This window comes from Patiria miniata, unplaced genomic scaffold (genome assembly GCF_015706575.1).
Source record: "Patiria miniata isolate m_02_andy unplaced genomic scaffold, ASM1570657v1 HiC_scaffold_17, whole genome shotgun sequence".
Classification (NCBI taxonomy): Eukaryota; Metazoa; Echinodermata; class Asteroidea; order Valvatida; family Asterinidae; genus Patiria; species Patiria miniata.
In genome coordinates this window covers 5,073,503-5,206,032 of record NW_024037055.1, presented here as the reverse complement: position 1 = coordinate 5,206,032, position 132,530 = coordinate 5,073,503, and the positions used below count along the sequence as shown (strand labels likewise).

Here is a 132,530-nt window from a genome sequence, read left to right as displayed (position 1 = left end):
GCACACCATGAGGCTTTAAATTTTTGACAGAATTTGCTAACACTATTTGTTACAGCTTTGAAAAATGGACGCACCCAAGCCTATTTTTCTAATTTTAATGAAACACACTGAACATATCGAAACGATTTTTATCACATAGTTCGATCATTATAAGGGAAACAAACCCTGAAAGTTGCATGAAGATACGGTCTTCAAAACGGGAGAAATTGATTTTCGAAGATTTTGCCCTCGTACATCAAAATGTCTAACGGTAAATTGAGCATGTTTCATTTAAAAAAAAAAGTTTTTAGTCAAACTTATATATTTTTGGCCACCAGCAAAATGTGTACAATAAATGTATTTTCAGTTCACGAAATTATCATATACAAGGCTGCGCATCACAAAAATAGCAGGAACTCATAAACAAAAATCGTTATGCGGAACAGCCCTATGTTCTGTTCATCGACCAAATATAGTTTTAGTTAAATTTTCATTGCGAATCTGTCAGCGCGATTGTAATCGAATCGTTGTGGATCGTTTGTTTTTGCTTAACATGCGATGTGCACATAATTTAATATGCTTAACAAGTGAAATGGTTGTTCAAGCACGCCCTTTGCTGTTGCAAATATGACGTTGCATGTAAAATCTAGTAAAGTACGAATTAACAGCCTCGTTCGGTTGTTGTCGCACGGGCCTTGTTAAAAGTGTCAACTATTCGTGAAACAGCAAGGTGTGGAGTCAAACAGAGATTGTTTGATTAGGTTAAGGAATACGTGCAACATTCTTGCATCAAAATCAAGGACAGTAAAGAAAACATTATCATTGTGTGATTTGTCATTTTCCCAAGCGCTTCAGTTTGTTGAAGCCTCTAATACAGACTAGTCTAACGATCACACATTCACGTGGGCAAAGCCATGGTACGAACGTCTGGTATATCGTAGCATGTAAATTTTATGCGACCCCGCGCGCCAGCCAATCGGAATGGTCTTTAGAAACTGTGACGTCATTTCGATCAGAAATGTGGACTAAACTGTGGATTGACCAATTTGGATGCCATGTTTTTGTAACACAACAACGGGTTCCAGAAGACCCGATATCCCCTTGCACAGCAAGAGTCTATGATATACAAGCAGATTCGGCGATTAATGCAAAACAAGACTGCGTCTTGACCTCGAGATTCGGACCATTTAGCGGGTGCCTTCTATATCGGGTCTCCCGTACCCCGTTGATGTACATGTATTACAAAACTATGGCATCCAAACTGACCAATCCACAGTCCGTATTTCTGATCGAAATGACGTCACATTATCTAAAGTCGACTCCGTGAATGCCCAAGTGAATGTCCGATCATCAGACTAGGTAGGTAATAACTTTTTATTTATAAAACATATCGAGTTACAAAGTTTTCACACAGCACACGGTTTCGTATGTTTGTCTGTACACATTTTGTCATAATTTGGCGCGCATCCAAATGAATGAAATACTACATTTTCTGTCTGTTTTATCGAGACAACGGTCTCTAGGTCTAGACAACTGAGATATGAAGCTTTTTTTGATTGAGTAGTATTATTTTGGACGGTTCGTTTACATTGATTTGAGAGTGACTTTGTGATCTCGCAAAATCTGCCTGTCTTTTACCCAACTGCCTTCAACCTCGCTTCTCTCGATAATAAAGACCTCCAACCCCCCCCCCCCTACATATGGCTTGTTTGTTAAACCGTGCTAGGAGATTGTCATACGTGTCAGCTGAGTTGGGTTATCGTACACGCGCGCGTGTTAATTAATTGGATAGCTATATGACCTGTGATATCGACACAAACACCAGTCTCTATTTATCATGATCGAGCTAGGTTGTCAGACGTAAGCGTTCTAGGGACCGTCCATAAAGTATGTACTTACGAAGGGGGGGGGGTGTTAACAATGCGACACCATGCATACGGGGGTTGGGGTTGGTGTTGTGTTGACGCCAATGCGTACATTACAGAGCGATAATTTGCTTTTAATAATTGTCATGAAATCAGTGTAATTTAGTGCCGACCAGGACCAGCGTTTGTGCATCAAATATTGTTTTAACAGGAATTTTAATCATACTACTACAGCAGGTTTACTATGACATAAAATGATGCTAGAATAGGGTAGTCTGTAAACTAAGTCAAAAAGGAATATGGAACGCGCATGCGTACAGGGGGAGGAGGGGATGTTGTTTCCACTGCGTATTCCATGCGTGCAGGTGGGGGAGTCTAAATAGTCGGCATTTCGTTCGTACGTACTTTATGGACGGCTCCTTGCAGGTAGTCTGGGTATCAGACATTCACGTGAGCAATTAAACTACGGTACGATCGTCTGGTATATCGTAGCAAGTAACTTTTATGCGACCCCGTGCCAGCCAATCGGAGTGGTCTATGGCGACTGTGACGTCATTTCGATCAGAAATGTGGACTATTTTCTGTGGATTGGCCAATTTGGATGCCAGTTTGTAATACAGCAACGGGTTACGGAAGGCCCGATAGAAGGCGCCCGGCGCCCGCTGACTCTGGTCAGAGACTCGAGGTCAAGACGCAGTCTTGTTTTGCATAATTAATAGCCGAATCTGCTCGCATAAGACCCTTGCTGTGCAAGGGGATATTCCATAGACCACCTTACAGACGGCAATCGTAAAGCAATTTAAAATGTTCAGACATTGTGGCAGATAAACAAATTCCCAATGTCGTCTTTGATGGGACATGTTTGTTAGAGATGGAAATTTAATAACGTCAGCTTTGTTCGAATTTTTTTGTCCATAGCCGGCCAGCGCAGTTGCCGACACACGCAAAATGTCTCGTCAAGGAAATGCAGTTGCTCTAATAGAAAGGAAATTAAGGGCCAGCCATTGCGGTTTTTTTCGGCACAGCATTGCTGTGAGCGATAGGTAGTCGATTAAAGACGTCATCCTCGAGGTAAGACACGCATTCGCTGTCATGTCAGGACAGTAGACCGAACTTCGCAACGCTAAGTATCTGGCAATATAAATTAGGTCGTGTAATCGAAAGATTATGGGGGAATTTTATCCATCCACCTGTTTTTGTTACGCTGCTAAAACCTCTGCATTCAGAAATAAACATCGTATTGGGTTTATTGAACAATAATTATTTCATAAGTTGTACCGAAGCAGTACATTTGAAAAATAACCTCGTGTAAGCGAAGCCTACGGACCATAATTTGGTGATTTTCGTACTGATAAAAATAACCGGAAAATATACCATCAGGGAGATTTTCCCTCACTCTTTTTATCTCTGACTTTCCCGACCCCTAACCCCAATTTTACCTTTTCCAACCCTTACAAATTTGGGCATAATTGTACTAATTGGACCACGAGCAACCGATCTAGCTTAGGTGCTGAGGCATTAGGGAGACATTGAAATATCTCCCTAATTCCACCTGTCCCCCATATGTACAACTTCTGACGCTAAAGTGTCTCCCAAATAGTATCATCTACGATAGTATAGCAAATTACAGGGTGGGTAGACAAGAAAGTGAACCGGATTAAAGATTTCTTTCTTAAAAAGCAATCAAATTTGATACACCAATAAAGTATGTCTTACAAGAGCATGTTCTTCCACTCCTATGAAAAAAAGAAGAAGAAATACTGAAATTGATCCATGCTATCTGAAGTTATGCATGCTTTACTAAAAGAACCCATCATTGTTATAGCTGTCCATGGAATGACATTGGAAGCTATTGAGTTTAATGAGAATTACAGATTAGGCCTACACGTAAGCATTCAAATACAAATGAGATTTTAATAATTGAAGTCAAGACTGAAACATTATTTTTTACTGTGTCAGATATTGTGTTTTGAATATGAGGAAACAAGTCAAATATTTTTCCTGAAATATTGATGGCAATTTGTGTGTTTTCCTTTGCAAGTTCTCGTTCATTCATCGAGGTGGGAAAACGTCCATGTTTCATTGTACTCAATGGGTATTCACCAGTTCGTAAAACAGCCGAGTTTTGTGCTCTTTATATTGAAATAGACATAACCTGGGAATAGAGTATGCAAATTACGTGCAATTTTCACAGTTAAAAGTCAATAAGATGTGTTTTTCTTATGACATGGAGTAAGCCAAATATTATTAAAAAAAAAGAAATTCAGTCACTTTCTTTTTGATACACCCTGTATAAAATCGAAGACCATTTATTTATTCATCGTTCCTCGCAATTCTCAAGTCTGCAGGCAACGACCAAAGAAAAACCGTAGTTTAATTTATATAACCGAGCTCGCGAGGATCAGTTACCATTATTGAAGACGGTATAGTAACTAGAGGGGGCAGATGCATATGGTTAATTAAGATTGACATTTGCTCATCAGTGTTTATTGTGCAGGCATCGTATACGATGAAAGGAACCGTTACAAACGTTTAATCGATAAATGGTCCTTGAACCAGATGGGATATTCTGTACACGGTAAATAGAAATTCTACAAGTTAAATAATACCAGTTTGATCAACAGACGTTTGGTACGCCGGCAGATGGGTGATGGGATTGTGCCTTTGATGATTACAAGCATGGAATTTGGCACACAGTCAGAGTACGTCATGAGAAAGATATTTGGCTATAGGGCCATCGCAGATTTGTCCGGGAAAAAAATCGGTAGAATAACAACCAATGGCAGCCATTTTGAAAATTTTGAAAATTGCTTGTTATTCTACCTATATTTTTGTTCAAAGGACAAATCTGCGATGGCCCTATATACAGCCAAATATCATTCTCATGACACGGTGTGCCGAATTCCATGTTTGTATCATTCAAAGGCACAATTCCCCCAAATATTCCCCCTATCTACCCCACTATGGGATAGAAACACGGATGATTTTATGTCTGAGATTCAAGTTAAAGCTAAACAATTCTAAATACTACGTTTTTTCACTTGCTGAAAGTCGAAGCTAGTCAGAAGATCACACCACGAGTGCTGAGCCACGGTCGAACTACCTCCATGGTCTCATCCTAAAGTGCGAATTGTATGCGACCCCGCGCACCCGCCAATCGGAGTCGACTTTAGAAACTGTGACGTCATTTCGATCAGAAATGTGGATTAAGCTGTTTATTGGTCAATTTGGAAGCCATTGTTTTGAAATACAAGAACGGGTTACGGAAAACCCGATATAGTTTTGCATCCAAGTCTGCTAGGCAAGGGGATCTTCCATAGACTGGGTCGAAGCTGATTAATCGAATTTTTTTTTAAACAAGTCTTAAGCTATGAAATGGCCTATACGGTTTATCATGAGTTTATTGCGACAAATAGACAGTTGGGAAAGTAAATGGGGTATTTTAGCCTACAAAATATTACCACAGTTGCAAGATTGCAAGCGACGTGTTTCTTTGATGTTGTCAATTTGCAAAAAGAAAAAAAATTCTAAAAAAACTTGCAAAACAAAAATTATTTTTGGTAGCCTAATTTGATGGTATTTTCCGAATATCAGTATAGAGTGGATTTCCTTAGATTTGAAAAGAGAAGTTCGATAGGTAAGGGGGCGTTTAGACTTAATTATCTCTCCCGAGTTATTTGATCTATAGATAATCTGGTTGATTGTCTTGTTAATGATACAGGAAATGTTTTCTTCATTGGCAGGCAAATCGTGATCCAGTCATTACTTTCGAAATTAAAAGAACCTCTAAGCACTGATGCACGCCGATAGTTGTAAGTAACCTCAATAGTTGTCTTATATGTAAAAAAAATAAAAAAAAAAAAATATCAAATTATTGTAAATGACGAACCGAAAGTAATATCTCCGTGTCCAGAAAGCTACAGTTGGCAGATAATTTTCAGAAAGTGGACAAAATTAATGACGTCAAGCATCATTTAGAAACATCAACTAAGTTAATATGAAACAAAAACTGTCGTATTATTAAAAGGAACTCTCACGAAGCATGGAATAATCTAGTGAAGATATGTGGACCTATGTACCTTTATAGCTGTCGGCACTTTTTGTGAACTTTGAGATAATCCTGATTGCCTCTTCAATTTGACCGTTTCATTAGCTGCGCGTCTCCACTTTCGATTATAATCACAATTTTATGGCGAGGACAGAATATTGCTTTTTTCAGACCGAGTTAATCTGTACATCTGAACAGGGTATACCCGAGTACCCGACCGCTGGTGTCAGAAACCGGGTCCAGATTTACGGATCTGGTACCCGTAACCAACTTGACAAATTACTTTGTAACTTCTCCGACAATGAAAATGAAAGGTTTTGAATGTCATTTGCGGGGAATTTTCAAAACGAGACCAGGCTACATGGAAAAACCAAAGCATATTCCACGCTTGTAACGCTCGCGAAAGTCGCGGTTTACAACGTTATAGGCTATAAAAGCTCACTTTACACTCTTATATTGGTCTTGCTGTGTTGACGCACCGATGTGGTAATAGATATCGTGCGCACTTTCATGAACAATCTGAACAGCAACTTCCGAGATTTAAATTTTGGGGTTGGGTTTCTTGAACGGGTACCCGGGTACCCGTGATTGTTTTCCAGGCGGGTACCCGGCTCCCGTACTACCTGTAAATGCACACCACTAGACTAAATATTGCTTTCGGGAAATGTTTATGTGACTTTGTACCATCGTACAAAATGTAGTTGTAGTGAAACCCAGATTGTTGAAAACTTCATTGATGATAAGCGTTTTCAATTGGGTCAGGTTTATTTAAGAGTGTAAAAGCTAGAGAGGAAACAATTTTGCAAGGAAAGTGTGCCATGTTCACAATCATTGCCCGCAACTTGGGGTATTTCCCAGTTTTTAATAAACACCTGTCATTATATGAGTTAAAAACAAACTTAATTGCGGCCTGATGTTGTAAACTTAATAAGTTCTTCTTTAGAGGCAAAATGACGGAGGTACACGAAACAAACATGTAGGGACTCACAAGCATGCAGGGTTGGAAGGAGAAACACAAAAGGGATTAATTGGGTGTGGGCACATCAGTGTAGGTGAAGGTCACAGAGGATGGAGCGGAAGGTCTAACAGAGGACGGATTAAATATACAGGGAAGGACAGAAAACAGGGATAGATGAGTTTGTTTTAATGTCGATCCTTGACAAGGGTTTGCTTACTGACGTATTTCCAGATACATGTACAACTACACTGTTTGACATTATTCCCTTCAACAACCATGCATGCTGCCATAAGTGCAGGAATCCAATGGAGAATAAACTAGGCCTAAAGCTCATCATCAGCTTTTATAAAGAATACAAAATAGAAGTTAAGTGACTCGGTGTTGAATTAATAATTTCGTCCGAATGTAACTGGTAACTTATTAAAAATTGACACCAGGTATATAAGGAAACTGGTTGGAGTATGAACACTTAAGAATTGTTTCAAATTAATCACAATGAAGAACAGTGTGAAGTCAATTCACGAAGAGGGGGACTTTGAACGTCATCAGGGAGAGCTATTTCGCACGCGATCTTTTCAATTTTTGCATTTCTGAAATTCATTTCTTACAAGGTATTGGCTATAACGACTCGATCTGTATTCACGACGCGTTCCTGTACTTTGGGAGAAGGTTATAAGATTGTTAAAATTGGCCACTTGATCTTCGTGCAAGCGGGGAAAGGAGCTGTAGTTTGTTAGTCGGGATATTGGACCAAAGACTCGGCCTGCGCTGAAATGAAATTTTCAATTACGTGTTTCAGTCTTCCGTTGACTTTGGAATGAATTGTGCTTGTGAGGTTCGTGTTCTGGCATGTAGTTGGCGTTTGCCGTCTTCCATATAAGTGCAGCTCTGTCAATCAGTGACCATGTATGCGCTATTTCTGTCAAATGAAACAATATATATGTGTCTCTGATAAGTCTTTTGATCAAGTTGTCAGGAAAATGAATAAAAAATGACTTTGTTGATGGAGTACATCAAAAGCACTTTTGCGAGTTTGAAATATAAAAAGGAAGCTGTTTCTATGTAGATGTATGAATGCGTCAGTGTACATGACTTGGTGACATTTTGAAGAATTAGCAACGCCGTGATACGAGAAACTTTTGCAGTAAAAAAAGGTATGAAATGTCAGGATACGTGCTTGTGGGGTGCTGTGGTCCAACGGTGTTCGACTCGTGCGCCGTCATGGTTTCGAATCCTGAGGGAACATGGTGCTTGTGCCCTTAGGCAAGGCACTTTACTGTGATTGCCTCTCTCCGTCCAGGAGTACGAATGGGTACCTGTGAAGTAGAGACCATATTGCGAGGATCTCGAGCTGCTTCAGGGTCTCATTCCGGATGAACAGGGATAATAATTGTGATGCGCGTTTGATCATATTCAAATGGAATTTGCGCCATTTAATTATTGACTATTGTTGTTGTTGTTGTTGTGGTTGTTGTTGTGGTTTTTGTGGTTGTTGTTGTAAGTGCTTCACATAAAACATCTGTATCGGAAAACGTGCACTTCTTGCCAATATACGATAGTCACAAAAATGTAAAGTTTTCATTTGAGAAATCAAGTTTTCACGTCGGCAATTCCTGGACACGTTTGGGGGGGGGGGGGGGGTGGAAGAAGCACATACATTATGGAAGATCGAAAAAAATGATGGGAGATAACAGTGATGTTGTGAGGTACATTAGTAACAAAAATGCTAAGGATCGTTACACAGTGGACAAAAGCACCATTTTTTTACCAAAGCATCTCCATGGTATACCTTTTCGAAAAAAAGACGGACGCAAAAAATTGGATGATGGAAAGGGCATGTATGACGTCATTATGACTTCATCAGCTAATTATTACGTGAAAAAATATAAATTAATAATAATCTTCAGAACTGCAAGCATCTCAACAACAAATTTGGTATCAAATTAAAGGGGGCAACAAGATCTTTCATTTGAGTGGTATGTCATTGGGATGGAATATAGTTGAGGGTGATTTTGTGGGTCAAAAAAACTTTTTTGGTCAAAAGACCTGTTTTTTCGGCTAAAATCATGGATATTGGGTAGTCACTTTGACACCTTGTTTTAACATGCAAACAGTATGTGGTATTGTAAGATGTTGTTTTTAAGTCAGAGAGAAAGGCTCAAATTCCATGCCAAAAGAGTTTTTGTAATTGATTATTAGTGTCTTAAATGTTTAAACTTGTTCCAAAGATAAGCGGAAAAGTGAGGTACCTTAGTGATAAAATCGTGACACGGGTGGACAAAAGCACCATTTTCACACCAAAGTATCTCCATTGTTTACCTTTTCAAAAACAAGGTAGGATACACAAATTGGATGATGGGAAGGGCCATTTATTACATCATTATGACGTCATCGGCTAATCATTACACACTTATACATTAAAATTGAGATATTAGTTAGGAATAAGCCATGGATCGTTTTTTTTACATTCAATATACGTTTCTGAGATCAAGGAAATCAGTGCAGTTGCCAATTTTGTTCTTAGATCTTTAAAAGATTTAAATACAAATAGTTTGATAAAATGAGGGATGTTTCCTAATTTAATGTATTAAATTAAACATGTATGTACATGTACATTTGACCCTCGCTCCTATCCCCTGTTGTGATCAATGATTCGTTAAAATGCAATGTCTTACGTCATGATTATCTCATAAATGTTACCTCAGGAATGATGCCACGAGGCATTATTTTCCACAAAAGTTTCTACTGTCCCTTCGGCTCCGTATTCTACATCAACTGGCAATGCATGGTTGCCCTAAACCCTTCAACATTAGCCAGGAATTGAGTATATACTTCTCCGCCGTTACAATTTAAACCTTTTTGTGGACAACGTAGTTTTTCTGGTGTAGTTTGCATACATATAATGCAAGCAGAACAATCCATGATGACTGTCCTGAAATACGATAGTAACAGTTCACATAAGCAATAAAAAGGTAGAATGTTCAAACCAATTATACGTTCCAATGTTGCAAAATATGGAAGTTTGTAAACTTGCAAAGGTATATTTTACGCAAGATGAATTATATCTACAATTTCTACAAAGACCTCTGTTCATTTTTACCAAAATCACTAATAATTAATAAACAAGACTACAGATGAAGCTTTTTTAAAGATTATTTATTTGCACGATCTCAGTCGCAATCCAGCTTTGTGGAAACAAGAAAGGATAAACTACTCACACAGTGGACCTTCAGAGATGCCTGCTCGTGTCACACAGAAGATGATGTCTGATGGATACTTCAATAGGATAGACGGTCCATCAACGACAAGGATGGTGCATTTAATCGAGAAACACACTTGTGCTTGTGCATCATGGATTGTTTGTCTTTTTCACGTCCCAAACTAAAAACCTTTACAAATTGCAGGACATGACTTGCTGCACTGGTATTTTGTTTGTAATGGTTACAGCCCGATAGTACGAAGGTTCTCTAGTCCGAAGGGTCATTAGTCTAAAGGTTCGTTAGTCCGAAGGTCCCATTAGTCCGAAGGTTCGATAATCCGAAGATTCGATAGTCCGAAGGTCCCATTAGTCCGAAAATAGAATACGGTTAATTAATCCGAAGGTTCGATAGTCCAAATAGACGATAGGGTTCGATAGTCCGAATTGAGAAAAAGGTTCGATAGTCCGAATTGAGAATAAGGTTCGATTGTCCGAATGGGCATTATGGTTCGTCAGTATGACTCTTCGGACTATCGGACCTTACTGTTGATTCGGACTATCGGACCTTATTGTCGATTCGGACTATCGAACCTAATTGTCAATTCGACTATTGTACCTTACTGTTGATTCGGACTATCGGACCTTATTGTCGATTCGGACTATCGGACCTTACTGTCGATTCGGACCATCGGATCATCATAGAGTCTTTTCGGACTATCGAACCTTTGGACTATTGAACCTTATTTTCAAGCCCGCTGGAACAAACTTTTGCCAGGGGGTGCTGGAATTTCTAAAGGACGGACAAAATTAATGCGAACGCTGAGCGCAAAGCCCTTACCGCGTGGCTTAAAGGGCCACTAAAAGTTTTGGAATATGGATGCTCTGTGGTGCAATATGAGGCGATTCCTAGCCACTTTCATATGACTTTTTTAGCAAACGTTTTTTGAGATTATAAAGACAATTTATTTCACTTTTTTGTTTAGAATATACTGTTGCTCTTATAACGTTTCTACTATACTGAAAAGTCGAAAACACTGTATTTTTATCTCCATTCTTTGTTCCATTTAATTCTGGAAAAAGAATTGTATCATTATGCATGACATCGCATGTAAATATTATTGTTGCTAGGCTGCTTTGTGGCAAGTTTAGGGCTAGGCAAGGATTTATCAGTCTACTGAGTTTGTATGAGGAAAAACTTGCAAAGGGTAACACATGAATAGCTTTTTTATTAAAACGAAACTACACTGGAACTAGTTTCAATGGAAGCCCGTCCCACTCCTATTAGGTTGGGATGTGTGTGAACCTTGATATTTGTTAATGTTGAGTACAGAATGCTAGCAACGTCAATGAAACTATTAAATGAAAAGAAAAACCTTCAGGGGAAAGGTATGAACTTTGCCCCTATTGAAAGTTCGAATAAAAAAAAATCGTTGGAAGCATAATCAACTTTGCCACCATTGTCATGGCCGAGGTTATTTTTTCGGGTCAAAGCTTCCATCGTGGTGGAAATATCATAGACATGTCATGATTTTAGATACATTGAGAGAAATATCGATTCTGCATTGCCTGAAAATTTAGAAAATACCTCCTCCTGATATTTTACAGTGTTACTTTGTGCTAGACGTTCGAAGCGCCGCGACTTTTTTAGCAAACGTTTTTTGAGATTATAAAGACATTTTATTTCACGTTTTTGTTTAGAATATACTGTTGCTCTTATAACGTTTCTACTGTACTGAAAAGTCGAAAACCCTGTATTTTCATCTCCATTCTTTGTTCCATTAAATTCTGAAAAAAGAATTTTATCATTATGCATGACATCGCGTGTAAATATTATTGTTGCTAGGCTGCTTTCTTGCATTTAGTAAATTCCGTCGTGTATGTTTTGTTTTATTTTCCGAGCCCTTACGGCGTGGGGCCACAGGGCCAGGGGCCTGCTTTAAGGCCCCTGAAAATGTTGGATTCTGGATGCACTGTGATGAAATATACTGAAGTATTTACTTAAACTTATAAAACTCGAAAGGGTGTTTTTTGGGGTCAAGTTAAAACAAAATGGTTCCACTGGAAGCGGGTGAATTTCTGTTCATAAAAATATTCACATAGGCCTAAACGATAGCTCTTGATATATTTGCAGTGTTATTTGTTTGTTACAGGGAATGGCAAATATAAAAGACTAACAGACCAAATGCATCTTGATGTTTATTATCGGTAGGGGCAAGTTAAGGGGCTAGGCAAGGATTTATCGGTCTACTGAGTTTTTATGAGAAAAAAACTTGCAAAGGGTAACACATGAATAGCTTTTTTATTAAAACGAAACTACACTGGAACTAGTTTCAGTGGAAGCCCGTCCCACTCCTATTAGGTTGGGATGTGTGTGAACCTTGATATTTGTTAATGTTGAGTACAGAATGCTAGCGACGTCAATGAAACTTTTAAATGAAAAGAAAAACCTTCAGGGGAAAGGTATGAACTTTGCCCCTATTGAAAGATTGAATGAAAAAAATCGTGGCGAGCATAATCAACTTTGCCACCATTGTCATGGCCGAGGTTATTTTTTTCGGGTCATAGCTTCCATCGTGGCGGAAATATCATAGACGTGTCATGATTTTAGATACATTGAGAGAAATATCGATTCTGCACTGCCTAAAAATTTAGAAAATACCTCCTCCTGATATTTTACAGTGTTACTTTGTGCTTGACGTTCGAAGCGCCGCGCTTAGCCGGGCAAAACTAGAAACGAACAAAACGAAGGAGATATTTTTTTAGAGCAAGTTGTATAGCGCAGCGGAGCAATTTCAACGTCGTAGAACACTGCCGGCTGGAACACATTTTTGCCCGGGAGTAGGGGGTGCTGAAGCATATTTCAGCACCCCAATCCGAAAAGTTGGGGGTGCTGCAGCACCCACAGCACCCCCCGTTCCCGCGGGCTTGTTATTTTCGTTTCGGACTATTGAACCTTATTAACCCTATTCTAAATTCGGACTATCGAACCTTCGGATAAATAAACCTTCAGACTGATGAACCTTCGGATTAATGAACCTTCGGACTATTGCATCAAATGTTCGGATTAACGAACCTTATTTCATTTTCGGACTAACGAACCCCCTTATGGAAATTTTGTGCATTTGAACTATCGAACCTTCGGACTAAAGAACCTTCGGACTATTGGACCTTCGGACTATCGGGCGGCCCCCGTTTGTACCATCACCATTTCCGGCCACTCTGTTAATCTATTTCAGGTTACCACGTTCCTTTCTGTCTGGCTCCTTACCCATACCTCATTACCCGTAATATACAACACATATAAGAATGTTACCTCTTCCAGCTATAGTAAATGGTCAAAACAAACGGATGTGGTAAAGACCAAATTCAAGGAGCCGCACAATTTCACAAAATTTATTTTCTGCGTGACAAATACCGTCATTGTAACACTTTTGTCCATAATCAAAAATGCTTAGATTTTTCAAGAAAATTTAAAAATAGTGACGTCACTGCAACAGCAAATCAGCTTATTGTTACTTAAATGTCACTGATTATATCACTCTTCAATTCCCTAACCCTCACCATGTCAAATTAATTACTTGGAATCTCATCGCAACGCTTCACGACCTTATTTTCTACAATTAATTACTGTACGAGCTCGGTAGTATATTGTGACGTCATTATTACGTTATAAAGTACCCTTCCTGTCATCTGATTTTTTGCATCCTACCCTATTTTTGATCGTAACACATTGGCAAAGCTTTGGTGAAAAAATGGTGCTTTTAAATACCATGTAACGATCCTTAGCATTTTTGTTACTAATGTAGCTGGCTATAAGATGCCTCACTTTTCCGCTTATCTCTGGAACAAGTTTAAACATATTTATGATACTAATAATCAACTACAAAAACTCTTTTGGCATAGAATTTGAACTTTTCTCTCGAACTTAAAAACAACATCTCATAATACCACATACTGTTCGCATGTTTAAACTAGGTGTCAATGTGACTACCCAAAATCCATGATTTTAGCCTAAAAACATGTCTTTTGACCTAAAAAGGTTTTTTTTGGCACACAAAATCACCCTTAACTATATTCCATCCCCATGACATACCACCCAAATGAAAGAGCTTGCTGTCCCCTTTAATTTCATACCACATTTATTGCTGTAATGCTTGTAGTTCTGAAGATTATTATCAATTTATATTTTTTTCATGTAATAATTAACTGATGACGTCATAATGACGTCATACATGCCCTTCCTATCATCCATTTTTTTGCGTCCGTCTTTTTTTTCGAAAAGGTATACCATGGAGATGCTTTGGTGAAAAAATGGTGCTTTTGTCCACTGTGTCACGATTTTTTTTTTAACTAAGGTAATGTACATGTATAGCCAATTCGTTGTATGAATAATCTTGTAAAACGCAACCCTACATCTAATTTCAATGACAGGACACTTTTATCACCATGATAAAATATCAGGTTTTATGTTTACTGTATAAGTTGACCTTCAAGGAACAGGACCACTTTCCTGGTAATGAGACATGCCAGTTTATCCACAAGGTCCGCGTGGGTGGATGCTGGGCTGCACCGGAAGGCCACAGTGATTCAGCCCACGGACTTATAAGGAAATCCGATTGTTCTATTAATTTGCCAAGCCCTGCCCCAGATACAAGTTGACCAAACACCTTCAATCTTGTATTATTAATATTCAATAGTTAGTGAACAATTCCTAATAAGGCAAGAAAACCTGTAAGATAGCTGTAAGATTGGAATGTCCATTTACTGTATAAAAACCAGAAGAATCTAGAAATCAGACGGAGAGCGTCACAGCCAACCGAATAAACCACATCAGCTCAAGTACCACTTCGTCTCTTACTGTCTTACTTCATCTATATAATAGCACGTGTTTTACTACACTGCTTATTTCATTCAAGCTAAAAGTTTACAATAATTGTATCTTCAGCTCACTATAAGTCTATTTCCTTGTACAGGGTAAGTCAAAAAGAAAGTGACCTGGATTAATGATATGTTTTCTTAAAAAGCAATCAAATTTAATAGACGAATAAAGCATGTCTTAAAAGAGCATGTTCGTACACAAAATTACTGAAATTGATCCATTCCATCACAAGTTATGCATGTTTTTAACTGAAAGACATAATTTTTTATAGGTGCCTATGGAATGCCATTGACAGCTATTTTGAGCTGAGTGAGAAATACAGGTTACACACAGGCATTCAAATACAAAATGAGATTTTAATCATTTAAGTCAAAACTGAATAATTATTTCTTCGATGATTTATATCACCCCGACGCAAAATTCCATCTTATAATAATTATTTCTTCGTTGTCAGCTTTTATATTTTGATTATGAGGAACAAGTCAACTCTTTTTCCCCCTGAAATGTTGATGGAAATGTTGTCTGTTTTCCTTTGCAAGTTTTCGTTCATTCGTGGAGGTTGGAATATGTCCATGTCTCATTATATAAATTGTATTTAATGGTATCCATCAGTTCGCGAACGGTAAATGATCAATGTTGGACAGCGGAATTATGTGATCTTTTAATTATTAAAATAGACAAAACTTGGAAATAGAGTATGCAAATTACGGGCACTTTTCACAGTTACCAGTCAATAACATGTATTTTATAATAAGTTTTTTTTGTGTGAAACGGAGCGAGGCACATATTAAATATGTTTTTATTAAATATCAAATTTTTGACTCACCATGTATTGACATGAATATCACCATCTGCAAAAATACGTCTTTCCGTCTGTGCGCGTAACGAGTAGCCTTAAGTACCGGTCTGTTAAAATCCTTGTTATTTAATGAAAATGATTAGGTTGGACATCCTGAATTGCCGGATGGTTTCTCGCTTGTTATTGGAATAATTAATTGACGCGTGACGTCATTCGGAATCGATCAATGCTTACTTGGTTTACTGGATGGCATGTGTACTTGAGAGTAGCCTCAAATAATGGAGCAAGGTGACCCATCAAAGCAAGATAAAAAAGAGAAGGAAAATAATAATTTTGGACTAAATGCCATCGCTGTACTCTTCGAGAAAATTTTCTCAGTGTGGACCCATAATGAATATGTAGTCATAAATACAAGAACAACAATTTGAGCCATTTTGGGATCCCTAACCGCCCTGAATCCTTCAAAAAACCCTCTTTGCCACCGTGGAGGAATTTGGAGGATTGAGGTTACATGGCAAAAGTGCGTTACTGATTTCGTAGGATGCACTTTGTCAAGGTCTTGGGCCGGACCTTGTGTTTTGTTTTTGCTCAGCCATGCATAAATATAGGCCTGGATTATGATTGAAATCGTCCGTACTGCTCCAGAATGTTACTGGCCAAGCCTCAACATAATTATTGACAGTCACTGCCGCAGGATTTTGCAGGATTCCGGCATTGGTCACCCCTCACGGACCATATTCAAGAAGTAATGGAGGAATGAGCAGAATTGAGGCTACATCCTAGTAAAAAGGCCTAGGGAGTTAAAGATATAAGAGCAACTATCATGGTGAAGGGCGTGGCGCGATTTTTTTAGAGAAGGCGTGGCTTAACAATTATTTATAGGTGAACCACGTATGTTTTTGTCAATGGTATTGCTTGGAGGGTGTGGGTACATCGTTACATGAGAGTTATCGATAATGGGGCGTGGCGTGGAAAACACGTCGGCCTAGCGTATATAAGGCGGAGCTGGGCGTTGAGTATGGGCGTGGCTATAGGGAGAGTAAAGACATTTGCAACCAGTTTGTGTACACAAAGTACATTCAACAAAGTTCAACTGCAAACGTGTGGCCTGGACGATATTTTCGAGTTAGACGTCCATTACTCACGTCGAGGTTATTGTTGCGACTGCCGAGTCTAATATCATCCCGTTATCGATCGAGGTCAAACACGATAAAATGCCGAGAGAAAGTTGCCATGGTATTCCACCGATATGCGGAAACGAGACAAAGCCTATCAAATTGACGAACTTCTCGAATGCTGCGTGCAATTTCATCTATTAGGAAGCGCGGCAAAGTTTATGAAGTCATTTTATGTGGAGAATAACTCAATGCTAAATTGTATTCGCACGCACGTCACATTATGTTGGGCGCGTATACAAAACAGATTTTTTTTACATGGAAGTCGCCAGGGGTGGCGATTTCTTGTCAACATGGGGGGGGGGGGGGGGTGGAGGACCAGGCCTGAAAGTTCGAAAGGGGACGGGGGAGGGGGGCTGGACAATAGGCGATGTGCAATGATGTATGTACATACATAATGCGCATTTACTCCCATGGGCTATTTGAATGAAAAGGGCGGTAAACAAGCATAATGTTACAGCTAAAACACTGTTTGGTGAAAATAAATTGCACATTTATGTACATTGTGTTAAAATCTACGCACGGCTGGTACAAATTTGGACAAATTTGGACAAATTGGGCCTAAAAAAATGGGTGGGGACAGTCTCCCCATCCTTCTTTCACCAATGCAAGCCGTATTTTCACTGCCAATATGCATGCGTGCTTGACAGGGTACTAATTTACAAACGTGACTTGGAAGTTTATGAATAAAGGCCGGCATTCGGAAGAAGTGCACGCAAGGTGGCTTGCAAAATGCGATGATACGTGTCCCTCGGACTACCGTATGGTTAGCAGAGTGAGGTTGATACATATTTATAAGCATCACTGATCCTTGTATGGCATTAGTAATGACAACGCCCGATCAATTAAAGTAAGTGGTTTCGAAGCTTCCCTGAGAGACGAAATTAAAAGTACATGTAGCTGCATTGGCGCCATAGTGCCGTTAACCAATAAATACTCTTGACAATTCAATATAAACGAAATCCGTTCCGATTCGGGACTTTCTAAGTGCTTGTTACATCATGTCAATTTGGTTGATTGACGATGTTCAAAGTTAACGTATCCTATTGAAATTGCCCTACTTTTGTGATGCTGAAATCGCGCTAGCCAAACGCCAACCTGTGTAGGCTATAGGGTTGTAGTAGATCGGTCCAAAATTGCCTACGCCGGCCAAATCACGATTTGCATGCCTTCGTATTCTTTTGAACAGGTGGGCCATAAACTTGAGGGTTTGTAAAAAGAATACGGGTGGAAGCCGTGCACAGGACTGTGAGCTTGTAGTTCTGTGCAATTTGGATGAAATGCGGGCCCTAAAAGCGCTCTATTTTGCAATGGAGTGTAGGCATCGTTTTTCAAAATGGCGATGGGTTTCAGGACTATTTTAAGGGGGGGGGGGGTTATCTTCGGATGGAAATTTCTCCTAAAAGTCATCCCAAAAAATTGAAAAGAAAATGAAAGATGATGAAATAAGCTTTAATTTGATGTTTGTCTCGAACACCTTGGAGAGTTGTGAATATTTTTCCTGAATTTCTGAAGTGGGGTCATTCATCATTGGGGTCTATGGCAGTTTATTTACTGGTCTGCAACCATAGACATTGAATACAAGATGGCAGCGTTTTTTAGGTCATATTGCAAAATCTTTCGATGATACTGAGAATTGGTGGGCATGGAGGAGGTTGTGGAAGCGTCTCGTTTATTTTGCACTTCCCAATTACAACCTTCTTGACGCGAGGAAAGTTCAGCCGCACTTGTTGTGTTGGGGGGGGGTCTGAGTCAGTGGTGTTATTTTGAAAGTGAATACAATCCGATATTGATGACGGTGTCTGATTCAATTCACTCTCTGCGTGCTGCGAATAAATCATATACATTTCATGTGAACAGTTTGCCCAAGGGCGTCAATCGCTTCTCAAAAGTGTGTGGGGAGATATATACCTTGATCAGAATTAATGCGGGCGCGAAGCGCGAAGCCCTTATGGTGTGGGACTCGGGGGCCCGCGCTTAATTGGATGCTCTGTGGTGCGATCCGGGACAATTATTTCTGACCACTTTAACCATTTTTTTTAAAGCTAAAGATCACCATTTGAACATCATTTCCGAATTTGGAGTCATTGAATCAGTTAATCTGAGCTACAGAATCAAATTATGGGCTGCCATTTTTATTTGGAGATAAGACGAATGAAAAATAAGCGGGGGAGGCCAAACGATAGAAGGCCAAACGATATGATACTCCCGCTTTAAAACGTGGAGAGGGGAATGTCCCCCCCCCCCGTCCCCCACCGATTGACGCCCATGCCATACCAACCATTCAGGCGTATGAGTGGTAAATGCTACAGTTACACAACACCGGCATAGTTGAAGTGTCCATGCATGCGTACCTCGAAAATACCCACCATTTCTTGGGGCAGAACCTGCCTACGCATATTTTGTCAGTTTACATTCCGTATACACCACTTCAAGATGTTATTAGATCGCATTGTAATTAGAACGCCTAAGAAGAAAACCCCCTTACCTTTCGGCACTGGCGTCAGTCTCGCTTCCGAGTAGGTATCGTCTGTCAGAATTTTCACAAAGCGCGTTCAGAGTCCAACCGCGTTTCGCACACTGCACTCTCTTCGGGCGCGAACATACGTGGTCTCTAATTTTGTTCATTGTACATATGTCATGTGACATGACTGACACTCTGCGCAAAATCCCGATGACTGTTGCAGAGACGCTTCAGTGAATGTGAACAACCGTGACCGAAGTCTTCGAACACAGCTTTGCCTGCCAATAGCGGGAACCCGCGATGACTGTTTCATGTCCAATTCCAGTAAAAGTTAATTGGGTACTTGTTCAGGTATTGATATGCGTCAAACTGCAGACTGAGCCATTGTATAATGAAGTGAATATATTGGTTTACTTTCGTGATCCCAGGGATTTTTCATTTTTCCCCCGATACGAATTTGCAAAGAAAAACGGTGACCTCGAACGAATAAATTGGGGTTTCTTTTGATTATTATTATTATATTATTATGATTAATTATTATTATTATTATAATAATTTTGTTAACATTTTAGGCAATGATTCCTTTTAAAAAGTGTTTTGTTTGTTCTATTTCCAAGGGCGGATCGGGGGGGGGGGGCCCAACAGGGACCATGCCCCCCCCCCAAAAAAAAAACTGAAACCATTTTTTTTAAAGTGACGTCGCAAAAAAAGGCAGGCACTGCATACACCATCATCTTTTTCCTCCAAAAGATTTGGTCAAAGTGGTCAGAAATAGCCTCAGATCGCACCACCAGCATCTAGAATCCAAATTTTGTTTCGGGGCCCCACGCCGTAATGGGACCCACTTTTTCGGGGACCAAAAATTTGTTTTGGCCTCCCCCCCCAAAAAAAAATTGTGTTCTGGATCCGCCCTTGTCTATTTCACGCTAGAGCTGAATTTATACTTGGCCCATGCAGGTACCGTGCACACGCGTACACTCACGGGTTAATTAATTAATGGTGTAAATCGAGGATTTTCTATTGTTCCTCATCATCGATTTTGGTTTCATACTCGAATTTGTTTGCAACAGCTACCGTTATTTTGGACATTTTTTTTTTTTTTTTTTTAGAGGACCTTCTAGATTTGATTCCTGTCCACAATTACACAGGGATGTTTCACATAGAACGTGTCCTCTATTTACGCCATAAGCATGAACCCCCCTCCCCCACCACACAGAGGCCTACTTTATATACCTACTGTGGACATTCCTTGTCTTCGTGTAGTTAGGCAAAACCGGAGGAAAAATACCCTTTTACTCGCTCTGTGAACACTCTTTCAACTCATTTTTTGTTAGCATTATTGCCGTGAGTGTTCCTCTATACATTTTGCGACGAATAACCCTAACCCTAACCCCCAAATGCCTCTAATCCTGTTTTCCAGAGAGGGGGACACCTTGTGTGGACCTGGCTGAGTCCACAGAAGGTTCGCCCAACCTGCATTGCGTGGACCTGTTTCGTTTTTAGGTCCACACAAAGATGGCAAGGTTGGGACATCCTTACATTATACTTGTGGGGAAGATCTTCGATTCCGTTCTTTGATCTGATTTGATCTGATTTATGGCTGTGATTTCAGCCGTAAAGTGTTCGCCTTTTGCGGACGTGTTAGAAACCACATTTGTGCATCGGTGCTGTGTGTAGTATTCATGTGGCGCACATAACGTGTATTGAATGAGAACGACAGGAAAAACGATATACTCCGTCGTGTCCGCTGTAAACAACCAGGTTTTTTTTCGTCGTTTCTCGGTAGGCCTAACGGTAAGACATTAGGTAAGTTTTCTTTCAACCAGATGTTTGAAATAGGATAAATAAACAATCCAAAGCATAAATTTCAGTCGGGGATTTCAGGACGCAGTGCCCCTTTAACCACTGACAAGTACATTTTTTAGTAGGTGAGCTTGATACACACCTGCGGCACGTTCACTGGCTTTACTTACTGTGTTTCAATATGCGGCATGATGATCATTCCACGTTAAGTCTCAGGTATTCCCAAACTTTGACCTGGGCGACTCTATAGATGATGTTACCGTCAACTACTTTGTTTTGCAAACAGATGGAATAAGATGGGTCCCTACAAAAACAAATATGGAGCTCTTTAGTCGGTATATGGCCACTTCTTAGGCGCCGTGCTACTTCTGCGCCGAACTTGAGTGGCGGTAATAGCTCGTAGCACTGCAGTAACTCTTAACGCCGAGCGTACCACATGTACATAGTCGAACCTTAATGCGTCTGGAGTATAATGGGCCAGGTTAAAGCAGTTCAAGCAGCTCAGTGAACTTTCAGCGCTATCAAACTACTTGGACTCGCGCCAATGGAAGAATTTTGAAACGTTGGTGGCAGGGCATGGAGTTTTCAGGTCGTTATTAACCTGGGCCAGGGTTCCAGGAATCCCCCAACAAGGTAACAAAAGTGCTGTTCCGCAGGGGACATTATCTGGGGTTGCGTCTCGATAGTCCGAAGTACCATTGGTCCGAGGTTCCATTGGTCCGACGTCCCGTTGGTCCGACGAAACATAATGCTGTGTAGTTCCACTGGCTCAGGTTGACTGACCCTCATCCTAATACTAACCCCTAATCCAATGGGACTTCGGACCAATGGGACTTCGGACCAATGGGACTTCGGACCAATGGGACTTCGGACCAATGGGACGTTTATACCAATGGAACGTTTATACCAATGGAACGTATTGAGCAATGGGCCGTCGGACCAATGGGACGTCGGACCAATGGGACGTCGGACCAATGGTACTTCGGACTATAGAGACGTCCCCTCCTCTATAATACTTCCTCCTTGGAATGTTAACTGGAGGTGCGTTGGGGAGCGGTTTCGTAAGGGGAGACTTTACTGGCGGGCCTAATGGCATTGGTGATGATGCGCTTGAATGAAGCTTTGCTTGGCTGGTAGATAGTTTCAGATGGTTAGCCGTTCCAAGGCTGTTCTCATAAAGAATGAATATATTGTGCTGATTTGTCTTTATGGATGGAATCTGAAATTGCATGTTGTGTCCCTTTCTTAAGAAAGGTAGAAACTGAACTTTGCCAGCACTGGCACAAGCTTGACCCGTTGAACTCTATCCACAAGGAGCGCAGATTGCAATCTAGTTGAATGAAGACGGAACAGGCAGGTAACATAAGTAGGTAGTGTGTTGTACATGCACTTTCTGTCCCCAAGTACATAGCCTACTCCGTCGGTTTCTTTTAACTTTCAATCGTGGTGAACGATCGGACGCACTTCATCATTCAAGAAATGACGACCGAACTCTTAAGCTCAGGAAGCCGCCGAGCGTGCCTTGAGGAGCAGTTTACGATATAACGATATATTGTCGTGGGCGGAAGAACAGAGATCGTTATTATTTGTATCTGGGTCACACACACAGAGACCAAGTTTCTTGAGTCTCACGGTCCCAATAAGGAGAATGGGTTTAAGTCAACAGACTGATGAACGGCCGTCCGTGTATCGGCAAGTTCCAATTGTGGTTATAGGCCTAATGGCTTTGGAGTATTTAGGTCGTAGTCCCAATTAAGCTTGAACGGTAAAGGAATGCTTATCTGCGCTTGATTCTTTTGAGAATGGGATCACATTATTCACTATAATATAATTCACTTGTCATGTCATGGATGTATTTTCAGCGAATGAGGGCGATATAACGCGTGAGAACAGGCGTAAATCCGTAATTCAAACATTGTCATTCCATTTGACAATCTTTCCAGTTTTAGATCGACCGAAGTCACTAAATTGCTGTAATAAAAGCGATCCTACAACTGCTATACCCAGGAAGGATGTGCATGGATACAGCGCCTCTTTGATTTTCAAGATGGCGTACCCTGAGAAAGGTCCGTAATATAACCTAGATGGAAATTTACTGTAATTTTTGAGTCGATGTAGATGGATGAAAGTATGGATGTTGTTAGTAGTTACAAGGAGTTTGAAATTCAGGTTAACTTATTTCGTGGCACAGTGCAGGACATACATTGCATTATGCACAGTGATACATTTATAGTGAAGGCTGGGCGGGGAGGGGGGGGGGGCAGGTGGGCGTGGACCCCCTCCGAGATAGACTCGGAGGCCTTAACCCCTTCCCCCTCCAAGCTGCTGAAAAAAAAGCTCCGGTTTTTTTTTTTTTTTAATTGAAACTATTTTACCAGTGTGCGCATTTGTGTTTGCCATTTTTTTTTATTGTTGATGTAATGCTGCACCTTTACGCAGAACAGGGATTACTTACACAATAGTCGCGTGTGGGGTTCAACGATCGTCTGGGGTACTTAATTGGCTTATAATTATTGTCGTGCTCATGGAATAGTCGTCCAATAGTTATACTGGTATAGTTATGAAAAGAGGTACTTGAAAATGTCTACAGGAGTGTTTACTTTCATCACAATATAATCTATATTGGTAAACAAGTTGCTTATAGGTGACCTTAACATGCCTATACAGCTTATTGGTAACTATGGTAGCACATGAAAAAATGAACCCGGCGCGCCCGTAGGCCTGTCAGTGATGGGTTTTGAAAATGGAGGTGGGGAGGTGCAAACATTGCCTATAGACTTCGTGCTGGAAGGAAGCCAATTGCAAATCAAAGGGCGGGGGGGGGGGGAACTGCATGGACTCCATCTGATTTATTTTTCAATCTCGGTAAAGTCATTGACCGTAATACGCATGCGTGAAACATATCAAGTGAACAACTAAATATGTCACTTGATTCGGAATAAGTTCTTATACACATGCACACAGGGTGTGTTCGATTATTTCACACGTGTCAGTAAAACTTAAACGAGAGCGTTCCGATAAGCAGTCACGTGATAATCCTCGTGTCGACCCCGATGTCACGGGTCTCTGGTGGCTGCCCAGGCGTGACATCAGTGGACGATGTTGGGGATTGGTAGACTGAAGATGACGGAAACTTGAATACGAAGCGAGTACAGCGAAGAGATTTATGACACAAATATTGCCAATTATCAGCGGTGTTCAATAATTGGCAATATTTTTGATAATTCAGAGCATATCCTCCGACTTCCATTCAGCAATTTTTTATACTGGGGTGTACCCCGAATACTTAAAGCAGAACTGTAGACCGCCCTCCATTTTTATCACAAAGATTTACCGTATGGTGGCGCTATTACCGAACTAATGCTCATTCCGTTTATTTACTTGATCGGGCATATTCATCCCCAGTGGTTACGTTATTTCCAACCTCGTTTCCAACAGTAAGCCCCGGATAGGAAACTTTCTCCCTGTATCCTGATTCGATAGTAATGCATTTATATCGTGAACTTGGTGTTGTTATTTCAAACGTGCATTACGTGTTTTCGCGTTCATTGTAATGATTACGTCCACACCTTCTCATAAATAATCATTTTCTTTCCAATGTGTTCATATTAATATGAAATGTGATACTGCAAATTGTCTCAATAAGATTGTAAACGTTTTAATTTTGAAGAAAAAATATTGTGTTTTCGAAACTCAGGCAATGCTCACGCCGCGACGAATTGATTCTGTTTTTACCCCAGACATCACATTCAAAACAAACGCTGATGTAAAGTACAAGGCGGCACCAGACTAATCCTCATTTGCATACGTGTTCAAAAATGTTGCACATGCAAATGATCCAATACCAGGGTGAGAGAGCAGGTAGTGGTGGGCGCGTACTGCTCGACACTCTGGGAACGAAGTTGTTTGATCGGGCGGTTCCAAACTTCCACTTTTTTTTCTGCGCAGTTTCGCTTCAACGTTCATCTCGTGTTACTGTGCCTAGGCAGAACTTTTCAGATTATCATATCGGTAAGTTTCTTAATTTTCCCACTTTGTTGTATGACAGTATTTGTGTCGTGGGATTTGTGAATGTGGTCAAGGGCGGATCCGGGGGGGGGGGGGGCAAAGGGGGCCATGCCCCCCCCCCAAACGAAACCAATTTTTTTTTTTTTTATGTGACATCGCAATAAAGGCAGGCTATGAGTACACCACCATCTTTTCCTCCAAAAAACATTGGTTAAAGTGGTCAGAAATTGCCTCAGATCGCACCACAGAGCATTTAGAATCCAAAATTTTTCGGGGCCCTTAAGTTGGCCCCGAACCCCACGCCGTAATTTTTTTGACCCACTGTTTTGGGGGACCAAATTTTTTTTTGGCCCCCCAAAAAATTGTGTTCTCGATCCGCCCTTGAATGTGATGACAGAATGATCGGACACTATTATTTCAATGCTTTGTCTTTAGATGCGAAAAATCAAAGTGCACCACGTTAGGGGCCACGCCATGAAAGGGGATACCTAACATCCTGTGTGTGTTTGCATTTATATCAGGAAATTTAACTCTGAAATGAAACTGGAGCTCTTTGTTGGAAAGTTCTATTAATAGTTATGTGACCATGACTTTAGCTTTCCGTTTCAGAAAATGCGTTTCCTTTTATTGTCCCTCCCCCCCGAAAAAAAGTTTCAGGATGTAAAATGAGGTTTGTGTGCATCAGGTTGTGGATGCTAAACGTAAATTATTTGAAAAAAAAGTTATTGTTTATCTCTTATATTAAATTAATGAAGACATTTTTAATTGTTTTGGTTTTGAATGAAACGAAGAGAGTGCAAGGAAGCGTTTGGTTGAACCATAGATCAAGAACCCCATGGTTGAAGTGCTCAACTGCAATTGTGAACAGTCATTTTATCTTTAATGGAAACATTTATTCACCGTTGCATTGTCATGTCCAATTTACATCTTATGCTAAACTCACATCATCGACGGACAAGCGATTATATAAGGCTTCTCCAATTTCGAATTCTCATTTCCAGCTCAATCTACTGATACCATGGCAACCCAGGTGTCAGATGTCGGCCTAGCTCAAGATGCTGCCAAGGCTATTAACACCTTTGCATTTAGTCTCTTCCGAGTGTTGACTGAGGGAGGAAGCTCCAACAACAACATCTTCTTTTCTCCTATGAGCATCTCCACTGCACTCGCTATGACCTTCATGGGGGCACGTGGTGAGACAGCAAGCCAGATGAGTCAAGTACTTCACTTCAACATCTTAGAAGAATCTGTTCTTCATCAGTCATTTGCTGACCTGAGAGCTCTGATTTTCAGTCCTGAAGCTTCCGCTGGTGAGACAGCAAGCCAGATGAGTCAAGTTCCTTCCTCCAAAAGCTCAGAAAAATCTGCTCCTCATCAGTTATTTGCTCGCCTTCGGGCTCGGTTTTTGCGTCCTGCAACTCCTTGCACTCTGGTAGCTGCCAACAGATGCCAACGTCCTGCAACTCCTTGCACTCTGGTAGCTGCCAACAGATTGTTTGGTCCGAAGGGTTTGGATGTCTTTGCGACATTTGTTGACGACAGCAAGAAGTACTACGGAGCCAGTATGGAAATTCTTGATTTCATTGGTGATGGGGAAGGTTCTCGTCAACACATCAACTCCTGGGTGGAGAAGCAAACTGCAAACCGCATCAAAGACTTACTTGCTGCAGGATCAATCGATGATATGACTCGCTTGGTGCTGGTCAATACTATCTACTTCAAAGGAGATTGGGCGGCCAAGTTTGATTATCAGGACACAAATTTTAATGGGAAGTTCCGTACTTTGGGTGGGTCCGAGAATGTTACCATGATGCACCAGACAGAAAAGTTCAACTACGCTCGTGACGATTCCGTGAGCAGTTCCATCCTGGAGCTACCTTACCTCAAGAATGAAGTGAGCATGTTCATTGTGTTACCTGATCAAGTGGATGGGCTGGCTGATCTGCAGAAGAAGTTGAGTCAAGAGAAGATTGACTCTTGGGTGACGGAAGCTCGTATGCGTGACAGCCCTACTGTCATGGTGTATCTTCCAAGGTTTAATCTGGAGCAGGACTTTGTCTTGAATGATGTCTTGAGGAAGATGGGTATGAATGATCCATTTGATGTTGCCAAGGCTGACTTCTCAGGGATGACAGGAGACAAAGATGTCTTCATATCCAAAGCGATCCATAAGGCTTTCTTAAAGGTGAATGAAGAAGGGAGTGAGGCAGCAGCAGCTACATCTTGGTTAATAAGTAAGGGTCTCTCTTATGGACCTCTAGAATTCATGGCAGATCATCCATTCTTGTTGTTTATATATGACAATAAATCCGGAGCAGTTCTGTTTATGGGACAGCTGTGCCAACCAGAACAGTAGACTTTAATTGTGTGGCGAAGTACGGAGAACTGTCAATGACTGTAGAGCTGGTGTCTTGAACTACCTAAACTAAAGAATACTTGATTGATAATGCACCTATACATGTACATGTATATATAATCTTCTGAACAAAAAAATGTTCCCGTACAATTGGTATACTAAACAAAGTATAACAAAACATAAAGATGGAATAAGCTCCTGTTCTTGAACTGTTGCTTTTTGCTTTTAGTTTGTGGAGAAGTTACATGTAAGGACTTCAGGTAAGAGATTTTGTCATGTTGAATTGATAAATATAATCTTCTGAACAAAAAAATGTTCCCGTACAATTGGTATCCTAAACAAAGTATAACAAAATATAAAGATGGAATAAGCTCCTGTTCTTGAACTGTTGTTTTTTGCTTTTAGTTTGTGGAGAAGTTACATGTAAGAACTTCAGGTAAGAGATTTTGTCATCTTGAATTGATAAAGCAATTAATTTTGTTTTGTTGCTAGGGGATGGACAGTGAAACAAAAAGTGTACCACAGAAGCTCGTAATGAATACAACATTAATAACATTATTCACAGATTCTACATGTATATAAAAATATGGATGTTTATGATCATGAAATATTTGAATTGCGACTGACAGACTAATGTATTTGCAACAGGCGTTTATTTCAGCGTGGCACATATTTGAGATGTGAAATGAGGTTATAATAATGAATACAGAAAGTTGGATAAATTTATGAATACTTGAGTTGCAAGGGTGGGGTGGTGGGAGGGGGGCCTGGTACCATATTTCAATGGGGACGCTGTTCAAATTCGACGATTATTTAACACTAGATTACAGAATGGTGTACCGTATTTTGAACCGGCGGACATTATACCAGTATAATTGGGGGGGGGGGGGGGTGTCACGGGGGGGGGGGCGGGGGATTTCGACTTATTTTTTTAGGAATTTGTACGATAATTTTTTTTTGACCAAAAGAAAGTCCCCCCTTAATACTTTTTTGTCTAACTCAAAAACTACTGGGCACATTTTGCTCAAATTACGACTGATCAGCATAGAAATTCCTTAGCAATCCAGCCATACTCCTACTTTGCTACTGCTTATTGGTAACCATTGGTAGTACATGAAACATGTTAACAGTGAACCGCGCCCGTCGGTGATTGAGCGGTATTAACAAAATGTGTGGGTGTGTATGTGTGGACAAGCATTACATTCACTGTGTGGACTTCCGAACAAAAGATGTCCACATAAACCAGGTAGCAGCGACGTTGTGTGGACTTGCCCACGTCCACACATGGTTTTTCCCCTCTGAAAAACAGGTTTAGAGACATTTTTGGGTTAGGTTTATCGGTGGCAAATTGAAGACAAACACTAGAGGGAAATAGAGAAAAAAACTGGGTTGAAAGAGTTTTCACAGTTGGAGTAAAATGAGTTTTTTCACTGTTTTTTCTTAACTACACGAAAACAAAGGAATGCTCACACTAGGTATGTTAAACAAACGTGTGTGTGTGTGTGTGGGTGTGTGGGGGGGGGGGGGGGGCGTCAGGAATTCTTTCCATCTGGCGTAGTAAATTGCACGAATAACTCAGTCCCTTCAAGGCAAAATGCGATTGTTCTGAGGCATTTCTTAAAATAAACCATGAACGTTACGATTTACGTTTACATACCTGAGAAAGCATCGAATCGGATTCGGAGTTCGCAGCCGCTGCACCCTGACTCGGCCCGGCATCCACGGCTGATCATGACACTCGGACGCGCCTGGTCCTAATTCCGTTGTCAAAGGATGCGTCCAGTTGCACGAGGCGACGTTTCTTTAGGGGCGGGGACGTTGGAGAGGACCGGCTTCCACTTCCAGCTTCTCCATGGTGCCTTTCTGCCCTCCGTTAGGGGCCCAGGCGGGAACGTGGTTCCGCAACTCGGGGGGCGGCTCTCGGAATTATTCTGGATCGCCCCAACTGTCCGTGATCGGAGGGCTCGATCCGAAGCATTTCACGGAGATCTTGAAATTGGTGCACAGCATACTAAAAAGGGGGCTAGCTCCCTCATTGACGCTTCCACACTGAGCATCTGCGTTCTCCTCCATTGGGTCAAACATTATTCTCCATTATCGTAGAAATTAAAGGCGATATAAACCGTTCAAAACTGAAGTGTGAGAAAGCATGGGAAAGTGCATCGAATTTGATCCGTAGGGCACGCCCTAATACGCAAAGCGACCGAGGCGCTGTGCACTGATGCATTACTACTCCTCGGCTTAACGCAAAGCCCCATTCTGAATATTGAGGCCGCAATGAATTTCGTTACATATAAAATACCCTGATTTGAATAGCACTAACCTAAGCAAACGTCAGCGACGTGGAATCGTATCCTGCACGGACAATCTTTGTGATAAACACAAGGGCATTCCTTGAAACAGAAACGGGGGACACTGAAGCGGAAATAAATCTGTGTTATGCAGCCCTTGACTAATGCTAGGTTCACACATTCCCGATTTTTAAGATTAACAATTCTTGAGTAAATCGGGGAATATGGTTCTTGGCTGCCTCGGGATGATTGTTCCTTTGTTCGGTGAAGGTTCGTTGAAGATCGGGAAGCTTTTCTTTCAATTTTGATACTTATTTTTGAAGTTGCAATCACTTAAAGCTACGCCGCTGCGCCGCTGGACCGAATGGCTAAATTGTGCGAACGAATTGTTAAATCGTGCGAAATACTGGAAAGATTTCCATATAAGAAGTTAGCAATTTCATGTCATCAAAGTCAATTTGAGCAGTGAGAAAATACAAGCATTTTCTTAGAAAACACTTAGAATTTTTCAGTCCACTCTCATAGGGTTTGTACACAGGGTGTCGAGTGAACTTCTTATATGGAAATCTTTCCGAAATACTCAATACTGGGAACGAATCACGACGTAGTAAACCGTGCAAATCGATTAAGCAACGGGCCCAAAACGTTTCCCCTCTACATTCCCTCTGCTTCCCAGGTTTCGTACCTATGGGACCCTAGAACACATTCCGGTTCATTTTTTTTGTACGGATGTGCTTTTCAAATGAAAAATTTCCCCGAAAATGTGGGGTAAAATCATTCAAAAATGGATTTTTTCTTTTCGAACTTATGGATTTAGCGAGCCCCAGACCTTTACCGAAGAAGAAACTTTCGCCGAAAATTTGGGAGCTGAGATGGTATTTGGAATGTCTCATTGGCCCAATGAGCAGGGTAATAATGATGTAGCGCCTCGAGCACCAACATGCGCTATACAAATACCCATTATTATTTAATACTTATTGTAGTACACTCGACTGAGCTAGCGGGAACAGTTGTCTTTAAAAAGTTAAATGCGCTTTGGGTCAATACTTTAAAGACATCATATGCAAATAAGGTACAAAGATAGCCTCATCCGGGGAAATAGCAAAATTCATGCAACTTTAATATATTTTTTTTACAAGTTATAATAAGACTAACTACAAGTTGAAATTGTTATCTCACAATTCACTGAGGTTAACTTTTTGTAAATATGACAAAGTTAACAAAAACAAAACTCACAATTACTGTGTCGAATATTAAAGCCATCTCAATGTAGTTTGACGTATAAACGTTGACTTTCAAGTGACTTAGAGCAATGATTAATCACCAAAGAAAACTGCATCAACATGGCTTGCAATAAATACAGCGTGTGTCAATAAAAATGTAGCAGTCAATCCAAAAGTATTAAAAATACTAGCACTCACTTTTTGCTAAACTGTCTTTATCCCATCTCATTTGGACACCCCAGTCCAGAGATACAGCTAATTAAAGGGAATATACATGTACATCATTTGCTTTTGCTGTAATTTTCAGAAATGGATGGAATTGGGGGGTTGGAAATATATAGCAAATATAATTACACTGACTTTTTTGAGGTTTTGGGTTCGAAAATGCTATAAAAACCAAGAAAACCAATCATTTTCCTGTAGTCTGGCTCCCTGACTCCATATAAGAAGAAACAGAGCAGTTTACATACATTGGGGAATTGTAAGGTCAGGGAACCAGTCTAGCTGGCTTGTACCCGTTCATAGGTGTGTAATCGATTGCAAACAAGTGCGATGGTCAATTGGGGCCAGTATTTGAAAAAAAGCCAGTTTTTTTCCAACGCTGGTCGGTTTGCAAATGTTGTATTTTCCCTTTAAATGGAAGGGACTTTTCGGATTATCTGCAGACTCTAATTTTTTTTGGGGGGGGGGGGTTTCAATGGTCCGGAAATAAGCCACAAGAGCAACTAAGAAGTGTAGTCGTTTTTATGAATGAGAAATATATCAAACTACAGAATGGTGTATAACAAATGTATAACAAATGTATAACAAATGTACAAGGACGTTGGCTGCACACTATCTACGGCTGTATAAATGCGTGTGTGGCGTGTTTTGTCTGCCAAAGTACCAATGTTTATAATGCTTTCACTGGCCAAAAATGTGTCCACAGAACCAATGATTCACTTTCTATCTTCAACTTGTTATGATTCTTACAAATAATCTATTTGTAAAGAGGTTTTAAATGTTGGGCTTAAACTGAGGGGGAGGGGAGGGGGCAAGAAAACAATTTTATTATCCTCATCCAAGATGTTCAGATTATTTAAGATGTTGCACAGGCAAGTTAAAAACCACACAGCCAGATTTGATATGAGGAAGATATCTATTTGAGAATAATTGCTCTTGCGGCGCTGGACTTGCTCTTGTCAGTGTGTTGATCATCTACTGGTACTTTCAGCTTTTTAGGAGACGGCTACGTAAACAAAGGAAAAACGAAACCAAGTAAACCCTCAACGGCACTGGATGTTACTACGACAACATTTGCTTGAATAAATGAGAGCTGGGGGGGGGGAATTAGTGGTTGAGCTAGGTGGGGCAGAAGGGGGTAGTGAGAGCTAGATTGACTTGGGAGGGGCAGGAGGGGGTAGTGACAGCTAGACTGACTAGGGTGGGGCAGGAGGGGGTAGTGACAGCTAGACTGACTTGGGTGGGGCAGGAGGGGGTAGTGCTAGCTAGATTGACTTGGGTGGGGCAGGAGGGGGTAAGTGACAGCTAGACTGACTTGGGTGGGGCAGGAGGGGGTAGTGGCAGCTAGACTGACTTGGGTGGGGCAGGAGGGGGTAAGTGACAGCAAGACTGACTTGGGTGGGGCAGGAGGGGATAAGTGGTAGCAAGACTGACTTGGGTGGGGCAGGAGGGGGTAGTGCTAGCTAGATTGACTTGGGTGGGGCAGGAGGGGGTAGTGACAGCTAGATTGAATTGGGTGGGGCAGGAGGGGGTAGGGACAGCTAGACTGACTTGGGTGGGGCAGGAGGGGGTAGTGACAGCTAGACTGACTTGGGTGGGGCAGGAGGGAGTAGTGACAGCTAGACTGACTTGGGTGGGGCAGGAGGGGGTAGTGACAGCTAGACTGACTTGGGTGGGGCAGGAGGGGGTAGTGACAGCTAGACTGACTTGGGTGGGGCAGGAGGGGGTAAGTGACAGCTAGACTGACTTGGGTGGGGCAGGAGGGGGTAAGTGACAGCTAGACTGACTAGGGTGGGGCAGGAGGGGGTAGTGACAGCTAGATTGACTTGGGTTGGGCAGGAGAGTTAGGGTATGGACAGATCCTCTTACCTTCTCCCAGCGTTCCACCAACTTGCTGTACTCTGCCGTGTAGAACTGAAACACCTCTTCGCAATCTCGCCTGATCTCGTGGCCAGGAGGGTTGTACTGTACACAGTTGTTGTGTACCAACGTCATGTCGCTATGGAAACCCACAAAATCATCATACTGTCCACTCTGAATAGAAAGAAATTATACAAAAAAAACCATTACCGCTGACTTTTTTTAAAGATCAAATTGCACTGGGCGACCCCGCTTTCATCTCTTAATAAAATGTATTGATATAATTTGTGGTCACATTGTGTACAATTGTTTAATATTGTTCGAGGGTAAGTTGTCATAAAAACAACATTTGTCTTTCCGTGACACAGATAATTACATGAAGGAACTGAAATGTACCTTATTGCGCAACAATTGTTTTTTTTTTTTTTACAAAATATTGTTATTTAGAAAGAGCACTTCAAAGTAGGATAAAAATGTCCACACAACCATCCTTTAAACATTGGGCATTTTTGTATTATTCTTGCGAGAACAGATTTCGGGGGTCACAACTTTGACTCTCAAAAATCGGGCCGTTGGGTGCTAGTATTGTATCCTGCCGCACATGTTTCACTAGTGCATCGCATTTTGCGGACGTGCGAGAAACAACATTTGTGTTTTGGTGCTGTGTGTATTAAGTGTCACACACACAACGTGTACCGTACACGAATGGACACGGCTAGAAAAGGTATGCGTTTGCCGTTAAATGTCCGCCGCATCAGAAGTAAACAATCAGGTTTTTTTTTCTTTTCTCGGTAAGGTAAGACATTAGGTTAGTTGCCTTTTAACCAGACCTTTGAAATAGGATAACAATCCAGAACAAATTTTTTTCAGGAGATTTGAAAGGTGGACCTCAAATTACCAAAAGGACTATCTGAGACAATAAGATCAAATACCTCTAGTTTCCTTTTAACTGTTCCGAAGTCCATTGGATTCTTGATGACTCGACTGTAACCAGGTGCTTCAGCTACTGCCACTAACAAAAATTAATAAAATGTTTAGTGAATAAAAACGAAAACAATCAATACAAACAAAATGAGCATCCATGTCACTGAATATTTGTTGGATTCCCCCCCCCAATATTTTAAACCTCATAATTCATAATTTTATCTCAACAAGGTGAGTAAAAAAATAAGAAAACCTGATTGGCGTCCCCTATTTTGTACAGAAGTTCTGCATGTAGCGCTTTACAGATCCAGGATATGAAAGCCCAATTAATAAGCTTTCTTTTAGTACAAAATCATTGAAATCACTCATGTACTTTTTGAGTTTTGATATTTTGAAAACAAACACAGTTTTAAATTTTAAGGTGATATTTCAGTAAAATGAATCCACGTCGTATCATGAAAACGATATCAGAAGAATATCATGTCTCCGGGTAGCCAAGTAGAAGGCAGGGCAAGACTATAAACTCTTGACATTATATAGCATGTTGTTTTAACATTATAGGTAGAAGGTGTTTAATAAAGGTTACAATAAGTGGCCGTTCTCATGGTTATGAGAGTGTTCTGATGCGTTTTTTTATATGAATGAAGTGGAAATAAAATGAGGAAAATGAAAAATGAAAAAATAAATATATATATATTGATGACCTTCTAAGAGTGTTTTAGGCCAAAGAAAAAAGTCTCCGGTTTCTGGTATGCGCACGCGTCGCCGTAGCCATGCGCATCGGCAAAATGAAAAAAAAAATTTTTCAATGAAAGATGATATCTCAAAACCGCCAAACTCACTGGTTTGACTGGAATCCTGCTGCTGCACAATTTTAACGTGTTTTTAGATGGGGTTATGATCGAGAATAAGCTTTATGTGGCCTCTCTGGACTCCCATATATTTGCACTAAGTTTAGTCGGGCACCATTTGCAGTCATCAGCTGACATTTGAGGCAAAAAAAAAATCAGGTAAAAAAAAAAAAAAGGCGCGTCGCCGCACCACTTTTTTGGCAAGCTCCATACCTGAAACCGGAGACTTCTGTTTTTTGGCCTTAGTTTAATGTAACAATGGACATGAAACATAATGGCGTCAGTCTTTGTTTAGTTGTGCGCTTTCCTAGTGGGAGCCAGGTAGGGGCGATTGGCTGGTGTCCCAACCTGGCTCCCGTAGGAAAGCGCACATGTAAACAAAGCGTGACGTCATTATGTCTGAGGTCTATTACCTGGTCTGGTAAACCAAGAAGCTGCATTCAAATCTCCTTTTGATCGATTGGCTCCTCTGAATCGCATCACCCTCTGCAACAAACTGAAACGCATTCAACATATAATTTACATTTACCTGCGACTTGCACGAACGACAACCATAATGTTACATTATGGACCACTCGACAGTTGACTTGACACAGCTAGACATGGTCTAGGCTCATTGTTAGAAAGTGTTGGCCCTTATCCTAACACAAAACCCGAGACAAACTTAATGGGCCCATGAAATGTAATTTTAAATGCAATCCTTGCAAATTCACCTTTGTGTCCCATTTAACATTATTTTTAGTTTTCGTTTTGCCATTTTCAAGGGTTTTGGATGCCTTTTTATAGGATTTTATGCTGATACAAATTTCCATATTCTTGAACAAAAGTGTTTTTTTTTTAGGCCGAAACCTCAATGTTACAGCTATTTCAGCACCAAAAGTTGTCAGAATTTTGGATATTTTGCTGTTGTAAATTTTCTTTTATTTGGTGATTCTTTGTTGTGTCACAATATGGCAGTAAGCCTATGAGCAAACATTTTCTCACAAATGTTTTCAATGAACAACGTTTGGGTTCACTTTTGGAAAAAAAACACCTAAACTGTACTGAACAGTGTCTTCCTGAAATAACATCACGGCAACATCGCCCTCAGTTGTCCGGAAAAGCATGGAAAATTTTACATCTTTTAAAAAGTGAACATTTCAATGAAATTAACAAGAAGAAAAGCCAAATAGTTTTCATACATATCAGAGGAGTGGAAAGTTGCACAAAATGTGTTCCTAAGAAAAAAAATCATCTCATGAACCCTTTAAAACCGGTTGTCTTACTTGAATGCTGCCCTCGCCCAGCTAGACATACTAGTTGGGCCAGGCTCTTCATCGATGGGTGCTGGTGCCTTACGCTTGCGATTACTAATTCGAACGCCCTGTGTCTCCTCAGATCCGGACCCAGCGCTCGTGGTAACGTTAGGACTGTTTCCTGCAAAAGATAACAAGGAATCAATTTCACAGGTAGTTCAGATGACTATTATGGTGAAAAAACCTTTCTTTGATTGGGTAATTCTGCAAACTATGGTTTAAAAATTACAATATCAACAAGCGAATGTGGCATCACAGGTGATGTTTTGATGTTGTAGAGAATGTTGAAAATACAAGATACTTTACACACTGTCATGCCGTGAATCCTCTTTTTACCAGAACACCTGAGTATGGGCTCCGTGCGCCGACGAAAGAGGGCGCCCTTTTACCTAGCAACGACGTCCCATGGGCGGGTCATTTCGTTGGTTGATGCGCACCGTTCCTTGTGTGTGACAAATGGACACCAGGGGATTTGTACTACGTACACGCAGTGGCCGCGCTTCGCAGCAAATGATGAATTGCAGTCAGGCAAGATGGCGTCGGTTGGTCACCCCCAACTGTACTCTCTTTGCCGGTGAGGGGGTACTTGTGAACGGAGCGGATAGAGCTTTTATTCGGGTTTTCTAACCAGGATTTCTGTCTTCTATTATCTCAAGCTGTATTCCCCTTGGGGGAGTTTACTGCAGGACGAATGCCCACACCAGCAGGGAAGAATTAGTTTTGCTTGACTGAATGACATGTGGTTCATCATGCCCAAACTTTTTAAACACATGCAGATTTTCAAAAAATCAACAGCCAACATTTGTGAATGTGATGCGATATAATGAGTCGTTTGTCGACCCTGGTTATTTTTTTTTTACAGATTTGAAAAGAGCACAATGTTAGCATTACTGCTGTGAAAACCGCATGCTGGTACTATCTTTAGTTCAAAAATTATGGAAGTTGGAACACCAAGAGATGTGATGAAGTGATGTGATGAAGTGGCCCTATTTTGGCCTGCATCTCAAAATGAAAGTTCCCAACAAACGACTCATTTAGCTGGATCGCATCACAATTGTTTTTATCAAGTAATGACTTCTTCGTTTCTGTGGTAATTTATTGTTGTCAGTACAAAGCCGTAAGCCAATTAGCAAACTTTTCTCACAAATGTTTTCAATGAATACATTTTGGGTTCACAATTTGAACAGAAAACCCCTAACCTGAACAGTGTCTTCCTGAAATTTTATCACAGCAACAGCGCCCTCAGTTGTCTGGAAAAGCATGGAATTTGTTTACTGTTTTAACGAAGTGCACTTTCAATCAAATTAACCAAAAAAGGATTGTCAAATAGCTTTTATACATTTAACAGGAGTAGGAAGTTGCACAAAATGTGTTCCTCAAAAAAATGTATTTTAAGGACCCTTTAAACTGACAGTACCCTAACAATCTTGGCCCTATGAGTAAACAGACCATTCTTACCTTTCATCTTGACCGGACTGGTCTCGGGGCTTGTTGTATCATTCTGTTTATCGTCTTCAACATCTTCATCGTCTTGAAGTCTCTGACTGGTGAAATCTTCTAACTTCATCTGTGAAATGTCAACAGAGCTGGATTCCATGACGACGCTAGCGCCTCCTTTCTGACCAGACATCTCAAAATCCTAAAAAAGAAAAAAAAAGAAGGACATTCAAAATACGTCTCACTAAATCAACTTCGGTACCTAATCAGTCAGACAGTGTACACTTACTAACACAAGCTCAAAGTAACTACGAGGCGAGTCAAAAAGAAAGTGACAAAATGAGCAAAAACAAATAAACAAAATATGTGGTTCGCTCCTTTCAATAAAAATAACATCTAGGGATAAAGTACATACAATTGACTAGTAAACGTGAAGATTTCACGTAATTTGCGTACTACAGTCACAAGTTATGTCAATTAAAAAAAAAAACATCACAAAATTCGACTGTTCACCAATGATCATTTACCGTCCAAATACCATGAAACAAGGGCGTTTTTCTGCCTCCATGAATGAACAAAAATTTGCACAGGGAAAAGACAAAAAATCACCATCATTATTTCAGAAAAAAAAAAAATAAAAAAAAAAATTGTTCTACTTACCGGTTTGTTTCTCCAGGGTGATAATGCTGTGTCGGCTGCAACACTCGAGCCGGATGCTCCATCAGACCATTTACTAACAGGTGTCGATTGGGCAGGTGTCAACAGCGATTTACCTGCGGACACTCCAGTAAGCGATTGAAAGGAATCGGCAGACTGTCCAGTCACTTGGGATTGAGACGACGGGTCACCTTGACTCTGCCCCTGACCCTGTAAGCCCTCGCTTTCTAAGAATTGTTCAAACTGATCCACAAATGATGACACATCCTCCGACGAAACGTTAACTCGTTCCGAGACGACGCCTTGATCCTCAACGGTGACTTGTTGCGATTCGTTGCCCTTCTGTAATTGTCCCTTGTTGGGAGGGCTAGCAGCTGGCACTGCACTGGGAGAACGTGTTCCTCCATCTTGTGAACTGCTCGTAGGCACTGCTTGCACCAGAGACAAGTCTTGTTTGGCTTGACAAAGGGTTTGGTTCTGTCCTTGGAGAGCTTTCTCAACTTCGGCGGTCGACGACGGAAGGCAGGATGCAGGGGAAGCTGGCTTGGCTGATGATGAGATAAAACAGAAGATTCAGTAAATCCATCCACAGAATACTTCCCTACAAAGTACCAGGAAAAAATTTGAAACTTCTCTTTGATTTGGGCTACTTCCAGACTAATTTCTAGCTCAACACCTTTTATTTGGGGGGGGGGAATCGTTAGGGGTGTTCTCTTTAGCTTTGCTGCAGCAGTGCAATTCTTAAATTTGGTCTTTGCAGTATGTAATAAATGTCTGGAAAAAAATATTTTAACCTTTTTCTTACCACATTGTTTTACCATGGCTCTCCCCAGAACCAATTTGTTTGCTCAGTCATATGCAAATCACTAAAGCGTGAAAAATGGACAACTTGAAAATTCACCTTTTTTCAAGCTAGATTTTCAATGCCAAGGAGTAATTAAAATCGAAGGTGTTGTGTGAAGTTTGTTTCTGGAACTTTACTCTTTTATGTGATGTAAAAATCAACGCCATATGCACACAACTATGAAAGTTATGCCCGTTTGTTGATCGGGTCCCAGGTATCATACTGCAAGCCAGTTCACCACATGACCAAATGGCACTCCATACCTCAAATTGTAAGTGGATACTTCTGAAGCACTTTCCTTACATTGTTGTAATGGTAACACTATGAATAAACTACACCATAAGGATCCAACAACACTGTATCAGCTGGTATATGGTTGATATATGGGCGGCCAAACATACCGACACGCCAGCTTGCTGAAAAGCAGTGAATAAATCCATGTTGAGGGTGTTCTGTTTGTGGTTTCCTGGTCAACTAAGGTCGCCTACGGTAAGGGGGGGGGGGGGTTTAAAGCTATAGTCCATCATTTGCAGCCATCCGAAAAGTAACTGGCGTAATTATTGTTGAAAAACAAACTTGGTTGAAAGATAGTAAGGGGACTAAACTCCCTGTGAAATTATTCTTTCTGGGAAGCTGTCATTTTGAAGTAATCAACGAAAGAAGGCATTTCCAACGGTGATTCTTAAGAAGCACCGTAGGAAAATTTAAATTAGTAGTTCGTTTTGTTATTCGGCGCAGCGCGCACCAGTATTGGAACGACGCACACGCGCGCGCGGTTGTTATAATTCGTCGGATCAGTGCGCGACGTCGCGTATAGCTGCAATTCAAAACAATTCAAAACATGATTCAGTAACTTTTGATTTGAAATTGAGATCTTAGAATGCTGTTTTTCTCGGAATGTACAGCTGAAGCTGAGCTGAAACTTCATCAAGTAAGTTGTTCAGTATCCTTCATTAGATTTTGAACACGTTTGTTGCTTCAAACGAACAAAATGCACTAATTACAAATGATGGACTATAGCTTTAATGGGAACTACATGTACTTCTAGACTGATTGCTGCATGAATACCTGGTCTATCAGACATCAATGCCTTCTTCAGTCGGCTCTGCATATTAGACAAAAGAGCCGGGGACGACCGACTAACGCCTTCGACCGGAGATCCGACCGTCGTCATATCTGTTGCATGATGGGATACTCTCGTCGTCAGTAACGGATGATGGGGTAATCTTGACGGAGCCGTTGTAAACTGAGTCGATGGCATGGCAGGAAACGAGGTGGACTTGGTCGTTGACTTGGATCCGATATGACTGAGATCTATCGTCTGGGAATGTTTCCGTGCATCTGTACAGGAATTCAGCCACAATTAACATGACTACTTTTAGAAGAAGTTTCTATTTTGGTTTCAAGTAAGCACCGTCTATATATCAATATTACTCGATAATTCGATATTATTTTGATATCTATATCGTCGATAGCAATTTGTTTGCTCATATTGAAATATCGAAAATATTGATATTGAGATATATATGAAATCGAAAATATCAAAATGTGTCAGATTATTGTCAAAATTAATCTCCCGTTTGTGCTTCTGATTTTTGTTTTAACATTTGCTGTATAAAGAAATAAAACTAGGCGGCAACATCATAGAATAAAACATCACGAAATGCCACGCTATGTGCTCTGCGTTTAATAGCTGGAATTCCCGGTCTCCCTAATGAAAAACCTCAAAAGAATTGCCCGTTTTGAACAAACTCTCCATGCTGAGATTTGTTTTAAAAGATTCAGCAATATGCTGCAGAAAAAACATGTTGGAAAATTGGAACTTAAGATTTTTTTTCTGCTTGACGAAGTTCCGTTGTCTGTAATTTTTCCACATTTTCTTTAACTTTTACATGGGATAATCGATATATTGAATATTCTCGATATTGGATTTCCGATATATCGATTGTTGAAAATTCTGTTATTGACGGTGCTTTGTTTCAAGTCCTGTTCAGAGATGCTTTAGCAGCATGCACGAATGCTTATGTGCAAACATACAAGGTGTCCTAAAAACTACACGAACCCTGAAAGGCCCATTCCTTTTCAGTTTTTGTCTTGCCATGATGACTGATAGCATTTTCACAACATGAAGGATTTTGCAAAGCTTACTTAACGCAGTACTGAAATTGAATAAGACAAGGAACTTGGTCACAGTGTCCAAAACTGTTGTTGCGATCAATTGACAATTGTGCAGTGATGCGTGACTGAAATCAAATGGGACTCATAGGGGTTGAGGCCAAGGCTTAGGAGTATCTGCACAACCAAACAGTTTCAAAATTGACCTCATGGTTTTGTAGTTATTTCAGAAATAGTCAGACAGACACTTTTTTGGGGGGACAAACTGTAGTAGACCGGTTTACCTGGATGTGATCTGAACTCCAGTAGCGCCTTGATTGCAGACGAAGCAGAGGAATTGGGCGGAGTTCCATCATAATCAATCCATTCACTATTGGGATGTGAGTAACCACTAAGAAGTCCTCGGGTCAAACTTCCTGGATAATCTATGAAGGGGGATCAAGAAGTAATACATTAACCCTATGGCCAAAAAAAAGTCTCCGGTTTCTGGTATGGAGCTTGCCCAAAAAGTGGTGCAGCGACGCGGCATTTTTTTTTTTTTTACCTGATTTTTTTTGCTTCAAATGTCGGCTGATGACTGCAAATGGTGCCCGACTAAACTTACTGCAAATATATGGGAGTCCAGAGAGGCCACATGGAGCTTATTCTCGACCATAACCCAATCTAAAAACACGTTAAAATTGTGCAGCAGCAGGATTCCAGTCAAACCAGTGAGTTTGGCAGTTTTGAGACATCATCTTTGATTGAAAAAAAAAACTTTTTCATTTTGCCGACGCACATGGCTACGGCGACGCGCGCGCATACCAGAAACCGGAGACTTTTTTGGGGGGGCCTAACCCCTTGGGTATCTTTACTAGAAAGTATCCTGAATCCACCAAAATCTACCAAATATGTCACGCCTCAAATGTTGGAGTTGGTGACTGCTCAATACTGAGGTTAGGGAACCAGACTACAAAAACCGGAATAATATTTATTTGTTTTTCCAACACCAAACTTTGAACAGGTAGGGGTGTAACAATATTTGCTATAAAATACTAACCCCCAAATCCCTCCATGCCTGAAAATTACAGCAAAAGCTGTAATAAAATATTTTGCTGTACCGGTGATAAAATATATTGCAATTGTGCAACTTGACAAGGAATTAACACATATAAGTTACCTCTGTTTTGTTTGCCAATTTGTACATCTTCCTTTGTCCCTGTATTCCCACTGCTCTGTGGTGTGCTTGGAGACCCAGATCCACCAGGACGTTTCTGCAATTAAGAGTGAACTTGTTATAATGTGTACTTGCAAGAAAGCAAATGAGCTGCTTTGGATCCATCCACGTTCAAATTCTTGGCTAAAAATCGCATCACTCCTTTAAGATTTAGCAACATGTCTAGATGCAGCTGATTCTAGCTGGCATTGGCCCAGAACGACTTAAATGTACAGGGTGAGTCAAAAAGAAAGCGACCTGGATTAATGGCTTTTTTTCTTAAAAGGCAATCAAATTTGATACACCAATGAAGTATGTCTTCAAAGAACATGTTCTGTCACTCATCTGAAAAAAAAAATTACTGAAATTGATACATGCTATCAGAAGTTATGCATTTTTTACTAAAAGAACCCATCATTGTTATAGCTGTCCATGGAATGCCATTGGAAGCTATTGAGCTGAGTGAGAATTACAGATTACACACAGGCATTCAAAATACAAATGAGATTTTAATCATTTAAGTCAAGACTGTGTCAGTATTTTTATTGTAAGATTGTGTGTTTTTGAATATAAGGAACAAGTCAACTCTTTGTTGCCCCTGAAAGTGATGGCGATTTTTGTCTGTTTTCTTTTGCAAGTTTTCGTTCATTAATGGAGGTGGGAAAACATTCATGTTTCATTGTATTTAATGGGTATTCATCAGTTCGTAGAACGGTAAATGATCAGTGGTGGACAGCTGAATTTTGTGATCTCTTTCTAAAAAATTGACATATCTTGGGAACGGAGAATGTAAATTATGTGAAATTTTCACAGTCACTAGTCAATAAAATGTACTTTATCCCTATACTATTTTAATGAAATAACAGCCGTAAACAATTTTTTTTTCCAATTCAGTTACTTACTTTTGGCTCACCCTGTATAACAATTTGAGTCATGTGATTTGACCCAACATCAACCTAAACCACCTGATGCAATCCAGAAAATCTAAGAACATCAGAGAATACCTGACTAGATGGAGCTCCGGGCGTTACCATGGTGATTGGACTTCTCATCCGTCTCGAGCCGGCAGATTTGACGGTGGTCATAGCGATACTGCTGGTACTTTGCGGCGAGGGAAAACGAATGCCGGTCGACATGAAGCTTGGAGCCGTGGTGGTAGTAGCAGCTGAAGGCACCATGGAGATTCTCGGCCGATGTAGGAGTGGACTCGTCATGTGTGCCTGCAAATTCATAATGTCATTAATAAGATTCTTGTGGAGTAGCTATTAACAGCCCATTAAACCCCTCCTTCTTAGAAATTCGTGGAAGTTGCGGGAGTGCACTGTTAGCGAATCATTTTTTTTGCGACATATGTGACCTGTTCTGTCAAAATCAGACTTTTCTGGGCATAAGGTCGAAAATGATAGTTTTACATATTGTTAACATATGTTCTTTTTCCTTTTAATAGGTGGTTTAATTTTTGAAACCGGTCATTCCTGGGCAGAGTTATGCTATTTTGAAGTTCAATGTGTTGAAAAGTAGAAAACGGAGAAAATGGCCACGAACGTCACAAAACAGTTATTTCTTTAACTGATATACCTTATCAAAATCATCAAAAATAGTATATGTAGAGTTCAAATTAGGGTTTCAAACTTTTATAAAATATTTTAGACATGTTCAGGATTACAAATATGCAAAAATTTGAAAATCGATAAAAATCACCCCCACAACGTTTTTTGGCCCTATCTCAATTTCAACCTCTGCCCAGAAGCGTCTGCTTTTGACAGAACAGGTCACATATGTTCTGATCGTACTTCTGTGCTTATCTGAAGTTAAGTTCAGTTCAAAAGTCAAGAGAGGGCGCACTTCCAGTAGGGCACAAGACGGCACTATTTAAACAGACAGATGCTATTTTGAGTACCAGCAACTCAAAATCGCTATATCGAACAACCGCTATTACAAACATTTTCTGTGGAACCAACGATGTTCGTTATAGCGGCGTTCCACTGTATTTACCTTTAAAGCTATGGTCCATCATTTGCAGCCATCCGAAAAGGTAACTGGCGTATTATTGTTGAAAAACATACTTGGTTGAAAGATAGTGGACTAAACTCCCTGTGAAATTATTCTTTCTGGCAAGCTGTCATTTTGAAGTAATCAACGAAAGAAGGCCTTTCCAACGGTGCGTCTTAAGACGCACCGTAGGAAAATTTAAATTAGTAGTTCATTTTGTTATTCGGCGCAGCGCGCGCAAGCATTGGCACGACGCACAGGCGCGCGCGGCTGCTATAATTCATCGGATCAGTACGCGACATCGCGTATAGCTGCAATTCAAAACATGATTCAGAAACTTTTGATTTGAAATTGAGATCCTAGAATGCTGTTTTTCTCGGAATACACAGCTGAAGCTGAGCTGAAACTTCATCAGGTTAGTTGTTCAGTATCCTTCATTAGATTTTGAACACTTCTATTGCATCAAACGAACAAAATTCACAAATTACAAATGATGGACTATATCTTTAAGTCGGTTATTTTACAGACACTTTGGGCAACAACTTACCTGAGGGCTCTTGGAGGGGTCTGAGGCAACTGCTTGGGATCCGTGGGAGTAGGATTTATGCATAATTACGCTGGGCTTACTGCTGATTATCTGCGTCATACTCGTCAAAGATGGACTGACATCTAAACACGACAATGACATGAAGTCTGGTTAAAGATTGTGTGTGTTAAGGGGAATCTGTCAAAAACATCCACAATTGTATCGTCGGTCGCACCACGAAGTGACATATCGTGTGCACGATGTCCATAGACGATGCGTCACTTCGCGGTGCAGCCGACGGCATGTATGTATATAAACACTGCAAAAAAAAAGAAAGTCCACACTCATAGGAGGGGTCATAATTTTGAATCGGATCATCTTATGATGACATCATATATATAGACCATTTGGGAATTTTGCTAGCTACATGTTGATACCCCGTTTGCTACCAAAGACTGTAAATTGTCCAAGATTGACAAGGGTTTATAAAAAATGATGCGGTGTTAAAAGTTGCAAATTTAAACACGACGCGAGGAGAAACTGCTAAGCGTAACCACACATGCCAGTAATAGGCCCCTGTCGACTGCACAGTGCCCGAACAAAGTGCAGGAAATTTAACTTCGCGTGCTCCCATGCATGCAAGCACTGTGCGATCGGTATTCCCTGCCGTTCGTTTCGGGCAGTGTGACATTGTGTGACAGCAGTTTCCACTCGCTTGCTCATTGAATTTACCGTCAACCGTGCCTGTGTATTAAAACAGCCAGTGCGTGCTATCATGTCCTCCGACGCGAACTGGTTATTTAAGGTTTCAAATTATTGAACAGTTGAGATTAAAACAGGGTGAACACGCCCAGTTGCTGCTGCATGCAGGAATACCAATATCAGGCTGGTTTGATTGTTTGTGTAGAATGTTGTTGAAATAATAATGAAAAATTCACATTTTGATCGGCTTGTACAAGTATATGCACAGCCCCAACTGTTGGGTGTATGCACTGCGTGCCTACTCCAACTCACAAGAAGCCGTTTGCAAATTAAATTTGAGTAACATCTAGTACCCTGACTTGCTCGAATGCTTGGCACATAATAACTTTCAATTCTCCAGACCAAAGAGATTGTTGCTATATCACGTGATTCGGGGCAAGCCTTATGCTAGCAACCCCCAGCTCCGGCATGGTCTGGTGTCTTTGTGCCATTCTCACCCATTGTGAGCAATGTATTGGTGCTGAGCGTCTCTTACGCAATTATGCAAGAGCTTCCCAGAATCATGTGATAAAGCAACAGTGTCTTTGGTCTGGAGAATTCAAAGTTAAAGCGTGCCAAGCATTATGAGTAAGTCAGTGTACCAGATGTTGTTCAAATGTAACTCACAAAGGGTAACGGTTATTCGCAAATGGCTTACTGTAGATCAGGGATATTTTTTCTTGATTAAATCTTAAAGAATAGGATAAGGGGGGGGGGGAGGGGTAGTTGTGTGCATGTGTACCACTTACTTGCAGTTGTCGTTGCTTTGATAGTTTGTACCATCTTTGGATTCATGACGTTCATCGCACTGCCGGGTACCAGTTTGGAGCCGACTGTACTCATGCTGCTCACTGTACCACTTGGCTTCGTTCGTATCAGAGGTGTCGTCATAGCAACGTGATGAGGTGAAATGCCCGCAGACGTTGTGCTGATTATGACCTTATGACCTTCAAAGGTTGATCAAAACAAACACTGAACTATGTTGACAAAGTCAAATCATTTCCAAGGGGGGAATTCGAAGGACGGCACAATTCTGGTCTCAAACACACAAGTGCATTTTGATAGCCAATACACACCTATTTTGGCATTGACACACCTACTTGTGCACTGATGCACCTATTTGGGCATTGATGCACCTAATGGGCATTGATGCACCTATTTGGGCATTGATGCACCTAATGGGCATTGATGCACCTATTTGGGCATTGATGCACCTAATGGGCATTGATGCACCTATTTGGGCATTGATGCACCTAATGGGCATTGACACACCCATTTGGACATTGACAAAACTATTTGGCCACTGACACACTTTTTGGGGCACTGATATACCTATTTAGGCATTGACATACCTATTTGGACATTGACACACCTATTTGGGCATTGACACACATATTTGGGTATTGACACACCAATATGGGCATTGACACACCCATTTGGACATTTACACACCTATTTGGGCATTGACAAAACTATTTGGCCACTGACACACTTTTTTGGGCACTGATATACCTATTTAGGCATTGACATACCTATTTGGGCATTGACATACCTATTTGGGCATTGACACGCCTATTTGGGAATTGACACACGTATTTGGGCATTGACACACCAATTTTGGCATTGACACAGGTTTTTTTTCTGATGGCAAGTGTTTTGCACGCATTTTGTGTGAAGCACAGCTCCATCTTAGACGTATAAAGTCTATGCTATTAGGAGACCTCTGTGTGTTTACATACTAACCTGTCGAGGTGGTCACAGGCTTTCCAGTTGCCATAGTAGCTGTTGCCATGGACGCTTTGTATGGTGTTTCTAATGGAGGAGACTGATTGGATGATCGTTGTTTGCCGCCGACAGCCATCGACTGAGTTGCAATTTTCATCCCTGTATGTGACAAAATTGAACAGACAAGTTAAATAGCAATGATTAAATTTTCCCAAATCATGGAAGAGCAAGGACTTGGAGTTGCTGGCCAGCAGCATAAAACTGTTTGTCTGGTTTCAAACCTTTAGAGTCGGAAAAACAATAAAATACATATAATTATACGGTAAACTCCTGTTAAGTCAAATCTCAAGGGAATGGATAAAAAATTTGAGGTATCCTGAGTTTGAGTTAAGCAAGGTTCCTGATTTTTCTACAGTCATGCCATCTACACGTGCATGTATGTACATGAATGGCTTCCATCATAACTCTCCATGCAATGGACAGGTTATTTGAAACACTTTCCTTTGTTTTTGTTCATTCTAACGGTGTTTATTTTTTAGTCGCATAGCATCATTTTACTCAGATTTCATGTTGGTCTTACCTAAAACGCGACATTAAACTGCCTTAAAGGGAATGTACATCATTGGCTTTTGCTGTAATTTTCAGAAATGGAGTATTTGAGGGGTTAGTATAATATATCAAATATTGTTACACTGACATGTTTGAAGTTTTTTGTTCGAAAATGCTGGAAAAACCAAGAAAAACAAAATTGTTCAAGTAGTCTGGTTCCCTGACTCCACTAAAGATGAAATGGATCAATTTATAGTTGCCAGAAAATTGTAAGGTAAGGGAACCAGTCTAGCTGGCCTGCACCCGTTCATGAACATGTAACCAACACCAAACAAAATTTGGATTGAAAAAAGGTAAATTTGCAGCAGTAGTTGAAATATAAATAGGTTTTCCAACGGTGGTCGGCCGACCACCGTTGGAAATGTATACAAAAATACAATTTTCTTGAAAATGACTTCACACCAGGTGCCATAATTTTACAGGATGCTTTAGACTGTCATTTACCAACATCCTAGTAAGGTATTTCTTAAAAACTTGGTAGTTTTATTTTTCGATGTTTGCAAATGTTGTATATTCCGTTTAACTGCATTTCATGTATAAATCTTTATTTCATGTCATTTGTTTATCAACATCACACTCCACGCTGTTTTTTTTCCCCGATGTGCGAAGCGGTCACATGGCCGGTCCTATTTAATCGATAGAGGGCGCACCAGCTGCTACTGGGACAGTGGTAGCAATTGGTCTAACTCGCGCGCGTCCTCACTGGTTTCACGTGCGGTTACATGTCCACCAGCGTGCAGGCTACAATTGGGCCAGCGGTAGCGATCGGGGCTGCGGCTAGGGGATGGACTCCGATCACGCGAATGATTTTATGATGTTATTTACGCTTCTTTGTGACTGTTAGGTTGTGGTTTCTTATGGACTGGGCATTTCGAGTTACGGGGTTATTTACGAACATAATATCCTATTCTCTAGACAGGAATGCAGTATTACTTCGAGATACGTACAAACATAGTTTCGAGTTCTGAATTTGACTTAACGAGAGTTTACTGTATACGATATTGTTCCAGGAATCAGATTTATCGAACAATACCTGGGCCGGACTTCATCGGCATTGGGTAATTCTTGCTCGGTGTTGCTTCTCCAGTGGGGGTGGTGATGCCACTTGTTGAGGTCACATGTTTCAGGAGCTTCTGTTTGCTGACCGCCCTCCCTCTGGGCTTCCCGGCCATATTTGGGGCAATGTACGATGTCATCTGAGCACTTACGATAGATGCTAAGAAGGCGGCAAGAAATAGAAATGACAAAATGAACCGACGAGACTCCCCCACACTGTAGGTAATTTGTCACATTTGTAAGTACTACATGTAGTCTGTTTCCTTTCTTCTTTTTATTACATTGGACAAGTGTAAAAATAAACCAATTTCTCGTAGCCACCCGCTTCTTTTTTTCCAGGCAACCTCCTGTTCCCCCCCCCCCTTTTTTAAAAATCAATTATTTGTAATATGTAAGTATGTCCTTCCAGCAAAATTGTAGATACATGTATGCGTGCAAGTTCAGAATGCTTTTAATAAAGAGTTACGACTCTTTTCGACACAACAATATCAGCAAAAGAGTTAAAAAAGTGGAAGAATCCATCTTGGAAAATCTGCCATCAAAAATAGAGTCTCCTCCTCCTTTTTTCCCAGAAAGTGGGGGCGAGAAATTGTGTTTTTTTTTAACTTGGCTTAATTGGTGTCCTAGTTCTATGTCTTGATGTGCCTATAATTGGTCTTTGCCCAAGGCCTCACTGCCTTGGATTGCCTTGCACGTGATTAATTTGTGACACAATTTTAGACTAAAAATTGAAACAATTGTGCACTTATTAAGGAGCTAGAGTTAAAGAGGTTGTGGAGTGCTCGAAGACATTTCCGTTATTTTTCGGGTATGTGTAGCCTAAGGTGTGATGAAATAAAAACGACTATTGTTTCTGTCATGAAATGAGTACAAAGGGTACTTTTGAGAGCTATTTTTCAGGTCCTGTTTCAACCCGAACGTGCAATTTGTGTAAAAGTCGTCGTTGCGGGCAGCAAACAAAACACAGTAAATCGTGACGTAATAAACAGGACTCGTTTATGCTACTCTGCATCGGGAGTCCTGTTTATTACGTCACGATTTACTGTGTTTTGTTTGCTGCCCGCAACGACGACTTTTTACACAAATTGCACGTTCGGGTCGAAACAGGCATGACAGGACCTGAAAAACAGCTCTCAAAAGTACCTTTTGTACTCATTTTATGACAGAAACAATAGTCGTTTTTATTTCATCACACCTTAGGCTACATATACCCGAAAAATGACGGAAATGTCTTCGAGCATTCCACAACCTCTTTAACCTACCTGTAGTGCGTGCTGTAATGATTGTGCTGTTCATAGCCGACACTGATGCCGCATTCCCGGTTTGTTTTCTGACACCGCTCATGCCACCTATAGTCCCGGGCATCATATCCAATGGAGTCATCTGCCCTCCACTGGCCTCACTCTGTCGGCCCGACAGTGACGTTTTGTGTCTATTACTGCCTGATGCACTGGGCATGGTAGTCTGCTGTCTGGCACCTGCTGAAACACCTGTTTGTCTGCCCCTACAGGGTGAGTCAAAAAGAAAATGACCGAATTAGAAGAAAAAAAGGTTTCAAAGTATCAGGCTCATTCCATTTCATATAAATAATTTACGTAAATTGCATACTCTATTCCCAAATTTTGGCGAATTTTAATAACAAACTTCAGCTGTCCACAACTTATCATTTATCGTTCTATGAGCTGAAGAATACTCATTAAATACAATGAAACATGGACGTTTTTCCACTTCCGCGAATGAACAAAAACTAGCAAAGGAAAACAGACAAAAATTTGCATCAATATTTCAGGGAAAAAAAAGAATGGACTTGTTCCTCATATTCAAACACAAAATCTGACAGTAAATATAATGTTTCAGTCTTGACTAAAGTGATTAAAATCCAATTTGTATTTGAATGCCTGTGTGTAATCTGTAATTCTCGCTAAGCTCAATAGCTTCCAATGACATTCCATGGACACATGGACAGCTAAGAAAATAGGTTCTTTTTATAGTAAAACATGTATAACTTCTCATAGCAGGGTTCAATTTCAGTCATTCTTTTTTATTCAGATGAGTGGAAGAACATGCTCTTTTAAAGGGAATACACAACATTTGCAAACATCGAAAAATAAAACTACCTAGTTTTTACGAAAAACCTTACTAGGATGTTGGTAAATGACAGTCTCAAGCATCTTGTAAAATTACGGCACCTGGTGTGAAGTCATTTTCAAGAAAATGGTATTTTTGTAAACATTTCCAACGGTGGTCGGCCGACCACCGTTGGAAAAACCTAACTATTTTTCAACTACTGCTCCAAATTTACCATTTTTTTCAGTCCAAATTTTGTTTGCTATTGGTTACATGTTCATGAACGGGTGCAGGCCAGCTAGACTGGTTCCCTTGCCTTACAATTTTCCATCATCTATAAATTGATCCATTTTATCTTTTGTTGAGTCAGGGAACCAGACTACTTGAACATGTTTGTTTTTCTTGGTTTTTCCAACCTTTTCGAACACAAAACTTAAAAATGTCAGTGTAACAATATTTGATCTATTATACTAACCCCTCAAATAGTTCATTTCTGAAAATTACAGTAAAAGCCAATGATGTACATTCCCTTTAAGGCATACTTCATTCGTGTATTCAATTTGATTGCATCTTGCATGAAAGTCTTGCATGAAATTGATTAAAATGATCCCTGCCAGAGTTGAAAAATGCGACGCCGATGGCACATATTGAACACCATACTTTTGGTCAATTTTCAGGACAGACAGACCGACCGACCACCAAGTGACATGTAGACGCTCCTGCCAGAGCTAAATAACAACATTAATCCTGGTCACTTTCTCTTTGACTCACCCTGTATGCACAACCTCTGATTGCCTGGACAAGGCTGACTGACCGCTCACGCTGGTCAATATAACAGACTGCTTGGTGCCACCTTTGACTACGGCAGACTTGGCAGATGGCACGCTGTGAGAGCGTTGTAAGATGGACGGCGTGTATGACGTCGAGCTGCTGGAGACCAGAATTACCTGTGGATTCATAATTATTGTTATCGTGGTTACTGATGTTTTAGAAGCAGGCTGATAATGGAAGTGAACAAAATTTTGAAGTGAACAAAATTTTGATACAGCAACACTGTGCTTTACTAAGGGAATAAATGTGAGCTTGGGAGGTTTTAAACACTATATTTAAGACCGGTTGGAGTCTGGATGCTGATACTTACCTGAGCCGAAGGCAAGGGTAATATTTTTTCGGTCAAAAAGTCAAAACTTTTCGGTCCAAATGTTAGACAAGTACAAAATTATAAATTTTCAACGATTTTGTTCAACAATGTCACATCATTTTTTTCGAAACACCCCTCTTACTACATCAGGCGGTATCCAGCTCGCAACTTAGTCGAAAACAACTCCATTCTTCACGAGGTGACTGGAATACTCAATGGATCACCTCTGTAGGCTAGTTTTACTACACCACTCGAAGCAGTCAATATTTGTTTACTATTTCACAGACACGACAATTACCTTTTGGGCCGAAGAAGAAGGCGTTGAATTCCCAGCTATCGTCGATGTCTTGGTGTACGTAAATTTGAGAGGTGATTGCGCGGGGTTGAAGCCCGACTTGTTTGCAGAAGTTGAAGACGTTGGCCCGAGAGGACTTGTTCGGCCAACGATTGACCTGCTTCCTTGCTGCTTACTAGCTGCGATATTGTAACCCGTCGGGTGCTTACCGGCCGGTAAACTCAACGATCTATTAGTTGTGATGACGTTCCCGCTGGCGGATTTGGTGGTAGACATAGCCAGCATGCTTGAAGATGGGGATGAAGACGTTTGCAGGGTATGAGGAGAGATCGAAGAGGACATCACATCTTTGGTCTGAGAATGACTTGAATCACGGCGAGGCTTCTTAGCCGGTATGACCTCCACATCAACATCAGGTCCACCTGCAATTTATCAACAGTTTTAATGATGAATCTATCTTGTGGAGTGCTGTGGCCTCGTGCTTAAGGGCATTGGATTCGTGGTCTGCGGGTAAAGCTGCAGGTTCTGGGTTTGAGTCCAGCCTGGGGTCATGGTGCGTGTGCCCTTGGGCAAGGCACTTTGTCACTCATTGCTTCTCTCCACCCAGGAGTAAATGGGTACCTGTGAGGGCAGAGATGGTTATTGTGATTGAATTAGCTTCCTTGCGCCTAACGGGCAGCATTGAGCTGTATACTCCCCAGGGAGCTGAGATGGTGTTAGGAATGTTTCATGGGCCCAATGAGCAGGCTAATAATGATGTAGCGCCTTCAGCACCAGTCCTGGTGGTACGTGCACTTTATAAATACCCACTATTATTATTATTACCATTATTATCCAGTTTCCCTTTGTACTTTATTTGAAGACTTTAACAAAAAGCCCTATCCTCTTCGAGTGATCCCTGTTTGCTATTTCTTGGGTTTACCGCATTGTTAACGTTGCTAGCATCGTGATCCCTGGCTACATGACATATACTGGTTTATGGCTTCTGGCTAGCACACCTTAAACTAAGACATTGACAAATTGGGGAAGTGTCAACATACAGCTGAAAAACTCACTCGCTACAGCACCGGAAACAGTAATCCGGCAGTCACAGGTTCAAACTTGGTGCAGTCAATTTCTATGTTCAACTTTTAAAAAGTATAATAATGAACCTAGTCAGTATCCCTTGGTGTTTTTATTTGGAGCTGGATAATAATTGTGAGAAGATATGCTTCTGTAAAAGAATTTAACAAGAAGCCTGCCATGCACATGAAAAAGGGATCTAGCTCTTTTCATCTGCACTATGAGTGACACGTCTCAAATCTTTCCCAACTCAAGAAGTCCCTGACATGTTCTTACCTTTGATTGGGATGGAGAGACCGCTCGGTAAAACCACCGCATTCGATGAGGGACTTGGGAGCTTCACGCTGTTTTCACTAGTTGCTATAAAAAGAAAAACATGATTAAAAGACAGATTAAAACCCCGTTTACACAGGAGAGAGGTAGCAGAAAGCGGTATGCCGCGTGATATTGTACATTTACACATGAGGGGAAACCCATTCGGAATATAAATAATTATGTTAACCCTCCTGCTATTAAATCAGTCACAGACAGTCCAAATTTCCTTCCACTTCCCCTGTTATAGTTTTAACACAGGCTGGTCACCAGCAGTCAGATCATATGTCAAGCAAGCACTGTGACTAGTCAAACTCTGTCAACAGACCAGGGACAGACAAAGCAGGCAACTTGTGGACACAGCTGGCTTATCAATTACCCCTAGTCAAAGCAAATCTGTATCAAGTTACATAAACATTCACAGCCGGTCAATCCTACTTGGCTGCTAGGCTGGGAATTCTTAACTGTTGAAAACAGTCACTTGATTGATTTTGATTGAAAGGACTACTCGGCAAAGCATATATGTTTGCATAGGTGCACTTGACAATGTCATAATTAGGCCTACATACATGTACATACGTATACGTAATGAACCAGCAACAATAAAAACATTGTATGTCGCCAAAATAATGTCTTTATGAAATGCCTTCTTTTTTTTACTACCTCGCACATCAACTCTCACTCCAACAGACACCCGATTATTTTTAATTTTTTTTGACAGCATCTTTAAAAGCTTCTAACGATGTGTCATATAACTGAGGGAACTTCTCGAGTATCGAACTCTCGGTGCTGCTTCTCCTGTGACGTCATACGCAACGAGAACGGTGATTGGCCAGAACTTGCAGTCTCAGCACAGTATCTTTGAGAAAACGCTCAGGTTTTTAAACGCAGCAGTCTACCACCCCACCGTGCGGTATGTCCGCTCTAAAACTAAACAAACCCATGGAAAACCATGTGCACTATATTATTAACCATGTACTGGCTTGAACAAGACAAAGTCTTCAGACAAATTCTGACCTTCTTTTTTAGCTGTTTCTGAAGGCAGAGGCAGGGTAAGATTGTGACTGAAGGCTGCGTTGGCGGCCTGATTGGCTGTCAAGGAAAAGACCGTCTGAGGTACGAGTCTTGGCATGAGAGGAATCAAACGGCGTCCCTCAATGGCCCACTCTGCAGAGTGGTTGGGTCCACTCAACCTAAACAAAGTAAAACAAATGAACAGAAAGTTGATCATTCATTCTAACCTAACCAACTCCATCAAAATCCATCCCTCTATTGGATTGGGGGGGGGGGGGGAGATGGTCCCACTGGCCTGGTTTGACTAATTTTTGATGGAGTATGATGGATTTGGGCCGGGAAGCCTGATGGAACACTACTGGGGGAAATCTGATGGATTTTGTCCAGCAGAAAGCTGCTGTTGTCATGTAAGCCATGTGTACTTAAAGTCCATCAAAATCCACCAGCACTTCAGTGATAGAATAGGTCTCCTTCAAATGACGTCATTTCCTACAGACCATCCACGTGCATCAGCATTTTGAGCGTCAACTTGCATAACGCACATCGGCTGCGTCGTATTTCAAACACATTTTGAGCAACAAGCGCGCGTGTTTGGAACATTTTCAACACTGCACAATGCGTGCTTGATTGCGTAAAATACGCAGTTGCAGTTCTCCTACAGAGGTTGCAGTCTTTGAGGGAGCCCTTTATCATAGTACCGTGCTTGTTTCCAGACGTAGCTTACCTTTCAGCGACTGTGGACAGTTTCTCATCATTCACTGCTCGCCTCACCTCGGCACGATGACGCTCTGTGGAAATACTAGAATAAAGGAACGGAAGCTGAGCAACAATGAAAGCCCTTGGTGGATGACAAGATGAACAGAAGATGCAGCAGTATAAATTACACGGACTGTGATTTGTACAATGTATGTATGCAAAGAACCCCTGGCGAGCATCGCGTTATGGGGAAGTTTTCTTTTTCAAATGAACGACAAAGGGAAACTCACTAGGTGAATTACAATAATTTTAGAAGTTGAACAAAGAAATTGACTGGAGCGGTGTTTGAGCTAAACTTGTAATAATTCACCTCGTCAGTTTCCCTTTGTGGTTCAATTCAAAATTTGTAATACAAAGCTGTATCCTCTCGCACCTTTCAAACTTGCCAACTGGGCGCTGAAGCGCACACCCAACGACTGTTTGACGTACTGCTGCTGCATTAACTATGAGGCTTGTGTCACTTGCATCACAGCTGCGGTGGAACAGCAGCCGAAGTTGGCTGACAAACAGTCGTCGGGTGTGCGCTTCAGTGCCCAGCAAGTTTGACTGGTGCGCGGGCTGTGCATGGTCATCGACGGCGCATTGCCATGCTTTTGTACATGAATTTTGTTCGTACACATAACCCTAACGTGACCTCTGGCCAGCGATCACAAGTCGATCGGCTGTCAATAATGCCTCATTTTCCACTGCAATTGTGGGCTGAATCTTCATCATGGATCGTTACTTTCTTTAAGGACCTGTGTATTGGTTATAGACAAGGTTTGGGTGAGTCCCAAGAGGAATCACAGGGACACAATGGCACGTTTGGCATTCAATTTTAAGAGATGCTAGTCCTTGTTGAAAGTTTCTTCTAGCCCTAATATAACAAACCAATGATAAAATATAGGGCTGAGGTAACTCCAGCTAGGATAACTGGATTCTGAACCAATGCATACCTGAGAGTTGTTGCCAACTCGTTCAGAATGTGTTTCTTGTCCTTTGTCAGATCTCCCTGAGCACGGAACGCACTGATCATGCCTGCATACGCCTCCAGCTCTGTACGTCTCAGCAACCGCTTACATTCATCCTTGTTCATATCCAGTAGTTTGGGCCACATTTTGACGGGTAACAGCAACTGTATATAAATCGATCAAAAAGAATATACATTTGTATAGGCCTATGCCGCAGAACACTGAACATGTTGGAGTACGCGTAAGGTACATTTACTTCCAGTACTGTTATTTTTAATAACATAAAGTGTATATGTGAGATGTGTTTATCACTATTGATAAAGAAGGCCCTACACAATTATTGCGTTTTTATGCATATCGTCCGAGTACAGGTCTGTTTTCGAGGCATCAAGTTTTCCAGATTTGACATTGTAAGTTGCAGCGACGCACAGGCGCAGACTTTTTCACGCACACGCGCAGGTTTTTTCAGTCGTCTATTTTTCGTTTAATTTCGTGTTGGAATTTAGAATTAGATATGCTGTACATAGCAAACGTGTGCAAATGAAGCTGGAAATTACATAAAATGTAGACCTCTGAAAAAGGGGGGGGGACTAATTTTCTATCGCTTTAACATGATTAAAGAGGGTGAGCATGATGGTGAGTGTGCTTCTATAAAGTTCTAAACTAAAGCATGAATAAACTACAAATTCTAAATGTGAAAATAAAAACTTGACAAAGTTCTACATGTTTTGTGCATGTTCCAAGTGTGGCCTTTATTTATGGAGGTAGTCTAGTAAATTGGTCACATTATGGCATGTATGGGGCTAGGAGTAGGACTACTGTAGCATGCATGCCAGCATGGTTAGTCTGCCATGTCTGCGCGGTCTGCGCAATGCCAATATCATGTGTGGCCAAGTTTCTCGGTAAAAAAGCTAGCTACACACTTACTTAGTCATGTTAGTTCATAAATTACAACTTACCTCGTGGCCCCGTTCCGAAGCACAGATGTTTACTTAGCCTAATAGAACCCTTATATTATATCAGTTTACCGCTGTTCTGAACAACGAATAATGATAACAAAACAGGATTTTTAGGCGGGTGGCGCCGCGCTGGCCCAACCATTCACCCACCACACAAAAAGCGAGTGGACAGGAAAGAGCGCCACCACGGGGTGAACAGAAGCCAGTAATAAGTCTTGACTCTGACCTCGATCAACGCCACAGTCATGACGGTAGAGTATTTCCGGAAAAACAAAAAATGGTGATCGTGTTTCGTCAGTTTCCCGTTCGTATTCTCATCATGGCAACATTTGTTCGTCGTTTTCCCGTTCGTGTGCTCGCTCAAGCTGCGGTATCTGGGCGGTGTAATTATTGCACTGATCAGGGCGCACCTGCATTCAGTTGTCACCCTTCGTAAGTTTGGCCATAGGTTTGGCATTGCGCGGTGGACGTGGGTGCACACGCAGTGTGCATGTGGTGGGCGGGGCTATGTTGGGTTGGGGGCGGGGATTTAATCCTAGAACAGGTTCTAGGTTGGGAAGCATGGTATGAATACATGAAACTTCTGTCTTGAAAAGAAACGTTTATCAATCATTTGCCAATTAATATGCCTTGGCTTCAGTGCGTTCACAGCATTAAATATTTTGTCAAACATTGTTGGAAAGACGAAACTCGAAAGGAATGTTAATTCAAGTTGTTTTGTTTCAGATGCATCCAATCCAGACCGTTGCCTCAGATGAGGAACACCATTCACCAACTGCATACCACTCTCTATCAGCCTTTGAAATGTATGTACATTCTACAGTCATAAATCAGTTTTAATTAATTATATATTTTTTTGGGGCCAATTCACCACACATTGCCCTCTTTTTATGCGATTAACTTTCTCGCGTATTTACCAATTTTTCTTCATTCTACAGATGAGCTTCGGTCCTATCGGTACTACAGCAGTGATTCTTCAGGTCTTGCTGAAGATGACGTCAATGTTCATTACGACAGTCTTGTGAAGCGAATCCGCAACGGTAATATACAACTGATCGATGTCAGAGAACCATCAGAACTTGCGGAGTTTGGGCAAATCACCAACTCCATTCATATCCCATGTAAGTGTCATATGTGAGTCTGCTTAATTAACCCTAACCTTCCCAAATCCTCTTTGCAAATTGGAGGATTTTGCAGGATTGAGGCTACAAAGATTGATGGCAAAAATGTGTGGCTAATTTTGGAGGATGCACTGTGTCAAGGTCTTTGGCAGGACCTTGTTTTGTTTATGATCAGCTGGGCATAAATTTAGGCCTAGATCATACTTAAAATCCTCCGCACTGCTCCAGGATGTCACTGGTTCTGCCTCAGCATATTGACAGTGATTGCTGGAGGATTCAACATATTGATAGTGATTGCTGGAGGATTTTGCAGGATTGAGGCAGTGGTCACCCCTCCAAGGACTACATTCAAGAAATAACGCCACATTCAAGAAATAATTGAGGATTTAACAGGATTGAGGTTACATCCTAGCAATGATATGTGCCCTTTTTATTCATTTATGCCCCCCCCCCAATCAACTGCAGTTTCAACTGGGTCAGTAATCAGAATGTTCCCAAATGAAAATTAGTGTATTTTTATTTTTTCCAGTGGGGGACTTGGCAGATGCACTGAACCTTCCACAAGACAAGTTTGAGTCCAAATATGGTCATCCTAAACCAGAGTCAGTGGATGATGACATCGTATTTCACTGCCGAAGTGGAAAGCGTAGCATGACTGCAATCAACATTGCCAAAGAGATCGGATATTCCAAGTAAGACTAAAAACGCCAATCTCACAAACTGTTTCATAGTGTATGGGGCAAAAAAAACCTCCCAACTCCAAACAAAACAGTCATCTCGAAAGTATGAAAATGTCCAATGCAATGTACACGTTCATTTTTGTATGAATGCATGTAATAATTACTTAGGAATGAGGTACATCTGTGGAGCACGCTTCGGTGCAGCACGCTTCGGTACCCTATCCGGTTCGAAAGTGTGGCGTCATATCATCTGAACCACGTGCTAGTAATTAGTGGTGCGTGCGCGTGTACGACAGTCAAATACAAACCGGATAAGTCCAGTTTTGCCCTTTTGTGTTATGTCCATGAAATCCATTGGACATCTAGCTACCCCATTAGGCCCTATATGTTTAGCTGTAACATTGTATGTCATTTGATAATATAAATTTGTTTCATAAATTTTGTCCCGTTTGTTGTTCTTCAGGGCGCGTCATTTCCCAGGAGGCTGGTTGGAATGGGCCGAGAAGAATAATCTACCCTATGCATGAGGTTTAAACCCGAGATGGAACGCATACATCAGCAGTCCATAGATGAGGCTTGGATCGAATAATGAAATTATTTCAATACATTAATTATTACGGTTCACAGGGAAATTTGAATTTTTTTTTTTCAATTTAGTTATGCCTTAGTTTTGGAAACTAGTCGTTTTCAGTTGCTTTTTACGCTGAAAAATTCTTTTTGCTGTGCGTCTCTCTCACCTCACTAATGGATCTGCTTCAAAATACTTGGAAATAAAACTGAAATACAATGCACATGTAAACAAATGATAATTCTTTTAAACAAAATCTGTTTAGAATCCCAATCTCAGGCCATGCATTATTGATCAGTGATCTTGTTTGGGGATAAATGGAGCCTTAAAAAGGCATCCTTCCCTCAAAATAATGTAATTTTTTTTATTAAAATTGTATTTTATTAAATGTTTATTGAATAATGTGCCCATTGATGCAAAGTTTAAATTTAAGAACAGACTTTATTTCGTTAACAAGGAAAACATCTTCACATAAAATACCACATTTCCAATGTCCACATGTATTGATCACTTGTTAATTTTTTTAAAGTAAAATTTACCCTTGTGTTTTCTTTTTTTGAGATGCTGTCGTTTAGATGCTGCAAATAGAGGTATCCCCCTTCCCAAAAAAAATATCAAATAGACCATGTCCCCCCCCCCCAAATAAAAATGCTGTTAGGCGTTTTAAATGTAGGCAACACGTTTATTTACAATGGTTAACAGTGAACCTTGTACATGTACATAATTACATGCACAGTTCAACCTGATAAGAAGAGTACAAGCTAATTTGTAAAGTCCAAAGGACCTTGTTGTAAGGTGTTCCACTTGTTCTAGGTGTTCCACTATATTTGTAATGGAAATGCCTAAACAACTGGAACCAGAAGAAACCTAAAAGTAGATTTGTATATTTGCTCTAAAGCCATCATTATGTTTCAATACATGTACTTTCTGGGTGTGTTTGCCAGCTCTACATCAATCCAAGAATATTATAATAAAAAAACATACAAGTACATGTACAATGTATAGCTTATTTACAACAAAAAACAAGAAAATTGTTTTCTCAATATTATGTACAATTTACACTCCTACATTGTACGTGTGCTTGCTTTATTAGCTGCCAAAGTTGTTTATATCAAGACCTATCAATTTAGACTGTGGACTGTTACAATCTATTTCATTCTTTTGTAATTGAAACATTCTGTTGAAGGGGTATACATTACATGTACAGTTCAAATAAAACATTTCGAAGACTGATTTCTAATTAAAAATTAACTGTATGTCAAAATTATTAACACCTGCTTAATTGAGCTTTATCATATGGACGGACCGTTTTGGAAGCTAGAGAGAAGACTATATGGAGGTTTTTTTGGTATTAATATCAACACACTTTCAGTCAAACAAGGCAACAATACATTTTTGGAACACTTGCCATAGCTGTATATTAAAGCCACTTTGCAGTTACAAAGATGTACTACTGAGATTCAACGATTTAGTGTCGGCAGATGAACAAAGCAGATAAACGCACACAAGTCTATGGGGGATGTAGTAACCAAATCTACATATTGCAATTTTTTTTTAGTTCTCCCGTAAAAAAATGAAATGTTAAATTTTGTTCGCAACAAGGTTGAAACATACAAAACATCTTAAACCATGGTGTCTTTATAAACAATCAACGTTTGTACATCCACTTCAAAACAAGAAATTATCTTGGATTTCGTTGGTATTCTGCTATGAATTTGCACGCGTGTGGCGAACTATTTTTCCCCTAACCCTAATTGTTGTCATAGGATGTGCGCATGCGCAGTAGTACATTTTTGTAACTCCGAAAGGGCTTTGTTTTTAAGTTTTTTAATAGAACTGATGAAGACGAAAAACTGCACCATTTCAACCTTACAATAACATACACGGTACATAGAAATTTATGTTTCAAAATTATGTTACATTTTCTTTCCGATTTGCCAGACAACATCAAGGTGGTTTCTGGAAGGATTGATAATGATGATGATGACATTGTCATAGTTTCGAATGTAGAAGTCCACATACAAGTACCATGCCAGTTTTAAGTTCTTAGTTGAGAACCGACGACTCGTACGTCGGCACCATATACTTAATGTTGATGAAAGCATCTTCACCGCCATGCTTCTCAAGTGCTTCTAAGGTTTCTTGGATGAGGTCCCCGATGTTCTCCCTCTTCTGCTGCCCATAGTCGATGCCGTCGCCGATATTCAGGTTCTGGTTCTTGAACGTGTTGAGCATCGGAAGAATTTGTCGGTAATACGGAACAAGAGCCTCTCCTGCTAAGTCGGCCGACACAACCAAGTGCTGCAGAACCTTCAGCGTAGTACAGATCACCTTGTGATTTCGCAAGTTCAGAGCCTCTTTGATGGGCATGATTAGCTGGGGTATGACCGAAACGATTCTGTTTCCACCATGCTCCAACAGGTCGTGGACACCTTGCCGGGCAAAGAACTCGTAGGGATGGGTCGTTTCCTTCAAGCCATCAAAGAACAGGGGCAGGTAGTGGTGATAGTCTAGCTTGTCTATCTCAATCTGGAAAATGGAAGAGAAAAGGAAACATGTAATTAACTGCTACACATGAAGTATTCAAAAAGTTATCAGAAAAAGCGTCAGTAGCACAAGGTCGGATTACATTTTATGTCACCATGGTCAACATAACTGTACATTTCAATCGGAAGAAATTCATAGATTTTATGCACACATTTTGGCGAAAACTAAAAACTAATGTACTCCTCCTGTACAATTTCTTGGTACGTATGTCCACATTTAATTTCTGTTCAAAGATGTCTGTGAATGAGACGGAGATGGGATAACAATAAAAAAAAAAAGACAATATATTTATAAATCAGCCATTTTATAAACTTTTAAATTTAGGTCGACTTTTGCGCCAACGGCCAACCTACCTTCCAGGCGATCTTGTTGCCTTTTGTGTCGTGTTCAAGGGCAATTGGGAAGTCTCCTCTTTCGTAAAACTTCCTAAAAGATGTTGGTTTGCCTGGCTGTTCCATGAAGGCACCTGCCTTCGGAGGATTTTGGACTTTCACATTTTTCATTTGTGACTGGATTGTGAAGGCTTCCGCCACAATCTCTTTACCGCCTCGTTTACTCGTCAAATTCTGCGTTCTTTTCGCCACTTCCATCGCGAAATTGTCCAAAGCAGGTTCGAAGAAACCGTTGCCAAATAATGGTATTTAAACACTTAGAATAATTCGGAGGTTGATGGCGTGAAAAACGAAAAATAACATCGAGTTCCTCCACAGTCTATTCCACCAAAGTCTTGGAGTCGTTTTTGTACGTCTTACATGCACGAGTACGAGAACGAAAATGGCGATTGAGAAAATTGTATCAGATTGACGTAGTTACGCGTACGCGATGTGCGCACAACATCGCACAGTGCATATCTTTATCGCAAACAAACATATACATCAAGTGACCATAGCAACCAATCCACTGGTAACCGGCGTAAAACCGGTGTGCTTTCGTGCGTGACAAATATTAGGTTGGTAGCCGTCTAATGATTATTCATAAGTACATGTGTACATGTATAAGTGCTGCTGAGTGAGGGGGCGTGGCGCGGGCTAGTTTAAGGGGACCAGTAATTAGCTCCGTGGTTAAATATTCTCGGTGTCTTCCAGAAACGGAAACAGCTTACTGTTCGGAACGTCTTACGTTAATATTTAACCGCTTTTTTCACACTCGACTCAAACTCATAAAAGAGACCGAAGTTTTGTTGTTGCTGCCACACTGTCAATGATCGATGAATAAAAATCCCTCAACTGAAGAGATGAGAGCGGATGCGATCGTTTCCCCAATTAAATTACACAAGCCCCAGCAGCTAGACGCGTTTCGTCTGCATCTGATGTCCTTTTCTCTTACATTGTGTGATTTCACGTTGTGGAGTTATACGAAAGACGACCAAGCAAAAGTACTGTACCGATAATTACTGCATTCCTTTGTATTATTAACTTTCCGAATTTGTCCCCCCCCCCGGCGCCCCACCCCCGATAACTTTTTCCTAGGCAGGTGAAAGCTCGGGCTGCACCATATAGAGCAATATTAAATTGTAATTTAATATAGCTCTATGGGCTGTACACGTACGTCCTGTCCGATGTTCGCGGATAGAGCGCCCTCTGATCGAGTTTTGCCATGCCAATAAAATTTCACATAATTTAAAACATTGTTTAACGTTTTATTACCTCATTAACATATTCATTCCCATAAAACGTATGTTTTTATCTTATCAGTATTCAATCTACCATTGTTTCATATAACTAGTCCAAATTTTTTAAAGTCTCAATATATATAAAAAAAATGGAAACAAACAAATTAAACAAAACTTGCTATGAAAAAGTTTTGAATACTCAACATTTTAAAGACATGTTTGTTGGAGACATTAATATTTCTCCAACAAAATTGTAGCCATGTAGAAAGGGTTACGGTTCCTTTGGACACAATTTTGTACAAGCAAAAGAGTCAAGAAAATGGAAGAATCCATCCGCCATCTTGAAAGTCTGCCATCTTGCAAAAAAAGCACCTGCCTCCTTCAGTCTTTCAAACAGCCAGGACGAAAAAGTATTTGTTTGTTTTTTTTACTCGGCCTTATAGTTAACATTTAAATTCAGAAAGGTCAGCACATACAAGACAAAAAACAAAACTAGTAGGATAAAAATCATTGCATCCCAATATGCATAATGGTCAATGTATTTCCAAATGAGGTCCATTCACTTTTCTGCATTAAATTAAAGGGTCCATGAATGTAACACATTTTGTGCAACTTTCTACACCTCTTAAATGTATATATGAAAACTATTGGACCTTAGTTAATTTTGTTGAAAAGTGCCACTTCTTTAAACATTAATTTTAGTAGTTTCCATGCTTTTCCAGACAACTGAGGACGTTGTTGCTGTGATGTTTTTTAGGAAGACACTGTTCAACTTGGGGGTTTTCCGTTCATATCGTGAACCCGCAAATTTGCTCAATGAAACATGTGAGAAAAGTTTGCTCATTAGCTTACTGCCATGTACTTACACAACAAATCACCAAAGAAAACAAAGTTTATGGCAGCGAAATAGCTGAAATTCTGGCAACTTTCAATGCTAAAATAGCTGTAACATTGAGGTTTCTGAAATGACATCACACTTTTGCTCATGAATATGGACATTTGCATTAGCATAAAAACAAAAAAAAGGTACCAAAATACCCTTGAAAATAGCAACGTGAAAATTGAGGGGAAAATGATTACATGGGACAGAAAGGTGCATTTTCAAGGATTGCATTAAAGATTCACATTGCATGGGCACTTTACAGGTGAGATTATTTTGCAACTGCTGATAAAAATAATGGTAAGTTCTCAGGTTTTTTTTTAACAAAGTATCTATAAATAACTTCCAGTGACTTATCAAGGGCGTATCCCAAAAGCCTGTCCTTAATATTCTGCATTTGAATTCCTCAGATTGCAATTTACAAGTCGCACTCCACCAATTATTTCCATGCTTCTATAACATCTTGTATCGTTTCCTGAGCGCTGTGGATACCAGACTTGAATTGTTGTGGAATCTCCCGTCCATTGCGTCCAGCCTCTGCACCCAGGAGAGCCCCTAGAGCTGCACCACGATGACAGTTTTCTCCTGAAAGTCAAGTATTGAATGCTTCTAATGAGTATAGTCTATACTTAGCAACATTATTTTCTTGGGTTCAATATTGCCCCTGGCATTTCAATTAATCAGGATTCAGGAACATCATCCATAACACCTACGGACGAAACAATACAATCAATGGATACCAACTTTCTGTCAAATAATGGCATCAACAGATTCAGGGTGATCACAATCAGTGTGGAATAAGCAACACGTTGAGCAAAAAAAAAAATTAAAAAAAAAATATTCCATTTTATGCAAATACTATGTCCAGATAGAATAGTATCCAATAATGAATGTTTATGAGTGCAATGGTAAGAATAATTTCATGAGGTGACAGATGGAATGTTCCATTACACTCGGCTTCGCCTTGTGGAATGGAACATTCCATTTGTCACGGAATTAAATTACTCTTTCCATTGCACGACTGTGAAACATTCATTATTTGTTTTATACAACACCTGAATAAATCCTCGTCATCTGATTGGTCAGATCCACCAAAAGTGTGACCGTGCAATAGAACTTCTATTCTTGCAGTGCGACTGGGCCATGGGTTGGGGTAAATAACTGAATGACATGAATAACTCAGATCACAGGGATCTATTCAGGCGTTGTATAGTATGGAGTATACATGACTTCATCGCATAATGAAAAAGCGAAATGAATGCGCCATTCTAATCTGTATGTACACAATGTGGTCTTCAAGGTAAAAAGCCAAGAACATTCTTCACACCTCGATCTCTAAAATAAACTATTATAAATTCAAAAAAAAGACTAATTTAAATGGCTGAATCTGAATTAAAAAAAAGAAAAAAAACCATTTACCTCCACAGTTTGTATTTGTTAAAGCACCTGCCTCAAAATTATCATGAAACTCATAGGCAAGGAAGAACATGGACGTCACGGCTCCTTTGATGTAACACGCTAATCCAAAATGTGATACCGCCTCCTGATAGACTTGTAACCTTTCTTCAGATCCTTCTGCATATCTGGGGAAATCCAAACAAATTATGAGGGTATTTAAAGCCCGCTACAAATCTTTTCCAAATTTTCACGTGATCATCAGGCCATCGGGTTTACAGATCGGAGGGGCGTGCGTTGACAAACAGGACCGATCTGACCCTACACCCTTCCAGGCGACCGGATGAAATTAAACATGTTTGATTTTTTTCAAACGGACGCAACATTTACATTAACCAATCTGATTCACGAAGCAAGTCACATGATTCAAAATTGAGGGTTGCCATTTTGTCATCATGTGACTGGTCATCATGTGACTGATCACGATGAGACCGATTATAGAACGGAATCGGGGTTACCGGGATGTGTGCAGGTAACGTTGCAGTCTCCGCAGAGGTGAAAGAAAAAAAAGATACAGGTGATCCGGTAAAATCGGAAAGGTGTGCGGCAGGCTTTAACGATGACAGAATAAGAGTTTGTATCAGATTTAGATTTAGATGTTTGTCAATTTAGAGGCACGTCAGAAGACAACAGCACACAGCAGACAGGGGCAAAGTTTGATTATTGACCATTTGAAGTGTTGTGTGTATATAATCCTATCTCGGTCTTGCTGCAGGTTTAACTCATAATCTAGATGAAGGCAAATCCTTTGAGCAAGCTTCCGGACATACCTGGCTGCAAGTTGTGAATATTTCTTGACCCGTTTCCATGTGTTACTGCCACCTAAGAGTGGTGACTCCAATGCCGCCTGGGCCTTCTCGCGGAGACTTGCGCCATTCACCACGCTATGAAGTGTGGTAGCGTACAGCTCCACAAAGGGAACCAGGCTTAGTGAGCAGTGAGTCAGATTGACGAGTCGTACTGCATGCTAGAAAGAAAAAAAAAAGGTTATTTTTAAGCTTTTCAAAACGGGTCACATTTTACTTATACAATCAACAATCAATGGGGAGTCAAGTTGGCACAGTGGTTACTGCCCTCGCCTTCCACCTCTATGGCCCGGGTTCGATTCCTGCCCGGACCAAATGAGGATTTTGGGTTTTCAGTCCCTACCTGATTCCGTAGGTTTCCCAAGAATATTTCTTCTGGGGTTTTCCTCCCACATCTAAAACTGTAATTTCTTCTCGTCGTCTTCTCTCTACAGGTTTCTTAAAGCTTTCGAGCTACAGTGCCTAGGGCACGTTAGAGGAATCCTTGGTCTAATTACCAGAAAGAAAGAAACACAATACTGTACAAATGTGTTATATTTGGTTGTTAAAATAAAAAAAAAACACGAAGGTGAAAAGACCAGTCTTATCTTAGGGTAAATTTCTGTTAAAATTATAAGCGATATACAGGTGCAAGACAAGCACATTGATAAGCAATAATTACATTCATGATAAATGTATGAAGACTTGACGTACCTTGACGGCCTCGGTAGTTGAGAGATTAGCACAGTGTAAAATGACAGATATCGGCATCACCAATGCACCAATGCTATCAATGTTGTGATCCACATGACTTGACGTTAACTTCTTCGATCTTGACTCGGCAAACGCTAACACCTCCTCTGATACTACTGGCGATCCAGCTGTCAACCAGTCTCTAGAGGGCGGCAAACAAACAAAAACTCACAATTGCAATTGGACTACTCTTCAAGATGTTAAAACACAAACATTGCAACAGATCCAACAGACTGCATCAAATAACAGATTGATCCGATATTTTGTTACGATTCTCCTAATGGGAGTTGCTAAACCTTACCTGAAGAACTCCCTATGGAAGGACTCGGCATACGTGTCACCATGCGATCCCGGAGTTGTCATAAATTTCACGTACGCTGCAAATATTGCCCCATAAGCGCCATCATCCATGGGTTGTTGGTCTTGATATTCACTCGCTAGCGTCTGTGCCGTCAGACCAGCGACTAGTGCATTTAGTGTACTGTCACCAGCTTTCATTCCTAACAACAAAATATTGAAACCATCAGTCATTATGCGAAACACTGCACGTCAGTGAATGCAGTGTACGTACAGATAATGTAAAAGCAGTTTACTCGGAAAGATTTCCATATAAGAAGTTCACTAATTTTCCTCTGTATTGACTAACAAGCCCCCAGATAGCAATTTCATGTCATCAAAGTCAATTTGAGCAGTGAGAAAATACAAGCATTTTCTTAGAAAACACTTAAAATTTTTCAGTCCAATCTCATAGGGTTTGTACACAGGGTGTTGAGTGAACTTCTATATGGAAATCTTTCCGTTTACTCAACTAAAAAACATAAAAATACCAAGAAATGCAAACAAAAGTTTAACCTCTATACTATCAACAATAATGCTGATCCTGAACACCAAAACTGCACATTTTTGTATGTGTTATCAGACAAAATGGCACATGAATGTCAAAGTTACCAATGACAAAATCTGAGGACAGTGATAATTATTATTATGATAATTCTTATAGTAAATAACACTAAAAATAAATGTCACATTACCTTGATGGTAGTGAATGGATCTCTGGTTACTCTGCCAGTATTTGAGTTTATCATGAAGAATGACGGATCCAATGACGGGGTCAGAACCACTGCCATACCCACTGCGACCAGCACCACCTGTGCAAAACACATAAAGAAATAATAATTATATACATGTACATCATGATCCAACAAATATACATAACTGTTAACTGAACAGAGCTCAGACTACTTCTGGAGCATTTACAGACATTGAGAAAATACTGCAAGTAAATGCCCCTGGCAGGCTGCCAGTATTTATACAACCAGTTAGTAAGCACACTTTTCAGTCGACTTCACCCAAATCAACAATGACCTTATTTGACCCCCAGATGACCTTTGAGCTCAAATGTTACAAGCCATATGAAGTCCCCCTACCCAAAGATTATTGTCACCAAGTTTGGTTGAGGAGGTGAAGTCCGACTTTTCATGTGACAGCACTTTTCAGTTTACCTAACCAAAATCAACAATGACCTCATTTGACCCCTAGATGACCTTTGACCTCAAATGTCTGAAGTTATCTGAAGTCACCTTACCCAAAGATTATTGGCACCAAGTTTGGTTGAGATTGAAGTCTGATCTTTCATACGACTGTCCTAAACAGTTAACCTACATGTAACCAAAATGGAATACACAGACACACATACAGAATACGCTATCGCGATATCTCCTTTCTGGCTTAAAGGGAAAATACAACATTTGCAAACATCAAAAAATAAAACTACCAAATCGTTTTGAAATACCTTGCTGGACTGTTAGTGAATGACAGTGTAAAGCATCCTGTAAAATCATGGCACCTGGTATACTGTCATTTTCAAGAAAAGTGGTATTTTTGTATCAATTTCCAACGCTGATCGGCCGACCAGCGTTGGCAAAAAATGGCTTTTTTTCAAATACTGGCCCCAGTTGACCATCGCACTTGTTTGCAATCGATTACACACCTATGAACGGGTACAAGCCAGCTAGACTGGTTCCCTGACCTTACAATTCCCCAATGTATGTAAACTGCTCTGTTTCTTCTTAAAGTGGAGTCAGGGAACCAGACTACAGGAAAATGATTGTTTTTCTCGGTTTTTGTAGCATTTTCGAACCCAAAACCTCAAAAAAGTCAGTGTTACTACATTTGCTATATATTTCCAACCCCCCAATTCCATCTATTTCTGAAAATTACAGCAAAAGCAAATGATGTATATTCCCTTTAAAAGCCAGGGGGATAAAACTGATGTAAATACAGCGTAGATGTGAGACAATGGATCTTACCAACAGCAGAGATTGTCAAGATGCTGGATGGATGTCTGGTCTTGGGTGCTACAAAACCACTCAGCCAGTCCCCGTAGTCACGTCTGATATCATCTGGATCGTAATACCAATGGACAGGCATACTGAGTGCATCGCCAACAACCATTCCCCACAGTGATTCAGATTGTGCCATCTTCTTATCGTGTTCGCAGTTTCCAGATCTGTATTACAATAATATATGGACAAAACAAATCTCCATTCGTTATTTGTAGAATGCCATGGTCCAGTGGTTACGGTGTTTGAATCCTGTAAGACGGTACATGGGTTCGAACCCTGCCAGGAACATGGTGTTTGTGCCATTGGGAAAGACACTTAACTACAATTGGCTCTCTCCACCCAGGAGTGTGAAAGGGTAACTGTGAGGGTAGAGGACCGAATGTGCGCTGATATCGGCTGCTGCATGGTCTCGTGGCCACATAATAATAATAATAATAATAATTTGGGAGGCTAATCATCCTTACTCACAGCTGGTATGCTGAATTGCAAGGACGCGGCTACAATGTGGTCGGGCCGCTGGCACGTAAAGGCGCCTATGGCTGCCGGCCACATCGACCCATATATGACCACGGAGCACAGCCTGAGATCGAAAGTGTTTGATTTTTGCGGAGGGAGGAAAACCGGAGGGCCCGGAGAAAAACCCTCGTGGCACAGGAGAGAACCAACGCACAACTCTACTCACATGTGATCCGTGGCCAGGATTCGAACCGTGGTCACCTTGGTGAGAGGCGAGCGCTTTACGCACAAGCCACCCATGCCACCTGAATGAATGGGGAATAATCGCAGAGTGCTGTGATATGTTGATACAATGGAAAGCGCTATATATAAGCATTACAATCTAATTACAAATTAAATATTAAAGCAATTTCAGCCATACGGATGGACAGAGATTCTTATGTACCAATATTTCATCGCAGAAAATTATACATGTAGCAAATGAAAGGAGAAGGCGAACCTTGAGAAGTGAAAGCCAAATCTTGTCATGATACAGAGAAAACTTATGGCTAGTACACACACAAGTGCAGGACATACATGTACATGTATGTAGTCATGTACTGAATTCTCAATACAGTGAATTCCTGTAAAATTCAGACGGACCGAGCCAAATTTGGTTATATTAGATTTTTTTAATTTAATATTAAAGGGCCCATGCAATGTAATTTGTTTTAATGCAATCTTTGAAACTACACCTTTGTGTCCCATTTAACCTTATTTTAAACTTCTGTTTTGCCATTTTAAAGTATATTTTGGTGCCTTTTTAGTTTTTTATGCTAATTCAATTTCCATATTCATGAGCAAAATGAGCAGAAATCTTAATGTTATAGCTATTTCATCACTAAATGTTGCTAGAATTTTGGACATTTTGCTGTCGTAAATTTTCTTTTCTTTGGTGATTTGTTGTTTTGTAAATAAGCCAATGAGCACCCCTTTTCCACAAATGTTTCAAAGGAGCAAATTTTGGGTTCACAATTTGAACAGAAAACCCCTACACTGAAGAGTGTCTTTCTGAAATGACATTACAGCAACAGCACCCTTAGTGCACTTTTCAATAATTAACCGAAAAGGGATGTCAAAAAGTTTTCATACAATTAAGAAGAGTAGAAAGTTACACAAAACCATTTTCACGGTTTTTGTGCTCCTAATTTTTTTTAATTGCATAGACCCTTTAACGTCGGGGCAAACCTTAATATGCTCACCGTAAGTGGAATTTTGTTATGTTTGTATTAATTTGTATAAACCGAGATACGAGACTCGACTGTACGTAAGGCCACACACATAAATGCTGAGCTAAGGTTGTTGCAAACCAATGTAATTATCGTGTTAGTTTTAAATCAAAGAAACTCACTGATAATGATAAACAGGTAAGCTACGTACATGAAGGGAAACAGGCAAACTAGCATGACTAGACTAGGGAATCATGATAATATATAAAAATACATACATGTAAGGTTATTAATATCATCATGATTATTGATATTATTTGTCTGTTCGGAAAGACTTCCATATACCATGTAGGCTAGCTCTACTGAGTGGAGCGTTGAATTACGGGTACCCCTCCATGTATGGAGGGGTACCCGTAATTCAACGCTCCACTCAGTAGAGCTACATGTAGGCCTATACGGATGTCACAAATTTCTCCCTGCAATGATTTGTCAGCCATCAGAAAGCGAAAACATGTCCAAAATTTAAAAAAAGGGCATAATTTGCATGAAAAATATTGAGAAAACACTCCCCAGTCAGACCAGCCTCATCATGCCCATACTGTTTGTACGGTTACCGTTTGTACACAGGGTGTCATTCAAGAGACGTCCCGACAGTCCGTGTAACATGTGTAACTTGTTATAAATGGAATTCTTAATTTCTTTCCGTCTGTTCATTCGATTCAGTCACCTAGTCCTAGCACAACTTAATAATAGATTTCTATGTTATTTATGTTAATTATTAAGATATATTAACATTTTTTTCATGACATAATATTAATATTATTACATTAGTATAGACTAGTAGTATGGGTGTAGGCCTAGGTCTACATTTACAAATGTTTCATACCAACCCGCCAGTAATCTGTGTGGTGGTTGAATACTGCAGGTGCAAGACACAGCGTCGTAATGTTGCCAAGCAGATTCCAGCCAGACCAACTGCGACAACCCGGCGAAGATTGAAGGTTTTCATTCCTTCAAGTTCCCACGTAACGTTTCGCTGCTTCTATTTACATCGCCAGGTCTTTTTATATCTACGTTACGTATCATTCTGCGTGTTGGTTTCATAACCGGACCGCAGTGTCCAAGTTATGAAACCCTGGCCCTTCGCGCCCTTGTACTGACCTAGCGATTTTGTAACTTCCCGCAGCAGCAAAAAGGTCAATTTAGGTCACCAACTATTACGTCAAAACGCAAGAGGGCGCTATGCATAATTATTTGTAAAATGTGCGATATTCGCCATCGGCCGACCGAGGGTACTCCATTCCCATATTGATATTACGTGCACTTCTAAAAACTATTATAAATACTCATTTCTCTCCAAGGTGTTTGAGACGCCTATCAAATTAAAGCTCATTTCATCATCTTTCATTTTCTGTTCAATTTTTGGGGAGTAATCAGATGACATTTGGGAGAGAATTAAGATGATCACCCCTAGTTTGATTGCCATTTCGGAATGAAAAAATGATACCCCTGGGTCTGGGTATGCCTGCGCTCCATTGCAAAATACTGAGAGCAATTTTTGGGCCCAGCAGTAAGTTCATCCGAATTTCATATAAATACGAGGTTGCAGTCCTAGCCTTGTGCACGGCTTCCACCTATGTCTTCGGTTTTAGACCCTTCAAGTTTATGGCCCACAAAATGCTCCAACGAAAGTAGCAAAAAGTTGAGGGCACACCAAAAAAAGGTGATTCATCATTCGGCCTGCATATACGTAGGCAATGTGGGGCCTTTTTCTAAAGGTCTCGACTCTCGAGGGGAAGGGTAATGTCCCGCTAGAGGGTGCCCTTTAGATGATGGCGTCATAATGATGTTTGGCATCATTCTCACTCAACAAGTTAATTTATCTGTCCGTAGTAAAATGCTTCCGTTTTAAGTTAATTTAATTTTCATTACACCGGAAGTAAAGGTCAAGAGATTTTGTGCCCAGAAATAAGAACTGTTGCCCAAATCACCATATTCCTTCTCATGAAAAATGAACATGATACTTTATTCAGTTCAAAAGATATAGTTCAAACTATTTTGCCCCTAAACCGCTCGTACATCAATATCTAATATAAACGTACGTCCTGATGACGTCACAAATTTATAGCATCTTCGGACCGAGGTCCAAGTTCTTAACAGGTTTCATGATCACCACGTCAACCGTTTGGAAGAAGTCTTGTTTTTTTTTATTTGAGGCTCATTTCTATATTTCTAATTCACCTAACTTTGACCAGCTTCCGGTAGCCCCGGAAGAAAAGGTCAGACGACTCTGACTTTGGTATTAACGTTTATCAAGGTTTTGTCTAAGAGATCACAAAGTACGAACGTGATTGTTCATTTTGTTCACGAATTATAACGTAAAATGGTCACATCTGAACAAAAATCGCTTGTAATTTGAAACCCACGATCATGACGTTAGAGTAAAATGCACCACATGGGATCAGGGTCGGTATATGTTCAAAGTTACAAGTTTATACTACAAGCCGTTTAGGAGAAAACCCACGGAAAATTATTGTCCGGAAAAATGGAACAAAGATTAATAATTACGATATCAAAATGTCGCATACCCGATCACCCAACTAAAGCCCAACATTCGTTTCTTTAATCCGGAACTTTTACGCTTTTGTGTACACCCATACGAGGAACGTGCATTGGCTCCCTATGATGCTACAATGCATGATGTTATATAGCTGCTCATTCCTACATCAATAATGTTTTACATGCACAATAGCAAAAACAAATCGTCTCAAAACGTACATTTTACAGTTCCTCGTGATTAAGACTGACGCCTTCTGGCTTGCGACAGTGGCCCATAAAAACAATGGCTTTAGTCTTCGAATCTGCGATAAAGAACAGAAATGGATGATCAGCAATGAACTCCGGAGCAAGACTGATGGAGCGCTTGTTGATGGTTACGGCTGTCGCTGCGGCTGCTTCGCTTCCTTCCTCATTCACTTCAAGAAAAGCTCGATGGATGACACTGGATACAAACAGATCTCTCGTGCCCGTTATACCAGATAAATCAGCTTTATCCCGAACGAACAGATCTCGCATTCCCATGCTGTACAAAACATCATTCATGTGTAAAGTCTCCTCTAGTTTGAATTTCGGGATCGCCACACCAACGGTCACGTTGGAGAGGTTGTTGAGGAGATGCTGCAACTTCTCATTTGTGAGATGCTTTTGAAGTCTGTCGATCCCGTCAATCTCATCAGGAAGAACCACAATCATGCTGAAATCTTGACCCACATAGGGTAGTTCTATTAGCTTACACCGCAGGGTGATGTCCTCCGCGAAGTTGAATTTGGACTTCCGATGCATCATCGGAACTTCGAGGACCTGGTCTTTTGAAACGTGGAAATCCTGATCGAACGTCTTTGATTTGTCAAATTGACGGACCCAGTCTGCCTTGAAGTAGATGGCATTAACGAGGACGAGTTGAGTCATTCCAGTGATGGATCCGTGGGGCAGAAGATCTCGAATCTTGTCCTCCGTTTCTCGTCCGACCCAAGAATTGATGAATTCACGAGCTACCTCCGTGTCCTCGACAAAATCAAGACTTGCCATGTGGCTACTGTAATACCGTTCAGCATCCGCCAGAAATTCCTGCCTCAGGTCAAAACCTTTGTGACCAAAAAGGCGGTTTGCTTTTCTGAGGACGTACTTGTCAGCATTCGCGCCGAAGATGGCGGAGTTGAGCTCGGCAAAAGAGGAATGGAGACGAGATTCCTCCAAGGTGCTGAACTTGAGGACATCTTTAATTTGTCTTGCGGTGTTTCCACGCGCTCCCAGAGATGTCATAGCCAGGGCGATTGAAATGCTCATCGGGGAAAAGAAGATGTTATCACGGTGAGGGTCGTCGGCAAGTGTTTGATAAAGATGAAAGGCAAATCTGTTGTTGGCGTCAGCAAGTTCTAACTGAGGGTCTGGGCCGGTTGATGTAGCAAAGACGCTCATATAGAGTAGAGCAATAACAGTGAGAATACTAATGATTTGGATGACCGCCATGATGGAATCTGGTCTTGATGACGTGACAAGCAAGGTCAATTTGTACATGTAAATCACCTGCAAGTAAAGAAAGAAAACTATATTGTTCTTGTTTGAACTAATGAAATATGCATGGTTATTATGTGAAGTACATGTATTTGTCGCTAGTTCAATGATAACAATTATAATGCTCATCGTGATACAACAGGATGAGTAAAACTGAAAAACCGAAACCCAAATGTTGGGACCATTGTTTTAGTGAAGTTCTGCATGCAGCACTTTCAAAATCTGGAATACGAAAGCCAAGTTTATAAGCTTGCATTTAGTACAAGAACCATTCAAATCACTCATGCACTTTTCAAGTTACGGAATTATAAACACAACCACCGTTTTAAAGTTCTGCCCACGGATCACAAAAAGGTTAACAGTAACTGTTCTTTCAGCAAAACGAAAACGATTCACACAGAGATGGGATGCGAGTGAATTGTTTTTGTTTTGCTGAAAGAACACACACCTTTTTGTGATCCGTGGACAGAGCTTTAAAACGGTGGTTGTGTTTAAATTTCCGTAACTTGAAAAGTAAATGAGTGATTTGAATGATTCTTGTACAAAAAGAAAGCTTATGAATTGGGCTTTCATATCCTATGATTTCGAAAGTGCTACATGCAGAACTTCACTAAAACAATAGTCCCGACATTTGGGTTTCGTTTTTTTTTTTACTCACCCTGTATATAGAGTGCAGGCTGTTCTCCAGCTATGAGTCATTTTGATTCATAGAGAAGGAAGTAATGAAAATATGGCTGAACGAAATAGACAATTAATATTGCATCCTTGAATAAATTAATTATCGTATCATACTCCTCACAGCCAATACGGCTAGTGTGATACAATACACTCTATTATCTATGGACCTTGTACGGCCACGTGTTGATTTTCGCACGAGTCGCATAAAATGTTTAAGTCTACATGGACAAATCTGCAATTGGCGTTGGAACGAAGGCCGTCCCGTTCTCATGCCGAGGACAGAACAATAAAGCATTGAAATGTCTGTCAATTCAACGCAACCCCTATTATTATGAACCTCACATAATGCACGTAGACCTTGCATGTCGCACGTACACGTCGGCCTATCATAACATTCTTTTTTTATTTTTCAGATTATTTCCGGCCTTATCTTCCGTCCCAGTCCCAAGTTCATAGCCCAATCGTCCACGTCGGAATACAGATAACGTAGGCCTATGCCTTTAAGTTTGGAATTGTGGTTCTCAATACACTTTGCTGTGGTTAGATTCATTTCAGTTTTGTCATTGTGTACACTCGACACTGCACTTGGCTGTGCTTTAGTTTCATCTGTGTAAAGTGTGTGGAATACATGTACATTGTACATGTATCTCATCGGCAAATACGGTACTCCTCAGTATATATGTAGGGCACAGTGCACTTTGGACCAAAACGATTGTCAGCTGTCCAGATACCTGTATGCACACGAGTCTGAAATACGTCTGTCCATATTTGCCAGAAAAACCAAATGTTTTGTCCATTGATTATTGCATTAAATTAGATATTTCTTGTTGCATCTTGTGATGTGGCATGTGGCAAATGTTGCATTTAGGATGTGTTTTCCCATGACTAATATGCGAACATGGATGTTTGCCAAAAACAAAAAATTCTCCCATTAGCAGGGAAGTGTCTCTTAATTGGATCATAGCGCAAGCCTGAAATAACTACTTCCTGAGCTTACACTTATTTCCTATCAAATACTCCCATATGGCGTTAGCACATTCAGCTAGCATATAGGCCCTTTGCACGAATTTAGGGTATCACTCAATATAAAATAATTATTAAACAAACAAAAACCACTTGTTCACAACTGTTTTAGCTTGCAAATTGTATATTCAATATAAAATTGTCGTATATTTTGTCAACATTATGTACAGGACATATCTATAAACTGGAGATTAGCAACTGTTATAAACTGGATGAAATAATCTTTTCTATCCAAAAATAAACCACTGATTGTACATAATTTATTACATGATCATTACGTACATAATTATAATTTTTATCGCCCACTCTCATTTTATAAGCACTTTAGAAACTAGGTTATGGACAAAACAAAGCAATGATTGATGTTTCATTTTTCAGGCAAGATCTCATACTTAAACAACTTGACCCAATGTCAGCTTCATATCATTAAAATTTCTAACATGACTAAAAGTATTTATAGAATATAAATTTCTTCTATAAACTACAAAGAAACAATCGTAGAGTATTCATTATGATTATTTATATAGGAATTGGGTTCGTAGCATAGTACTTTATATTAATTAGTTTCATTAGAGAAACTTGCTAATTGTAGAACAGATACCCGTCCCAATAGGCCTAAGACATAATGACGTCAAAGTTTGTTTACTTGTGCACTTTCCTATGTGATAGACGGTCCCCACTTAATCTGGTGTCCCGACTTCGCTCCCATCGGAAAGCGCATTATGTAAACAAAGCCATTACGTCATTACGTCTCATCAGGTCTATTGAACAGCGGAACAGAGAATTTACTCATCATAAAAACATTGCAATGTACTCAACGCAAACATGTAATTGTATGCAACTTCAAAACATATTTTCGTATAACAACCTCTTATCTTTGCAGTAAAGTGATCAGTACATGGCGATAGTTTACCAATTATGGGCAGGGAAGGGGAGGGGGTGGAGGGGGACACAGGCATGTATTTCCGAGGACATTTCCACCGGAACCCATTCCTTTTTCACTGGGGGAATCCCCCATTATGGTGTCACCCTCTGGTTTGCAGAGTTGTCCTATGAAAAGAATTGCCCCAGTCTTGTTGTCACAAATAAACACCAAGAAAGGATGGTCTGCCTTGAACTCCAGGGTTCTGGCAGGCATACATGAAGTAGGAGCTTGCATGACCACGGCAGTAGCTGCTGCTGCCTCACTGCCTTCCTCATTCACATCTAAGAAAGCCTTGTGGATCACTTTGGATATGAAGAGATCTTTGTCGCCTGTCATCCCTGAGAAGTCTGCTCTGTCTTGGTCGAATGGATCAGGCATACCCATCGCTTTTAAGACATCATTCAAGATAAAATCTTGATCCAGAATAAACTTTGGAAGCGACAATGCCACGGTAGGAGAGTTCCTAATGCGAGTTTCTCTCACCCAGGAATCAATCTTTTCTGGACTCAACTTCTGCTGCACATCAGCCAGCCCATCCACTTGATCAGGTAACACAATGAACATGCTCACTTCATTCTTGATGTAAGGTAGCTCCAGGATAGAACTGCGCACGGAATCGTCACGAGCGTAGTTGAACTTGCCTCTCTGGTGCATCATGGGAACATTCACGTACCCACCCACAGTACGAAACTTCTCATCAAATGTGCCATGATGTTTAAACTTGGCAGTCCATTGTCCTTTGAAGTAGATGGCATTGACAAGCACCAAGCGAGTCAAAGCGTCGATAGATCCTGCAGGAAGTAAGTCTTTGATGCGGTTTGCAGTTTGCTTCTCCACCCAGGAGTTGATGTGTTGACGAGAACCTTCCCCATCACAAATGAAATCAAGTGTCTCCATACTGGCTCCGTAGTATTTCTTGCTGTCATCAACAAATGTCGCAAGGACATCCAAGCCTTTTTTACCAAACAATCTGTTGGCAGCTTTCAGAGTGTAAGGAGCATCAGCGCGGGAAATCAGAGCACTCAGGTCAGCAAATGACTGATGAAGAACAGATTCTTTTAAGATGTTGAAGTGAAGTACTTGACTCATCTGGCTTGCTGTCTCACCACGTGCCCCCATGAAGGTCATAGCAAGTGCAGTGGAGATGCTCATAGGAGAAAAGAAGATGTTGTTGTTGGAGCTTCCTCTCTCAGTCAACACTCAGAAGAGATTAGATGCAAAGGTGTTACTAGCCCTGGCAGCAGTTTGAGCCAGACGGACATCTTGGGGGTGCTTGCTTGCCATGGTTACAAAAATGGATGTTACTGGAAATGAAAAGAGCATGAAACCACTTTAATTCTTGCTGACCGTATAATTCCTTTCGAACATCCAAGCTTTCTTTCTAGCTCGCTCGTGTCACTGAGCAAGCTGCAAAAAAACCCTAAGTGCTACATACTGTGCACAAAGACCGACTTTAAAGACTCCAGCTAGTCTCTACTTTTTCCTAGTTTGTTCTTTATAGAAAGACTCTCTTTGCATATATTTAAGCCCCAAAAATGCCATAGTAAACAAAGTGACAAGTTTAATTCAAATCAAAGGTGCTTAAATTGCAAATTTTAATTAGCACAATCGCATAATCTACATTTACCATTAGAGATGCATGTATCATATCAAAATGTAATTTTGCATTAAATCATATTCTTACATGTGAATAACATAATTTGAGAGACTTCTAGATCCGAACAAATGAACTTGCAGAACAATACCAGAATATATTGTTTATGGCACTACAGTGGGTCTACTTTTCATCGTGTATCTTATGTTATACATACAGGTACATGCAATCTGTGATTATTCTACAAAAATGCAAGGTTTACTGTTCAGTAATAGTTTACATACATTTCTACTCCACTAAAATTTCAGCTTATAACATGTATAAAGTCACAATGTATTAATCTGAACCTAAGTCAATTTATCCATATTTACATTATAAGCAATTTCAGTCAATTTCCAATGATCAAGGTTTCATATAGGCCTAATCTTACAAACCACTACTTCAATATTTCAGATTCTCCAGATATTACACTAGCACTTAGGCCAACAAAAAAAATTCTCCGGTTTCTGGTATGCGCGCGCGTCGCCGTAGCCATGCGCGTCGGCAAAATGAAAAAGTTTTTTTTTCAATGAAAGATGATGTCTCAAAACCGTCAAACTCACTGGTTTGACTGGAATCCTGCTGCTGCACAATTTTAACGTGTTTTTAGATTGGGTTATGGTCGAGAATAAGCTTTATGTGGCCTCTCTGGACTCCGATATATTTGCACTAAGTTTAGTCGGGCACCATTTGCAGTCTCAGTCGACATTTGAAGCAAACAAATCAAGTAAAAAAAAAAAAAAAACTGCGTCGCCGCACCACTTTTTGGGCAAGCTCCATACCAGAAACCGGAGACTTTTTTTTTTGGCCTTACAGACTTTTTTTTATGAGTTTTCAACATGTTCTGAGTGATTTTCAGGGGACTTAAACGTACACATTGTTTTGTTAATGTAACAATGTACTTTATCGGTGCCGGAGCCCATTTCTTTGGTGAGGTGTGCCTGAATTTCAATATGACACTGAACCCAAGTTAATTTATCAAAATTTACATTAACATGTATTTAGCGATTTCAGCAATTTTCAAGATGATTCTGATATTTGTTTATTTTGTGGATCTGTTTGAACACAGGTTTCGAGGTTGTACGCTTTGCTCTGGGCAGCCAACACACAACCCTACCGGTACATGTACATGTAACTCCCTACTGTCTTTTACAAGTACTGGACAAAGTCCGTCAAAACCAATCACTCTCTGCGCTGCTTCCAGTACATGACATAATGGAATCCACCACTGAAGTACATGTACAAAATATGTACTGATGGATATTGATAGACTTAGTACACATGGCTTACATGTACATGACAACAGCAGTACAGGATGCTGGGCAAAATCAATCGGATGCCCCTAGCACTGCGCTTCAGGCCTCCAGGCCCAAGCCCATCATACTCCATCAATATTTAGTGAAACTAGGCTTGTACTTTGTAGGGCCAAGTCCCCCCCCCCTAAAAACACCAAAACTGGAGATGAATTTTGATGGAGTTGGGGGAGTGGCCTATGACAATGTTTGAGGGAACCAATGTGCTTCAAATGTGTTCAAATTGCAGATGTTTATGTTTTTGATTTTATTACAAAGAATCCATAACTTTTCTAACTTTCTGTATGCACCGTATAACTCCATTACACGTGTAACACTGATATAAAAGCCGGTTGCATCTACATTAATCTGTCAGTCTCGATTCAAATATGTCCTGATTGTAAACATTAATAACTGTTTGGTATTAATGTAGAATCTTTGAATAATTTTATGTTACATTCATCTCAAGCTTCTATGGTACACTTTTTGTTTCACTGCCTACCCCTAGCAACAAACCAACATTTCTTTATAAATTCAACATGAAAAAAATATCCCACCTATATTATATGCTTTTCATAGCAGTTAGAGAACAAGTGGTTATTTTAACTTTATATTACATGTACATGTATGTTATCCTTTTGTTAAAACAATTTGCATGTGAAACTTCCCTTATTCCTAAAAAGGTTATGTGTGTGCATTACACAAATATCATAAATGTTGTTTATTTCAAGTGGCTCAAGACACCAGCTACAGTCATTGCCAATTCTCCAAAAAGAAGATATTTTTTTGCAGAAAATCAAAGTCTACTGTGTTGGTTTGCACAGCTGTCCCACAAACAGAACTGCTCTTGATTTTTTGTCATAAATGAACAACAAGAAAGGGTGATCTGCCTTGAATTCCAGAGGCTTCATCGGTCGAGCACAACCTCTGGACTGAGACACAGCTGTAGCAGCTGCTGCCTCACTGCCTTCTTCATTCACGTCTAAGAAAGCCTTGTGGATCACTTTGGATATGGAGAGATCTTTGTCTCCTGTCATCCCTGAGAAGTCAGCCTTGCCAACATCAAATGGATCATTCATACCCATCTTCCTCAAGACATCATTCAAGACAAAGTCTTCCTCAAGGGTAAACTTTGGCAGAGACACGATGACGGTAGGACCGTCACGCATACTACGAGCTTCTGTCACCCAGTAGTCGATCTTCTCTTGACTCAACTTCTTCTGCACATCAGCCAGCCCATCCACTTGATCAGGTAACACAATGAACATGCTCACTTCCTTCTTGATGTAAGGTAGCTCCAGGATAGAACTGCTAACGGAACCGTCACGCCCAAAGTTGAACTTGCCTCTCTGATGCATCATGGGAACATCAATATCCTCAGTTGCCGAAATGTGAAACTTCTCAGGAGATGTGTTGGAGACTTGAAACTTGGCAGCCCAATCTCCTTTGAAGTAGATGGCATTGACCAGCACCAAGCGAGTCAAAGCATCAATAGATCCTGCAGCAAGTAAGTCTTTGATGCGGTTTGCAGTTTGCTTCTCCACCCATGAGTTGATGTGTTGACGAGAACCTTCCCCATCACCGATGAAATCAAGTGTCTCCATACTGGCTCCGTAGTATTTCTTGCTGTCATCAACAAATGTCGCAAGGACATCCAAACCTTTATGGCCAAACAATCTGTTGGCAGCTTTCAGAGTGTAAGGAGCATCAGCGCGGAAAATCAGAGCACTCAGGTCAGCAAATGACTGGTGAAGAACAGATTCTTCTAACATGTTGAAGTGAAGTACTTGACTCATCTGGCTTGCTGTCTCACCACGTGCCCCCATGAAGGTCATAGCAAGTGCAGTGGAGATGCTCATAGGAGAAAAGAAGATGTTGTTGGAGCTTCCTCCCTCAGTCAACACTCGGAAGAGATTAGATGCAAAGGTGTTACTAGCCTTGGCAGCAGTTTGAGCCAGACGGACATCTTGGGGGTGCTTGCTTGCCATGGCTACAAAAATTGATGTTACTGGAAATGAAAAGAGCATGAAACCACTTTAATTCTTGCTGACCGTATAATTCCTTTCGAACATCCAAGCTTTCTTACTTTCATACTCTGCACAATGACCGACTTTAAAGATTCCAGCTGGTCTTAAATTTTTCTTAATTTGTTCTTCCTTCACATATTTTAAGCCCCTTAAATGCTGTAGTAAACAAAGTGACAAGTTTAATTCAAATCAAAGGTGCTTAAATTGCAAATTTTAATTAGCACAATCGCATAATATACATTTACCATTAGAGATGCAAGTATCATATCAAAATGTAATTTTGCATTAAATCATATTCTTACATGTGAAGAACAAAATTTAAGAGACTTCTAGATCCGAACAAATGAACTTGCAGAACAATACCAGAATATATTGTTTATGGCACTACAGTGGTTCTACTTTTCATCGTGTATCTTATGATATACATACAGGTACATGCAATCTGTGATTATTCTACAAAAATGCAGGATTTACTGTTCAGTACTAGTTTACATACATTTCTACTTCACTAAAATTTCAGCTTATAACATGTATAAAGTCACAATGTATTAATCTGAACCTAAGTCAATTTATACATATTTACATTATAAGCAATTTCAGTCAATTTCCAATGATCAAGGTTTCATATAGGCCTAATCTTACAAACCACTTCTTCAATATTTCAGATTCTCCAGATATTACACTAGCACTTACGCCCAAAAAAAAAAGTCTCTGGTTTCTGGTATGAGCGCGCATCGCCGTAGCCATGCGCGTCGGCAAAATGAAAAAGTTTTTTTATCAATGAAAGATGATGTCTCAAAACCGTCAAACTCACTGGTTTGACTGGAATCCTGCTGCTGCACAATTTTATCGTGTTTTTATATTGGGTTATGGTCGAGAATAAGCTTTATGTGGCCTCTCTGGACTCCCATATATTTGCACTAAGTTTAGTCGGGCACCATTTGCAGTCTCAGCCGACATTTGAAGCAAACAAATCAGGTAAAAAAAAAAAAAGCTGCGTCGCCGCACCACTTTTTGGGCAAGCTCCATACCAGAAACCGGAGACTTTTTTTTTTGGCCTTAGTGATTTTCAGGGGACTTAAACGTACACATTGTTTTGTAAATGTATCAATGTACTTTATCGGTGCCGGAGCCCATTTCTTTGGTGAGGTGTGCCTGAATTTCAATATGACACTGAACCTAAGTTAATTTATCCAAATTTACATTAACATGTATTTAGCGATTTCAGCAATTTTCAAGATGATTCTGATATTTGTATATTTTGTGGATCTGTTTGAACACAGGTTTCGAGGTTGTACGCTTTGCTCTGGGCAGCCAACACACAACCCTACCGGTACATGTACATGTAACTCCCTACTGTCGTTTACAAGTACTGGACAAAGTCCGTCAAAACCAATCACTCTCTGTGCTGCTTCCAGTACATGACATAATGGAATCCACCACTGAAGTACAAATGTACATATGTACAAAATGTACTGATGGATATTGATTGACTTATTTAGTACACATGGCTTACATGACAACAGCAGTACAGGATGCTGGGCAAAATCAATCAGATGCCCGAGCACTACGCTTCAGGCCTCCAGGCCCAAGCCCATCATACTCCATCAATATTTAGTGAAACCAGGCTTGTAGGGCCAACATTCCACCAAAATTGGAGATGAATTTTGATGGAGTTGGGGGGGGGTGGCCTATGACAATGTTTGAGGGAACCAATGTGCTTCAAATGTGTTCAAATTGCAGATGTTTATGTTTTTGATTTTATTACAAAGAATCCATAACTTTTCTAACTTTCTGTATGCACCGTATAACTCCATTACACGTGTAACACTGATATAAAAGCCGGTTGCATCTACATTAATCTGTCAGTCTCGATTCAAATATGTCCTGATTGTAAACATTAATAACTGTTTGGTATGAATGTAGAATCTTTGAATAATTTTATGTTACATTCATCTCAAGCTTCTATGGTACACTTTTTGTTTCACTGTCTACCCCTAGCAACAAACCAAAATTTCTTTATAAATTCAACATGAAAAAAATCTCCCACCTGAAGTTCCTGTACATGTACATGATGTCTGTAACTTTTTCTAAAAAAACAACAATAAATTGTTCGAGCAAAAATAAAGTTCTATATTATATGCTTTTCATAGCAGTTAGAGAACAAGTGGTTATTCTAACTTTATATTACATGTACATGTATGTTATCCTTTTGTTAAAGCAATTTGCATGTGAAATTTCCCTTATTCCTAAAAAGGTTATGTGTGTGCATTACACAAGTATCATAAGTGTTGTTTATTTCAAGTGGCTCAAGACACCAGCTACAGTCATTGCCAATTCTCCAAAAAGAAGATATTTTTGGCAGAAAATCAAAGTCTACTGTGTTGGTTTGCACAGCTGTCCCACAAACAGAACTGCTCTTGATTTATTCTCATAAATGAACAACAAGAAAGGGTGATCTGCCTTGAATTCCAGAGGCTTCATCGGTCGAGCACGACCATAGGACTTCAACACTACAGCTGTAGCAGCTGCTGCCTCACTGCCTTCTTCATTCACGTCTAAGAAAGCCTTGTGGATCACTTTGGATATGGAGAGATCTTTGTCTCCTGTCATCCCTGAGAAGTCAGCCTTGCCAGCATCAAATGGGTCACTCATACCCATCTTCCTCAAGACATCATTCAAGACAAAGTCCTGCTCCAGGGTAAACTTTGGCAGAGACACGATGACAGTAGGACTGTCACGCATACGAGCTTCTGTCACCCAGGAGTCAATCATCTCTTGACTCAACTTCTTCTGCACATCAACCAGCCCATCCACTTGATCAGGTAACACAATGAACATGCTCACTTCATTCTTGAGGTAAGGTAGCTCCAGGATAGAACTGCTAACGGAATCGTCACGCCCAAAATTGAACTTGCCTCTCTGATGCATCATGGGAACATCAAAATCCTCAGTTGCCGAAATGTGAAACTTCTCAGGAGATGTCTTTGAGACTTGAAACTTGGCTGCCCAGTCTCCTTTGAAGTAGATGGCATTGACCAGCACCAAGCGAGTCAAAGCGTCGATAGATCCTGCAGCAAGTAAGTCTTTGATGCGGTTTGCAGTTTGCTTCTCCACCCAGGAGTTGATGTGTTGACGAGAACCTTCCCCATCACCAATGAAATCAAGTGTCTCCATACTGGCTCCGTAGTATTTCTTGCTGTCATCAACAAAATTCGCAAGGACATCCAAACCTTTATGGCCAAACAGTCTGTTGGCTGCTTTCAGAGTGTAAGGAGCATCAGCGCGGAAAATCAGAGCACTCAGGTCAGCAAATGACTGGTGAAGAACAGATTCCTCTAAGATGTTGAAGTGAAGTACTTGACTCATCTGGCTTGCTGTCTCACCACGTGCCCCCATGAAGGTCATAGCAAGTGCAGTGGAGATGCTCATAGGAGAAAAGAAGATGTTGTTGGAGCTTCCTCCCTCAGTCAACACTCGGAAGAGATTAGATGCAAAGGTGTTACTAGCCTTGGCAGCAGTTTGAGCCAGACGGACATCTTGGGGGTGCTTGCTTGCCATGGTTACAAAAATTGATGTTACTGGAAATGAAAAGAGCACGAAACCACTTTAATTCTTGCTGACCGTATAATTCCTTTCGAACATTCAGGCTTTCTTTCTAGCTCGCTCGTGTCCCTGAGCAAGCTGCAAAAAAACCTAAGTGCTACATACTGTGCACAAAGACCGACTTTAAAGACTCCAGCTAGTCTCTACTTTTTCCTAGTTTGTTCTTTATAGAAAGGCTCTCTTTGCATATATTTAAGCCGCAAAAATGCCGTAGTAAACAAAGTGACAAGTTTAATTCAAATCAAAGGTGCTTAAATTGCAAATTTTAATTAGCAAAATGGCATAATATACATTTACCATTAGAGATACATACATATCATATCAAAATGTAATTTTGCATTAAATCATATTCTTACATGTGAATAACATAATTTGAGAGACTTCTAGATCCGAACAAATGAACTTGCAGAACAATATCACAATATATTGTTTATGGCACTACAGTGGGTCTACTTTTCATCGTGTATCTTATGTTATACATACAGGTACATGCAACCTGTGATTATTCTACAAAAATGCAAGATTTACTGTTCAGTAATATTTTACATACATTTCTACTTCACTAAAATTTCAGCTTATAACATGTATAAAGTCACAATGTATTAATCTGAACCTAAGTTAATTTATCCATATTTACATTATAAGCAATTTCAGTCAATTTCCAATGATCAAGGTTTCATATAGGCCTAATCTTACAAACCACTACTTCAATATTTAAGATTCTCCAGATACACATGTATTTCACTTACACTTCCTAATTTTTGTAGTAATTATCAGGGGACTTAACCATACACATTGTTTTGTAAATGTAACAATGTACTTTATCGGTGCCGGAGCCCATTTCTTTGTTGAGGTGTGCCTGAATTTCCAGATGATACTGAACCTAAGTTACTTGATCCAAATTTACATTTACAAGTACATGTTTTTGTATTTAGCGATTTCAGCAGTTTTCAAGATGATTCTGATACCTGTATTTGTTTATTTTGTGGATCTGTTTTAACACAGCTTTCGAGGTTGTACATGTACGCTTTACTCTGTGCAACCAACATACATCCCTAACCCCCTACTGTTTTTTTTTTACGAAGTACAGGAACAAGTCTGCCAAAGTCCATTATACAACGCTGCTTCCAATACCATGAACACAATGGAATCCACCACTGAAGTTCTGGTGGATACTGTTGGACTTTGTACACATGGCTTAGGCCAAAAAAATAAAGTCTCCGGTTTCTGGTATGGAGCTTGCCCCAAAAGTGGTGCGGCGACGCGGCTTTTTTTTTTTTTACCTGATTTTTTTGCTTCAAATGTCGGCTGATGACTGCAAATGGTGCCCGACTAAACTTAGTGCAAATATATGGGAGTCCAGAGAGGCTACATAAAGCTTACTCTCGACCATAACCCAATCTAAAAACACATTAAAATTGTGCAGCAGCAGGATTCCAGTCAAACCAGTGAGTTTGGCGGTTTTGAGACATCATCTTTCATTGAAAAAAAAAACCTTTTTCATTTTGCCGACGCGAATGGCTACGGCGACGCACGCGCATACCAGAAACCGGAGACTTTTTTGGGGGGGCCTTATATGACAACAGAAGTACAGGATGCTAGGCAAAAATCAATGGGATACCCCTAGCACTGCTTGAGGCCTCCATGCCCAAGTCCATCATACTCCATCAATACTTAGTCAAACCAGGCCTGCAGGACCAAGTCCCCTATAATCCACCAAAATTGGGGATGAAGTTTGATGGAGTTGGGGGAGTGGCCTTTTACAATGTTTGAGGAAACCAATGTGCTTTGTGTTCTAATTGCAAAGGTTTAAGCTTTAGATTTTATTTCAAAGTATTCATAAATTTGTCTAACTTTCTGTATGAACATGATTTTACATCTCAAATATGTGCAACGCTAAAATAAAAGCCTGTTGCAAATACATACTTGTACATTGATCTTTCAGTCTCAATTCAAATACTTCCTGATTATAAACATCAATCATTTTTGATGTAGAATCTGTGAATATTTTCATAACTGTTACATTCATCACAAGCTTCTATGGTACACTTTTTGTTTCACTTTCCATCCACTGGCAACAAAACAAAATTTCTTTATAATTTTCAACATGAACAAAATCTCCAACCTAAATTTCCTGTACATGTAATGTACATGTAGATGTACATGTCTGTACGGTAACTTCTCTACAAAACAAAAAATTATTCCAATTTATAGGCCATATCATGCCATCTAACGCAATTCCAGAACAAGAGATTTTATCTCAATATAACATGTGTGTTACACTCTCTATAGAAAACAAGTTGTATGAGAAATTTTCCTTATTTTGGAGTGTTTGTTTTTTTATCAAACGATAAATGTATGTGCATTACACATCAAATGTTATCTGGTTTAAGTGGTTCAAGACACCAGCTAAAGTTACTGACAGTTCTCCATACTTTGCCACAAAATCAAAGTCTACTGTTTCGGTTTGCACAGCTGTCCCATAAACAGAACCGCGCTGGATTTATTGTCATAAATGAACAACAAGAAAGGGTGATCTGCCTTGAATTCCAGAGGTTTCATCGGTCGAGCGCAACGAAGTTTCATCACTACTGCTGTAGCAGCTGCTGCCTCACTGCCTTCTTCATTCACGTCTAAGAAAGCCTTGTGGATCACTTTGGATATGAAGAGATCTTTGTCCCCTGTCATCCCTGAGAAGTCAGCCTTGCTAGCATCAAATGGATCATTCATACCCATCTTCCTCAAGACATCATTCAAGACAAAGTCCTGCTCCAGGGTAAACTTTGGCAGAGACACAATGACAGTAGGACTGTCACGCAAACGAGCTTCTGTCACCCAGGAGTCAATCATCTCTTGACTCAACTTCTTCCGCACATCAGCCAGCCCATCCACTTGATCAGGTAACACAATGAACATGCTCACTTCCTCCTTGATGTAAGGAAGCTCCAGGATAGAACTGCTCACAGAATCGTCACGACCAAAATTGAACTTGCCTTTCTGATGCATCATGGGAACATCAATATCCTCAGTTGCCGAAACGTGAAACTTCTCAGGAGATGTGTTTGAGACTTCAAACTTGGCTGCCCAGTCCCCTTTGAAGTAGATGGCATTGACCAGCACCAAGCGGGTCAAAGCATCGATAGATCCTGCAGCAAGTAACTCTTTGATGCGGTTTGCAGTTTGCTTCTCCACCCAGGAGTTGATGTGTAGACGAGAGCCTTCCCCATCACCAATGAAATCAAGTGTCTCCATACTGGCTCCGTAGTATTTCTTGCTGTCATCAACAAATGTCGCAAGGACATCCAAACCTTTATGGCCAAACAGTCTGTTGGCTGTTTTCAGAGTGTAAGGAGCATCAGCGCGGAAAATCAGAGCACTCAGGTCGGCAAATGACTGATGAAGAACAGATTCTTCCAAGATGTTGAAGTGAAGTGCTTGACTCATCTGGCTTGCTGTCTCACCACGTGCCCCCATGAAGGTCATAGCAAGTGCAGTGGAGATGCTCATAGGAGAAAAGAAGATGTTGGAGCTTCCTCCCTCAGTCAACACTCGGAAGAGATTAGATGCAAAGGTGTTACTAGCCTTGGCAGCATTTTGAGCCAGACCGACCTCTAAAACCTGGGTTGCCATGGTATCAGTAGATTGGGCTGGAAATGAGAATTGGAAATTGGAGAAGCCTATATTATACCTCTTGTCGATGACGTGAGTTCAGCATGAGATGTAACTTGGACATGATGATGCAACGGTGAATAAATGTCGATCTTCACAAAGATGACAATGAGATGAAATGACTGTGTGCAATTGCTGTCGAGCACTTCAACCATGGGGTCGTTGCTCTATGGTTCAACCAAACGTTTTCTTACAAATTGTTTTTTATTCAAACCAAACACAATTAAAAATGTCTCTGTAAATTTAATAAGAGAAGAGAAAACATGATTTTTTCCCACAACATTCCCGTGGATTTATTAAGCATCCATCACTTGGGGCTCAGAAACATCATTGGGCCTTTTTTTGGGGGGGGGGGGGGGGCAGTAAAAGGAAACACATTTTCTGAGACAGAAAGCCATAGTAATACCCCAGGTATTACTTTCAATCAAAACTTAGGAATTGATGTAGTTGGGTGTTTTTTTCTCATTCCCATTAGGAGGGGCCTCGTAGCCGAGCGGTTAGAGCGTGGAGCTACGGAGTGGAAGGTTGGCGGTTCGAATCCCATTCGGACCAAAAACTGGAAAACTCTCTCTGACGACCCAAGAGTAAAATGGGTACCTGATTTGTTCAGGGAAGGTAAGACGGCGAGAGGAGAGGACTGGGCCCCGCCACTCATATGCCGTGCCCAAGACACAGTGGACCTCTAACATCCCACTGCCCCTACGGCCAGTAATGGCTATGGGTACCTTTACCTTTACCTTTTACCATTAGGGTACAAAAAAAATTAGGGTAGGGGCTGTCAGAATAGGGTAGGTAGGGAAACTGGAAGCAGAACTTTTGGGGGGGGGGGGGCCTTATCCAGTCATTATTCACAAGTGATTTTAACGGAACATTTGAAAGTACCCATGGGAATGGCTTCTGAATTTCACTGAAAAAAATGCATGGGGGGATGTGAAATGAAAGATGTTTGCTTTACTTCATTCCATTATACATGTATACTCATTGATCAAACCATTTTTCATTAGAATCTGCCTTTACTTTACACAAGATGTAATAATAATAATTAATTCTGTCAAAATATCCCTGAACAATATGGAACCGTCCGATCACGGCAACCTGACCTGCCTGTTGTATTTTCTGCCCCAAATGCGCAGACCCTCACATGTATGTATGTATGTTAGATGTGTTGCTGTAAATAAATACTGTGTTACTAGTCGCAACTAGTCCACTAGTCATGACTTTTTATTGCAACTATTGAAATTCACTAGTCTTCCATGCCTAATATAAATGCGAAGTGCGAACACTGATCTGGTTGGGACTAACAGTGCGATAGTCGCCTTTATGGGCCTCGACGGGACAATAAATTTGGTATATATCATATTATCAGTACTTGGCAATATACTATGGATTGATAAGCTTTTTATGACTTCACAGTGCAACTTACATGTATTTGTATGGGGTCATATAAAGGATGGAATTTGAAGATTTCAACACTTGCTTTCTACTCAACACAGATTCACTTGTAAAAAAACTATCATACACCTCAACCGATATCTTGACCATAGATAGGTTAATGACAAAGGATATATGCAAAAATAACTATGTTTGTCCACTTAACATTATTTTGCATTATAATAATTTTGACTTTCCTCAATGGTGATCAACTGTACCTTAGTCCACAAATTTGGTAAAATCCCAAAACTTAATCAACTGTGTGAAAAGAAACTGGTATATTCACGACCTAGTCTCTATTTCTACAAGTTTCCAGTCCAGTCTTTGGCCTCAGTTACATGTAAGTTGATGATATCACTTGACTTCCCTCTCATGTGCAAAATATTGAAGAAAAGTCTCCTTTAAAAAATGACGTGCGACTTCAATCTTGGCTGGTGAAATACTGATGAGGACCTTGTCTTTGCCTCATGAACATTTTTGGAGGATTTTATCAGCCGAAGGTGAACGAGTGAGTCAAGTTGGCCTGATTTATTTTTGCATTTTTTTCCCTTCAGGGAAAGATATCCATATCTGGCCATCACTCATTTTCCCCTTCAGTGACCGATCAGCCATCAGAAAGTGATGATAATTATTATATACAACACCTGAATAAATCCCCATCATCAGATTGGTGGATCGTTGATCATATGTCATTGAATTATTCGTCACAACGCACGGTGCGCGCGTGGCACGCAGCGCACAGTGCAATGGAAGTTATATTGCACGGTGAATAGAACTTCCATTGGATGGTGTCACTGCTGCCGGTTGGTGGTGGCGCTGTTTTAAATCGAGATATATTGAATATGATTGTTCTCAACCTGTTGAACAGTTTGCATACATTTAATATGATGATTTTGTCGAAATTTTAGACAGTTTTTAATCTGAATAAACTGGCTATTAAAAGTCAACCGATCAGATGACAAGGATTTATTCAGGTGTTATATAAAACAAATAATGCATGTTTCACAATCTTGCAATGGAAAGAATAATTCCATTCCGTGACAGATGAAATGTTCCTATCCACTCGGCTTCGCATCGTGGAATGGAACATTTCATCTGTCACTTCATGAAATTATTCTTACCATTGCACTCACAAACATTCATTATTTGTCATGTTTGTATAATAGGTCCTAAAAAGTCAAATTTAGCAGGGAAAAATTGAACTATTTACTGAGAAAACATTTAAGAGAAAACGTTTTCAGACCAGTCTCATGTAGGCCTATGCCTTGTGCAAATGGTGAAAAGTGATGGCCAAATATGGAAATCTTTCCTTTTTCAATTCAGCACTCGAGGTCCCAGTTAAGTCTGCTGGTTCTCGTACTACCCTTACAGGAAAGCATGTTGCAACCTGACGCTACTTTCTTCTTTGCATCTCAATGCAGGTCATTCATTGCAAAAATGATGATAAAACCCAAATTCGGGACCGAGAAACATTTCCAATTTCGGAAATACTTTGAAGTTAAGTTTGTGTTGACTCTCAGTAGACTTTCACAACAGCTGAAGTGGCGTCAGGATGCAACATCCCCCCCCCCCCCCCCCCCCCCCCCGCATTTTATGCACACCCGGCCGTATTGGCTGGTTAACCAAATTGAACGCTATATGCCTTTTAACTACTTCTAGAACTATGAGGCTCCACGCAGTGGAGCCTCGGAAAAAATTCCATACTCGGACGTCACTTTTTTCAATTAATTTTCTAGCGCCAAAAGTTACATCTTTTATGGTTATTCCTCCACTTTCCCTCCTCTACTCTCACCCTCTCCTTTCCTTAATTTCTATTTATTAATCAGTCAGTTACTTCATCGGGATTCGAACCTCTGACGCTTGCTTGATACACGAGACTCTTAACCGCTAGGCCGCGCACGATCGCTGTTGCAAACATCAATCTTTGGACGTATTTGAAGTATCCATTGAAATAAACTAAATATTCATGAGAAAATAAATATTCATAATGACGTATTGCACTATCATTGGCAGGCTCATGCGACGTCATGGTTGTTGATGTCACGTGTATAACGTACCGCTGTCTTTCAGCCACTACAATCAGTTTTGACCGGCTGCTTCAAGTTAGTTCTGCACGACGTATGCATCCAAAATGTGCTCTAAAAACACATTTTGAGTAATTTTTTTTCACCTTAACACAGCTTCCTGGATTTCTCTTGGTTCAAATGACAAGGTGAGGTGACAATTAATATGTTTGGCAACAGATAAATTGACATCCGAGTATGGAACTTTTCCCGGAGCCTCATAGTCATAGTTCATGTAGTTCTAGGAGTAGGAGTACCTTTTAACAACAAGGTCGCATTGCCCACTTGCACTGCAGTTGCAATTATGACGTTCGAAGTTCAACACCGACAACCGGACCCCGGAAATACATTTGAAACAACATGTTTGACGATCCCCACGAAAGAAATACTGGCATAAACAACGGCATCAAAATGGAAAACTTACCGATATGATAATCTGTAAAGTTCTGCCTGGTTCGCTAGGCACAGTAATCAGTGTACGCACAAGACGAAAGTTGAAGCGGAACTGCGCAGATCAGAGTACGAGTACATGTCATGAAAGTTGAAGGTTCTGATGATATATACTGCAGGGGCTAGGTCAAACTTGTTTGGAACCGCCCTATTGGAATCAGCACAGCGCCACCACACGGTGAATCTTTGCGATAAAAAATAGAGGGCGCTCTGAAAACAAATCGAGGGTGCTCTAAAAACAAAATAATAGAGGGGTGCAACAGTGCAATAAAATTCCCATAAAACACTAGTTCTAAATGCCCATACTTCAGAATTCAGAATTCTTTTAAAAATACTCAGAACTCTCACAGGTATTTTAGCTGCACAGTATAATGATGATCAACATGTCATCTTTCATTTTCCTTTCAATGGGTTGATCATTGACTTTCCGAGGAATTTTCACTAAAAGAAGACGACCTTTTTTTTCAAAAAGCGGAAAAGAAGCCATCTTGAAAAAAGATCCCTCCACAACATGGCAAAATAATGCCACTTTCGAGCCCGATTGCATTTAAATTGCTCAGAATTGAAGCACCAAGTCCGGTCCAGAGTTGATCATTGCCATATCCCTTCAATTCCCCAATTTTATGGCTCTCGGAAAGGCTCTAATATATAATATTTCCAGGGTATAACTTTTATTCATGAGCTCGGCGGGTGTGCACACAGAGGGTGCTGCAGCACGGCAACCAAACAGCTGTATGAAGTGTAAAACAACGCAACACCTGATGCAACACCGACTCTCCTTATGTCGATCAAAAGGTAACTTAAACTAGAAAATAATAGACAAACTTCGAAAGCTGTTTAGAAGGTCACAACATGCAAAAACAAGCAAGTCTTGCGACCCAAGTCTTGTGGAGAAAATCTAAAATGTAGTCACTGAATCCCACAAGTTGCGTGTTGTGCAGTAAATCCCATAGCAAGGCCTGTCAGAGCCATGCAACACCGCCTCTCTATATGTCGATCAAACGATGCCTTAAACTAGAAACTTGTAAACAAACTCTACGTTGTTCGAAAGCTGCTGAGTCGGTCTAAATCATGCAAAAACAAGTAAGTCTTGAGACTAAACACTTGGGGAAAAAATCCCAGATGTAGTCACTGAATCCCGCAAGTCGCGTTTTGTGCAGTAAATCCCATAGCAAAAGGGCTGTCAAAGCCATGCAACACCGCCTCTCTATATGTCGATCAAAATGTGCCTTAAACTAAGAAATTGTAGACAAACTCTACGTTGTTCGATAGCCGCTGAGTAGGTCTACAGCATGCAAAAACAAGCAAGTCTTTAAACTCAAGTCTCGTAGAGAAAATTCAAGATGTATTCACTGAATCCCTCCAGTTGCGTTTTGTGCAGTTAATGCCACAGCAAGGCCTGTCAGAGCCATGCAACATCGCCTCTCTATATGTCGATCAAAAGGTACCTTAAACTAGGAAATTGTAGACAAACTCTACGTTGTTCGAAAGCTGCTGAATAGGTCTACAACATGCAAAAACAAGCAAGTCTTTAGACTTAAGGCTTGTGGAGAAAATGCAAGATGTAGTCACTGAATCCTTCCAGTTGCGTTTTGTGCAGTAAATCCCCTAGCAAGGCCTGTCAGAGCCATGCAACATCGCCTCTCTATATGTCGATCAAAAGGTACCTTAAACTAGGAAATTGTAGACAAACTCTACGTTGTTCGAAAGCTGCTGAATAGGTCTACAACATGCAAAAACAAGCAAGCCTTTAAACTCAAGTCTTGTTGAGAAAATGCAAGATGTAGTCACTGAATCCCTCCAGTTGCGTTTTGTGCAGTAAATGCCATAGCAAGGCCTGTCAGAGCCATGCAACACCGCCTCTCTATATGTCGATCATAAGGTACCTTAAACTAGAAAATTGTAGACAAACTCTACTTTGTTCGAAAGCTGCTGGATAGGTCTACAACATGCAAAAACAAGAAGGTCTTTAGACTCAGTCCTTGTGGAGAAAGTTAAGATGTAGTCACTGAATCCTTCCAGTTGCGTTTTGTGCAGTAAATCCTCCAGCAAGGCCTGTCAGAGCCATGCAACACCGCCTCTCTATATGTCGATCAAAAGGTACCTTACACTAGGAAATTTTAGACAAACTCTACGTTGTTCGAAAGCTGCTGAATAGGTCTACAACATGCAAAAACAAGCAAGTCTTTAAACTCAAGTCTTGTGGAGAAAATGCAAGATGTAGTCACTGAATCCCTCCAGTTGCGTTTTGTGCAGTAAATGCCATAGCAAGGCCTGTCAGAGCCATGCAACATCGCCTCTCTATATGTCGATCAAAAGGTACCTTACACTAGGAAATTGTAGACAAACTCTACGTTGTTCGAAAGCTGCTGAATAGGTCTACAACATGCAAAAACAAGCAAGTCTTTAGACTCAAGTCTTGTTGAGAAAATGCAAGATGTAGTCACTGAATCCCTCCAGTTGCGTTTTGTGCAGCAAATCCCATAGCAAGGCCTGTCAGAGCCATGCAACACCGCCTCTCTATATGTCGATCAAAAGGTACCTTAAACTAGGAAATGTAGACAAACTCTACGTTGTTCGAAAGCTGCTGAATAGGTCTACAACATGCAAAAACAAGCAAGTCTTTAGACTCAAGTCTTGTGAGAAAATGCAAGATGTAGTCACTGAATCCTTCCAGTTGCGTTTTTATGCAGTAAATCCCATAGCAAGGCCTGTCAGAGCCATGCAACATCGCCTCTCTATATGTCGATCAAAAGGTACCTTAACTAGGAAATTGTAGACAAACTCTACGTTGTTCGAAAGCTGCTGAATAGGTCTACAACATGCAAAAACAAGAAGTCTTTAGACTCAAGTCTTGTGGAGAAAATGCAAGATGTAGTCACTGAATCCCTCCAGTTGCGTTTTGTGCAGTAAATCCCAGCAAGGCCTGTCAGAGCCATGCAACACCGCCTCTCTATATGTCGATCAAAAGGTACCTTACACTAGGAAATTGTAGACAAACTCTACGTTGTTCGAAAGCTGCTGAATAGGTCTACAACATGCAAAAACAAGCAAGTCTTTAGACTCAAGTCTTGTTGAGAAAATGCAAGATGTAGTCACTGAATCCTCCAGTTGCGTTTTGTGCAGTAAATGCCATAGCAAGGCCTGTCAGAGCCATGCAACATCGCCTCTCTATATGTCGATCAAAAGGTACCTTACACTAGGAAATTGTAGACAAACTCTACGTTGTTCGAAAGCTGCTGAATAGGTCTACAACATGCAAAAACAGCAAGTCTTTAGACTCAAGTCTTGTGGAGAAAATGCAAGATGTAGTCACTGAATCCCTCCAGTTGTGTTTTGTGCAGCAAATCCCATAGCAAGGCCTGTCAGAGCCATGCAACACCGCCTCTCTATATGTCGATCAAAAGGTACCTTACACTAGGAAATTGTAGACAAACTCTACGTTGTTCGAAAGCTGCTGAATAGGTCTACAACATGCAAAAACAAGCAAGTCTTTAGACTCAAGTCTTGTGGAGAAAATGCAAGATGTAGTCACTGAATCCCTCCAGTTGCGTTTTGTGCAGTAAATGCCATAGCAAGGCCTGTCAGAGCCATGCAACATCGCCTCTCTATATGTCGATCAAAAGGTACCTTAAACTAGGAAATGTAGACAAACTCTACGTTGTTCGAAAGCTGCTGAATAGGTCTACAACATGCAAAAACAAGCAAGTCTTTAGACTCAAGTCTTGTGGAGAAAATGCAAGATGTAGTCACTGAATCCTCCAGTTGTGTTTTGTGCAGCAAATGCCATAGCAAGGCCTGTCAGAGCCATGCAACACCGCCTCTCTATATGTCGATCAAAAGGTACCTTACACTAGGAAATTGTAGACAAACTCTACGTTGTTCGAAAGCTGCTGAATAGGTCTACAACATGCAAAAACAAGAAGTCTTTAGACTCAAGTCTTGTGGAGAAAATTAAGATGTAGTCACTGAATCCCTCCAGTTGCGTTTTGTGAGCAGTAAATCCCATAGCAAGGCCTGTCAGAGCCATGCAACACCGCCTCTCTATATGTCGATCAAAAGGTACCTTACACTAGGAAATTGTAGACAAACTCTACGTTGTTCGAAAGCTGCTGAATAGGTCTACAACATGCAAAAACAAGCAAGTCTTTAGACTCAAGTCTTGTTGAGAAAATGCAAGATGTAGTCACTGAATCCCTCCAGTTGCGTTTTGTGCAGTAAATGCCATAGCAAGGCCTGTCAGAGCCATGCAACATCGCCTCTCTATATGTCGATCAAAAGGTACCTTACACTAGGAAATTGTAGACAAACTCTACGTTGTTCGAAAGCTGCTGAATAGGTCTACAACATGCAAAAACAAGCAAGTCTTTAGACTCAAGTCTTGTGGAGAAAATGCAAGATGTAGTCACTGAATCCCTCCAGTTGTGTTTTGTGCAGCAAATCCCATAGCAAGGCCTGTCAGAGCCATGCAACACCGCCTCCTATATGTCGATCAAAAGGTACCTTAAACTAGGAAAATGTAGACAAACTCTACGTTGTTCGAAAGCTGCTGAATAGGTCTACAACATGCAAAAAAGTTGTCTTTAGACTCAAGTCTTGTGGAGAAAATGCAAGATGTAGTCACTGAATCCTTCCAGTTGCGTTTTGTGCAGTAAATCCTCCAGCAAGGCCTGTCAGAGCCATGCAACACCGCCTCTCTATATGTCGATCAAAAGGTACCTTACACTAGGAAATTGTAGACAAACTCTACGTTGTTCGAAAGCTGCTGAATAGGTCTACAACATGCAAAAACAAGCAAGTCTTTAGACTCAAGTCTTGTGGAGAAAATGCAAGATGTAGTCACTGAATCCCTCCAGTTGCGTTTTGTGCAGTAAATCCCATAGCAAGGCCTGTCAGAGCCATGCAACACCGCCTCTCTATATGTCGATCAAAAGGTACCTTAAACTAGGAAATTGTAGACAAACTCTACGTTGTTCGAAAGCTGCTGAATAGGTCTACAACATGCAAAAACAAGCAAGTCTTTAGACTCAAGTCTTGTGGAGAAAATGCAAGATGTAGTCACTGAATCCCTCCAGTTGTGTTTTGTGCAGCAAATCCCATAGCAAGGCCTGTCAGAGCCATGCAACATCGCCTCTCTATATGTCGATCAAAAGGTACCTTAAACTAGGAAATTGTAGACAAACTCTACGTTGTTCGAAAGCTGCTGAATAGGTCTACAACATGCAAAAACAAGCAAGTCTTTAGACTCAAGTCTTGTGGAGAAAATGCAAGATGTAGTCACTGAATCCCTCCAGTTGCGTTTTGTGCAGTAAATCCCATAGCAAGGCCTGTCAGAGCCATGCAACATCCCTCTCCTATATGTCGATCAAAAGGTACCTTAAACTAGGAAATGTAGACAAACTCTACGTTGTTCGAAAGCTGCTGAATAGGTCTACAACATGCAAAAACAAGCAAGTCTTTAGACTCAAGTCTTGTGGAGAAAATGCAAGATGTAGTCACTGAATCCCTCCAGTTGTGTTTTGTGCAGCAAATCCCATAGCAAGGCCTGTCAGAGCCATGCAACACGCCTCTCTATATGTCGATCAAAAGGTACCTTAAACTAGGAAATTGTAGACAAACTCTACGTTGTTCGAAAGCTGCTGAATAGGTCTACAACATGCAAAAACAAGCAAGTCTTTAGACTCAAGTCTTGTGGAGAAATTAAGATGTAGTCACTGAATCCTTCCAGTTGCGTTTTGTGCAGTAAATCCTCCAGCAAGGCCTGTCAGAGCCATGCAACACCGCCTCTCTATATGTCGATCAAAAGGTACCTTACACTAGGAAATTTAGACAAACTCTACGTTGTTCGAAAGCTGCTGAATAGGTCTACAACATGCAAAACAAGCAAGTCTTTAAACTCAAGTCTTGTGGAGAAAATGCAAGATGTAGTCACTGAATCCCTCCAGTTGTGTTTTGTGCAGTAAATGCCATAGCAAGGCCTGTCAGAGCCATGCAACATCGCCTCTCTCTATATGTCGATCAAAAGGTACCTTAACACTAGGAAATTGTAGACAAACTCTACGTTGTTCGAAAGCTGCTGAATAGGTCTACAACATGCAAAAACAAGCAAGTCTTTAGACTCAAGTCTTGTGGAGAAAATGCAAGATGTAGTCACTGAATCCCTCCAGTTGCGTTTTGTGCAGCAAATCCCATAGCAAGGCCTGTCAGAGCCATGCAACACCGCCTCTCTATATGTCGATCAAAAGGTACCTTAAACTAGGAAATTGTAGACAAACTCTACGTTGTTCGAAAGCTGCTGAATAGGTCTACAACATGCAAAAACAAGCAAGTCTTTAGACTCAAGTCTTGTGGAGAAAATGCAAGATGTAGTCACTGAATCCCTCCAGTTGCGTTTTGTGCAGTAAATCCCATAGCAAGGCCTGTCAGAGCCATGCAACATCGCCTCTCTATATGTCGATCAAAAGGTACCTTAACTAGGAAATTGTAGACAAACTCTACGTTGTTCGAAAGCTGCTGAATAGGTCTACAACATGCAAAAACAAGCAAGTCTTTAGACTCAAGTCTTGTGGAGAAAATGCAAGATGTAGTCACTGAATCCCTCCAGTTGCGTTTTTGTGCAGTAAATCCCCAGCAAGGCCTGTCAGAGCCATGCAACACCGCCTCTCTATATGTCGATCAAAAGGTACCTTACACTAGGAAATTTAGACAAACTCTACGTTGTTCGAAAGCTGCTGAATAGGTCTACAACATGCAAAAACAAGCAAGTCTTTAGACTCAAGTCTTGTTGAGAAAATGCAAGATGTAGTCACTGAATCCCTCCAGTTGCGTTTTGTGCAGTAAATGCCATAGCAAGGCCTGTCAGAGCCATGCAACATCGCCTCTCTATATGTCGATCAAAAGGTACCTTACACTAGGAAATTGTAGACAAACTCTACGTTGTTCGAAAGCTGCTGAATAGGTCTACAACATGCAAAAACAAGCAAGTCTTTAGACTCAAGTCTTGTGGAGAAAATGCAAGATGTAGTCACTGAATCCCTCCAGTTGTGTTTTGTGCAGCAAATCCCATAGCAAGGCCTGTCAGAGCCATGCAACACCGCCTCTCTATATGTCGATCAAAAGGTACCTTACACTAGGAAATTGTAGACAAACTCTACGTTGTTCGAAAGCTGCTGAATAGGTCTACAACATGCAAAAACAAGCAAGTCTTTAGACTCAAGTCTTGTGGAGAAAATGCAAGATGTAGTCACTGAATCCCTCCAGTTGCGTTTTGTGCAGTAAATCCCATAGCAAGGCCTGTCAGAGCCATGCAACATCGCCTCTCTATATGTCGATCAAAAGGTACCTTACACTAGGAAAATGTAGACAAACTCTACGTTGTTCGAAAGCTGCTGAATAGGTCTACAACATGCAAAAACAAGCAAGTCTTTAGACTCAAGTCTTGTGGAGAAAATGCAAGATGTAGTCACTGAATCCCTCCAGTTGTGTTTTGTGCAGCAAATCCCATAGCAAGGCCTGTCAGAGCCATGCAACACCGCCTCTCTATATGTCGATCAAAAGGTACCTTACACTAGGAAATTGTAGACAAACTCTACGTTGTTCGAAAGCTGCTGAATAGGTCTACAACATGCAAAACAAGCAAGTCTTTAGACTCAAGTCTTGTGGAGAAAATGCAAGATGTAGTCACTGAATCCCTCCAGTTGCGTTTTGTGCAGTAAATCCCCAGCAAGGCCTGTCAGAGCCATGCAACACCGCCTCTCTATATGTCGATCAAAAGGTACCTTACACTAGGAAATTGTAGACAAACTCTACGTTGTTCGAAAGCTGCTGAATAGGTCTACAACATGCAAAAACAAGCAAGTCTTTAGACTCAAGTCTTGTTGAGAAAATGCAAGATGTAGTCACTGAATCCCTCCAGTTGCGTTTTGTGCAGTAAATGCCATAGCAAGGCCTGTCAGAGCCATGCAACATCGCCTCTCTATATGTCGATCAAAAGGTACCTTACACTAGGAAATTGTAGACAAACTCTACGTTGTTCGAAAGCTGCTGAATAGGTCTACAACATGCAAAAACAAGCAAGTCTTTAGACTCAAGTCTTGTGGAGAAAATGCAAGATGTAGTCACTGAATCCCTCCAGTTGTGTTTTGTGCAGCAAATCCCATAGCAAGGCCTGTCAGAGCCATGCAACACCGCCTCTCTATATGTCGATCAAAAGGTACCTTAAACTAGGAAAATGTAGACAAACTCTACGTTGTTCGAAAGCTGCTGAATAGGTCTACAACATGCAAAAACAAGCAAGTCTTTAGACTCAAGTCTTGTGGAGAAAATTTAAGATGTAGTCACTGAATCCTTCCAGTTGCGTTTTGTGCAGTAAATCCCATAGCAAGGCCTGTCAGAGCCATGCAACACCGCCTCTCTATATGTCGATCAAAAGGTACCTTACACTAGGAAATTGTAGACAAACTCTACGTTGTTCGAAAGCTGCTGAATAGGTCTACAACATGCAAAAACAAGCAAGTCTTTAGACTCAAGTCTTGTGGAGAAATGCAAGATGTAGTCACTGAATCCCTCCAGTTGTGTTTTGTGCAGCAAATCCCATAGCAAGGCCTGTCAGAGCCATGCAACATCGCCTCTCTATATGTCGATCAAAGGTACCTTACACTAGGAAATTGTAGACAAACTCTACGTTGTTCGAAAGCTGCTGAATAGGTCTACAACATGCAAAAACAAGCAAGTCTTTAGACTCAAGTCTTGTGGAGAAAATGCAAGATGTAGTCACTGAATCCCTCCAGTTGCGTTTTGTGCAGCAAATCCCATAGCAAGGCCTGTCAGAGCCATGCAACATCCGCCTCTCTATATGTCGATCAAAAGGTACCTTAACTAGGAAATGTAGACAAACTCTACGTTGTTCGAAAGCTGCTGAATAGGTCTACAACATGCAAAAACAAGCAAGTCTTTAGACTCAAGTCTTGTGGAGAAAATGCAAGATGTAGTCAATCCCTCCAGTTGTCGTTTTGTGCAGTAAATCCCCAGCAAGGCCTGTCAGAGCCATGCAACACCGCCTCTCTATATGTCGATCAAAAGGTACCTTACACTAGGAAATTGTAGACAAACTCTACGTTGTTCGAAAGCTGCTGAATAGGTCTACAACATGCAAAAACAAGCAAGTCTTTAGACTCAAGTCTTGTGAGAAAATGCAAGATGTAGTCACTGAATCCCTCCAGTTGCGTTTTGTGCAGTAAATCCCATAGCAAGGCCTGTCAGAGCCATGCAACATCGCCTCTCTATATGTCGATCAAAAGGTACCTTACACTAGAAATTGTAGACAAACTCTACGTTGTTCGAAAGCTGCTGAATAGGTCTACAACATGCAAAAACAAGCAAGTCTTTAGACTCAAGTCTTGTTGAGAAAATGCAAGATGTAGTCACTGAATCCCTCCAGTTGCGTTTTGTGCAGTAAATGCCATAGCAAGGCCTGTCAGAGCCATGCAACATCGCCTCTCTATATGTCGATCAAAAGGTACCTTACACTAGGAAATTGTAGACAAACTCTACGTTGTTCGAAAGCTGCTGAATAGGTCTACAACATGCAAAAACAAGCAGGTCTTTAGACTCAAGTCTTGTGGAGAAAATGCAAGATGTAGTCACTGAATCCCTCCAGTTGCGTTTTGTGCAGCAAATCCCATAGCAAGGCCTGTCAGAGCCATGCAACACCGCCTCTCTATATGTCGATCAAAAGGTACCTTACACTAGGAAATTGTAGACAAACTCTACGTTGTTCGAAAGCTGCTGAATAGGTCTACAACATGCAAAAACAAGCAAGTCTTTAGACTCAAGTCTTGTGGAGAAAATGCAAGATGTAGTCACTGAATCCCTCCAGTTGTGTTTTGTGCAGCAAATCCCATAGCAAGGCCTGTCAGAGCCATGCAACACCGCCTCTCTATATGTCGATCAAAAGGTACCTTAACCTAGGAAATTGTAGACAAACTCTACGTTGTTCGAAAGCTGCTGAATAGGTCTACAACATGCAAAAACAAGCAAGTCTTTAGACTCAAGTCTTGTGGAGAAAATGCAAGATGTAGTCACTGAATCCCTCCAGTTGCGTTTTGTGCAGCAAATCCCATAGCAAGGCCTGTCAGAGCCATGCAACACCGCCTCTCTATATGTCGATCAAAAGGTACCTTACACTAGGAAATTGTAGACAAACTCTACGTTGTTCGAAAGCTGCTGAATAGGTCTACAACATGCAAAACAAGCAAGTCTTTAGACTCAAGTCTTGTGGAGAAAATGCAAGATGTAGTCACTGAATCCCTCCAGTTGCGTTTTGTGCAGTAAATCCCCAGCAAGGCCTGTCAGAGCCATGCAACACCGCCTCTCTATATGTCGATCAAAAGGTACCTTACACTAGGAAATTGTAGACAAACTCTACGTTGTTCGAAAGCTGCTGAATAGGTCTACAACATGCAAAAACAAGCAAGTCTTTAGACTCAAGTCTTGTGGAGAAAATGCAAGATGTAGTTCACTGAATCCCTCCAGTTGCGTTTTGTGCAGTAAATCCCATAGCAAGGCCTGTCAGAGCCATGCAACATCCGCCTTCTATATGTCGATCAAAAGGTACCTTACACTAGGAAATTGTAGACAACTCTACGTTGTTCGAAAGCTGCTGAATAGGTCTACAACATGCAAAACAAGCAAGTCTTTAGACTCAAGTCTTGTTGAGAAATGCAAGATGTAGTCACTGAATCCCTCCAGTTGCGTTTTGGTGCAGTAAATGCCATAGCAAGGCCTGTCAGAGCCATGCAACATCGCCTCTCTATATGTCGATCAAAAGGTACCTTACACTAGGAAATTGTAGACAAACTCTACGTTGTTCGAAAGCTGCTGAATAGGTCTACAACATGCAAAAACAAGCAAGTCTTTAAACTCAAGTCTTGTGGAGAAAATGCAAGATGTAGTCACTGAATCCCTCCAGTTTTGTTTTTGTGCAGTAAATCCCATAGCAAGGCCTGTCAGAGCCATGCAACACGCCTCTCTATATGTCGATCAAAGGTACCTTACACTAGGAAATTGTAGACAAACTCTACGTTGTTCGAAAGCTGCTGAATAGGTCTACAACATGCAAAACAAGCAAGTCTTTAGACTCAGTCTTGGTGGAGAAAATGCAAGATGTAGTCACTGAATCCCTCCATTTGCGTTTTTGCAGCAAATCCATAGCAAGGCCTGTCAGAGCCATGCAACACCGCCTCTCTATATGTCGATCAAAAGGTACCTTAACTAGGAAATGTAGACAAACTCTACGTTTTTCGAAAGCTGCTGATAGGTCTACAACATGCAAAAAAAGAAGTCTTTAGACTCAAGTCTTGTGGAGAAAATTAAGATGTAGTCACTGAATCCTCCAGTTGCGTTTTGTGCAGTAAATCCTCCAAAGGCCTGTCAGAGCCATGCACACCGCCTCTCTATATGTCGATCAAAAGGTACCTTACACTAGGAAATTTAGACAAACTCTACGTTGTTCGAAAGCTGCTGATAGGTCTACAACATGCAAAAACAAGCAAGTCTTTAGACTCAAGTCTTGTGGAGAAAATGCAAGATGTAGTCACTGAATCCCTCCAGTTGTGTTTTGTGCAGCAAATCCATAGCAAGGCCTGTCAGAGCCATGCAACACCGCCTCTCTATATGTCGATCAAAAGGTACCTTAAACTAGAAATGTAGACAAACTCTACGTTGTTCGAAAGCTGCTGAATAGGTCTACAACATGCAAAAACAAGCAAGTCTTTAGACTCAAGTCTTGTGGAGAAAATGCAAGATGTAGTCACTGAATCCCTCCAGTTGCGTTTTGTGCAGTAAATGCCATAGCAAGGCCTGTCAGAGCCATGCAACATCGCCTCTCTATATGTCGATCAAAAGGTACCTTACACTAGGAAATTGTAGACAAACTCTACGTTGTTCGAAAGCTGCTGAATAGGTCTACAACATGCAAAAACAAGCAAGTCTTTAGACTCAAGTCTTGTGGAGAAAATGCAAGATGTAGTCACTGAATCCCTCCAGTTGCGTTTTGTGCAGTAAATCCCATAGCAAGGCCTGTCAGAGCCATGCAACACCGCCTCTCTATATGTCGATCAAAAGGTACCTTACACTAGGAAAATGTAGACAAACTCTACGTTGTTCGAAAGCTGCTGAATAGGTCTACAACATGCAAAACAAGCAAGTCTTTAGACTCAAGTCTTGTTGAGAAAATGCAAGATGTAGTCACTGAATCCCTCCAGTTGCGTTTTGTGTGCAGTAAATGCCATAGCAAGGCCTGTCAGAGCCATGCAACATCGCCTCTCTATATGTCGATCAAAAGGTACCTTAACTAGGAAATTGTAGACAAACTCTACGTTTGTTCGAAAGCTGCTGAATAGGTCTACAACATGCAAACAAGCAAGTCTTTAGACTCAAGTCTTGTGAGAAAATGCAAGATGTAGTCACTGAATCCCTCCAGTTGCGTTTTGTGCAGTAAATCCCATAGCAAGGCCTGTCAGAGCCATGCAACATCGCCTCTCTATATGTCGATCAAAGGTACCTTACACTAGAAATTGTAGACAAACTCTACGTTGTTCGAAAGCTGCTGATAGGTCTACAACATGCAAAAACACAAGTCTTTAGACTCAAGTCTTGTGGAGAAAATGCAAGATGTAGTCACTGAATCCCTCCAGTTGTGTTTTGTGCAGCAAATCCCATAGCAAGGCCTGTCAGAGCCATGCAACACCGCCTCTCTATATGTCGATCAAAGGTACCTTACACTAGGAATTGTAGACAAACTCTACGTTGTTCGAAAGCTGCTGAATAGGTCTACAACATGCAAAAACAAGCAAGTCTTTAGACTCAAGTCTTGTGGAGAAAATGCAAGATGTAGTCACTGAATCCCTCCAGTTGCGTTTTGTGCAGCTAAATGCCATAGCAAGGCCTGTCAGAGCCATGCAACATCGCCTCTCTATATGTCGATCAAAAGGTACCTTAACTAGGAAATTGTAGACAACTCTACGTTGTTCGAAAGCTGCTGAATAGGTCTACAACATGCAAAAACAAGCAAGTCTTTAACTCAAGTCTTGTGAGAAAATGCAAGATGTAGTCACTGAATCCCTCCAGTTGCGTTTTGTGCAGTAAATCCATAGCAAGCCTGTCAGAGCCATGCAACATCGCCTCTCTATATGTCGATCAAAAGGTACCTTACACTAGGAAATTGTAGACAAACTCTACGTTGTTCGAAAGCTGCTGAATAGGTCTACAACATGCAAAACAAGCAAGTCTTTAGACTCAAGTCTTGTGGAGAAAATGCAAGATGTAGTCACTGAATCCCTCCAGTTGTTTTTTGTGCAGCAAATCCCATAGCAAGGCCTGTCAGAGCCATGCAACACCGCCTCTCTATATGTCGATCAAAGGTACCTTAAACTAGGAAATTGTAGACAAACTCTACGTTGTTCGAAAGCTGCTGAATAGGTCTACAACATGCAAAACAAGAAGTCTTTAGACTCAAGTCTTGTGGAGAAATGCAAGATGTAGTCACTGAATCCTTCCAGTTGCGTTTTGTGCAGTAAATCCCATAGCAAGGCCTGTCAGAGCCATGCAACACCGCCTCTCTATATGTCGATCAAAAGTACCTTACACTAGGAAATTGTAGACAAACTCTACGTTGTTCGAAAGCTGCTGAATAGGTCTACAACATGCAAAAACAAGCAAGTCTTTAGACTCAAGTCTTGTGGAGAAAATGCAAGATGTAGTCACTGAATCCCTCCAGTTGTGTTTTGTGCAGCAAATCCATAGCAAGGCCTGTCAGAGCCATGCAACACCGCCTCTCTATATGTCGATCAAAAGGTACCTTACACTAGGAAAATGTAGACAAACTCTACGTTGTTCGAAAGCTGCTGAATAGGTCTACAACATGCAAAAACAAGCAAGTCTTTAGACTCAAGTCTTGTGAGAAAATGCAAGATGTAGTCACTGAATCCCTCCAGTTGCGTTTTGTGCAGTAAATGCCATAGCAAGGCCTGTCAGAGCCATGCAACATCGCCTCTCTATATGTCGATCAAAGGTACCTTACACTAGGAAATTGTAGACAAACTCTACGTTGTTCGAAAGCTGCTGAATAGGTCTACAACATGCAAAAACAAGCAAGTCTTTAGACTCAAGTCTTGTGGAGAAAATGCAAGATGTAGTCACTGAATCCCTCCAGTTGTGTTTTTTGTGCAAATCCCATAGCAAGGCCTGTCAGAGCCATGCAACACCGCCTCTCTATATGTCGATCAAAAGGTACCTTACACTAGGAAATGTAGACAAACTCTACGTTGTTCGAAAGCTGCTGAATAGGTCTACAACATGCAAAAACAAGCAAGTCTTTAGACTCAAGTCTTGTGGAAAATGCAAGATGTAGTCACTGAATCCCTCCAGTTGTGTTTTGTGCAGCAAATCCCATAGCAAGGCCTGTCAGAGCCATGCAACACCGCCTCTCTATATGTCGATCAAAAGGTACCTTACACTAGGAATTGTAGACAAACTCTACGTTGTTCGAAAGCTGCTGAATAGGTCTACAACATGCAAAAACAAGCAAGTCTTTAGACTCAAGTCTTGTGGAGAAAATGCAAGATGTAGTCACTGAATCCCTCCAGTTGCGTTTTGTGCAGCAAATCCCATAGCAAGCCTGTCAGAGCCATGCAACACGCCTCTCTATATGTCGATCAAAAGGTACCTTAACTAGGAAAATGTAGACAAACTCTACGTTGTTCGAAGCTGCTGAATAGGTCTACAACAAGCAATAGCTTTAGACTCAAGTCTTGTGGAGAAAATGCAAGATGTAGTCACTGAATCCCTCCAGTTGCGTTTTGTGCAGTAAATCCCCAGCAAGGCCTGTCAGAGCATGCAACACCGCCTCTCTATATGTCGATCAAAAGGTACCTTACACTAGGAAATTGTAGACAAACTCTACGTTGTTCGAAAGCTGCTGAATAGGTCTACAACATGCAAAACAAGCAAGTCTTTAGACTCAAGTCTTGTGGAGAAAATGCAAGATGTAGTCACTGAATCCCTCCAGTTGTGTTTTGTGCAGCAAATCCCATAGCAAGGCCTGTCAGAGCCATGCAACACCGCCTCTCTATATGTCGATCAAAAGGTACCTTACTAGGAAATTGTAGACAAACTCTACGTTGTTCGAAAGCTGCTGATAGGTCTACAACATGCAAAAACAAGCAAGTCTTTAAACTCAAGTCTTGTTGAGAAAATGCAAGATGTAGTCACTGAATCCCTCCAGTTGCGTTTTGTGCAGTAAATGCCATAGCAAGCCTGTCAGAGCCATGCAACATCGCCTCTCTATATGTCGATCAAAAGGTACCTTACACTAGGAATTGTAGACAAACTCTACGTTGTTCGAAAGCTGCTGAATAGGTCTACAACATGCAAAAACAAGCAAGTCTTTAGACTCAAGTCTTGTGGAGAAAATGCAAGATGTAGTCACTGAATCCCTCCAGTTGCGTTTTTGTGCAGTAAATCCATAGCAAGGCCTGTCAGAGCCATGCAACACCGCCTCTCTATATGTCGATCAAAAGGTACCTTACACTAGGAAATTGTAGACAAACTCTACGTTGTTCGAAAGCTGCTGAATAGGTCTACAACATGCAAAAACAAGCAAGTCTTTAGACTCAAGTCTTGTGGAGAAAATGCAAGATGTAGTCACTGAATCCCTCCAGTTGTGTTTTGTGCAGCAAATCCCATAGCAAGGCCTGTCAGAGCCATGCAACACCGCCTCTCTATATGTCGATCAAAAGTACCTTACACTAGGAAATGTAGACAAACTCTACGTTGTTCGAAAGCTGCTGAATAGGTCTACAACATGCAAAAACAAGCAAGTCTTTAGACTCAAGTCTTGTTGAGAAAATGCAAGATGTAGTCACTGAATCCCTCCAGTTGCGTTTTGTGCAGTAAATGCCATAGCAAGGCCTGTCAGAGCCATGCAACATCGCCTCTCTATATGTCGATCAAAAGGTACCTTAAACTAGAAATTGTAGACAAACTCTACGTTGTTCGAAAGCTGCTGAATAGGTCTACAACATGCAAAAACAAGCAAGTCTTTAAACTCAAGTCTTGTGGAGAAATGCAAGATGTAGTCACTGAATCCCTCCAGTTGCGTTTTGTGCAGTAAATGCCATAGCAAGGCCTGTCAGAGCCATGCAACACCGCCTCTCTATATGTCGATCAAAGGTACCTTACACTAGGAAATTGTAGACAAACTCTACGTTGTTCGAAAGCTGCTGAATAGGTCTACAACATGCAAAACAAGCAAGTCTTTAGACTCAAGTCTTGTGGAGAAAATGCAAGATGTAGTCACTGAATCCCTCCAGTTGTGTTTTGTGCAGCAAATCCCATAGCAAGGCCTGTCAGAGCCATGCAACACCGCCTCTCTATATGTCGATCAAAAGGTACCTTACACTAGGAAATTGTAGACAAACTCTACGTTGTTCGAAAGCTGCTGAATAGGTCTACAACATGCAAAAACAAGCAAGTCTTTAGACTCAAGTCTTGTGAGAAAATGCAAGATGTAGTCACTGAATCCCTCCAGTTGTGTTTTGTGCAGCAAATCCCATAGCAAGGCCTGTCAGAGCCATGCAACACCGCCTCTATATGTCGATCAAAAGGTACCTTACACTAGAAATTGTAGACAAACTCTACGTTGTTCGAAAGCTGCTGAATAGGTCTACAACATGCAAAAACAAGCAAGTCTTTAGACTCAAGTCTTGTTGAAAAATGCAAGATGTAGTCACTGAATCCCTCCAGTTGCGTTTTGTGCAGTAAATCCCATAGCAAGGCCTGTCAGAGCCATGCAACATCGCCTCTCTATATGTCGATCAAAAGGTACCTTACACTAGGAAATTGTAGACAACTCTACGTTGTTCGAAAGCTGCTGAATAGGTCTACAACATGCAAAAACAAGCAGTCTTTAGACTCAAGTCTTGTGGAGAAATGCAAGATGTAGTCACTGAATCCCTCCAGTTGTGTTTTGTGCAGTAAATCCCATAGCAAGGCCTGTCAGAGCCATGCAACACCGCCTCTCTATATGTCGATCAAAAGGTACCTTACACTAGGAAATTGTAGACAAACTCTACGTTGTTCGAAAGCTGCTGAATAGGTCTACAACATGCAAAAACAAGCAAGTCTTTAGACTCAAGTCTTGTGGAGAAAATGCAAGATGTAGTCACTGAATCCCTCCAGTTGTTTTTGTGCAGCAAATCCCATAGCAAGGCCTGTCAGAGCCATGCAACACCGCCTCTCTATATGTCGATCAAAAGGTACCTTACACTAGGAAATGTAGACAAACTCTACACGTTGTTCGAAAGCTGCTGAATAGGTCTACAACATGCAAAAAAGCAAGTCTTTAGACTCAAGTCTTGTGGAGAAAATGCAAGATGTAGTCACTGAATCCCTCCAGTTGTTTTGTGCAGTAAATCCCATAGCAAGGCCTGTCAGAGCCATGCAACACCGCCTCTCTATATGTCGATCAAAAGGTACCTTAACTAGGAAATTGTAGACAAACTCTACGTTGTTCGAAAGCTGCTGAATAGGTCTACAACATGCAAAACAAGCAAGTCTTTAAACTCAAGTCTTGTGAGAAAATGCAAGATGTAGTCACTGAATCCCTCCAGTTGCGTTTTGTGCAGTAAATGCCATAGCAAGGCCTGTCAGAGCCATGCAACATCGCCTCTCTATATGTCGATCAAAAGGTACCTTACACTAGGAATTGTAGACAAACTCTACGTTGTTCGAAAGCTGCTGAATAGGTCTACAACATGCAAAAACAAGCAAGTCTTTAGACTCAAGTCTTGTGGAGAAATGCAAGATGTAGTCACTGAATCCCTCCAGTTGTGTTTTGTGCAGCAAATCCCATAGCAAGGCCTGTCAGAGCCATGCAACACCGCCTCCGTATATGTCGATCAAAAGGTACCTTACACTAGGAAATTGTAGACAAACTCTACGTTGTTCGAAAGCTGCTGAATAGGTCTACAACATGCAAAAACAAGCAAGTCTTTAGACTCAAGTCTTGTGGAGAAAATGCAAGATGTAGTCACTGAATCCCTCCAGTTGTGTTTTGTGCAGCAAATCCCATAGCAAGGCCTGTCAGAGCCATGCAACACCGCCTCCTATATGTCGATCAAAAGGTACCTTACACTAGGAAATTTTAGACAAACTCTACGTTGTTCGAAAGCTGCTGAATAGGTCTACAACATGCAAAAACAAGCAAGTCTTTAGACTCAAGTCTTTTGAGAAAATGCAAGATGTAGTCACTGAATCCCTCCAGTTGCGTTTTGTGCAGTAAATCCCATAGCAACCTGTCAGAGCCATGCAACATCGCCTCTCTATATGTCGATCAAAAGGTACCTTACACTAGAAATTGTAGACAAACTCTACGTTGTTCGAAAGCTGCTGAATAGGTCTACAACATGCAAAAACAAGCAAGTCTTTAGACTCAAGTCTTGTGGAGAAAATGCAAGATGTAGTCACTGAATCCCTCCAGTTGTGTTTTGTGCAGCAAATCCCATAGCAAGGCCTGTCAGAGCCATGCAACACCGCCTCTCTATATGTCGATCAAAAGGTACCTTAACTAGGAAAATGTAGACAAACTCTACGTTGTTCGAAAGCTGCTGAATAGGTCTACAACATGCAAAAAAGCAAGTCTTTAGACTCAAGTCTTGTGGAGAAATGCAAGATGTAGTCACTGAATCCCTCCAGTTGCGTTTTGTGCAGTAAATCCTAGCAAGGCCTGTCAGAGCCATGCAACACCGCCTCTCTATATGTCGATCAAAAGGTACCTTACACTAGGAAATTGTAGACAAACTCTACGTTGTTCGAAAGCTGCTGAATAGGTCTACAACATGCAAAAACAAGCAAGTCTTTAGACTCAAGTCTTGTGGAGAAAATGCAAGATGTAGTCACTGAATCCCTCCAGTTGTGTTTTGTGCAGTAAATCCCATAGCAAGGCCTGTCAGAGCCATGCAACCCGCCTCTCTATATGTCGATCAAAAGTACCTTACACTAGGAAATTGTAGACAAACTCTACGTTGTTCGAAAGCTGCTGAATAGGTCTACAACATGCAAAAACAAGCAAGTCTTTAGACTCAAGTCTTGTTGAGAAAATGCAAGATGTAGTCACTGAATCCTCCAGTTGCGTTTTGTGCAGTAAATGCCATAGCAAGCCTGTCAGAGCCATGCAACATCGCCTCTCTATATGTCGATCAAAAGGTACCTTACACTAGGAATTGTAGACAAACTCTACGTTGTTCGAAAGCTGCTGAATAGGTCTACAACATGCAAAAACAAGCAAGTCTTTAGACTCAAGTCTTGTGGAGAAAATGCAAGATGTAGTCACTGAATCCCTCCAGTTGCGTTTTGTGCAGTAAATCCCATAGCAAGGCCTGTCAGAGCCATGCAACACCGCCTCTCTATATGTCGATCAAAAGGTACCTTACACTAGGAATTGTAGACAAACTCTACGTTGTTCGAAAGCTGCTGAATAGGTCTACAACATGCAAAACAAGCAAGTCTTTAGACTCAAGTCTTGTGGAGAAAATGCAAGATGTAGTCACTGAATCCCTCCAGTTGCGTTTTGTGCAGCAAATCCATAGCAAGGCCTGTCAGAGCCATGCAACACGCCTCTCTATATGTCGATCAAAAGGTACCTTACACTAGAAAATGTAGACAAACTCTACGTTGTTCGAAAGCTGCTGAATAGGTCTACAACATGCAAAACAAGCAAGTCTTTAGACTCAAGTCTTGTGGAGAAAGCAAGATGTAGTCACTGAATCCCTCCAGTTGCGTTTTGTGCAGTAAATCCCATAGCAAGGCCTGTCAGAGCCATGCAACACCGCCTCTCTATATGTCGATCAAAAGGTACCTTACACTAGGAAATTGTAGACAAACTCTACGTTGTTCGAAAGCTGCTGAATAGGTCTACAACATGCAAAAACAAGCAAGTCTTTAGACTCAAGTCTTGTTGAGAAAATGCAAGATGTAGTCACTGAATCCCTCCAGTTGTGTTTTTGTGCAGTAAATGCCATAGCAAGGCCTGTCAGAGCCATGCAACATCGCCTCTCTATATGTCGATCAAAAGGTACCTTAACTAGGAATTGTAGACAAACTCTACGTTGTTCGAAAGCTGCTGAATAGGTCTACAACATGCAAAACAAGCAAGTCTTTAGACTCAAGTCTTGTGGAGAAATTGCAAGATGTAGTCACTGAATCCCTCCAGTTGTGTTTTGGTGCAGCAAATCCCATAGCAAGGCCTGTCCGCTTGTTCGAAGCTGCTGAATAGGTCTACAACATGCAAAAACAAGCAAGTCTTTAGACTCAAGTCTTGTGAAGAAATGCAAGATGTAGTCACTGAATCCCTCCAGTTGTGTTTTGTGCAGTAAATCCCATAGCAAGGCCTGTCAGAGCCATGCAACACCGCCTCTCTATGTCGTCAAATCAAAAACTTAACTAGGAAAATGTAGACAAACTCTACGTTGTTCGAAAGCTGCTGAATAGGTCTACAACATGCAAAAACAAGCAAGTCTTTAGACTCAAGTCTTGTGGAGAAAATTAAGATGTAGTCACTGAATCCCTCCAGTTGCGTTTTGTGCAGTAAATCCTAGCAAGGCCTGTCAGAGCCATGCAACACCGCCTCTCTATATGTCGATCAAAAGGTACCTTAACTAGGAAATTTTAGACAAACTCTACGTTGTTCGAAAGCTGCTGAATAGGTCTACAACATGCAAAACAAGCAGGTCTTTAGACTCAAGTCTTGTGGAGAAATGCAAGATGTAGTCACTGAATCCCTCCAGTTGTGTTTTGTGCAGCAATCCCATAGCAAGGCCTGTCAGAGCCATGCAACACCGCCTCTCTATATGTCGATCAAAAGGTACCTTAAACTAGGAAATGTAGACAAACTCTACGTTGTTCGAAAGCTGCTGAATAGGTCTACAACATGCAAAAACAAGCAAGTCTTTAGACTCAAGTCTTGTGGAGAAAATGCAAGATGTAGTCACTGAATCCCTCCAGTTGCGTTTTGTGCAGTAAATGCCATAGCAAGGCCTGTCAGAGCCATGCAACACCGCCTCTCTATATGTCGATCAAAAGGTACCTTACACTAGGAATTGTAGACAAACTCTACGTTGTTCGAAAGCTGCTGAATAGGTCTACAACATGCAAAACAAGCAAGTCTTTAGACTCAAGTCTTGTTGAGAAAATGCAAGATGTAGTCACTGAATCCCTCCAGTTGCGTTTTGTGCAGTAAATGCCATAGCAAGGCCTGTCAGAGCCATGCAACATCGCCTCTCTATATGTCGATCAAAAGGTACCTTAACTAGGAAATTGTAGACAAACTCTACGTTGTTCGAAAGCTGCTGAATAGGTCTACAACATGCAAAAACAAGCAAGTCTTTAGACTCAAGTCTTGTGAGAAAATGCAAGATGTAGTCACTGAATCCCTCCAGTTGCGTTTTGTGCAGTAAATCCCATAGCAAGGCCTGTCAGAGCCATGCAACACCGCCTCTCTATATGTCGATCAAAAGGTACCTTACACTAGGAAATTGTAGACAAACTCTACGTTTTTCGAAAGCTGCTGAATAGGTCTACAACATGCAAAAACAAGCAAGTCTTTAGACTCAACTTGTGGAGAAAATGCAAGATGTAGTCACTGAATCCCTCCAGTTGTGTTTTGTGCAGCAAATCCCATAGCAAGGCCTGTCAGAGCCATGCAACACCGCCTCTCTATATGTCGATCAAAAGGTACCTTACACTAGGAAATGTAGACAAACTCTACGTTGTTCGAAAGCTGCTGAATAGGTCTACAACATGCAAAAACAAGCAAGTCTTTAGACTCAAGTCTTGTGGAGAAAATGCAAGATGTAGTCACTGAATCCCCCAGTTGCGTTTTTGTGCAGTAAATCCCATAGCAAGGCCTGTCAGAGCCATGCAACACCGCCTCTCTATATGTCGATCAAAAGGTACCTTAAACTAGGAAATTGTAGACAAACTCTACGTTGTTCGAAAGCTGCTGAATAGGTCTACATGCAAAAACAAGCAAGTCTTTAGACTCAAGTCTTGTGGAGAAAATGCAAGATGTAGTCACTGAATCCCTCCAGTTGCGTTTTGTGCAGTAAATGCCATAGCAAGGCCTGTCAGAGCCATGCAACATCGCCTCTCTATATGTCGATCAAAAGGTACCTTACACTAGGAAATTGTAGACAAACTCTACGTTGTTCGAAAGCTGCTGAATAGGTCTACAACATGCAAAAACAAGCAAGTCTTTAGACTCAAGTCTTGTGAGAAAATGCAAGATGTAGTCACTGAATCCCTCCAGTTGTGTTTTGTGCAGCAAATCCTAGCAAGGCCTGTCAGAGCCATGCAACACCGCCTCTCTATATGTCGATCAAAGGTACCTTACACTAGAAATTGTAGACAAACTCTACGTTGTTCGAAAGCTGCTGAATAGGTCTACAACATGCAAAAACAAGCAAGTCTTTAGACTCAAGTCTTGTGGAGAAATGCAAGATGTAGTCACTGAATCCCTCCAGTTGCGTTTTGTGCAGCAAATCCCATAGCAAGGCCTGTCAGAGCCATGCAACACCGCCTCTCTATATGTCGATCAAAAGGTACCTTACACTAGGAAATTGTAGACAAACTCTACGTTGTTCGAAAGCTGCTGAATAGGTCTACAACATGCAAAAACAAGCAAGTCTTTAGACTCAAGTCTTGTTGAGAAAATGCAAGATGTAGTCACTGAATCCCTCCAGTTGCGTTTTGTGCAGTAAATGCCATAGCAAGGCCTGTCAGAGCCATGCAACATCGCCTCTCTATATGTCGATCAAAAGGTACCTTACACTAGAAATTGTAGACAAACTCTACGTTGTTCGAAAGCTGCTGAATAGGTCTACAACATGCAAAAACAAGCAAGTCTTTAGACTCAAGTCTTGTGGAGAAAATGCAAGATGTAGTCACTGAATCCCTCCAGTTGTGTTTTGTGCAGCAAATCCCATAGCAAGGCCTGTCAGAGCCATGCAACACCGCCTCTCTATATGTCGATCAAAAGGTACCTTAAACTAGGAAATTGTAGACAAACTCTACGTTGTTCGAAAGCTGCTGAATAGGTCTACAACATGCAAAAACAAGCAAGTCTTTAGACTCAAGTCTTGTGGAGAAAATGCAAGATGTAGTCACTGAATCCTTCCAGTTGCGTTTTGTGCAGTAAATCCCATAGCAAGGCCTGTCAGAGCCATGCAACACCGCCTCTCTATATGTCGATCAAAAGGTACCTTACACTAGAAATTTAGACAAACTCTACGTTGTTCGAAAGCTGCTGAATAGGTCTACAACATGCAAAAACAAGCAGGTCTTTAGACTCAAGTCTTGTGGAGAAAATGCAAGATGTAGTCACTGAATCCCTCCAGTTGCGTTTTGTGCAGTAAATCCATAGCAAGGCCTGTCAGAGCCATGCAACACCGCCTCTCTATATGTCGATCAAAAGGTACCTTAAACTAGGAAAATGTAGACAAACTCTACGTTGTTCGAAAGCTGCTGAATAGGTCTACAACATGCAAAAACAAGCAAGTCTTTAGACTCAAGTCTTGTGGAGAAAATGCAAGATGTAGTCACTGAATCCCTCCAGTTGCGTTTTGTGCAGTAAATCCCATAGCAAGGCCTGTCAGAGCCATGCAACATCGCCTCTCTATATGTCGATCAAAAGGTACCTTACACTAGGAAATTGTAGACAAACTCTACGTTGTTCGAAAGCTGCTGAATAGGTCTACAACATGCAAAAACAAGCAAGTCTTTAGACTCAAGTCTTGTGGAGAAATGCAAGATGTAGTCACTGAATCCCTCCAGTTGCGTTTTGTGCAGCAAATCCCATAGCAAGGCCTGTCAGAGCCATGCAACACCGCCTCTCTATATGTCGATCAAAAGGTACCTTACACTAGGAAATGTAGACAAACTCTACGTTGTTCGAAAGCTGCTGAATAGGTCTACAACATGCAAAACAAGCAAGTCTTTAGACTCAAGTCTTGTTGAGAAAATGCAAGATGTAGTCACTGAATCCCTCCAGTTGCGTTTTGTGCAGTAAATGCCATAGCAAGGCCTGTCAGAGCCATGCAACATCGCCTCTCTATATGTCGATCAAAGGTACCTTACACTAGGAAATTGTAGACAAACTCTACGTTGTTCGAAAGCTGCTGAATAGGTCTACAACATGCAAAACAAGCAAGTCTTTAGACTCAAGTCTTGTGGAGAAAATGCAAGATGTAGTCACTGAATCCCTCCAGTTGTGTTTTGTGCAGCAAATCCCATAGCAAGGCCTGTCAGAGCCATGCAACACCGCCTCTCTATATGTCGATCAAAAGGTACCTTACACTAGGAAATTGTAGACAAACTCTACGTTGTTCGAAAGCTGCTGAATAGGTCTACAACATGCAAAACAAGCAAGTCTTTAGACTCAAGTCTTGTGGAGAAAATGCAAGATGTAGTCACTGAATCCCTCCAGTTGCGTTTTGTGCAGTAAATCCCATAGCAAGGCCTGTCAGAGCCATGCAACATCGCTCTCTATATGTCGATCAAAAGGTACCTTACACTAGGAAATTGTAGACAAACTCTACGTTGTTCGAAAGCTGCTGAATAGGTCTACAACATGCAAAACAAGCAAGTCTTTAGACTCAAGTCTTGTGGAGAAAATGCAAGATGTAGTCACTGAATCCCTCCAGTTGCGTTTTGTGCAGTAAATGCCATAGCAAGGCCTGTCAGAGCCATGCAACATCGCCTCTCTATATGTCGATCAAAAGGTACCTTACACTAGGAAATTGTAGACAAACTCTACGTTGTTCGAAAGCTGCTGAATAGGTCTACAACATGCAAAAACAAGCAAGTCTTTAGACTCAAGTCTTGTGGAGAAAATGCAAGATGTAGTCACTGAATCCCTCCAGTTGTGTTTTGTGCAGTAAATCCCATAGCAAGGCCTGTCAGAGCCATGCAACACCGCCTCTCTATATGTCGATCAAAAGGTACCTTACACTAGGAAATTGTAGACAAACTCTACGTTGTTCGAAAGCTGCTGAATAGGTCTACAACATGCAAAAACAAGCAAGTCTTTAGACTCAAGTCTTGTGGAGAAAATGCAAGATGTAGTCACTGAATCCCTCCAGTTGCGTTTTGTGCAGTAAATCCATAGCAAGGCCTGTCAGAGCCATGCAACATCGCCTCTCTATATGTCGATCAAAAGGTACCTTAACTAGGAAATTGTAGACAAACTCTACGTTGTTCGAAAGCTGCTGAATAGGTCTACAACATGCAAAAACAAGCAAGTCTTTAGACTCAAGTCTTGTGGAGAAAATGCAAGATGTAGTCACTGAATCCCTCCAGTTGCGTTTTGTGCAGTAAATGCCATAGCAAGGCCTGTCAGAGCCATGCAACATCGCCTCTCTATATGTCGATCAAAAGGTACCTTACACTAGGAAATTGTAGACAAACTCTACGTTGTTCGAAAGCTGCTGAATAGGTCTACAACATGCAAAAACAAGCAAGTCTTTAGACTCAAGTCTTGTGGAGAAAATGCAAGATGTAGTCACTGAATCCCTCCAGTTGCGTTTTGTGCAGTAAATCCATAGCAAGGCCTGTCAGAGCCATGCAACACCGCCTCTCTATATGTCGATCAAAAGGTACCTTACACTAGGAAATTGTAGACAAACTCTACGTTGTTCGAAAGCTGCTGAATAGGTCTACAACATGCAAAAACAAGCAAGTCTTTAGACTCAAGTCTTGTGGAGAAAATGCAAGATGTAGTCACTGAATCCCTCCAGTTGCGTTTTGTGCAGTAAATCCTCCAGCAAGGCCTGTCAGAGCCATGCAACACCGCCTCTCTATATGTCGATCAAAAGGTACCTTACACTAGGAAATGTAGACAAACTCTACGTTGTTCGAAAGCTGCTGAATAGGTCTACAACATGCAAAAACAAGCAGTCTTTAGACTCAAGTCTTGTGAGAAAATGCAAGATGTAGTCACTGAATCCCTCCAGTTGCGTTTTGTGCAGTAAATGCCATAGCAAGGCCTGTCAGAGCCATGCAACATCCGCCTCTCTATATGTCGATCAAAAGGTACCTTACACTAGGAAATTGTAGACAAACTCTACGTTGTTCGAAAGCTGCTGAATAGGTCTACAACATGCAAAAACAAGCAAGTCTTTAGACTCAAGTCTTGTGGAGAAAATGCAAGATGTAGTCACTGAATCCCTCCAGTTGCGTTTTGTGCAGTAAATGCCATAGCAAGGCCTGTCAGAGCCATGCAACATCGCCTCTCTATATGTCGATCAAAAGGTACCTTACACTAGGAAATGTAGACAAACTCTACGTTGTTCGAAAGCTGCTGAATAGGTCTACAACATGCAAAAACAAGCAGTCTTTAGACTCAAGTCTTTTGAGAAAATGCAAGATGTAGTCACTGAATCCCTCCAGTTGCGTTTTGTGCAGTAAATGCCATAGCAAGGCCTGTCAGAGCCATGCAACATCGCCTCTCTATATGTCGATCAAAAGGTACCTTAAACTAGGAAATTGTAGACAAACTCTACGTTGTTCGAAAGCTGCTGAATAGGTCTACAACATGCAAAAACAAGCAAGTCTTTAGACTCAAGTCTTGTGGAGAAAATGCAAGATGTAGTCACTGAATCCCTCCAGTTGCGTTTTGTGCAGTAAATCCATAGCAAGCCTGTCAGAGCCATGCAACATCGCCTCTCTATATGTCGATCAAAAGGTACCTTACACTAGGAAATTGTAGACAAACTCTACGTTGTTCGAAAGCTGCTGAATAGGTCTACAACATGCAAAACAAGCAAGTCTTTAGACTCAAGTCTTGTGGAGAAAATGCAAGATGTAGTCACTGAATCCCTCCAGTTGTTTTGTGCAGCAAATCCATAGCAAGGCCTGTCAGAGCCATGCAACACCGCCTCTCTATATGTCGATCAAAAGGTACCTTACACTAGGAAATTGTAGACAAACTCTACGTTGTTCGAAAGCTGCTGAATAGGTCTACAACATGCAAAAACAAGCAAGTCTTTAGACTCAAGTCTTGTTGAGAAAATGCAAGATGTAGTCACTGAATCCCTCCAGTTGCGTTTTGTGCAGTAAATGCCATAGCAAGGCCTGTCAGAGCCATGCAACATCGCCTCTCTATATGTCGATCAAAAGGTACCTTACACTAGGAAATTGTAGACAAACTCTACGTTGTTCGAAAGCTGCTGAATAGGTCTACAACATGCAAAAACAAGCAAGTCTTTAGACTCAAGTCTTGTGGAGAAAATGCAAGATGTAGTCACTGAATCCCTCCAGTTGCGTTTTGTGCAGTAAATGCCATAGCAAGGCCTGTCAGAGCCATGCAACATCGCCTCTCTATATGTCGATCAAAAGTCGTACCTTACTAGGAAATTAGACAAACTCTACGTTGTTCGAAAGCTGCTGAATAGGTCTACAACATGCAAAAACAAGCAAGTCTTTAGACTCAAGTCTTGTGGAGAAAATGCAAGATGTAGTCACTGAATCCCTCCAGTTGCGTTTTGTGCAGCAAATGCCATAGCAAGGCCTGTCAGAGCCATGCAACACCGCCTCTCTATATGTCGATCAAAAGGTACCTTACACTAGAAATGTAGACAAACTCTACGTTGTTCGAAAGCTGCTGAATAGGTCTACAACATGCAAAACAAAGCAAGTCTTTAGACTCAAGTCTTGTGGAGAAATTGCAGATGTAGTCACTGAATCCCTCCAGTTGCGTTTTGTGCAGTAAATCCCCAGCAAGGCCTGTCAGAGCCATGCAACACCGCCTCTCTATATGTCGATCAAAAGGTACCTTACACTAGAAAATGTAGACAAACTCTACGTTGTTCGAAAGCTGCTGAATAGGTCTACAACATGCAAAACAAGCAAGTCTTTAGACTCAAGTCTTGTTGAGAAAATGCAAGATGTAGTCACTGAATCCCTCCAGTTGCGTTTTGTGCAGTAAATGCCATAGCAAGGCCTGTCAGAGCCATGCAACATCGCCTCTCTATATGTCGATCAAAAGGTACCTTAAACTAGGAAATTGTAGACAAACTCTACGTTGTTCGAAAGCTGCTGATAGGTCTACAACATGCAAAAACAAGCAAGTCTTTAGACTCAAGTCTTGTTGAGAAAATGCAAGATGTAGTCACTGAATCCCTCCAGTTGCGTTTTGTGCAGTAAATGCCATAGCAAGGCCTGTCAGAGCCATGCAACATCGCCTCTCTATATGTCGATCAAAAGGTACCTTACACTAGGAAATTGTAGACAAACTCTACGTTGTTCGAAAGCTGCTGAATAGGTCTACAACATGCAAAAACAAGCAAGTCTTTAGACTCAAGTCTTGTTGAGAAAATGCAAGATGTAGTCACTGAATCCCTCCAGTTGCGTTTTGTGCAGTAAATGCCATAGCAAGGCCTGTCAGAGCCATGCAACATCGCCTCTCTATATGTCGATCAAAGGTACCTTACACTAGGAAATTGTAGACAAACTCTACGTTGTTCGAAAGCTGCTGAATAGGTCTACAACATGCAAAACAAGCAAGTCTTTAGACTCAAGTCTTGTGGAGAAAATGCAAGATGTAGTCACTGAATCCCTCCAGTTGTGTTTTGTGCAGCAAATCCCATAGCAAGGCCTGTCAGAGCCATGCAACACCGCCTCTCTATATGTCGATCAAAAGGTACCTTACACTAGGAAATTGTAGACAAACTCTACGTTGTTCGAAAGCTGCTGAATAGGTCTACAACATGCAAAAACAAGCAAGTCTTTAGACTCAAGTCTTGTGGAGAAAATGCAAGATGTAGTCACTGAATCCTTCCAGTTGCGTTTTGTGCAGTAAATCCCATAGCAAGGCCTGTCAGAGCCATGCAACACCGCCTCTCTATATGTCGATCAAAAGGTACCTTACACTAGGAAATTGTAGACAAACTCTACGTTGTTCGAAAGCTGCTGAATAGGTCTACAACATGCAAAAACAAGCAAGTCTTTAGACTCAAGTCTTGTGGAGAAAATGCAAGATGTAGTCACTGAATCCCTCCAGTTGCGTTTTGTGCAGTAAATGCCATAGCAAGGCCTGTCAGAGCCATGCAACATCGCCTCTCTATATGTCGATCAAAAGGTACCTTACACTAGGAAATTGTAGACAAACTCTACGTTGTTCGAAAGCTGCTGAATAGGTCTACAACATGCAAAAACAAGCAAGTCTTTAGACTCAAGTCTTGTGGAGAAAATGCAAGATAGTCACTGAATCCCTCCAGTTGTGTTTTGTGCAGTAAATCCCATAGCAAGGCCTGTCAGAGCCATGCAACACCGCCTCTCTATATGTCGATCAAAAGGTACCTTACACTAGGAAATTGTAGACAAACTCTACGTTGTTCGAAAGCTGCTGAATAGGTCTACAACATGCAAAAACAAGCAAGTCTTTAGACTCAAGTCTTGTGGAGAAAATGCAAGATGTAGTCACTGAATCCCTCCAGTTGCGTTTTGTGCAGTAAATCCTAGCAAGGCCTGTCAGAGCCATGCAACACCGCCTCTCTATATGTCGATCAAAAGGTACCTTACACTAGGAAATGTAGACAAACTCTACGTTGTTCGAAAGCTGCTGAATAGGTCTACAACATGCAAAACAAGCAAGTCTTTAGACTCAAGTCTTGTTGAGAAAATGCAAGATGTAGTCACTGAATCCCTCCAGTTGCGTTTTGTGCAGTAAATGCCATAGCAAGGCCTGTCAGAGCCATGCAACATCGCCTCTCTATATGTCGATCAAAAGGTACCTTACACTAGGAAATTGTAGACAAACTCTACGTTGTTCGAAAGCTGCTGAATAGGTCTACAACATGCAAAACAAGCAAGTCTTTAAACTCAAGTCTTGTTGAGAAAATGCAAGATGTAGTCACTGAATCCCTCCAGTTGCGTTTTGTGCAGTAAATGCCATAGCAAGGCCTGTCAGAGCCATGCAACATCGCCTCTCTATGTCGATCAAAAGGTACCTTAACTAGGAATTGTAGACAAACTCTACGTTGTTCGAAAGCTGCTGAATAGGTCTACAACATGCAAAAACAAGCAAGTCTTTAGACTCAAGTCTTGTGAGAAAATGCAAGATGTAGTCACTGAATCCCTCCAGTTGCGTTTTGTGCAGTAAATGCCATAGCAAGGCCTGTCAGAGCCATGCAACATCGCCTCTCTATATGTCGATCAAAAGGTACCTTACACTAGGAAATTGTAGACAAACTCTACGTTGTTCGAAAGCTGCTGAATAGGTCTACAACATGCAAAACAAGCAAGTCTTTAGACTCAAGTCTTGTGGAAAAATGCAAGATGTAGTCACTGAATCCCTCCAGTTGTGTTTTGTGCAGCAAATCCATAGCAAGGCCTGTCAGAGCCATGCAACACGCCTCTCTATATGTCGATCAAAAGGTACCTTACACTAGAAATTGTAGACAAACTCTACGTTGTTCGAAAGCTGCTGAATAGGTCTACAACATGCAAAACAAGCAAGTCTTTAGACTCAAGTCTTGTGGAGAAAATTTAAGATGTAGTCACTGAATCCCTCCAGTTGCGTTTTGTGCAGTAAATCCCATAGCAAGGCCTGTCAGAGCCATGCAACACCGCCTCTCTATATGTCGATCAAAAGGTACCTTACACTAGGAAATTGTAGACAAACTCTACGTTGTTCGAAAGCTGCTGAATAGGTCTACAACATGCAAAAACAAGCAAGTCTTTAAACTCAAGTCTTGTGAGAAAAAATGCAAGATGTAGTCACTGAATCCCTCCAGTTGCGTTTTGTGCAGTAAATGCCATAGCAAGGCCTGTCAGAGCCATGCAACATCGCCTCTCTATATGTCGATCAAAAGGTACCTTACACTAGGAATTGTAGACAAACTCTACGTTGTTCGAAAGCTGCTGAATAGGTCTACAACATGCAAAAACAAGCAAGTCTTTAGACTCAAGTCTTGTGGAGAAAATGCAAGATGTAGTCACTGAATCCCTCCAGTTGTGTTTTGTGCAGTAAATCCATAGCAAGGCCTGTCAGAGCCATGCAACATCGCCTCTCTATATGTCGATCAAAAGGTACCTTACACTAGGAAATTGTAGACAAACTCTACGTTGTTCGAAAGCTGCTGAATAGGTCTACAACATGCAAAAACAAGCAAGTCTTTAGACTCAAGTCTTGTGGAGAAAATGCAAGATGTAGTCACTGAATCCCTCCAGTTGCGTTTTGTGCAGTAAATGCCATAGCAAGGCCTGTCAGAGCCATGCAACATCGCTCTCTATATGTCGATCAAAGGTACCTTACACTAGGAAAATGTAGACAAACTCTACGTTGTTCGAAAGCTGCTGAATAGGTCTACAACATGCAAAAACAAGCAAGTCTTTAGACTCAAGTCTTGTGAGAAAATGCAAGATGTAGTCACTGAATCCTCCAGTTGCGTTTTGTGCAGTAAATCCCATAGCAAGGCCTGTCAGAGCCATGCAACATCGCCTCTCTATATGTCGATCAAAAGGTACCTTACACTAGGAAATTGTAGACAAACTCTACGTTGTTCGAAAGCTGCTGAATAGGTCTACAACATGCAAAACAAGCAAGTCTTTAGACTCAAGTCTTGTGGAGAAAATGCAAGATGTAGTCACTGAATCCCTCCAGTTGCGTTTTGTGCAGTAAATGCCATAGCAAGGCCTGTCAGAGCCATGCAACATCGCCTCTCTATATGTCGATCAAAAGGTACCTTAAACTAGAAAATTGTAGACAAACTCTACGTTGTTCGAAAGCTGCTGAATAGGTCTACAACATGCAAAACAAGCAAGTCTTTAGACTCAAGTCTTGTGGAGAAAATGCAAGATGTAGTCACTGAATCCCTCCAGTTGCGTTTTGTGCAGTAAATGCCATAGCAAGGCCTGTCAGAGCCATGCAACATCGCCTCTCTATATGTCGATCAAAGGTACCTTACACTAGGAAATTGTAGACAAACTCTACGTTGTTCGAAAGCTGCTGAATAGGTCTACAACATGCAAAACAAGCAAGTCTTTAGACTCAAGTCTTGTGGAGAAAATGCAAGATGTAGTCACTGAATCCCTCCAGTTGCGTTTTGTGCAGTAAATGCCATAGCAAGGCCTGTCAGAGCCATGCAACATCGCCTCTCTATATGTCGATCAAAAGGTACCTTACACTAGGAAATTGTAGACAAACTCTACGTTGTTCGAAAGCTGCTGAATAGGTCTACAACATGCAAAAACAAGCAAGTCTTTAACTCAAGTCTTGTGAGAAATTGCAAGATGTAGTCACTGAATCCCTCCAGTTGCGTTTTGTGCAGTAAATCCCATAGCAAGGCCTGTCAGAGCCATGCAACATCGCCTCTCTATATGTCGATCAAAAGGTACCTTACACTAGGAAATTGTAGACAAACTCTACGTTGTTCGAAAGCTGCTGAATAGGTCTACAACATGCAAAAACAAGCAAGTCTTTAGAACTCAAGTCTTGTTGAGAAAATGCAAGATGTAGTCACTGAATCCCTCCAGTTGCGTTTTGTGCAGTAATGTCCATAGCAAGGCCTGTCAGAGCCATGCAACACCGCCTCTCTATATGTCGATCAAAAGGTACCTTAAACTAGGAAATTGTAGACAAACTCTACGTTGTTCGAAAGCTGCTGAATAGGTCTACAACATGCAAAAAAGCAAGTCTTTAGACTCAAGTCTTGTGGAGAAAATGCAAGATGTAGTCACTGAATCCCTCCAGTTGCGTTTTGTGCAGTAAATCCCCAGCAAGGCCTGTCAGAGCCATGCAACACCGCCTCTCTATGTCGATCAAAGGTACCTTACACTAGGAAATGTAGACAAACTCTACGTTGTTCGAAAGCTGCTGAATAGGTCTACAACATGCAAAAACAAGCAAGTCTTTAGACTCAAGTCTTGTGGAGAAATGCAAGATGTAGTCACTGAATCCCTCCAGTTGCGTTTTGTGCAGTAAATGCCATAGCAAGGCCTGTCAGAGCCATGCAACATCGCCTCTCTATATGTCGATCAAAGGTACCTTACACTAGGAAATTGTAGACAAACTCTACGTTGTTCGAAAGCTGCTGAATAGGTCTACAACATGCAAAAACAAGCAAGTCTTTAGACTCAAGTCTTGTGGAGAAAATGCAAGATGTAGTCACTGAATCCTCCAGTTGCGTTTTGTGCAGTAAATGCCATAGCAAGGCCTGTCAGAGCCATGCAACACCGCCTCTCTATATGTCGATCAAAAGGTACCTTAAACTAGGAAATTGTAGACAAACTCTACGTTGTTCGAAAGCTGCTGAATAGGTCTACAACATGCAAAAACAAGCAAGTCTTTAGACTCAAGTCTTGTGAGAAAATGCAAGATGTAGTCACTGAATCCCTCCAGTTGCGTTTTGTGCAGTAAATGCCATAGCAAGGCCTGTCAGAGCCATGCAACATCGCCTCTCTATATGTCGATCAAAAGGTACCTTACACTAGGAAATTGTAGACAAACTCTACGTTGTTCGAAAGCTGCTGAATAGGTCTACAACATGCAAACAAGCAAGTCTTTAGACTCAAGTCTTGTGGAGAAAATGCAAGATGTAGTCACTGAATCCTCCAGTTGTGTTTTGTGCAGTAAATCCATAGCAAGGCCTGTCAGAGCCATGCAACACCGCCTCTCTATATGTCGATCAAAAGGTACCTTACACTAGGAAATTGTAGACAAACTCTACGTTGTTCGAAAGCTGCTGAATAGGTCTACAACATGCAAAAACAAGCAAGTCTTTAGACTCAAGTCTTGTGGAGAAAATGCAAGATGTAGTCACTGAATCCCTCCAGTTGCGTTTTGTGCAGTAAATCCCCTAGCAAGGCCTGTCAGAGCCATGCAACACCGCCTCTCTATATGTCGATCAAAAGGTACCTTACACTAGGAAATTTTAGACAAACTCTACGTTGTTCGAAAGCTGCTGAATAGGTCTACAACATGCAAAACAAGCAAGTCTTTAAACTCAAGTCTTGTGAGAAAATGCAAGATGTAGTCACTGAATCCCTCCAGTTGCGTTTTGTGCAGTAAATGCCATAGCAAGGCCTGTCAGAGCCATGCAACATCGCCTCTCTATATGTCGATCAAAAGGTACCTTACACTAGGATTGTAGACAAACTCTACGTTGTTCGAAAGCTGCTGAATAGGTCTACAACATGCAAAAACAAGCAAGTCTTTAGACTCAAGTCTTGTGGAGAAAATGCAAGATGTAGTCACTGAATCCCTCCAGTTGCGTTTTGTGCAGTAAATGCCATAGCAAGGCCTGTCAGAGCCATGCAACATCGCCTCTCTATATGTCGATCAAAAGGTACCTTACACTAGGAAATTGTAGACAAACTCTACGTTGTTCGAAAGCTGCTGAATAGGTCTACAACATGCAAAAACAAGCAAGTCTTTAGACTCAAGTCTTGTGGAGAAAATGCAAGATGTAGTCACTGAATCCCTCCAGTTGCGTTTTGTGCAGTAAATCCCATAGCAAGGCCTGTCAGAGCCATGCAACATCGCCTCTCTATATGTCGATCAAAAGGTACCTTACACTAGGAAATTGTAGACAAACTCTACGTTGTTCGAAAGCTGCTGAATAGGTCTACAACATGCAAAAACAAGCAAGTCTTTAGACTCAAGTCTTGTGGAGAAAATGCAAGATGTAGTCACTGAATCCCTCCATTTGCGTTTTGTGCAGTAATCCCATAGCAAGGCCTGTCAGAGCCATGCAACATCGCCTCTCTATATGTCGATCAAAAGGTACCTTACACTAGGAAATTGTAGACAAACTCTACGTTGTTCGAAAGCTGCTGAATAGGTCTACAACATGCAAAACAAGCAAGTCTTTAGAACTCAAGTCTTTTGAGAAAATGCAAGATGTAGTCACTGAATCCCTCCAGTTGCGTTTTGTGCAGTAAATGCCATAGCAAGGCCTGTCAGAGCCATGCAACATCGCCTCTCTATATGTCGATCAAAAGGTACCTTAAACTAGGAAATTGTAGACAAACTCTACGTTGTTCGAAAGCTGCTGAATAGGTCTACAACATGCAAAAACAAGCAAGTCTTTAACTCAAGTCTTGTGGAGAAAATGCAAGATGTAGTCACTGAATCCCTCCAGTTGTGTTTTTGTGCAGTAAATGCCATAGCAAGGCCTGTCGAGCCATGCAACATCGCCTCTCTATATGTCGATCAAAAGGTACCTTACACTAGGAAATTGTAGACAACTCTACGTTGTTCGAAAGCTGCTGAATAGGTCTACAACATGCAAAAACAAGCAAGTCTTTAAACTCAAGTCTTGTGGAGAAAATGCAGATGTAGTCACTGAATCCCTCCAGTTGCGTTTTGTGCAGTAAATGCCATAGCAAGGCCTGTCAGAGCCATGCAACATCGCCTCTCTATATGTCGATCAAAAGGTACCTTAACTAGGAAATTGTAGACAAACTCTACGTTGTTCGAAAGCTGCTGAATAGGTCTACAACATGCAAAAACAAGCAAGTCTTTAAACTCAAGTCTTGTGGAGAAATTTCAGATGTAGTCACTGAATCCCTCCAGTTGCGTTTTGTGCAGTAAATGCATAGCAAGGCCTGTCAGAGCCATGCAACATCGCCTCTCTATATGTCGATCAAAAGGTACCTTACACTAGGAAATTGTAGACAAACTCTACGTTGTTCGAAAGCTGCTGAATAGGTCTACAACATGCAAAAACAAGCAAGTCTTTGAACTCAAGTCTTGTTGAGAAAATGCAAGATGTAGTCACTGAATCCCTCCAGTTGCGTTTTGTGCAGTAAATGCCATAGCAAGGCCTGTCAGAGCCATGCAACACCCCGCCTCTCTATATGTCGATCAAAAGGTACCTTAAACTAGGAAATTGTAGACAAACTCTACGTTGTTCGAAAGCTGCTGAATAGGTCTACAACATGCAAAACAAGCAAGTCTTTGAACTCAAGTCTTGTTGAGAAATGCAAGATGTAGTCACTGAATCCCTCCAGTTGCGTTTTGTGCAGTAAATGCCATAGCAAGGCCTGTCAGAGCCATGCAACATCGCCTCTCTATATGTCGATCAAAAGGTACCTTACACTAGGAAATTAGACAAACTCTACGTTGTTCGAAAGCTGCTGAATAGGTCTACAACATGCAAAAACAAGCAAGTCTTTAACTCAAGTCTTGTGGAGAAAATTAAGATGTAGTCACTGAATCCCTCCAGTTGCGTTTTGTGCAGTAAATGCCATAGCAAGGCCTGTCAGAGCCATGCAACACCGCCTCTCTATATGTCGATCAAAAGGTACCTTACACTAGGAATTGTAGACAAACTCTACGTTGTTCGAAAGCTGCTGAATAGGTCTACAACATGCAAAACAAGCAAGTCTTTAGACTCAAGTCTTGTGGAGAAAATGCAGATGTAGTCACTGAATCCCTCCAGTTGCGTTTTGTGCAGTAAATGCCATAGCAAGGCCTGTCAGAGCCATGCAACACCGCCTCTCTATATGTCGATCAAAAGGTACCTTAACTAGGAAATTGTAGACAAACTCTACGTTGTTCGAAAGCTGCTGAATAGGTCTACAACATGCAAAAACAAGCAAGTCTTTAGACTCAAGTCTTGTGGAGAAATGCAAGATGTAGTCACTGAATCCTCCAGTTGTGTTTTGTGTGCAGTAAATGCCATAGCAAGGCCTGTCAGAGCCATGCAACATCGCCTCTCTATATGTCGATCAAAAGGTACCTTAACTAGGAATTGTAGACAAACTCTACGTTGTTCGAAAGCTGCTGAATAGGTCTACAACATGCAAAACAAGCAAGTCTTTAACTCAAGTCTTGTGGAGAAAATTAAGATGTAGTCACTGAATCCCTCCAGTTGCGTTTTGTGCAGTAAATCCATAGCAAGGCCTGTCAGAGCCATGCAACACGCCTCTCTATATGTCGATCAAAGGTACCTTACACTAGGAAAATGTAGACAAACTCTACGTTGTTCGAAAGCTGCTGAATAGGTCTACAACATGCAAAAACAAGCAAGTCTTTAAACTCAAGTCTTGTGGAGAAATTCAGATGTAGTCACTGAATCCCTCCATTTGCGTTTTGTGCAGTAAATGCATAGCAAGGCCTGTCAGAGCCATGCAACATCGCCTCTCTATATGTCGATCAAAAGGTACCTTACACTAGGAAATTGTAGACAAACTCTACGTTGTTCGAAAGCTGCTGAATAGGTCTACAACATGCAAAACAAGCAAGTCTTTAACTCAAGTCTTGTGAGAAAATGCAAGATGTAGTCACTGAATCCCTCCAGTTGCGTTTTGTGCAGTAAATCCCCTAGCAAGGCCTGTCAGAGCCATGCAACACCGCCTCTCTATATGTCGATCAAAGGTACCTTACACTAGGAAATTGTAGACAAACTCTACGTTGTTCGAAAGCTGCTGAATAGGTCTACAACATGCAAAAACAAGCAAGTCTTTAACTCAAGTCTTGTTGAGAAAATGCAAGATGTAGTCACTGAATCCTCCAGTTGCGTTTTGTGCAGTAAATGCCATA

General features: G+C 41.0%; 8 protein-coding genes across 12 annotated transcripts; 2 read left to right on the top strand and 6 right to left on the bottom strand.

Moving 5' to 3' along the window:
• The first annotated feature begins 26,195 nt into the window (after positions 1 to 26,195).
• LOC119723992 (serpin B8-like) lies at positions 26,196 to 28,270 on the top strand. Its single transcript, XM_038194914.1, has one exon. The coding sequence runs from the start codon at positions 26,196 to 26,198 to the stop codon at positions 27,531 to 27,533; it is 1,338 nt and encodes a 445-aa protein (XP_038050842.1). The 3' UTR covers positions 27,534 to 28,270.
• A 3,449-nt stretch (positions 28,271 to 31,719) lies between these two features.
• Positions 31,720 to 57,849, bottom strand: LOC119723589 (BRCA2-interacting transcriptional repressor EMSY-like). The gene is made up of 23 exons (XM_038194316.1): positions 57,653 to 57,849; positions 56,679 to 56,857; positions 55,712 to 55,786; positions 54,991 to 55,166; positions 53,938 to 54,021; positions 52,603 to 53,021; positions 51,935 to 52,110; positions 50,359 to 50,600; positions 49,074 to 49,256; positions 47,450 to 47,590; positions 46,456 to 46,653; positions 44,987 to 45,108; positions 43,452 to 43,667; positions 42,412 to 42,505; positions 41,537 to 41,677; positions 40,206 to 40,478; positions 38,297 to 38,841; positions 37,658 to 37,838; positions 36,170 to 36,320; positions 35,318 to 35,400; positions 34,062 to 34,141; positions 33,139 to 33,303; positions 31,720 to 32,275 (listed from the first exon to the last, which is right to left on the bottom strand). Exons 2-23 carry the CDS (start codon positions 56,837 to 56,839, stop codon positions 32,186 to 32,188), a joined length of 3,996 nt encoding a protein of 1,331 aa, XP_038050244.1. The 5' UTR covers positions 56,840 to 56,857; positions 57,653 to 57,849; the 3' UTR covers positions 31,720 to 32,185.
• LOC119723591 (thiosulfate sulfurtransferase 18-like) lies at positions 57,845 to 60,992 on the top strand. Its single transcript, XM_038194318.1, has 5 exons — positions 57,845 to 58,084; positions 58,379 to 58,458; positions 58,591 to 58,773; positions 59,303 to 59,465; positions 59,917 to 60,992. Exons 1-5 carry the CDS (start codon positions 57,930 to 57,932, stop codon positions 59,978 to 59,980), a joined length of 645 nt encoding a protein of 214 aa, XP_038050246.1. The 5' UTR covers positions 57,845 to 57,929; the 3' UTR covers positions 59,981 to 60,992.
• On the bottom strand, positions 60,443 to 63,394 carry LOC119723590 (parkin coregulated gene protein homolog). Its single transcript, XM_038194317.1, has 2 exons — positions 62,922 to 63,394; positions 60,443 to 62,550 (listed from the first exon to the last, which is right to left on the bottom strand). Exons 1-2 carry the CDS (start codon positions 63,156 to 63,158, stop codon positions 62,068 to 62,070), a joined length of 720 nt encoding a protein of 239 aa, XP_038050245.1. The 5' UTR covers positions 63,159 to 63,394; the 3' UTR covers positions 60,443 to 62,067.
• Positions 63,395 to 64,183: 789 nt separating this feature from the next.
• On the bottom strand, positions 64,184 to 73,248 carry LOC119723584. 3 transcript variants are annotated; one of them, XM_038194308.1, is made up of 8 exons: positions 72,953 to 73,248; positions 70,363 to 70,562; positions 69,085 to 69,201; positions 68,355 to 68,553; positions 68,015 to 68,195; positions 67,286 to 67,482; positions 66,480 to 66,643; positions 64,184 to 65,645 (listed from the first exon to the last, which is right to left on the bottom strand). In XM_038194308.1, the coding sequence occupies exons 1-8, from the start codon at positions 73,069 to 73,071 to the stop codon at positions 65,500 to 65,502; spliced, it is 1,323 nt and encodes a 440-aa protein (XP_038050236.1). In that variant the 5' UTR covers positions 73,072 to 73,248; the 3' UTR covers positions 64,184 to 65,499. The 3 variants fall into 3 exon arrangements, with proteins under 3 accessions (XP_038050236.1, XP_038050238.1, XP_038050237.1); XM_038194310.1 differs by having other exon boundaries at positions 72,949 to 73,081; XM_038194309.1 differs by lacking the exon at positions 72,953 to 73,248 and adding an exon at positions 71,081 to 71,169.
• An 809-nt stretch (positions 73,249 to 74,057) lies between these two features.
• On the bottom strand, positions 74,058 to 76,938 carry LOC119723585 (leukocyte elastase inhibitor-like). The gene is made up of 2 exons (XM_038194311.1): positions 76,795 to 76,938; positions 74,058 to 76,148 (listed from the first exon to the last, which is right to left on the bottom strand). Exon 2 carries the CDS (start codon positions 76,137 to 76,139, stop codon positions 74,844 to 74,846), a length of 1,296 nt encoding a protein of 431 aa, XP_038050239.1. The 5' UTR covers positions 76,140 to 76,148; positions 76,795 to 76,938; the 3' UTR covers positions 74,058 to 74,843.
• Positions 76,939 to 77,943: 1,005 nt separating this feature from the next.
• LOC119723586 (serpin B6-like) lies at positions 77,944 to 95,210 on the bottom strand. 3 transcript variants are annotated; one of them, XM_038194312.1, is made up of 3 exons: positions 94,908 to 95,128; positions 86,312 to 87,295; positions 77,944 to 79,082 (listed from the first exon to the last, which is right to left on the bottom strand). In XM_038194312.1, exons 2-3 carry the CDS (start codon positions 87,273 to 87,275, stop codon positions 78,754 to 78,756), a joined length of 1,293 nt encoding a protein of 430 aa, XP_038050240.1. In that variant the 5' UTR covers positions 87,276 to 87,295; positions 94,908 to 95,128; the 3' UTR covers positions 77,944 to 78,753. The 3 variants fall into 3 exon arrangements, with proteins under 3 accessions (XP_038050240.1, XP_038050242.1, XP_038050241.1); XM_038194314.1 differs by lacking the exon at positions 86,312 to 87,295 and having other exon boundaries at positions 77,944 to 80,066; positions 94,908 to 95,210; XM_038194313.1 differs by lacking the exons at positions 77,944 to 79,082; positions 86,312 to 87,295 and adding an exon at positions 89,141 to 90,967 and having other exon boundaries at positions 94,908 to 95,117.
• Positions 81,854 to 84,504, bottom strand: LOC119723587 (serpin B6-like). Its single transcript, XM_038194315.1, has one exon. The coding sequence runs from the start codon at positions 83,712 to 83,714 to the stop codon at positions 82,491 to 82,493; it is 1,224 nt and encodes a 407-aa protein (XP_038050243.1). The 5' UTR covers positions 83,715 to 84,504; the 3' UTR covers positions 81,854 to 82,490.
• Positions 95,211 to 132,530: the final 37,320 nt, after the last annotated feature.

Coding starts and splice junctions, on each gene's coding strand:
- LOC119723992 (XM_038194914.1), top strand. CDS start 26,196: ATGGCAACCCAGGTGTCAGATGTCGGCCTAGCTCAAGATGCTGCCAAG.
- LOC119723589 (XM_038194316.1), bottom strand. CDS start 56,839: ATGTGGCCCAAACTACTGGATATGAACAAGGATGAATGTAAGCGGTTG. Junction 52,111..52,602: donor CTTCTTCTTCGGCCCAAAAG/GTAATTGTCGTG, acceptor ATGAATCCACAG/GTAATTCTGGTCTCCAGCAG. Junction 36,321..37,657: donor CAGTCCGGTCAAGATGAAAG/GTAAGAATGGTC, acceptor TATCTTTTGCAG/GAAACAGTCCTAACGTTACC.
- LOC119723591 (XM_038194318.1), top strand. CDS start 57,930: ATGGTGATCGTGTTTCGTCAGTTTCCCGTTCGTATTCTCATCATGGCA. Junction 58,085..58,378: donor GCATTCAGTTGTCACCCTTC/GTAAGTTTGGCC, acceptor GTTTTGTTTCAG/ATGCATCCAATCCAGACCGT. Junction 58,459..58,590: donor TCTCTATCAGCCTTTGAAAT/GTATGTACATTC, acceptor TTCATTCTACAG/ATGAGCTTCGGTCCTATCGG.
- LOC119723590 (XM_038194317.1), bottom strand. CDS start 63,158: ATGGAAGTGGCGAAAAGAACGCAGAATTTGACGAGTAAACGAGGCGGT. Junction 62,551..62,921: donor GCAACAAGATCGCCTGGAAG/GTAGGTTGGCCG, acceptor TCCATTTTCCAG/ATTGAGATAGACAAGCTAGA.
- LOC119723584 (XM_038194308.1), bottom strand. CDS start 73,071: ATGAAAACCTTCAATCTTCGCCGGGTTGTCGCAGTTGGTCTGGCTGGA. Junction 70,563..72,952: donor ACCACACAGATTACTGGCGG/GTTGGTATGAAA, acceptor ATTGTAATACAG/ATCTGGAAACTGCGAACACG. Junction 67,483..68,014: donor CAACTACCGAGGCCGTCAAG/GTACGTCAAGTC, acceptor TTTTCTTTCTAG/CATGCAGTACGACTCGTCAA.
- LOC119723585 (XM_038194311.1), bottom strand. CDS start 76,139: ATGTACAAATTGACCTTGCTTGTCACGTCATCAAGACCAGATTCCATC.
- LOC119723587 (XM_038194315.1), bottom strand. CDS start 83,714: ATGCTCTTTTCATTTCCAGTAACATCAATTTTTGTAGCCATGGCAAGC.
- LOC119723586 (XM_038194312.1), bottom strand. CDS start 87,275: ATGGCAAGCAAGCACCCCCAAGATGTCCGTCTGGCTCAAACTGCTGCC. Junction 79,083..86,311: donor AGGGATGACAGGAGACAAAG/ATCTCTCCATAT, acceptor CAGGCGACAAAG/ATCTCTTCATATCCAAAGTG.